The 144,179-nt window shown below is 43.2% G+C and overlaps 3 protein-coding genes across 4 annotated transcripts in view; 1 reads left to right on the top strand and 2 right to left on the bottom strand.

Moving 5' to 3' along the window:
* The window catches only part of RABIF (RAB interacting factor), a 16,268-nt gene extending 3,546 nt beyond the window's left edge, over positions 1–12,722 (bottom strand). Inside the window, exon 1 of the mRNA XM_073666694.1 lies at positions 12,542–12,722. Coding sequence (XP_073522795.1) covers positions 12,542–12,652 — 111 coding nt within the window. The 5' untranslated portion in view covers positions 12,653–12,722. The remainder of the gene's footprint in view (positions 1–12,541) is intronic.
* An 8,426-nt stretch (positions 12,723–21,148) lies between these two features.
* Positions 21,149–52,047, bottom strand: KLHL12 (kelch like family member 12). Of its 2 annotated transcripts, none has more exons than XM_073666692.1 (13): positions 51,889–52,047; positions 49,576–49,688; positions 42,378–42,583; positions 37,693–37,846; positions 31,778–31,995; positions 31,528–31,692; positions 31,332–31,446; positions 28,038–28,144; positions 25,562–25,757; positions 25,218–25,376; positions 25,030–25,128; positions 24,760–24,946; positions 21,149–21,671 (listed from the first exon to the last, which is right to left on the bottom strand). In XM_073666692.1, exons 3-13 carry the CDS (start codon positions 42,573–42,575, stop codon positions 21,545–21,547), a joined length of 1,725 nt encoding a protein of 574 aa, XP_073522793.1. In that variant the 5' UTR covers positions 42,576–42,583; positions 49,576–49,688; positions 51,889–52,047; the 3' UTR covers positions 21,149–21,544. The 2 variants fall into 2 exon arrangements, with proteins under 2 accessions (XP_073522793.1, XP_073522794.1); XM_073666693.1 differs by having other exon boundaries at positions 31,543–31,692; positions 51,889–52,046.
* A 19,485-nt stretch (positions 52,048–71,532) lies between these two features.
* IPO9 (importin 9) lies at positions 71,533–133,022 on the top strand. Its single transcript, XM_073666691.1, has 24 exons — positions 71,533–71,820; positions 71,909–71,970; positions 78,081–78,167; positions 78,275–78,476; positions 79,434–79,522; positions 81,156–81,242; positions 86,234–86,353; positions 86,877–86,977; positions 87,413–87,471; positions 87,586–87,734; positions 87,828–87,926; positions 88,005–88,111; positions 92,947–93,086; positions 94,863–95,022; positions 95,107–95,333; positions 95,438–95,586; positions 114,371–114,499; positions 114,598–114,873; positions 115,307–115,473; positions 119,348–119,481; positions 126,700–126,825; positions 129,409–129,495; positions 131,727–131,803; positions 131,893–133,022. Exons 1-24 carry the CDS (start codon positions 71,673–71,675, stop codon positions 132,001–132,003), a joined length of 3,093 nt encoding a protein of 1,030 aa, XP_073522792.1. The 5' UTR covers positions 71,533–71,672; the 3' UTR covers positions 132,004–133,022.
* Positions 133,023–144,179: the final 11,157 nt, after the last annotated feature.

The following is a 144,179-nucleotide window of genomic DNA, read 5'->3' as shown; positions in this document are numbered from 1 at the left end:
AAAAATTGGTTTCAGACATACCTCCTTACATATCCAATGACTGTATTGATGAAGCCTTGAACTCAGTTTGACCTTCCTTTTTTTGCTGGACATAATAGCGTATTCTACCACAGTACTGTCTCTCTCGTTTTCGTGTATAAAGATGTAAACTCCGATGGAACAGTTAGTGGTGATTAATGTGAACTTAGTGTGGCTGGTGGTGTCACATTTATGGTATCTACCATATAGTTCAATCAGGTTTCAGTATAGAAGGATTTATCATTATGATTGCACTTAATGATGCTTTTCATGTTCTCCACTCACGTAATTGTTTTTAATGTTATTTTGCAAATTATCTCTTCAGAGAGGAAGAGGACTAGAACTCAAGTGCCACCTATAGGAAGTAGCAATCCTAAAAGTCAATATCGACCCTTTAACGAGCCTTGTCACATGACTTAGAATAATAGCCAAAACCAATAATGCTATTTTGAATAGCAAAACTGTCTAGGTAGTCAATGATATACGTTCTGTATCACGTAGACCTGCAATTTTGCACACAGTGTTTTTCAGGGGGATCCACTCTGAAGCCCACCTGAAAAAGCAAAGCACTAGGAAACAACTCAAAAAGAATGAACAAAAACATTTCTATAGAAAAAAGACTTGCTGTGTATATGTTCCGGATTTTGAGTGTCTTAACCGCCTCAAGGTTAAAAAAAAGATGCCAAGCGTCTAAGGCTATGTGCCCACGATGCAGAAATGCTCCGGATTTTTCCTGAGCGTTTCTGCATCTCCCTGGCAGAAAAAACGCATGCGGATTGTACATGTGGAGTGTACATGCGGATTGTACATGCGTTTTTCCTGCCAGGGACATGCGGAAGTGAAGTGTTCTTTACATGCATTTCCGCATGCGGGTTGTCAAGCTCTTTCCAAGCTATTTTAGCATCACTTGGAAAGTGCTTGACAACTTGGTCACACTATATAAATCCATGCAACCGGCACGGATTTCTATAGTGTGACCAAGTTACGATACTGCAAATGCAGCATCAATAGTGAAAAAAAAAAAAAAGTGAATAAAAAAAAAAAAAAAAAAAGAAAAAACATTATACTCACTTTCCGATGGCCCCCGGTCTCCTTCTCCTGTGCGTCTGGTGTCTTCGGCTGCTCGCGGTGGTGTAAAAGGACCTTCAATGACGTCATTTAGTCATGTGACAGGTCACGCGACCGCCGACGTGAGCGGTCGCTTGACCAGTCACATGACTAAATGACGTAATGGAAGGTCCTTTTACACCACCGCGAGCAGCGGTAGAGCCAGCAGCGGGCCATCAGAAGGTAAGTATATGTTTTTTTTTTATTTTAATTCTTTTTTTAACTACAGGTACCCGGGTCTGGAGGAGAGTACCATCCGCGCATTGAATCGCATAACATCCGCATGCGAATGTTATGCGGTTCAATGCAAGTGAATGGCGGCGATTTTGCCGCAATTCCGCAAAATTAATTGTAGTGTTGCGGATTTTTCCACAATGATAATCCGCAGCGGAAATTTCCGCAGCATGTGCACAGCACATGCGGATTATCATTGGGGAACATGGCAGACAACTTAACATGCGTTTTTAATGAGTTTTCGTGGCGGAAATGCAGCCGCAGAAATGCATTAAATCAGCATCATGGGCACGCAGCCTGAAAGAAGTCACCTGACCATTCTTCAGGAGTTTTCAGCTATGAAGAAGCTCGATACTTTAAAATACAAGTCAATGGGAAACTGCAAAAGGCAGGACGTCTTTTTGAGCGTTTTCTCAGCATTTAAGCTACAGAAATTATTAGCAGTATTTATTGTTGACAACTGGAAAATGACAGTACAAAATACAACCCAAAAACAATGGAAAAACGCTAAAAACCAGCAACAGTCAAAAATGACGACCAAGTGCTCAGGAAATAACCAAAAAGACATTGCAGGAGAAAAACCACTGACGTGTCCTGAAACATCTTCCTTATGGAAAACCCAGGAATTTCCTTTGCAAGTAAAAGATGTCATGAGCACATACCCTTCAGAAACCGGGCGAGAAACTTTGATACAGTTGTAATGGAGACCATTTTGGTTGTTATACAGCATAATTAACAATATAACCAAGTCATGGCCACATAGAAATGTAAATAACATCAGTACGGTGCAAGGACTTCTATTAGTTAGAAACTTGTAGGAGAAAATGTTTGATAAATACAAATGTGAGAGTCAGAAGACCTCTGCCACTTGTCTTTCCCCTTTCTCTCAAGGCCAACCTCATCGAGACCCATCAGGAAAATAATAGAGCTGTCATCCAGTCCTCCTCAAACTATTAGGAAAGGTGTCACATGATTAATTATGAAAATAACACTCCGATCAAACTCTGATCCAAGTTTGCTCAAAGAGTGTCAGCATAGTGTGATTCGATTCTCTCAGACGAGAGAACCATAGCACACTGTGCGGAGCAGATGGAGAACATCATTTCTCCACTGTGTGAGTATGAAGCAACAGATGTTTTCCATGCACCAATAGGCGGGTGAGTGTCCTACGGTCTCAGAGTGAAATATCAGCATGATGCGATTTATTCGCAGACAGATTCTGGCAGTGAAAAAAAAAAAAAAAAATCGCTTATCATCGCTGCCCCATTGAATAACATTGGTCCGAGGGCTATACGATTTATACGCTCGTGTGACCCTAGCCTTATAATGAGGTTACTTACAGTAAACAGATCACACTGCTGTTCCTTTCAGGCGTTTTAACTATCTGATCATTGAGAAGAACAATATTTAGTATTTCATTTTAATGGCCTAAAAGTAGCAAAAAATAAAGCAAGAACAGACAAAAAAAGACATACAGCCAAAAATTTAAAATAAACAAAAATACAATTGGATTGCAAGTAGTTTACCACAATCCGCTATACAGTTATGTCTCAGGAGACTGTAATACACAGCTAAACTCCTGCTGCATGTGTTGGGACTGGCGCTATGGTGCTAGCTCCAATCCCAGCACTTTAACTCCCCAAGTGACAGCAACATGTGAGGAGATTGACAGATAGAGATAGCCCCCTCTGTCAGAACAATGGTGTGTTGCTATGACAACTGAAGCCTAACAATTGGAACAGACTAGTTAATGCACTGCACTACATAAGCAGGGCTGTGGAGTCGGTAAGCCAAACCACCAACTCCACAGTCCGGCCTCACTACTAAGTGTGTAAATAAAGTGCAGCCCGGCCTCACTGCTGAGCGTGTACATAAAGTGCAGCCCGGCCTCACTACTGAGCGTGTACATAAAGTGCAGCCCGGCCTCACTACTGAGCGTGTACATAAAGTGCAGCCCGGCCTCACTACTGAGCGTGTACATAAAGTGCAGCCCGGCCTCACTACTGAGCGTGTACATAAAGTGCAGCCGGGCCTCACTACTGAGCGTGTACATAAAGTGCAGCCGGGCCTCACTACTGAGCGTGTACATAAAGTGCAGCCCGGCCTCACTACTGAGCGTGTACATAAAGTGCAGCCCTGCCTCACTACTGAGCGTGTACATAAAGTGCAGCCCGGCCTCACTACTGAACGTGTACATAAAGTGCAGCCCGGCCTCACTACTGAGCGTGTACATAAAGTGCAGCCGGGCCTCACTACTGAGCGTGTACATAAAGTGCAGCCCGGCCTCACTACTGAGCGTGTACATAAAGTGCAGCCCGGCCTCACTACTGAGCGTGTACATAAAGTGCAGCCCGGCCTCACTACTGAGCGTGTACATAAAGTGCAGCCGGGCCTCACTACTGAGCATGTACATAAAGTGCAGCCGGGCCTCACTACTGAGCGTGTACATAAAGTGCAGCCCGGCCTCACTACTGAGCATGTACAGAGAGTGCCGCACTGCCTCACTACTGAGCGTGTACATAAAGTGCAGCCGGGCCTCACTACTGAGCGTGTACATAAAGTGCAGCCGGGCCTCACTACTGAGCGTGTACATAAAGTGCAGCCGGGCCTCACTACTGAGCGTGTACATAAAGTGCAGCCCGGCCTCACTACTGAGCGTGTACATAAAGTGCAGAAGGGCCTCACTACTGAGCATGTACATAAAGTGCAGCCCGGCCTCACTACTGAGCATGTACATAAAGTGCAGCCCGGCCTCACTACTGAGCGTGTACATAAAGTGCAGCCCGGCCTCACTACTGAGCGTGTACATAAAGTACAGCCCGGCCTCACTACTGAGCGTGTACATAAAGTGCAGCCCGGCCTCACTACTGAGCATGTACATAAAGTGCAGCCCGGCCTCACTGCTGAGCGTGTACATAAAGTGCAGCCGGGCCTCACTACTGAGCATGTACAGAGAGTGCCGCACTGCCTCACTACTGAGCGTGTACATAAAGTGCAGCCGGGCCTCACTACTGAGCGTGTACATAAAGTGCAGCCGGGCCTCACTACTGAGCGTGTACATAAAGTGCAGCCCGGCCTCACTACTGAGCATGTACATAAAGTGCAGCCCGGCCTCACTACTGAGCGTGTACATAAAGTGCAGCCCGGCCTCACTACTGAGCGTGTACATAAAGTACAGCCCGGCCTCACTACTGAGCGTGTACATAAAGTGCAGCCCGGCCTCACTACTGAGCATGTACATAAAGTGCAGCCCGGCCTCACTGCTGAGCGTGTACATAAAGTGCAGCCGGGCCTCACTACTGAGCATGTACAGAGAGTGCCGCACTGCCTCACTACTGAGCGTGTACATAAAGTGCAGCCGGGCCTCACTACTGAGCGTGTACATAAAGTGCAGCCCGGCCTCACTACTGAGCGTGTACATAAAGTGCAGCCCGGCCTCACTACTGAGCGTGTACATAAAGTGCAGCCGGGCCTCACTACTGAGCGTGTACATAAAGTGCAGCCCGGCCTCACTACTGAGCGTGTACATAAAGTGCAGAAGGGCCTCACTACTGAGCGTGTACATAAAGTGCAGCCCGGCCTCACTGCTGAGCGTGTACATAAAGTGCAGCCGGGCCTCACTACTGAGCATGTACAGAGAGTGCCGCACTGCCTCACTACTGAGCGTGTACATAAAGTGCAGCCGGGCCTCACTACTGAGCGTGTACATAAAGTGCAGCCCGGCCTCACTACTGAGCGTGTACATAAAGTGCAGAAGGGCCTCACTACTGAGCATGTACATAAAGTGCAGCCCGGCCTCACTACTGAGCATGTACATAAAGTGCAGCCCGGCCTCACTACTGAGCGTGTACATAAAGTACAGCCCGGCCTCACTACTGAGCATGTACATAAAGTGCAGCCCGGCCTCACTGCTGAGCGTGTACAGAGAGTGCCGCACTGCCTCACTACTGAGCGTGTACATAAAGTGCAGCCGGGCCTCACTACTGAGCGTGTACATAAAGTGCAGCCCGGCCTCACTACTGAGCGTGTACATAAAGTGCAGAAGGGCCTCACTACTGAGCATGTACATAAAGTGCAGCCCGGCCTCACTACTGAGCATGTACATAAAGTGCAGCCCGGCCTCACTACTGAGCGTGTACATAAAGTGCAGCCCGGCCTCACTACTGAGCGTGTACATAAAGTGCAGCCCGGCCTCACTACTGAGCGTGTACATAAAGTGCAGCCCGGCCTCACTACTGAGCGTGTACATAAAGTACAGCCCGGCCTCACTACTGAGCATGTACATAAAGTGCAGCCCGGCCTCACTGCTGAGCGTGTACAGAGAGTGCCGCACTGCCTCACTACTGAGCGTGTACATAAAGTGCAGCCGGGCCTCACTACTGAGCGTGTACATAAAGTGCAGCCCGGCCTCACTACTGAGCGTGTACATAAAGTGCAGCCGGGCCTCACTACTTAGCGTGTACATAAAGTGCAGAAGGGCCTCACTACTGAGCATGTACATAAAGTGCAGCCCGGCCTCACTACTGAGCATGTACATAAAGTGCAGCCCGGCCTCACTACTGAGCGTGTACATAAAGTGCAGCCCGGCCTCACTACTGAGCGTGTACATAAAGTACAGCCCGGCCTCACTACTGAGCGTGTACATAAAGTGCAGCCAGGCCTCACTACTGAGCATGTACATAAAGTGCAGCCCGGCCTCACTGCTGAGCGTGTACATAAAGTGCAGCCCGGCCTCACTGCTGAGCGTGTACATAAAGTGCAGCCCGGCCTCACTACTGAGCGTGTACATAAAGTGCAGCCCGGCCTCACTACTGAGCATGTACATAAAGTGCAGCCCGGCCTCACTACTGAGCATGTACATAAAGTGCAGCCGGGCCTCACTACTGAGCATGTACATAAAGTGCAGCCGGGCCTCACTACTGAGCGTGTACATAAAGTGCAGCCCGGCCTCACTACTGAGCATGTACATAAAGTGCAGCCCGGCCTCACTGCTGAGCGTGTACATAAAGTGCAGCCCGGCCTCACTACTGAGCATGTACATAAAGTGCAGCCCGGCCTCACTGCTGAGCGTGTACATAAAGTGCAGCCCGGCCTCACTACTGAGCATGTACATAAAGTGCAGCCGGGCCTCACTACTGAGCGTGTACATAAAGTGCAGCCCGGCCTCACTACTGAGCGTGTACATAAAGTGCAGCCGGGCCTCACTACTGAGCGTGTACATAAAGTGCAGCCGGGCCTCACTACTGAGCATGTACATAAAGTGCAGCCCGGCCTCACTACTGAGCATGTACATAAAGTGCAGCCCGGCCTCACTGCTGAGCGTGTACATAAAGTGCAGCCCGGCCTCACTGCTGAGCGTGTACATAAAGTGCAGCAAGGCCTCACTACTGAGCATGTACAGAGAGTGCCGCACTGCCTCACTACGGAGCATGTACAGTACAGACCAAAAGTTTGGACACACCTTCTCATTTAAAGAAATTTTCATGACTATGAAAATTGTACATTCACACTGAAGGCATCAAAATTATGAATTAACACATGTGGAATTATAAACTTAACAAAAAAGTGTGAAACAACTAAAAATATGTCTTATATTCTAGGTTCTTCAAAGTAGCCACCTTTTGCTTTGATGACTGCTTTGCACACTCTTGGCATTCTCTTGATGAGCTTCAAGAGGTAGTCACCGGAAATGGTTTTCACTTCACAGGTGTGCCCTGTCAGGTTTAATAAGTGGGATTTCTTGCCTTATAAATGGAGTTGGGACCATCAGTTGTGTTGTGCAGAAGTCTGGTGGATACACAGCTGATAGTCCTACTGAATAGACTGTTAGAATTTGTATTATGGCAAGAAAAAAGCAGCTAAGTAAAGAAAAACGAGTGGCCATCATTACTTTAAGAAATGAAGGTCAGTCAGTCCGAAAAATTGGGCAAACTTTGAAAGTGTCCCCAAGTGCAGTTGCAAAAACCATCATGCGCTACAAAGAAACTGGCTCACATGAGGCCCGCCCCAGAAAAGGAAGACCAAGAGTCACCTCTGCTTCTGAGGATGAGTTTATCCGAGTCACCAGCCTCAGAAATCGCAGGTTAACAGCAGCTCAGATTAGAGACCTGGTCAATGCCACACAGAGTGCTAGCAGCAGACACATCTCTTCAACAACTGTTAAGAGGAGACTTTGTGCAGCAGGCCTTCATGGTAAAATAGCTGCTAGGAAACCACTGCTAAGGACAGGCAACAAGCAGAAGAGACTTGTTTGGGCTAAAGAACACAAGGAATGGACATTAGACCAGTGGAAATCTGTGCTTTGGTCTGATGAGTCCAAATTTGAGATCTTTGGTTCCAACCACCATGTCTTTGTGCGACGCAGAAAAGGTGAACAAATTGACTCTACATGCCTGTTTCCCACCGTGAAGCATGGAGGAGGAGGTGTGTTGGTGCTTTGCTGGTGACACTGTTGGGAATTTATTCAAAATTGAAGGCATACTGAACAAGCATGGCTACCACAGCATCTTGCAGTGGCATGCTAGTCCATCCGGTTTGCGTTTAGTTGGACCATTATTTATTTTTCAACAGGACAATGACCCCAAACACACCTCCAGGCTGTGTAAGGGCTATTTGACCAATAGGGAGAGTGATGGGGTGCTACGCCAGATGACCTGGCCTCCACAGTCACCAGACCTGAACCCAATCGAGATGGTTTGGGATGAGCTGGACCGCAGAGTGAAGGCAAAAGGGCCAACAAGTGCTAAGCATCTCTGGGAACTCCTTCAAGATTGTTGGAAGACCATTTCCGGTGACTACCTCTTGAAGCTCATCAAGAGAATGCCAAGAGTGTGTAAAGCAGTCATCAAAGCAAAAGGTGGCTACTTTGAAGAACCTAGAATATAAGACATATTTTCAGTTGTTTCACACTTTTTTGTTAAGTATATAATTCCACATGTGTTAATTCATAGTTTTGATGCCTTCAGTGTGAATGTACAATTTTCATAGTCATGAAAATACAGAAAAATCTTTAAATGAGAAGGTGTGTCCAAACTTTTGGTCAGTACTGTACATAAAGTGCAGCACAGATTCATCTCAACTAACAGCCTAGATCCTTAGATCAGGAACAGAACAGACATTTATATGACATTTCATAACTTTCCCAAAATATTATGAAAACATTTACATAACATACTGCATTGAACTACTCTACCCAATTTATTATATATTTTAGGAGTTGGTCCATTTTATACCAACTCCACCAAAATGGACATTGACACCACAGCCCTGGCTTATCAGGGGGCAATGGTCGTATAGTGAGGTCACAGGAGGCAGAGTCACTGTGTCAGGAGGCCGGTGGCGGCAGGAATGGGGCAATGCTGCGGGCTCTGGGCAGGGAAGAGGAGGCGTCCAGGCAGTGCGAGACAACGGGCTCTGGACTCTCATAATATGTTGGCGCCGGTGAGAAGAGTCCCTATCACGCAAGGTGAGAGAAAGACTAAGTGCAACATGAAGGGAAGAGGGGGAGAAAGCCCAAACACTAGGGAAAGGGGAGTGGAGACCCCTAGGCAGATCTAATATCACCCTGCCTACCCTATTGTTTCTATATAGGTTCCACACCTATCACTGAGCAGGAACCTAAGCCCTGAATGTCCCTAGAACTTGGCCCTAGATATGGAGGGGACAGGGTGAGCACTAGTCAAGCACCACTACAAACTAAAGACAATGTAGACAAACAAAGGGGATACACTTAGCTTGAGCAGACACCAGAGAGATAACGGCAACTGTCCTACTAGGGCACCAGAGAAGAAACTAGTCGACTGCTAGTGCTCCAAACCTACACAGAGGTAAATAGAACTATCACCGGCGACTCTCTGGAGAAACGGAGACTATTTAACTACCCAGCAAGGATGTGTCAATCAGCAGCAGAAGGTGGAGGTCGCTGCTGGGTCCTAAAGGAAGAAGAATAAAACTATACTACAGAGATGAGGGAATCAAGAAGGCGTCTGCAATGCCAAGCGCATCGTCCTTCTACATCCGGCTCCAGAGCGACTGTCTGTCACACCTGACACACCCATGACAGTCCCTTTCACACTGATTTTCCTGCAGTGGGCTACGAGCAAATGGCCGCCGGAGGTGGAACATCCACAGATTGAGATCTCGGGAGATGAGCCGCCCATTTTCAGGAGCCCACTGCAGGGAAATCAATGGGAAAGGGGACTCCGCTCACATCTTATGAGAGCCCAAGGACTGCACCGCTTGGACGCCCCCTCCTCCCAGCACGGGGTCCGCAGCATTGCTGCTCTCCTGCTGCCAGCCTCCTGAAGCAGTGACCCCGCTCCACTGCAGTTCACCACCCCAGGTAGCTACCTTTGGATTATAAGACTCGTCTCCATTTTCCTCCCAAATTTTGGGGGAAAAAAGCAGGGCTGTGGAGTTGGTAAGCCAAACCTCCAACTCCTCAATTTCCATGACTCCGACTCCATACATGGCTCATACTTAAGTGATAAATTTACTGTAGCACAGATTCATCTCAGCTAAAAGTCTAGACCCTTAGATCAGGAATAGGATGGACATTTATAGGACACTTCATAACTTTCCCAAATTCTTATGAAAAAATATTCCCCACAACCTGCATTGAACTACTGTACCCAATTTATGATATACTTTAGGAGTCAGAGTTGGTACATTTTATACCAACTCCACAAAAATGAGCTCAGACTCCGACTCCACAGCCCTGGAAAAAGAGTGCGTCTTATAATCTGCAAAAATATGGTAACTTTTCATGCAAAGAATAAGTCCTCATACAGCTCTACTGAAATTCTAAGCTTCTAGTGACATCACATTGACAGAGCAGTTCTTTCTCTTCTGCTCTGCAACATGGAGTCACTGCGGCCATCATGTTGATTGACAGCCATCTCCCCACTGCGTTAGGCTGAGCCGGCTGCCAATCAACATGACGTTGGCAGAGACGCCTCGCTGACAGAGCAGAATGGACAAGAAGGAACTGCTGTGTCAATGTGACGTCACAGGAAGCAGGAAAATCACAGCCAAGAGGGGTTTGTGATACTTGGTAGTTAGCAACTATCTGCCGATAAGAGCTCAGCCGCATAGAAAAAAAAATGAAATCCTGGCTAACATCGGACTTTATTGGACATGGGTATAACAAATATTTGCCTCCTCCATACACACACATCCAACGTAGGATGTATATGTACGTTATAAGTCAGAATGGGGGTTACAGGAAGTATCAGCCTTTTGTGAAAAGGAAGCTGGATTTTGCGTCTAGAACTGCCAAGTGCTTCTGTTCACCAGAAATACACTCACAATACACCTCTCAACACTTCCATTGGCAATCATCTGCTTTGCTGTTCAAACAGCCACTAATTTTTGCACTGTGGATTTAAAAAAAAAAACAAAAAAACGTGATTTGCTGAAATGGTTTGCACAAAAGACTGTGGTGGGTAGCCAGGCATGGATCACCCTAATTCAGTGGGTCTAATCAACATGCGTAATCATTCAGTGTGAATGCTCCTCTAGTTAGGATTCTTGATTTCTGGCCAGTAGAATAGAATTTTATTGCTTAATATTGAGCAGAATGAAAGCACCACTCCAGCGTTTTTTTTTTTTATTGCACTGCTGGAGTGGTGCTTTAAATGTCCCCTTCATTCTTTCCAGCGTCGCTCTGGTCCATCTCCAGCAAAAAGTGACCTGCCGGCGCGCGTCGGAGGTCACTTTTCAATTCAAGTCTATGAGTGCCTCATTCTGGCTCTAATAGACTTGCATTGAGCTCTTGTGACGTAGCTTCTGACTTCCGGCCAGTCAGAAGTAAACATCACAAGATGGCGCCTTGGGACCAGGGCGGCGTCGGTAAGAGGTGAAGCCAAGGTGAGTATATGACCGGGGTCAGGGGGTTTACATGTATAGCACCACTTCAGCGCTGAAAACAAAACGCTGGAGTGGTGTTTTAAGTATGAAGAGCAGCGGCTCCTGCTAATACATGTTATGATAAAGCTTACTGTGACATGTATTCTCACCAGTAGCAGAGAATCACAACCATAGAATTTCGTGCTTTCCATAAAAGCATTAAAGGGTTAATCCGGGACTTTTATTATTTTTGCGTTTTGGGGCTAAGAAGTAACATGTAAGCACTTGCTAACTACCTGCCTGTTCTGCATGGACACAATCTCTGCCAGCTCAGGTGGCGATTCTCCTGCTTCATTTCATTTCTCGTCAACAGAGTAGCACCTTCTCTTCCCACCTGCTCTGTCGATGGGCATATGGGCATCACTGTAATCACCATGCTGATTGGTAGCTGGCTCCCCACACTTAGGCAGTGGGGAGCCAGCTGTCAATAAGCATTACATCAGTAGGGAGCCCCATCAACAGAACTGAGCGGACGGAAGAGAAGATGCTGCTCTGTCAACGTGACGTCAGTGGAAGCTGCAGAATCACCGGCAGAAGCGGTCAGTGGCTACTGAGCCGGCAGAGATATGCACAGAGTTAGCAACTTCCTGCCTGTTAGTTCTTAGCCCCATAGTAAAAATAATAAAAGTCTGGGATTACCCCTTTAACTCCTATGGTGTTCATCAGCTGCTCCTGGTAACAACCCGTGACAATAACAGGGGGCAAAACATTCTCCAGGACTGGTCTCAACTTGTGAAGGTGAAATGCTCTGCAGCAGCCACCCCACCCCCTCGGATTATTATCCCAGCCCATAGTCACACACCAGCTTACTCCCTGCAGAGCATTGCACCGCCCAGGATGCAGCAGTAAAGGGATGTTTCCACTAGCGGACATCCTCTTCTTAAAGGGAATGGGACCGGCAAGCCATTCATTCTGCCCAAACCACAGCAGAGATGATTCAGAGGAATGGCTCGGACCATAGCCTGGCAGAAGACTGCCCTGCCGGCCATGTCTGGGGAAGACGGCACCAACATTCACTTTTCTATGGCAGTTAAAGAGGATGTCCTGTGGTGGGAAAAGCAGCCATCACTTCCTGCCAGACATCCCTATAGCCAGTGTAAAGCGCAGGGTGTGCGTCTGTGCCCACGGAACAGGTGTGCACTGCGCTCACACAGACTGCGATCCTGAGAGAGCTGATTTCCGGCCGCGGGCCGCACAGGGACGGGCAGGGGGCCGGCTGAGGAGCACGGGGCTACAGGCAGGCGTGTCCCGCCCCCGGCTACATATGGCCGCTAACCTCTCTCTTAGCCAGTGTGGCTGTCCCGGCAGACAACACCCGGCAGCCGCAGCGCTGACACAGCACCGCCCGCAGGTTCTTCCCATCAGCAGCCACCAGCGTCTCGTCCATTGTCGCTCTGCGGACTCGGGGCCCTCTACGTCATTGTCATGTGACCAAGGGAGATGACGTCATTGGGGCGCACGTGAATTGCTTGATGACAACCATCGCGCGGTCCTGTAGCAATGAGCTGCAGCAGTATAATAAGCGTGTATAGCCCTCTATAGCGCTCCCACAATGCGGGGCCGCTCCACAAACGCCTCCGGTGACGAGCTGGGACATGGCGTTCGGCTGCTCCAGAACTAATGAAGGCGTTTCATGTTCGCCCCTAGAGGGCGCCTGTGGGCTGCAGCAGAGTGGGGCAGCTGTGACGTGTGATGGAGCTATTACCTGACAGCTGCCAATGTCGCTTCTGAAGGACGATGGTTTCCTGCATTAATGGGGGAGACATCATAGCAGAACATCAGTGATCAGGCACACAATGGGTATTAAAGGGAATCTGTCACCCCTGGCACCTGTCTTACCTCTAATATGGACATACAGGTGATAGAAATGTAAATCTATACCTACCTGTATGCCCCATATTAGAGGTCTTGTTGCTGTCTTTTTATTCAAGACTTGTGCTGCTTTACACACTCTCTCTTCCATCAGATCCATCATATTGGAATAAAGAATATATTTGGTTGAGTTGCGACGTGGTATCACTATATACCAGTATCCCTTATGAAGTTCAAGCATTAAAATTCCATCTCACCAAGTATAGTAACTATACTCCTGATTTATCCAATTCTGTTATCTGTAACACAATTTTTGATGACACAATTTTATGTATAGACAGGAGTTCTTTCTTCAGTGCAGAATGGTTTCGATGCAAGCCAAATACTCGCTATCTATCGCCAATATGATAATGTCCCATTCGGAGCATGACATGCTGTACACCCTTATGGACCCTTGGTCACGGGAACTGTTCGGGTATGGCAGATACATCGACAATCTCATCTTTATTGGGAGGGGCGATGTATCGACCATACCCGAATTTATTAATTATTTGAATAGCAATACATTCAATTTATCGTTTACTTACTATTGTCATCCTACATGTATTTCTTTCTTGGATCTCAGGTTGGAGATTCTTGATGGATGTATTGTTACCTCCACATTACATGTCACGTAATACTATACTGTACGCTGCAAGTGTACATCCACAACATACCCACCGATACCGCTTTGATTGTGAGTTCACTAGGATCAAGCGCAATTACAGCGACGGAGATAGGTTTAAGGAGGAATTTGTGGATTGTAAAAATCTCAAAAATAGGGGCTATCCTTCCTGGACTCTTAAAAGAGCTGGGAATATAGCAGAACATAAAGATAGACTGGATCTAATTAAAGTACCATCTAATAGTGAACATAACAGCGTAGTTTCAAATAAACAAAAAAAGAAAAAAATTAAGAGACTAGTAATTTCCTTAAAATACAGTCCACCATGCCATCAAATTAAACATATTATTCTGAAATATTTTCCCGTCCTGCATGAGGACGGTATTATGTCCAAAATCCTTAATTCGGGGTGTCTTGTAGTCGCAAAACGAGCACAAACATTGGGTAATTTATTCTCTTAGCTTTGTTAATCCTGTAAAAAAAATGTCACACCTGGCTTAACTGCAAGGGGGTTTTTAGATGCGGCATGTGCCAATATGTGAAAGTCACAAAAAGTTTTTTCAATACGGATGAATCCCAACAACATGATATACAAAGTCATATTAACTGTAATAGTGATCATGTGGTCTACATAATAAAATGCGCAATATGTAATAAACTATGTTGACTGCACTATGCGTAAAATGAAAAGACGCATTGCGGAACATATAGGTAACATTTCTTGTGCTTCTGGACACTTTATCCAGTCTCACAATAGACATATCCTCTCTCCAGGAGTATGGTATAGAGAAGCTGCCGGTGAATCCGAGGGGCGGTGATCACAGAAGACGCCTATTGGATTAAGAGGCTTTTTGGATGCACCATCTGAAGAAACGTCATCCGGATGGTCTCAACATGCGGCAAGAATTATTGTTTCATTATACTTGATCGGCATTGATGGTGCCTTACTACAAATTATGTCTTATATTTTACTTGTCTCTGTTTTACATCTTTATTATGTGCAACTACAGGGTGGGCAATTTCTATGGATACACCTAAATTAAATGAGAATGGTTGTTATCAACTTCCTGTTTGTGGCACATTAGTATATCGGAGGGGGAAAACTTTTCCAGATGGGTGGTGACCATGGCAGCCATTTAAGTCGGCCATTTTGAATCCAACTTTATTTTTTTTCAATGGGAAGAGGGTCATGTGACACATCAAACTTATTGAGAATTTCATAAGGAAAACAATGGTGTGCTTGGTTTTAACGTAACTTTATTCTTTCATGAGTTTTTTACAAGTTTATGACCACTTATAAAATGTGTTCAAAGTGCTGCCCATTGGGTTGGATTGTCAATGCAACCCTCTTCTCCCACTCTCGACACACTGACAGCAACACCGCAGAAGAAATGCTTGCACAGGCTTCCAGTATCCCTTGTTTGATTTTTTTTGCAAAAAAAAAATTGGCTTTTGAATTACCATCCATTAAGCTAAAAAATACCACTTTTTATTTTGATTTTCTAGGAGACTGAACGTAGAAAAAACAGCAATTGTTAATTTTGTTTCATACCCTGTTAACCATTCAGTACAATTAATAAGACAACTTCATTCTTCCGATCAGTACAATTACTGCAATACCTGATTTGTACTTTTCTATGTTTTGCTAATTTTGCAGACCAAAAAGATTTTTTTTTTCAAAAGAATAATTTGGTTACGCATCACCATATTCTGAGAGTTTGCATGAAGTCATAATTTTTTTTTCTATGATGAGCTGAAGTTTTCAATGATACTAACTTTATGATTGCATTGTTTTGGCATATTTTTCATACTGTAACTGTGTACACTGTACGCGGTAAATAATGTGGTAGTTCAATATTTTTTATAGTTTTAAAGTGCAGGTCATTCCAGAAGCGCTGATATAAATTGTGTACTATTTTTGGAGGTTTTACATAAAACCTGAGTTTTTAATGGCAGAACATTTTTCTGTGATACAGTGCATTAGACTTGTTGGTTTTGGACTTCATTTTGGGTTGCATGGCCAAAAGAGGGAGCCCCTTTTCTCTGTTAACCATCTAGACATCGCTGCCATTATTAACAATAGCTTCAGTGAGGGTCAAATGACCACAATCAGTGCTAGCACCGATCATGACTGTTGCAGCTGGGTGTCATTTGTAGCCCCATCCTGGCACGCTGATGGGCATATTCCTTAGAGGCATAAAAGGGCAGTGCTGATGAACAGAGCACTTTAACCCCTTCACGCTGCAGCCCTTTTCCGTTTTTGCGTTTTCATTTTTTGCTCTTCTTCCCAGAGCCATAGCCTTTTTATTTTTCGGTCAATATGGCCATGTGAGAGCTTGTTTTTTGCGGGACGAGTTGTACTTTTGAATGACACCGTTGGTTTTACCATAACGTGCACTGGAAAACAGGAAAAAAAATTCCAAGTGCGGTGAAATTGCAAAAAAAGTGCAATTCCACAATTTTTTGTTTTTTTACCACGTTTACTACATGGTAAAACTGACCTGCCATTATTATTCTAAAGGTCATTACGAGTTCGTAGACACCAAACATGTATAGGTTCTTTTTGGAGTGGTGAAAAAAAAAATCCAAAGTTTAAAAAAAAAAAAAGCGCCATTTTCTGAGACAAGTAGCGTCTCCATTTTTCGGGATCTGGGGCCGGGTGAAGGCTTATTTTTTGTGCGCCAAGCTGACGCTTTTATTGATACCATTTCGGTCCAGATACGATTTTTTGATCGCCTGTTATAGCATTTTATTGCAATGTTGCGGCGACAAAAAAAACGTAATTCTTGTGTTTAGATTTTTTTGATCATTATGCCGTTTACTGATATGATTAATTTTTTTATATATATTGATAGATCTGGCAATTCTGAACACGGCAATACCGAATATGTGTATATTTGATTTATTTTAAACTCCCCACAAGTGACACCATTTTGGAAACTAGACCCCTCAAGGAACTTCTCTAGATGTGTGGTGAGCACCCTGAACCCCCAGGTGCTTCACAAAAGTTTATAACGTAGAGTCGTGAAAATGAAAAAAAATTAACTTTTTTTTTCACAAAAATGATCTTTTAGCCCCAATTTTTTTTATTTTCAGAAGAGTAAGAGGAGAAAATGGACCCCAAAAATTGTTTTGCAATTTCTCCTGAGTATGCCGATACCCCATATGTGTGGAAAATACACTATTTGGGCGCACGGCAGGGTTGAGAAGGGAAGGAGCACTGTGTGACTTTTTGAACGCAAAATTGGCTGGAATCGAGAGCAGACGCCTTGTCGCGTTCGGAGAGCCCCTGATGTGCCTAAATAAGTGGAAACCCCCCACAAGTGACCCAATTTTGAAAACTAGACCCCTCAAGGATTTTATCAAGGGATATAGTGAACATTTTGAACCCATAGGTACTACACAGAATTTGATAACTTATTCAATATGACGACCTAATGTTATTATTAGTCTTGAGAGCAAGTGCTCGCTATTTGAGTTTGCATCAGGTACTCAGGTATACACCATGTATCGCGGGTGCTCGACTGACATGCTCGAGTCCCCGCCCCGCATGTTTCACAATTGTTAGACACCCAAAAGAAAACATGCAGGGATCGCTCGTGCATGGCAGGCAATCCCTGCATGTTTTTTTGGCTCCGTAACAGCCACGAAACATATGAGGCGTAGACTCGAGCATGTCACTCGAGCACCCGCTATACATGGTGCATACCCGAGTACCCGATGCAAACTCAAGTAGCGAGCACTTGCGCTCAACACTAGTCACCATATCGTCATCATTTTTTTTCTTTTACTTTTGAAAAAATCCCAACCCCAACCCTAGAACAACCCTAACCCTAGAGTTTATTTTTTGCCGTTCCGTGTGTGGTAAAATTGATAAGGCAGCTTTATTCTTCGGGTCAGCGCGGGGTCTCAGATCCAAGGCAAGAGGGGCGCTCTTACTTCTGCTTGCCCCAGAAATGCTGCGATCGACTTTGATCGCAGTATTTCGGGGGTTAATGTGCCGGGATTGGTGCGGGACCGCTCCTGACAGATAGTACCGGGTGTCAGCTGTTAGAATCAGCTGACACCCGGCGGCGATTGCGCCCGCCCAGTCTCTGTGTGGGCGCGATCGCCGGGGCATAATAATACGTACCTGGTCAATAAGGCCCAGGTATGTATTATTACGCCCCATGTCAGAATATGGTTAAAGTGAACCTGACAGCGCCCGCTACCCTGCAGTGACAGGTCTTTTTCTACACACACACAGGGAGAGAGACCTGTGTATCCAGCTAGTGGGTGGGGAGCAGCCCCCGGGGATCCGCCTGTCCGACTAGTCTCCCGTGTGGCTCGATCCCCACTGGCTTTTAAACTATGTTCTTCTTTGCAACACTGCAGCGTTTCAGAGTCAAACCTACTTAGAGGAATCAAATAGCCAGTGCCTGATCTTCTGTCAGGTTCTCTTTGACAGATGTAAAAAGTGAATCGGTGTGCATTAGGGGTTAAATGTCTAAAGTAAGCATAAAAAAAAATGGGACTTTTAGCAATTGATCACACAGCGTGCAACACTCTGATACATTGGGTGCATTGCCAAACTGCGTTTGCACTATTCGAATATGTGGCAGGAAAAATGCTGTGTAAAACTTGTGTGTTTTTGTTCCAGATTATCCCCCGAACATTAGTATGGGTGAAATCTTCTACAAAAACCTTAAAGAATTGACAGGATTTAAATCTGCAAGGAAAAGACAAGCAACATGTGCATGAGACTTCAGCTAACTCATTTGCTTTGCTTGTACTAGGAAATTCTTCAGGCTTTGTGATAATACTGTGCAGAAAAAAAGTGACAAAAATGCAACGTATGCACAGATCCTTAGACAGCATTTGGGTTTTTCTTGCTTTTTTTCAGACATCTGAGAAGGATGGTGTATTTGAAAATTGATGGCATAATGGGTCCTATTGGGAAGTTTAAACTCAAAGTCTGCCCATCTAGCCTGACTGACAGCTCATCAGTGTCTCTTCTGCTGCTGAGATCTCACACAGCTCAGTACAAGCAGCAGCTTTCAGTCAAGATGGGTCGGTGTAGAGTGAATAGAAGACTCATGAACTCTCTCTCTCTCTCTCTTTCTCTCTACAAATGTACTCATAAAATGCTCATTTTAATATCAGGATTATACAGCCAATTTTATAAAGATTTTCAAAGTAAGTACAGCAGCCCCTCGGGTCTAACAAATCTATTTTATCACGTACAGTACAGACCAAAAGTTTGGACACACCTTCTCATTTAAAGATTTTTCTGTATTTTCATGACTATGAAAATTGTACATTCACACTGAAGGCATCAAAACTATGAACTAACACATGTGGAATTATATACTTAACAAAAAAGTGCGAAACAACTGAAAATATGTCTTATATTCTAGGTTCTTCAAAGTAGCCACCTTTTGCTTTGATGACTGCTTTGCACACTCTTGGCATTCTCTTGATGAGCTTCAAGAGGTAGTCACCGGAAATGGTCTTCCAACAATCTTGAAGGAGTTCCCAGAGATGCTTAGCACTTGTTGGCCCTTTTGCCTTCACTCTGCGGTCCAGCTCACCCCAAACCATCTTGATTGGGTTCAGGTCTGGTGACTGTGGAGGCCAGGTCATCTGGCGTAGCACCCCATCACTCTCCTTCTTGGTCAAATAGCCCTTACACAGCCTGGAGGTGTGTTTGGGGTCATTGTCCTTTTGAAAAATAAATGATGGTCCAACTAAACGCAAACCGGATGGAATAGCATGCCGCTGCAAGATGCTGTGGTAGCCATGCTGGTTCAGTATGCCTACAATTTTGAATAAATCCCCAACAGTGTCACCAGCAAAGCACCATCACACCTCCTCCTCCATGCTTCACGGTGGGAACCAGGCATGTAGAGTCCACCCGTTCACCTTTACTGCGTCGCACAAAGACACGGTGGTTGGAACCAAAGATCTCAAATTTGGACTCATCAGACCAAAGCACAGATTTCCACTGGTCTAATGTCCATTCCTTGTGTTCTTTAGCCCAAACAAGTCTCTTCTGCTTGTTGCCTGTCCTTAGCAGTGGTTTTCTAGCAGCTATTTTACCATGAAGGCCTGCTGCACAAAGTCTCCTCTTAATAGTGGTTGAAGAGATGCGTCTGCTGCTAGAATTCTGTGTGGCATTGACCTGGTCTCTAATCTTAGCTGCTGTTAACCTGCGATTTCTGAGGCTGGTGACTCGGATAAACTTATCCTCAGAAGCAGAGGTGACTCTTGGTCTTCCTTTCCTGGGGCGGTCCTCATGTGAGCCAGTTTCTTTGTAGCGCTTGATGGTTTTTGCAACTGCACTTGGGGACACTTTCAAAGTTTGCCCAATTTTTCGCACTGACTGACCTTCATTTCTTAAAGTAATGATGGCCACTCGTTTTTCTTTACTTAGAATTTGTATTATGGCAAAAAAAAGCAGCTAACAGTCTATTCAGTAGGACTATCAGCTGTGTATCCACCTGACTTCTGCACAACACAACTGATGGTCCCAACCCCATTGATAAGCCAAGAAATCCCACTTATTAAACCTGACAGGGCACACCTGTGAAGTGAAAACCATTTCCGGTGACTAGCTCTTGAAGCTCATCAAGAGAATGCCAAGAGTGTGCAAAGCAGTCATCAAAGCAAAAGGTGGCTACTTTGAAGAACCTAGAATATAAGACATATTTTCAGTTGTTTCACACTTTCTTGTTAAGTATATAATTCCACATGTGTTAATTCATAGTTTTGATGCCTTCAGTGTGAATGTACAATTTTCATAGTCAAGAAAATACAGAAAAAATCTTTAAATGAGGTGTGTCCAAACTTTTGGTCTGTACAGTATACAGTTTGTATTTGAAAGTGTGGTGTCAGATTGGCTTTAATGCTACAGTAATATTTGCGTGAATGCACTATAGCTCCAAAAATGTGATCTTGCTGATTCTAGACAAGTCATAAGTTGGTATATTTCAGGAAAAAAAAGTAAATTTCACTATATAAGTGTAGAGTAGTATGCCTGACAACATGCTGCAGCTAAACAAGACCGGACTTTGCTCTTATTTTATCCCTGCTGCTCCAGTTTCTGTTCCACCATACAGCGCCAGTTTTTATGTTTTTTTTTACTAAGGCGGCGGTGCACATAGGGTATTAATATAGAGCTGCCCAAAGACACCCCCTAGGGAATCCTGCCTTTACACCCTCTTGGTAAAGACCATAAAAACCAACACTAAAAAGTACAATACTTGTAAAGCCATATGGTGGATTAAAAAAAAACAAAAAAACAAAACAACCCACAATACTCGGGACTAGCAGAAATAAGAAGAAAAGCAACTACCACATTGCCACCAGTATTACAGGTGGAGAGGGGGTGTCCCTGTCCCTTAATACAGCAATAAACAAGTCTAGCCGTTTTGTATTTACAATGTATGCTTTAATTAAGTGCATATTCGTGCATGAATGTCAGGTGGCACTGCCTTGGCACAGGATAGTACGGGTTGTAATCGCTACCACAACCACACTTGTCTCCTGCAATGAATCGTCCAGGTAAAGGTTTTCTCTAAGAAAACGTTCCGTAACTGAAATGTAGCTCGCGGTCAGAAGTCTTACAACGTGTTGGCTGTGGCACGACGATGAGGCACCTTTTGTTTCACAGTTTCGAAAGATCTTTATCTCTGCAAGTCTCATTAAGTTCCAGTGGTTGGCAGGATGTATATTTTACATATTCTAAAAAAGTTCTATATTCATGTTTTTCCACAAAGTACAGACCAGCAGGATAATTTCGCTCCAGTATTGCATTCTCAGTCGTCATTTTTCCCGAAGTACACACACTCCAGCATCACAGCGCTGAGTAGCCATGGAGGTAACAACATCCCAACTGTCAAGAACAGGATCGTAGCATTCAACACTGTTTAGTAGTGAATTACCATCATACCTAAAACCAAAAATAGTTAAGAGTTAAAAAATACACATTGGAGACAGACCTCAATATTAAGTCAGAAAACTAAGCAAACGAGTGCAACTAAGCAAAAAGACAAAAAGTAAAGGTAAAGGTGCCGCAAGTTGGCTGCAGAATTACTCAAGCGGGACGTGCCGATCAGAACACATCATTTTCCTTTATGGCTGCACAAATATCTAAAGTGGTTTTTAAATGTAACTGCCTCCAGGCCTGGTGATTTTTTGGGAGGGCTTTAGTTTTTTCTTACCCTTCTTTCAAGAGACATAACTTTATTAGTCTGTCAACATAGCTCTATGAGGGATTGCTTTTTGTGGGACTAGTTGAAGTTTTGAATAACACTGTGGTATTGCTGTGTATGGTACAAGCGATCAGACGATCACATGCTCAAGTCCCCTAAGGGGACTATAAAGTACAGTGAAAAGTAAAAAAAAGCTTTAAAAAAAGATGAAAAAAAAAAGTTCAAATCACCCTTTTTTCCACCCACTAAAAAAATAAAGATAATAAAATAAAATACATATGTGGTACTGCTGCATTTAGAAAAGTCCAATCTATCAAAATATAAAAAGAATTAACCTAATCAGTAAACGGAAAAAATTCAAGAGTGCTAAAATGACATTAAATTTTTTAGTCAATGCAGTACCACAAAAATGCTGTAACAAGTGATCAAATTGTCTTGTCTATCCCAAAATGGTATCAATAAAAAAAATATCTCGCTCCCATAAGATAAGCCCTCACACAGCTTCATTGACCGAAAAATGAAAACATTACGAGTATTGGAAAATGGAGACACAACTCCAAAATTTTTTTAAAAACTTCTGATCCCCCCCGTTCCCCAAAAAACTGGGCATGTTTAGTATCGCTGTAACCGTACCAATGAGCAGAATCATATTGCGATATAATTTTTACCACAAAATGTATACCGTAAATACAATTGCCAAAAAATGTCAGAATTCTGTTTTTTTCCCCAAATTTCTAGTACATTATGTGGTAAAATGAATGGTGTCATTCAAAAGTACAATTACGCCCACAAAAAAACAATCCCTCATATGGCTATGTGGCCAGAAAAATAAAGAAAATGATATGGGAAGAAGGGGCGGAAAAAATAAAACCGCAAAAACAGAAATTGCCTGCATCGGGAAGGGGTTAACATGTATTTTTTGGGGGGGAAGTGCAGTGACCAAAAATTAGCAATTCTGGTGTTTTAGCTTCACGTCACAACTATCATGTGAGTTAAATCATTTTATATTTTCATAGAAAGAACTTTTATAGGCAGCAAAATGCCAAATGTTTATTTTTTTTAAATATTCATTTTTAATTTTTTAGTCAAGTCTTGAACTTGCGATTGTTTGATCAATTGTATTAATTACTGAAATACTGCAGTAAATAGTAAAATTACTGTTCTATGAAGCCCAGGGCTTCATAGAAGCAACAAGATGGCGGCTATGGAGGCCTTTAGTAGACTCCCAGTTATCATGGCTATCCATCAGCGCTCCACAATCGTGTCAGTTTAAGAAGGGAGACTGGCAGCAGAACGGTAGCACCAGGCAGTCATACTATAACTGCGGCATTTACATGGTTAGGCAGCAGTGATCGGAGCTAGCCTATCCAAATATCCTGGTTGCGTTCTATACACCCACACGTGACCTGGAACACATCAATACATCCTATGTTGGGAAGGGGTTAAAGAGGTTGGACTCCATGGCAGGTCTTACTTAAAGATGTGTATTGGTTACAAGTTATCAGCTATACATATAATAGGTGATAACTTGGAACTTGGTAGTGGTCCAACCAGTGAGACCCCCATCAATCACCAAATAAATCACATAAATCTCCCCCTCCCCCAGTTTGAATTGAGCAACAGTGTGCATACTCTACCTTTGTGCCATTCACGCTCTACTGGACTATAAGAGAAAGCCGACCAATGTACTCTGCTGTACCACCACTCCATTCATTCTCTATGAGACTGCTGGAGTAAGCAGACAGTGGACAAAAGAGTCCCGCGGTCAGACCTCCACCGATCTAAAAGTTATTGCCCACCTCATTGATCAGAGATAATTTCTAGTAACTGGAATACCCCTTAAAAAGGTTGTCTTTTAAAAAAAAATAAAATAAAACAAAAAACAAATTTTCTTATACTCCATACTTATTTAATAGATTGGGTGCTTGTCAATTCAGACAAATTAAAAAGTTACTGTCTTCTTTACCCAACTGCACCCCCGCCATTACAGCTGGTCACTAAAGGTTGAAGTGGACAATCCCTTCAAGTTTTTTTTTGGCCAAACAGGTGTTAATCCAAAAGGAGTGGAGTGAAGGCCTTAAATTCCTATGTATTCCTTCTGTTTATGGCTATTAAAAAAAAAAAAAATCTGGGTCAGATTTATCAAGATTGTCATAAAATTTAACCCACACTCTGGCATCATTTTTAGTGGATCTAATGAGCCCCACTCCTGCAATACCAAGGATTTAAACATTTTCATCAAGTCCGTTAGCGCCATGCCATGGAAATGATACTGATGAAAAATCCTAAGACTAGGCTCTCAATAATATGGTCCTAGAATCTCCTGTTTAAAGGGAATCTGTCAGCAGGTGCTTGCCGTGTAATCTGAGAGCAGCATAATATAGGGCAAGAAACCCTGATTTTAGTTATGTATCACTTGCTGGACTGTGTGTTGCAGTTTCAATAAAACACGGATTGTATCAGGAGATTATCACTGCAGGACTAGGTCTCACGTGCATGGAAGTCCAGCTAATCTGTGTAACCCTGCCCCCAATATTGTCAAGTTGCTGACAAAGTTCACAGTACACAGGAATCTGTCAATCAGCGGTGTGGGTGTGGTTTTACACAGTTTGGCATTATGACAACCGCTATATCTACAACAGATAAAACATGGATTCTATTAAAACTGCGACAAGCAGTCCAGTAAGTGATACATCACTGAAATCAGGCTCTCTTGCCCTATATTATGCTGCTGTCATATTAAATAGCTAAAACCTGCTGACAGATTCCCTTTAAGGTGAAACGGCCTCAAAGAACTGTTTTCTGTTCACAACTCAAAGTACACACCCAGCTATGGCATATAGTCTACCACGTAAAACTGTGGCTCCAACATAACAGCGTGGTGTAGTCATGCTAGTCATTGTTGTCCATGAGTCTGTACGAATATTGTAGGCTTCCACAGATGACAAATGAGCAGTGCCATCAAAACCGCCAACTACGTAGATGTGATCATTCAAAAGTGCCACCCCAGCACCTGCAATTACAGAACAAACAATGTCATATATCCTTGCAGAGATACATAAGAAAAAAAAAAAAGACACAACAAGCTTCATTTACCTGACCGTTTTGTAGCCATGGGCGTCACGTGGCTCCAGTGCCCGGTGTGAGGATCATATCTTTCAACAGAACTCAAGATGTTTAAACCATCATAACCACCTGAAAGTCACATCCCAAGTGAAATCCTGTTAAAGCAGTGTAAAACCAGTACCTAGCCATACCAATTGGGCGCCTCTTCCCTCACTTACCTAGACAATAAATAACCCCATTGGCAACCACAAGGCCGGCTCCTTCACGTGCGGTTTGCATATCACCCAGCATGCTCCACTGGTCAATGTTAGGGTCATAGCGTTCCATACTTGTGTGCCGACGACTTCCATCAAATCCACCCGAGACATAAATCATATCTAAGAAAATATAAAATCAGTGTTACACTTTTCAATCATTCACAATCAAAGAAAAACTTTACAAATACCAAGGTCCAGTGCTCATGGCACCATGCCCAAACCCATGCAAATAAATGACCATTTATCCACTATGGGTAAGCATGTGGTTTTCCTAAGATTGCCACAGTATTTTACGATTTCAGTACCTCCCAATGTAGTGGCTCCAGCAAGGCCTCGCCTAACATTCATGGGAGCCACAGAGTACCACACACCGTCCTCTTCTGCGGTATAATCCAAGCACTCCACGGAGCTGAGTCGGGAACGCCCATCATATCCTCCAATAACGTAGACACGGTCCCCAAGTGATACTGTTGCTACATAGCGGCGCTTGCGAGTAATACTCTATAGAGCAGAAATAACACATGAGTAGGAAATACCATACAGAAATACATTATCTATCCCCCCCCAGAGGTACACATTGATTTTTGGTGACCGGATTTACTAACAGTTAAATTGTATTCGTTATGTAAAGTCTATCATCTCAAAACATCTTTTATGAAAAAAATATACATCAAAGATGTTGCAAATATGTAGTTTTAGAAAATTTGTCAGAAATTGATTATTAGGTTTGAGGTTTTTTTTTATTTTGTAAGACTATGACTTTTCTTTCCGTTTCTCTTTTGCCTCTCCCCTTCTATGGATTTTTAGGGTGGTACACAGGTTGGCTGGGGATAATTTAAGATGATATGACATTGTACCCGTCTTCGTTTTTTTTTTTCAATTTTGCTTTTTATTGAAAATTTTAAGGTCAAACAGTGACTATACATCAAGGTGACAGTTCAAACTTCTGAATAAAAAGATGGAAAAAGAACAATAAGGGGAGCTGTCAGAAGGAAGAAAAGGTGGTGGGATGGAGAGGAAGGAAAATGCCGGAGGGAGAGTCAAGTTCTCTTTATTGGATGAAATGGTCTTTATTGTCTGTACAAAGCCCCTCTGAAATGTAAAGTGCTGCAGAATATGTTGGCGCTATAGACATAAAAATTATTATTATTAAATTTATAAAGGGGAATCGGGGATAGTAGAAGCCTGCAGACGTAGGGGTGGTGTGGCAAGGGGAGTATGTCTACCGTATTCTGCCCAGGGTAATTTTCTCAAATTTATATACTTTATCTGTTAGTTTCTTGTTGATCACATACCAAGAAATTAGCAGTGTTGAGGACACAGCTAGAATATGGAAGAAGGTGCTCTGGTCAGTTGAGACTTAAGCATAACTGTTTGGGCTAAATGCAAAACCCTATGTGTGGCGGAAAACTAACACTGCACATCACCCTGAAAACACCATCCCCACCGTCAAAAATGGTGGTGGCAGCATCATGCTGTGAGGATGCTTTTCTTCAGCACAGACAGGGAAGCTGGTCATAGTTGATGGGAAGATGAATGGTGCTAAATACAGGGCAATCCTGTAGGAAAATTGTTGGAGGCTGCAAAAGACTTGAGACTGGAGCATATGTTGACCTTTCAGCAGCACAGTGACTCTAAATATACTGCCAGAGTTACAATGGAATGATTTAGATCAAAGCATATTCATGTGTTTGAGCCATTCAAAGGCCAGACCTAAATTCCATTGTGATTCTGTAACAAGACTTGAAAATTGCTGTTCAGACAATGTCCACACAATCTCTCCGAGCTAGAGCTGGTTTGTAAAGAATAGGCAAAATGTCAGCCCCTAGATGTGCAAAGCTAGTAGAGACATACCCCAAAAGACTTGCAGCAGTAATTGCAGCGAAAGGTGGTCCATACAAAGTATTGACTTAGGGGGCTCAATACAAATGCACTTCTCAATTTTCAGATTTATATTTTTAAAATATTTAGAAAACCATGTATCGTTTCTTTTATTTTTCACAAATACTTGTTACTTTGTGTTGGTATATCACATAAAATACATTTAAGTTTATGGGTGTAACATGGAGAAGTTCACTGGATTTGGATACTTTTTCAAGGCACTGTATCAGTCTACTCCCCCTGCTCGGTAATATGGTGCATGAAGATTGCACTGCATTTTCATGGTGACAGAATCCCTTTAAATTTGTCAAACCTTTCTTAAAAAAAAATGGCTCTCACTCGCTGTGCCAGCCAGCTCTGTTCACTTGGTTGTCTATTACAAGTGGCAGCATTGCCTAAGGTTTGCCTCCATACTGCCCTGGAGAGAAGCAGCTGTCTGAAAAGGGGTGGCGAAATCAGTCATATTAACCAGTTAGTGACATCCACTGTACATGAGTAGCACATGGATGAAGAGAGGTTTGTCTGATGGACAGGTCTGGTCACATGCTACTCCAACAGCAGCCCTTTTGTGGACCGGGAAGCTGTGCAGTCTGTGAGGAAGGTTGCAAAAGCAATAAAGGAAAGAATCTATAATAATAGTGTAATTTATTAGTAAGTGCAACAAAATTACAAAAATAGAAACAAAACAATGATTACTCTTTAAAGAGCAATTGCGGAATAGCTGTTTGTTTTTTTTATTCCATCTTTCAAACTTAAACAAAACATTTTTTCTATACATCATACATATCCCCATTCCATCACAAATAGCTATGGCTCACAGAACACTCTGATGCAAATAATAAAAAAATAGAGGTGTCCTGTGCAGTTTGAATATCACTTCCAGAATCCTATTAAACTCACCGGAAGGAAACCCCACTCTTGAGTTTTGGGGTCGTATTTCTCCACTACATCTATAGGAGATTGTTGGCTACCAAATCCTCCAATGACAAGTAGCACCTCATTAGCACCTTAAAAAAATAAATAAAAATATATGATAAAGATATAAGAACAAAACCGATATAACTATGTGTAACTGTTCTTAGAAGTTTTGTTTTATTGTTATACAAAGGACATATTGTATTTGAGATATATGGTGATTGTTATGGTTAAGATTGGGTCATTTATAAGCCGTAAAATTCCCTGGGGAATAACGTTTCGGCTACTAATGTGTTAAAACGCACTTAGGATACCCGAGTTATGTGCCCACAATAAATGCTGGAGACATAAATTCAAAGTCTACAATAAAAAAGTGAGACCAAGATGCCTTGATGTCGCTCTAAAAATATTATAAAATACAAGTCCTAGATTTCTGGAGATTGGAGATTTATCAAAATAGTTTGCCTTTATATATGAAGTCAGGAATGAATGCCACAGATGTGGGTTGTTCCTTCTTCTGGATCAACACGCTAGAATTATAGGTCGGACTAGTGTTTTTTTTATCCACCTTATCAATTATGAAGCAAAGCCTTTTTAAGCATTTTTCCAAATTTTTATGTGAATGACAGAGGGATAAAGACACAAATCTCCCCCAGCCCTCCTTAACATGCACCATTCTTTAAAAAAATGTATCTCCTCTGACGAGATACACCATGTCGCCCACATTAGCCACATTGTCCAGTGTCTGCCTGTAAGACAACTTGCTGCAGCAGAAGCATCTATGCCTTGCCTACAGTGTAAGTCCATGCCGGCTGGGGACACGAGGTTTCAGCCGGCCTTTAGCCACAGATAGAACCCATCAATGGGAGATTAAATGCTTTGGGGCTGACTCATCAAGACCACCGCTCTTGATGAGCTCTTGATGAGTGTAAAAGGTATTTTCTCATCACGACAATCCCTTTTCGCTTTCATGCCTGTAAATGTGGCTCCTACTCTGATAGATCTGATGCACAATGGTTATCATAGTTAGCCATACATTTACTGTATAATTAATGTGATAGTACATTTCACATTTGATTATCTTTGTAATCCAACTTTATTAATGGTTTCTCCATGTCCCCTATACCATGTGGGAAACCCCCAACAAGCTGATTTAACTATTTACCTATTAAGTATTTTGTGTGTAATTTATAAATAGTGTTGGGCATGGGCCAAGCTCCTATTTGTCACCTGCACCCCTGCTCATTAAAGGGAATCTGTCGTGCCCATAAACTAGCCCTTTATCTGAAAGTTACATTTTAAATCCTGTTTAGCCGGCTTAAGACGAGCAGCGGCTACAGGGAGAAAATTACATTTTATTATCCCTGCAGCCACTCGTTTCCAGTCAACAGGGCAGTGCAGGGAATCTGTGAGCCACCACTCCCTATAATGTGAGCAATGTAATAACGCCTCACTTTGATGGACAGCCTGCTTTGCAGTATGTGTATGTAGAGCAAGATGTGTATCAAAGTGCAGGAAAAAGATTAGTGAAATAATGGTACTTAATCATGAGTCTACAAAACTGACTAGATGTCTACAGTAAGATACGACATCATGTAAGTATAACTACACAAATAATATATCAAAATCTTTATTTCAGACAAGGATATACCAACATAATTACATGAAGCATGGGAAGTCATGATTGGAAAAAAGGGTGACAACAACTAAATAAAAACCATCAGAGTATGACTGAATAGGTCAGATACATCATAATTATATACCATAAAATAACTAAAATATCTATCTATATCTCTATCTATATCTATAAAATGGAAAAACAGCGTAGAGAGAATTCAAATAGACACAAGAGGGCAGTAAAATATGAAAAGCAGTGTGCTATAATAGTAATTAGTGGAGTAGAACAATGTATACATACCTCCTGATATACCCTGCTCAAAAACAGAGCAGCATAATTGCTAGTTGATAGGGACTGGAAAGTGACCAAATCGATACATATACGTATATAACCACAATGGTTCAAAGGGCACAGTAATATAGAAGGACTGCCAGAAAATAATCATTGTAATATGTATACCCAAGTAAAGAGGTTATTTATGTTATGAATGTAACCTATTCAGTCATGTCTACATACCTTGATGGTTGTCCCTCTGGTGATGTCGCCCTTCTTCTCGAACGTGATCCCAGTTTAACTTCTTCATCTCATAAGGAAACGCCAACATAATTAAAAAATGTTGATATTTGTGTAGTTATACTTACCTGGCGTCATATCTTATTGATGGCTTATAGTCACTGCGGCCTGCACCGCCCCGTTGACTCCCTATAGACACGCTTCTAGTAAGCCGGCCACACAGGGTTTCAATGCTATTTACCGGCAGATTATCACTTTATCTTCAGGTAAATAACATTTCTGGACAAGACAGGTTCCCTTTAAAGTGTAGATCACCCAGCACGGTCTCTTTTTTAGAGAAACTATGATTGTATCCTAAGACTCCAGATGCCCCTACATCCCGCTCTCCCGACTTCCTCATATACATGAATGTCTGACCAAGCATTCAAAGGGGAGAATATAGAAAGCCACTGCCAAAAACCCCCCAGGTGGCAGCTTATCTTCCCTGGGGAGCAAAGGATCAGTATTTCTATTTTAACTGCCCGATCCTCACCTCTGCCAAAATAACCAGTTGGGGACAGTGTCGGGTGCCCCCTTATACACATTAGATGGATGGGTAGTCCTACTGAAATTGATGGGTTCAGTGACTTATCTAATGTGTATGGGAGCCTATACAGCTCAATTTCACACCAAACAGGGTTGTGTCTACATGAACATGTTCAAGCTCATAAATATCCAATTGCAGTATAACTTCTTCATATTTGGGTTATTAGTATGCAAACAAGCATCAGATACTAACAAACGTTACTACACTAACAATACCAATAAAATCCATCACGTGCGGGGCTTCTGTATACAATTCCGCAGTAACAGCATTTCTTTCTATGACATGTCAGCTTGAAAATTGTTTTCAATCGTGGATCATTATTTTGCGAGCAAGAGAAGCTCAGATTAATACGTAACTTTGGGCTGAAAAGATTCAGTTAAACTTGTATTTTAGTCATTAAATTCCCTGCATATTTGGAATTAATTAGAAGGGGGTAGTCCTAATCCGTGATTGTCAGTCTTCCTTGTGCCATTTAGGACCACACCTAGGATCTTACACTGGATGACTGTAAAGTCCACGTGAAACACAAGGGACTTGAGGTAAGAATTATTCCTGGACTTACCCAGACGTACTCGGGTTCTTGGGCCCTGCATCTGACTCCGCAACTCTGGGCGTAAATGAAATTTCTTAGCCTCATCCACCAGGTCTCTGCATTGTAAACTGCATTTGATCAGGGGCTGCAAAAATGTAGACATGAAAAAAAATAGGAAAAATTGCTGTATAACAGAGGAACATCACTGAAGATAACAGATGTTCACCTGTTTGTCATATACCTCTGTGTCTATTACATCTGTGATGTACCGTGGAGTCAGCAAAGGCATGCGCACATACTGAAGAAGCTGAGAAAGGCATTTTTCCCTATGCTGTTTGTTGTGTTTCACCCAGTTTAAAACAGCCTCAAACACAGGTTCTTCAGAGTCAATCTGCATGACAAAAATAATAACTATTCTAAATAATGTGCAGTAAACTTAAGATAGCAGAAGCCACATGCAGTATACAGCCTCCTACCTGAATCTCATCACATCGGATTAGCTTCTCCACCTCCTCTTGCTGCAGTAACATGAACTCCTCGTGTTGTACCACCTCAGGAAAGTGCTTCTGGCTGTACACCTCAGCGGCCTGCATTAGGTCCAAGCAATTATGGGTCTCTGCAAAGTCGCGAATCCCTAAACAGTTGGACGGATCAAGCTGAGACTCCAGAAAGTCACAGCATGCCTGCTTGACACCTGTGTAGTGGACCACAACATTAGCAGTTATACGAAGTAATCTGATTATTTAGGTTGGAAATGGTACATTGATTTGTAATCATAAAGTGTAAAAAAAAAAAAAAAAACATTTGTTACGATGGGTGAAATAAAGCGTATTCATATTTTTCATATATACACACAAATCGATCATCCAGAACATTATAACCTCAGAAAGGGGACGTGAACATTAGGTCATGTGATGTGAAATAACTGGCAGCAAGTGAACAGTCAGTGGAAGCCAAAAGGCAGGGCCTAATAGGTTACCTATCAGTTTTACAGGAACAAGAACAATACACTGAGAAATATAGGAGAAATTAGAGAATGTATCACCATGTGAGAGCAGTATGATGTAGACTCAGAAAAATAGATTTCAGAAATTTTATCACTTACTGGGATGCTTGCTGCAGTTTTGAGAAAATTACTGATTTATCAGAAGCAGATCTAGCAGTTCTTTGAATGCTGAGCTCTGTATAATCCTGCCCACAACAATGATTAACAGCCTGCCAATCTGTGGTGTAACAGGGTTATACAAGGTGAAGAATATAGAGGACTACATGGCAGCAGGTTTACTAGTCCTCTAGTGATAATCTCCTGCTGATAAAAGTTTATAAAAAAAACTACAGAAAGCAGCCCAGTGAGTGACATCACTGAATTCAGGGTCTCTGGCCCTGATATATCAAGACTGGCAATTTAGTCGCTGGTCTTGATGAGAGGGCATGGTGGTGTCAGATGCTCCTGATTCATAAAGAATCAGGAGTGTCCTACGAGTGGCTTGCCCTTCCATGCGCCATGCAAGAATTCTTACTCCAGTCCTTACCTAGAGAAAGATTTCCGGTGTAAGGAACACCATGGCTAATCATGAACTAGATGATCTGTGGCATCATGCCGGAGCCCATTTTGGCAGAGGTAGGAGAAACTAGCATGAAAATGCCAAAAGTTGCAAAAATTTGGAACTGCACCAAAATTTTACAACTTTTAAAAGAAATTTATGCCGGAGTTCTGGCGCAATTGCTCTGATGAATCAGGACCTCTGTTTCAACTGTATGATGCTTTTAGAGTAGGTGGCAAAAAAACTGGTAACAGATTTAAGTTAAAGGGTTATTACCGAAGTGGCAATATTTTTAAAAAAGCACAGTTAATCCAAGACTATTGTTAATATACAGCACATACAATCATCCATAGCGGCACATACAATCATCCATAAAAGCGTCTACCTACAGATGCACAACCAACATCAATTACAATGCAATTGTCCAATAGAAAGAAAAAATATGGGCACTCCACAAAAATACACTCAGTAATGAATATAGAGAAAGTCCAATAGTTTAAGAGGGGGAAGGAGGCTACAGAGAGTTCATTAAAATTCATAGCCCTATTGCTAGAGGAAGAGTAGTCTATTCTTGATCGCAGTTTTAATATGTTCAAGAAAGTATTGAAAAGAAATTACCTTTAGACTAAGACCCTTTAATTAAACAGAGCAATTTATCTTATTTAATAAGTGCAGAAAATATTACCAATGCCACCGGGCTCTGGCAAATATTAAGTAATATAGGGCATATTAATTACAGAATCTGACTGCAAAAGAAACATGGAGATCAGCTAGAGTGCTGTGAACAGAGGGTAAATCTATCTAGAGGCAGCGCTGGGGCCTTCAATAAAAGACACAATAAGATGAATGGTTGAATATGTACTTCAGAACGTCGGCCATCATTCTCTACCACACCTCCTTCATTCTTGGCTTTTTAAGGATGTTTTCACAAGAAGCCCCAGTTACCAAGTTCCTACTCGGGGATAGAAGTGAATAATGGGACATGCCGGCAGTCTGAATTTACAATAGAATGTCTTCTCCATATCCTAAACCGTATACACCATCAAGATCATCATCCTTACAAAATAAAGGATCATTAATCTTCCCAGTAGAGAATTGGTTAATGACATTAACCTAATAGTGAAGAATTCATCGTTCGTGACAACCGCAATATTTGATTGGGTTAATCACATAGTCCTTTTTATTAGAAAACTCAGATGGGCTAAATTGATGAAAAAGATTGACTGAAAACAAGTGCAGAGATGGCAATGAGGAGGATGATCTCTCAGATCTGAGGATCTTACAGAATCTTTGCCATACAAAGAATTGAAGGCTTTAAGAAGTAGTACTTTTTCCCCTCACCATTAGATCAGTGGGAAGAGCGCTCCAGCTGTCGCTGAAAGTCCAACATTTTGTCTGGAGTCTGGTTGTGGGATTCAGAAATACCGTTACCTCCGTACTAGCTCTTGACACCTCTAGCCAAGTCCCTGGATCTGCGCTGTGTATATACTATACGACATAGTTATATAGTTGGGTTGAAAAAAAGATACAGGTCCATCAAGTTGAACCTTTCTCCACCAGTTATACTTTCTCTATTGCTAGATTATTTATAACCCAAAATGCCATTTGTTGTGAGAAAAGCATCCAGCCCTTTTCAAATGCGGATATAGTATCTGGTTCAGTCACTGCTCTGAGTACTCACTGAGTATAGAGACCGGCAGCTGCAACCGCAGCCCTGGCCCTGACTGACATTGTCTCTGTATTAGTGCTGGCTGTCAGTCACTGCTCTGAGTACTCACTGAGTATAGAGACCGGTGTCTGCAACCGCAGCCCTGGCCCTGACTGACATTGGCTCTGCATTAGTGCTGGCTGTCAGTCACTGCTCTGAGTACTCACTGAGTATAGAGACCGGCAGCAGCAACCGCAGCCCTGGCCCTGACTGACACTGGCTCTGCATTAGTGCTGGCTGTCAGTCACTGCTCTGAGTACTCACTGAGTATAGAGACCGGCGGCTGCAACCGCACCCCTGGCCCTGACTGACACTGGCTCTGCATTAGTGCTGGCTGTCAATCACTGCGGCGGGCAAGAATACAAAGCGGTGACTGAACAAGCGCCGGAGCCACACCCATGACTGAAACTGGAACGCTGCCGGGGGAAATAAAGTTCGTTTTCTCCCTGCAGCGTTCGGCTAAGTGCTGGCGTCGGGAAGGTTAGTAACGCTATTAACCTGCAGATTAACCTCTTTCCGACGTGGTCAGTAATAGGACGCACCACGTCGCAAAGGCCGGTTCAGCGGGGGCTCTGGCGGTGAGCCCGCACTGAACCGGGCACATGTCAGCTGATTATTACATCTGACCTGAGCCCGCAACAGCCACGGGTGGAATCGCGATCCACCCGCGGCTGTTAACTAGTTAAATGCCGCTGTCAATCTCTGACAGCGGCATTTAACAGTACCGCGCCAGAAGCGCGTCACTCACACCGCCCATCGGTGACCCCGTCACGTGATCGCGGGTCACTGATGGGTGGGCATGACAACCCTGGGTCTGCAGCAGACCCCAGTGGTTGTCATGTAAAGATTGCTATGAGCGCCACCTAGTGGTCGGCGCTCATAGCACAGGAGCATTTCTGCTACATACAGTTATATGAAAAAGTTTAGGCACCCCTATTAATCTTAAGCTTAATGTTTTATAAAAATTGGTGTTTTTGCAACAGCTATTTCAGTTTGATATATGTAATAACTGTTGGACACAGTAATGTTTCGGCCTTGAAATGAAGTTTATTGTACTAACGGAAAATGTGCAATCTGCATTCAAACAAAATTTGACAGGTGCATAAGTATGGGCACCCTTATCATTTTCTTGTTTTAAATACTCCTACCTACTTTTTACTGACTTACTAAAGCACTTTTTTTGGTTTTGTAACCTCATTGAGCTTTGAACTTCATAGCCAGGTGTATGCAATCATGAGAAAAGCTACTTAAAGTGGCCACTTGCAAGTTGTTCTCCTGTTTGAATCAGAAGTGGCAGGCCAAGAAAAACATCAGAAAGGCAGAGAAGAAGAATGGTGAGATCAGTCAAGGACAACCCTCAGACCACCTCCAGAGAGCTGCAGCATCAACTTGCTGCAGATGGTGTCACTGTGCATCGGTCAACTATACAACGCACTTTGCACAAGGAGAAGCTGTATGGGAGAGTGATGCGAAAGAAGCCGTTTCTGCAAGCACGCCACAAACAGAGTAGGCTGAGGTATGCAAAAGCACATTTGGAGAAGCCAATTTCTTTTTGGAAGAAGGTCCTGTGGACTGATGAAACCAAGATTGAGTTGTTTGGTCATACAAAAAGGCGTTATGCATGGCGGAAAAAAACACAGCATTCCAAGAAAAACACTTGCTACCCACAATAAAATTTGGTGGAGGTTCCATCATGCTTTGGGGCTGTGTGGCCAATGCCGGCACCGGGAATCTTGTTAAAGTTGAGGGACGCATGGATTCCACTCAGTATCAGCAGATTCTTGACAATAATGTTCAAGAATCAGTGACAAAGTTGAAGTTACGCAGGGGATGGATCTTTCAGCAAGACAATGATCCAAAACACCGCTCCAAATCTACTCAGGCATTCATGCAGAGGAACAATTACAATGTTCTGGAATGGCCATCCCAGTCCCCAGACCTGAATATCATTGAACATCTGTGGGATCATTTGAAGAGGGCTGTCCATGCTCGGCGACCATCAAACTTAACTGAACTGGAATTGTTTTGTAAAGAGGAATGGTCAAAAATACCTTCATCCAGGATCCAGGAAATCATTAAAAGCTACAGGAAGCGACTAGAGGCTGTTATTTTTGCAAAAGGAGGATCTACTAAATATTAATGTCACTTTTCTGGTGAGGTGCCCATACTTATGCCCCTGTCAAATTTTGTTTGAATGCAGATTGCACATTTTCTGTTAGTACAATAAACCTCATTTCAAGGCAGAAACATTACTGTGTCCAACACTTATTACATATATCAAACTGAAATAGCTGTTGCAAAAACACAAATTTTTATAAAACATTAAGCTTAAGATTAATAGGGGTGCCCAAACTTTTTCATATAACTATATATACCGTATTTTTCAGACAATAAGAAGCATCAGACTGTAGGACATATCCAGGTTTAGACAAAAGAAAACAAGAAAAAAAATATTTCATAGTAATTAAACTTCCATGACGATCATCAGTAGGAATAAAAGCAGTAAAAGACTTGGGCCATGTGCACACGTTGAATATCTGGAGCATATTGCTCTACACCAAACACCGGAGTCCTGGCAGGAAAGGATGAAAAACACTGCAAGTACTGACATGCTGCAGATCCAAAAAAAAGTCTCAATGGTTTAAATATGAAAGGAAAAAAATAAGCTTCATGTGTATTAGACCTCAGAGATCCCATTCACCCAGCACACTCACCTTTGGTGATGGAGAACATCCTCTTTTGGACTGTTGAGAGGCTTATTTGACCTGGAAGCCAGACCAGTGCATAGGACCTCACCCAGACCACAGCCTCTCTACCCTGGAAGTCTCCTGGGATACTTCCCTCTGACACAGGAGTGGTTAGCTGAATTGATACTTTTTCTATCTTTTTGTATAGAACATTCCTTAGACAACCATTAATAACCTAATATTTAGCATGCTGCCAAGGCAAGAAAGTGCGTGTATTTCTGCAGATGGCGTTCATATGTTTATCTGCGTGTTTCCAAGAACCATAAAATTAATATGGGTCTTGGAAAGAGACATTAAAAAGATTTCCAGGTTACTAACAGGTTAGGTTTTTTAAATTCACAAAAAAAAAAAAAAAGAACGGCTTGAGAAATATTGATCTGTAACCTGCTTACCTTTTAATTGAAGCAAGCAAGCAGCTGGCAGGAGCTCCTGTACATTCTCCACAGTAACGTGAACAGTCTCTGTATATACAAAATCAAGTAGGATCTCCATGGTACACGACGTAAGACCCTGGATATCCACATACGGTTTGCCTTTTTCAGATAACTGTGGATAAAAGTGGCAGTACCATAACCGTTATTTTGCTCAGATTTAAAAGGAAACTGTTCTAATTTAATCGATACCTTTCTTGCAGAAATCCAAAGTTAAAATTCTATGCAAACTAGCTGCAAGCGTTCTCACTGCTCCGACCCTCACTCCTTATTCCCTGCACGGCGCCTTTCTCCTGCATTTGATTGACAGGTCAGTCCAGTCTCTGTCATTCAAAGTGCTGTTAGTGCCTGGGTTCTGTGTCAGTGAAATAGAAAGCACTAGCCTCTTAATAAATTAGTCACGTCGACATAATATTTATTAACATGGCAGTAAAAAACTTCACCCATTATTTCTCTTCTACAGCTTGAAATCCAATAATTTAAACAAAATTACATAAAATATTACCTTAGATGTACAGTTAGGCCCATAAATATTTGTACAGTGACACAAGTTTTGGCATTTTAGCAGTTTACCAACACATATTCAATATATAGTTATATAAAGAATAAAGGCTTAAAGTGCAGACTCCCAGCTTTAATTTGAGGGTATTCACATTCTAGTTGGGAGTAATGGTTTAGGAATTACAGCTCTTTAATTTGTAGCTGCCTCTTTTTAAAAGGAACCAAAAGTAATTGGACTTAAAAGCTCTTTGATGGGCTGTATGGGCTATTCCCTCATTAATCAATCATCAATTAAGCAGGTAAAAGGTCTGGAGCCAATTCCTGGTGTGGCATTTGCATTTGGAAGCTGTTCCTATGAACCCACAACAGGTGGTCAAAGGAGCTCTCAAAGGAAGAGAAACAGACCATCATTAGGTTGAAAAAAAAGAAGAGGATTCACCACAAGTTGCACACCATCACTCAGCCTTAAAAATAGAAAGGCTAGTTTAGACTTTGCCAAAAAAAAAATCTAAAGAAGCCAGCCCAGTTCTGGAAAAGCATTCTTTGGACAGATGAAACAAAGATCAACCTGTACCAGTATGATGGGAAGAAGAAAGTATGGAGAAGGCTTGAAATGGCTCATGATCCAAAATACATCACATCATCTGTAAAACATGGTGGAGGCATGGGCATGCATGGCTTCCAATATCACTGGGTCACTAGTGTTTATTGATGGTCTGACTGAAGACCTAAGCAGCCAGATGAATTTTTAAGTACAGGGTATAGGGATACACACCAGCAGGTAGGCCTGAGGTACCGTTCACACAGGCATTGAATTCATTTATCAAAACAATGTGACGTTTATTTTCCACTAGTTGCACAGTACCAAATAAAAAACAAACATAAATCTCTAGCCTTGTCCACGCGCTAACTAAGCAAACCACAGACCCTGACTACTCATACACAGCTGAGCTAGTCCCAATCCGGTCAAACAAATCAGCTATCGTCCATAGCAACCAGTTAACTTGCAGTTTGGTGTACACGGCCTGTGCAATTTTCTCAGAGAGAGATTCTGGCTTCTCTCTCTCTCTTTAGCTCCAACCCAAATCCCATCTGGTCAGCTTTCCTCAGCTGACTGACTAAGGTGAACACTTAGCCTGGTTATATGCAGAGCCAACCAGCCAGGTGCAAATAATCAGAGCCAATAGTGCTAGGAATTAATCCTAGCCTACCTGGCTTTGCTACATGGGCTATACTTTATCCTCAGTTTCAACCACATGCAGCAAGATTGTCCATCTGTACTGTGAAGCGACGTCCAAACAATGACCAAAAACATACAGCGAAAGCAATGCAGAAGTTTTTTTTTAAGTAAAGAAGTGGAAAATTCTGCAATAGCCGAGTCAATCACCAGATCTCAACCCCATCAAACATGATTTTACATGCTTAAGACAAAACGTTAAGCAGAAAGACCCACAAACAAGCAACAACTTAAGTCAGCGGCAGTAAAGGCCTGAAAAAGCATCACAAAGGAGGAAACAGCATTTGGGGACGTCCGTGGCTTCCAGACTTCAGGCTGTCATTGTCTGCAAAGGATTCTCTACAAAGTATTAAAAATAAACATTTTATTTATGGTAAAGTTAATTTGTCCAATTACTTTTGAGCCCCTGAAATGAGGAGGCTTTATAGAAAAATGGTTGCATTTCCTAAATGTTTCATAGCATATTTTTGCTCAACCCCTTTAATTAAACCTGAAAGTCTACACTTCAATTACATCTTAGCTGTTTCATTTTAAATACAAAATAGCGGCATGTAGAGACCAAATCATGAAGATTCGGCACCTGTCCAAATATTTCTGGACCTAACTGTAAAACAGTGTAGTAAACTAAGCAAATAAGGATTACAAAGAAATAACATAAAAACCCCAAATCTAGCCTCAGAGCATCCTAAGGATCAAGGAGGGGCGAACAATCAGGGTCCTGTCAAAAACCAGAACAACAAATTACCTAGGGTCATGAAAGAATCGAAGTATATTAACTGTTATTATAAGAAAAACTATGAAAGGTGCTAATCCACCTTAGCTTCAGGATACTGACATACACTGCTAGCATAACTGAGGAAAAAGGACCAAGACACAAGAGGAGAACAGGGAAGGGGTGAGAAGAAGGAGCTATACAGTTTCTTGAGCCCAAGAGGGTCCCAAGGTGCCTAGATTGTCTTGAATGAGTCAACCCTTACATTCATTATGGCAGTCATGTGTTCAGTGCAATGAATATCGCAAATTCTTCTGAGATATTCTTGGTAAAATATTTTTTAAAACGTATCTATACACACATATTTACGGTACCCAACTGTTCACGCATTCATTTCCTTGTTCTTATTTGAATGTAGATTTAGACTGAAGGAAGCAAAACCATGAAGGAACACATATAGTAACAAAAAGGAAAGAAACACATGTGAAACAAACCAGAATGTGTGTTAAACCTTAGATTCCTTAAAAGTACAATTTTTTACGCTAATACCAGCTTTACACCCCCTTGGTATTCTCTCAAGCAGATTCATGAGATAGTCACCTTGAATAGTGTCCACTCAACAAGTATGCCTTGTCCACATTTCTTTTTTAGAATCAATGGTTTCCAAATATGTTTGTGACCATCGTGTGTTTTGCAGAGGCAGTGTTGGTACACAATTGAATACAGTGCCGAGTCGTATTCCACAACTGTTCTAAGGTCACGGCCCCACTATCAGTATTTGGTCAGTATCCCGTCAGTATTTTTTCTCAGGAGTGGGAGCCAAAACCAGGTGAGGAACAATCATAGAAAAGGTATAATAGAAACAAGTCACCAATTCTGCATTTATCACCCACTCCTGGTTTTGGATCCCACTCCTGAGAAAAAATACTGACCGAATACTGATAGTGGGGCCGTGGCCTAAGCCAGAACCACTAAAATAAGTACAGAGAAATGATAGTCCTTCATTACTTTAAGAAATGAAGGTCAGTCAATGAATTGCTAGAATCTCAAAGGTATCCTCAAGTGCAGTTATGGAAATCATCAATCACCATCACTGGATATCATGAGGACAGCCGCAAGAAAAGAATACAAAGAATTACCTCTGCTACAGAGGGTAAATTCATCAGCGATAAGAGCCTCAGAAACCACAAATTAACAGCACCTAATACAATATCTGGGCATCATTTATGAGGGCTATGAAGTTGTAGACGCATCTCAACATCACTTCTGCAGAGGAGACTATGAAAAGCTGGCCTTTATGATCAAATTGCAGCAAAGAAGCCACTACTGAGGACCGCAAACAAGAAGAGACTTGTTTGGACAAAGAAATATAAGAATTGGACATTAGATCAGTGGAAGTCTGTACTATACCAACCACCATGCCTGCTTGTGAGAAGCAGAAAGGGTGAGAGAATGGTTGCTACATGTGTGGTGCCAACTCTGAAGCTTGGTGGGGAAGATGTGATGGTGCTGTGCTGCTGACAATTTTTGTACTTTATTCCAAATTCAACGCAATCTTACCTAACATGGCTACCCAGCATTCTGCAAAATGTCATCCTATCTGATTTGCATTTAGAGGGACCATCAAGTGTGTTGCAACAGGACAATGAACCAAAACACAGGCTATGTAAAGGCCATGTTACTAAGAAGTAGGGGGATGGATAGAGTGCTGCTTCAGATGACGGCCTCCACAATCAGTAGATCACAACCCATTTGAGATTGTTTAGGATGAGTTGAACCATGGATTGAAGGAAAAGCAGCCAACAAGTGCTCAGCACCTCTGGGAACTCCTTGAAGACTGAAGGAAAACCACTCCAGGCGACTACCTGTTGAAGGTGTTGGAGAAAAAGTCTAAAAAGAGGAGTACTTTGAGGATCAGAGCATTAATACATTCTGGTTTCCATATGTGTTCTTTTAAGGTTTCGCGACCTACAGTCATAACTTAGAATGTGCATATTCCAATAAGAACAAGGTAAACCGCTACATGAATAGGTGTGTCGAAACTCTTGATTAGTACAGTATTGGTATACATAAATATATTTTTTTTTCTTTTTGCAGTTCAGAATAATACCTTACCTGTGTGCAAAAAGTGTGGTGTAAAAGTATGAAAATAGCACTTTTTTGTAAAAGGTAATTCTTCGCCTTGAGCACTCTTACCTCACTAGTAAACATTGCACAAAAATAATCACTACAGGCAGCGAGTACAATTCGGTGAGCAGGAAAATCCTTCATGTTTACACGGAGTGTCACATCACATAATGTCTGGCTCTTACGCAGAGAGTTCATAGTATTTAAGATGGACTTGGCATGAGAGTTTGTCATAATGTCTTTGGGTGACATGGTTTCGACAGGCATCCTGGAATCTAAAAATAACAAGATTCACTGGTTAGAAAGAATTAAAATTTTTCATTGGCGTTTTTTTCAGAGCCCTTTCCTCCGCTTTCCTATCTGTTCCCGTGTCTTTGGATGTCAGCGCCTGGATCAGTGGAGGGAGGTGCTTTTTCCTGCCATCTGGGGTGTGTGCAGAGGGTTATGGGGAACAATGGGTCCTGTGTGTGTTTTTAACATTTGCTGTTTTATTTCAGAAATAAAAAAAAAAATCAGTAATAAACTGGGTCGGCGCGCACAAGTCCGCAAGCCAGTATGTTTGGCAGCCAGCCAATTAGTAGGGTCAACTGGTGTAGTCCGGCATGGTCAGCATACGCACGCCACCTGGCCAAGCAGTGTGACGAGCAGGCCCCGACGACGATTAGCATGATCCCCTGGCCAATCAGTGCATCTAGTGGACCCCACTGGCCAACCAGAATGGCCAGTGTGTGCCCACCCTTTGGCTAGTCAGAGCATGCAATTAAGATCCTGCCCAAAGCAGGACCCGCCCAAAGCAGGACCTGCCCTTTCCTGCAATATTTATTCAAGATGGCTCCTCCGACCGTCGCTCCTCTACGCCACTTGTGGCAGCCGCACTAGCCTGCACACCAGCACCAGCCATGGGAACGACCTAGGTGCCCGCGGTCACTATCCTGTCAGGGCCTCACTGCATTCTCGAATCACAGCGAATAAATTGCAGTGAAATAAAAAAAAAAAAAAAGCAATTCAGCCATTATTTTAGTGTTCATGGTGTGGTAAAAAAGAACTGGCAATAATATCAAAACTGTATAGTTTTCTTTATATTTTAATGGTAAAAAAAAATAAATAACTACATTTCTGAGAAACGGTGCTTTATTTTTCCATCCATGGAGGACTTCTGTTTTATATGGCGAGCAGACTTATTATTGGTCCCATTTTTGATCACTTTTACTGTGTTTCTTGGGGGTGATACGATCACCAAGAAACAACAATTATGGCGTTTTGATATTTTTTTTTCTTTTTGTGTTAACCATACGGATTCATTCATTTTTTATTTTCATAGATTGGCCTATTGCAGATGCAGCGTTACCAAATATGGGTATTTTTTGATCACTTTATGAATTGAGAAAGGGGGTTGATTCAATTGGTCATTTTTTTTAAATCTTTTTAATGTATTTTTTCTATTTATTTTTACATTAATTCTCTAGTTCCCCTTAGGAGAGTTAAAACTGCAATGCATAATGCCCACCCAAATCATGATGCAGTAAGGGGTCAATAGGCACCAGATTGCTGGCATGATGCAATCAGTCCACTTAAATGCTGTCAGAAATTGAACAGTGGTTAATCAGAAGTGATTGGAGCTAGCTCTGACTGCTATTCTTAGGCCACGTTCACACATTCAGTATTTGGTCAGTATCTTACCTCAGCATTTGTAAGCCAAAACCAGGAGTGGGTGAGAAATGCAAAAGTGATGAAGTGTTTTTATTATACTTTTCCTCTGATTGCTCCACTCCTGATTTTGGCTTACAAATACTGATGTAAAATACTGACCAAATACTGAAAGTGTGAACGTGGCCTTAGAGGTAGGTGCTGGCTGTATAACACAGCCAGCACCCGCCACGTATCCAGCAAGCTCAGCTCCTGAGCCACCACCATACACCTGACATTGCCAAACCAATACTTTCTATGTAAGGAATGGGTTTAAAGGTACATTTACACTTTAAGGCCATGTGCACACGTTGAGTATTTTGTGACTATTTTTACCTTGGCATTTGTAAGTCAAAATCAGGAGTGGAACAATCAGAGGAAAAGTACAATAGAAACACGTCACCACTTCTGTATTTATCACCCACTCCTGATTTTGGCTTACAAATACTGATGTAAAATACTGACCAAATACTGAACATGTGAATGCAGCCTTAACTTAAGGATCGTCTTCTAACATTTTGGTGCAAAATACGAGTACACAAGACATCTTGAAAGGTTGTGTGGAGTACATGTGTAAACGTGTCAGAGGAAAGTGCTTTGTCAGGTAGGTGGTTATATTGGTATGTCTCCATAGAGGGGTGAGAGGTGCTCCCGGTCTCAGGGGATCTCAGCGAGACGAAATGACCCACAGTAAACGTGCCGGCAGAGAGGCAGGAAGGGCACAGCCAGAAGTTGCGGAAGATGCCAGATTATCCTGTGTGAGGACACAGGGATATCTAAGAGGGGAGGTGGATGCCAGATTGGAGCAATTTGCCCACAAGGTATAATATATAATGCCCAGAACCCAAAGGTCAGCAGTTTAAGTGCAGGGATGCCCAAATATGACCCCAACAGGATCCCGTTACTCTGTACTGGCTATGGACATCGAGGAGGATGGAAACTGTGAAATGGCTTCCTCTTCAAGGTGGTCCCCTGAGTTGAAAAGGCCTTCGGACGGGGGCGGCAAAAAAATCGCTACTGTGAATGCATCGCTGGGTAACTCTCCTTTCCTATTGGATGTTCTTAATGCAGCAAATAAGTGCAACAATAAATTGACAGGTCAAACAGGCTTCATTCAGGAAACTATTTCCATAATTCGGCTTGATGTCCAAGAGGGAGCGGAACCTACCACGGCAGTCGAGGGCCAGGTAAGTGAACTGGAAGAAGCACTTCCTCCTGTCCGTAGAGATGTTCAAAATCATATACAGGCGTGACAGAACTGTTAGCAAGAGCCAAAGACCTAGAAAATTGCCAGAGACTTGATAATAATAGGCTGGTGAGAGTCCCAGAGAAAGTGGAAGGGGGGGACCCAGAAAGCTTCTTTGAGAAATGGCTCCTTGACACCTTTGGCAAAGAGGTACTTACCCATTTATTTACGATGGAGAGAGCCCATAGTGTTTCTACCAGACTGGGACCAGTGGGCAGACCTCCCCAACCTGTTCAGATTAAAATACTACATTACAAAAATGAAGACATAATTTTGAAAAAGGCCAGGGAGATGCCAGACATTAGGCTAAGTGGGCAGAAGGCCTAATCATTTCGGGATTTTTCAGCGGCTGTTCAGATGAAGAGATTCATGTTTCTGGACATTAAAAGCAGATTGAGAACACTGGGAGTACAATAGTCCATGATTTATGATGCCAAGTTGAGGGTGGTTGCCCTAGGTTCTACTAACTTCCTTGAGACCCGAAAGGATGCCCTGAGATGGCTGGACACTCATGAGCATCAGATCATTTTCATTCTGTAGCTCTGGCTTTCATTGAAAGTTTAAGATTGTATAAGAATATATATGTTGGAGATACGGTTTAATTCTCTTTTTTCCTTATAGTAAGTGAGTGGGCTCTGCTCCGGAGTCGTCTGCACTTGGTAAAGAAGTATTTGGGTTCCTATAGTAAAATAGTATAACAAATGGTTCTGTTTTTGTACCCCATCTCTTACTTGTAAGGGTAGGTTTACACTGGATAATGTGGGGGGGTAGAGTTTGGGGGGGATGTTTTCAGGGGTATACATGTTTTAATTCTGAGCTCTGGGATGGGAAAATAGTTCTGAAACACGCTACACTAGATAAAATATTGAAAGTCCTGGAATGTTCGCAATCTTAAAGACAGTGTTAAGAGGCAAGCAATTTTCGAGTACATTAGGAAAATTAATCTTGCTTTTATAGGACTGCAGGAAACGCAATTGACCAAGGAATCTATTAATCTGCTACACAGGTCTTGGATGGGGTTTACTCTCCATGCTGTTCATTCTAACTATGCCCATGGACCCAGTCTTCTAGTACATAAGAAAATTCCCTTTATCTGTATAGATTTATTTAGAGATGATGAGGCGAGATTTGTTGGGGTTCACTGTAAACTGTCTCATTTTGAATAATTCATTGTGGTAACACATGTTCCTCCTCCTTTTTCAAATATCCTGCTCAAGAAAATACTAGTGAAGCTAGAAAACTGGCAAATTGGCTGTAATACCCCCTTATAATTATGGGCGACTTTAATAATATATGTAGTCCTTTAAAGCAGGGATGTCAAATTCAAAAACACAGAGGGCCAAAATGAAAAACTTGGACAAAGCCGCGGGCCAACCAGTATATAGTATAATGGGCCCCACAAAATCTTCCATACAGAATAATGGACCCACATAATCCTCCATACAGTATTATGGGCACCACATAGCTTTTCATATAGTATAATGGGCCTCACATAGTCCTCCATACAGAATAATGGGCCCCACATAGAGGCGATGATTCTGGTGTCGCGGCCAAATAAAACCACCCTGAGAGCCAGATTTGGCCCATGGGCCAAAGTTTGACATGTGTGCTTTAAAGGATAGGTGTCCAGTGGGGGATGAAAATTCGACCCCTTTTGGCCCCCTGATAATGAAGTGTGGCTGATAGATGTTTGGAGGGAAATAGCTCCTAAGGGTCTTCTCATGCGTATCATTGACGTACCGGTCTCTTTCAAGAATACATATGGTTCTCTTTAACTCCCCTATGGTCCCGTTTCTTTTCAATATCGAATACTCTTCTAGGTAGTTATCAGACCATTCTCCTCTCCTATTTCAGGTACAAGTGGACCCAATGCGAAATAGACATACTTTGGGATGGAAACTTAACCCATTTTGGCTCAAACTTATTAATCTAAATAATATCAGGGAAAAGCTGACAAAATTTTTCAATCTTAATGTAGGTAAAGCCTCCCTGAATGTAGTTTGGGACACTAAGAATGCTTTTCTGAGGGGGGTACTAATAAGAGAAATAAAGATGGTAAAGGATAAGAGCGTAAAAAGGGGGGAGGAGATAGAGGAGAATAAGGTACGAATGACTGAACAAGCTTTTATACTCAAATATAGCTTAGATAATAGGGCTCAATGGAAAGCGGCTCAACCGCAATTAAAGAAAGTATAAATTGGAGTAGGCGGATAATAAACGCATGTTTTTAAAACCCTCTCTGGGTAGTAAAGATAGGGACTTTTCAGAACGACCGATCACAGAAGAGGAAATTCAAAAAGCGCTAGAGAAAATGTCAAATGACAAAGCCCGGGATGGTCTCTCAATAAAAATTTATGTCCGAGGAGTATATATGAGTGTAATATGCCCTCAAAAAACAACAGCCAATAATCTGCGCAGATTGTTCCTCAATTTACAAGCAGCAGAGACAAATCCTAGGCACAAGGCTGTTCTGTCATTGGAGGCCAATAAGGCATTAGACAGTGTGGAGTGGGGATATATTTGGGCTGTGCTACAACAGATGGGTTTTGGACCCAAATTCATTAGGTGGATAATGCCACTATACAAAGCCCCGACTGCCAGAGTCAAGGCCCAACTGGGACATCTCTGACAGCTTTGTGCTTCACAAGGGCACGAGGGAAGGTTTTCCGCTATCTCCTTTATTGTTTGCCCTTGCAATAGAACAATTGGCCTGCCTTATTAGAAAACATTATGGACTGGAAGGTTTTACGTATGGTAACAAGGAGGAAAAGATTGCTCTATGCGCTGATGATCTGTTATTGTTTAGATAATAGATAGGAGATAATAGGACGGTTTGGGACCTTTTCGGGGCTTACAATAAGACTCGTCGAAGTCTGTGCTACTTCTCTTGTATGTAGAGATATGGTAGGATTGGATAGTATACTAAACATTCCAAAGTGCTGAAATTTAAATATCTTGGTATCCATATTACAAAATAGACTAATGATTATATGACTTTAAATCTGAATCCCCTGATTATAAAAGTGAGAAATAAAGTTACTGCTCAGAGGAAATTACCGACATCGACTCTGGGTAAAACTAATCTTATCAAGATGTGCCTCATGCCCTCCATAATTCCCCGGTCTGAATTCCCAAATACTGGTTTAGAAAAAAGCACAACATCCTCAGAGATCTCGTCTGGAAAACAGTTATTCCAAGAATAAAACTTGAGAAACTACAGCTGCCCAATGATCAAGGAGGTTTAACACTCCCACATGCTTGGGGATACTTCCTAGCATCCCATTTTCAACACTTTAGAGGGTTTCAGGAGGCCGGTTAAGTGATACGGAAACATCTGAGGAGGGTGGGCGAGGAATAATTTACTGGACCTCTTGGAATCATATACATTTAAGGTCACTTCCAGAGATTTCCCTACCCTACTTCTTATTTATAGAACATGGTGGGCTTGTAAGAAACTATTGGGAATGGGGGAGTGCTCTAAATATACCCCCTATGGAATAAACCTTGTTGAAGGAACTGCTACATTTCGAGGGGGTCGGGGAATGGAAACAACACGGCCTGAGGTATTTGTATCAATTGTATGGGAATGGTCACGTTTGCTCCTTCGAACAACTAAAACAAGAATTCAACTTAAGTAATTTGGAATTTTTCAGATATCTACAACTAAGGCATGCAGTAAGAGCACTGGAAACTGTTTATGATCTCTTCTCTCCATCTCATTCAATGGGATACTAGACTATGTGGTAAGGGGTAAAACTACTAAGGATGTTATGTCTCTGATGTATAATTCTCTGCTACCAAGAATTCTGGGTGACCTTATGACCGCAGTCAAAAATAGGTGGGGGAGAGATGTGAGTCATATATCTGTGGAGGAATGGGAGGATTTTTTTGACTCAACACGGCAGATATCGATTAACACAGCCCAGAGGAGGCTGCAACTGTTCTTGATTCATAGCGGCTCTAGAACCCTAACTGGTTAGCATATAGCCCTCCCTTGATTGTTTGGTTGGGGTGTTATTTGGATTTGAAAATTACTCCTACGAACAGTTATTGTGTCGCCCCCCCCCCCCTCCCCAACACATTTCATTATAGATTGTAAGCCTTCAAGCAGCGCCCTCACTCCTCATGTAACTGGTGAACTGTGTGTTACTCTGTAATGTCTTTACATGTCCCCGAGATGCATGTCTTCAGTCTGTCCTAACACCTGACTAGGACAAGCTGAAGATTGAATTATATTACATTATCGGAGAAGCAAGTGACTGCTGACCCTGGCCACTACAGAGTTAACTACCTGCCAGCAAACCAAAAGGTCAGAAGATGATAGTAATATCTTACCTGAGTAGCTTATTTAATAGAAATGATCTTCAAGGCACAACGCTGCATGACAGGAATTCGGAAAGTGCCTACTATCAGACAAGAGGCTTCATGGTCAACTTTGAGATTTCATCCTATGAATAAAAACACAGTTGTCAAGAGGTTTATGACTTTGTAATAGCCTACTCATTCTTTTCTACCAATTATTGGGGTCTTATTACTTACAGTATCTTCTAAACTACACTAAGTAACCCCTAAATAAAAGCAACTCAAGAAAATGTGAAAAGGCTTGAAAATGTATTAAAGGGATGTTCTTCCAGGTTGCCGGATGGTGCGCTCCTGCTTGATTGACAGTTTTGACCAGCGGCATTGTTGCCTGGCCTAACTGTGCATTCTCAGACACTACAAACATAGCCAACTTTGCCTCTGTAGCATTGGGCAGCGACTCCAAGCTCAATAGGAAAGGGCTTGGAAGCGCTGCGAATTGGTTGGCCGCTGCTGCTAGAATCTAAAAATACCTATGTTCTTGAGAAAGGAGAGGGGCTTTAAAGAGGTTGTCCACTACTTTTTCATAGATGACCTAGCCTTGGGATAGGTCATCAATGTCTGATTGGTTGGGATCCGTCACCTGGCATCCCTGCCGATAAGCAGTCATCGTTGTCGGCTGCTGGAAGTCCTTGCGGAGCTGCTCCGTCTTTTGACAGTGGTCGCATCAGGGTACTACACATCCGACGCCTATTGATTTGAATATGAGGCTGATATGTAGTCCCTAGCCTTGGAAACTACCAGAACAGGGCCAGCTCCGCAAGTGAGTACTTCCGGCCGCCGACACCGATAACGCCTGTGTCACAGGTGTGTCAGAAGTGACAGTCACCCTGCAGTTGGTTGCAGGACATCTCTACGTTTGGCATTACAGACATCTTCTTAGACGCTGCCTCTAGGACCCAGCGGCTACCTCCCTTTGGCTAATTAACTCCCTGGTCTGGGTGTTTAAATACCTGCTGTGTATCAGAGGGAGGTGGCGGCGATATTCATTACTACAACCCCTGACAAAACCTTCTTTTAAGAGTTTGATAATCCTCTGCTTTGTTTCAATTGCCATCTCTCCTGTTGGAGCCATGATTCATGTCAGTCCACTTGGTGCAACAGCTCTCCAAGGTGTGATCACTCCTTTTTAGATGCAGACTAACGAGCAGATCTAATTTGATGCAGGTGTTAGTTTTGGAAATGAAAATTTCCAGGGTGATTCCATATTTTTTTCCTCAGAATTGAGTGATTCCATATTTTTTTCCCTCTGCTTGGTCTGAAAAAAATTACCCTTACTGAGTCCCACATTTTTAATCTTGATTTCTTTTAGTGTTTCTTAAAGCCCTAAAGTTGCCATTTGAAATGACTTTAGTTTTGTGCCATGTCTGTGATCTGCTTTTTTTCAACAACATTAAACAACTGAATGAACATGCTCCGAGCCTGGTGATTCCATAATTTTTGCCAGGGGTTGTACTTGTGAAGGTTTTAGGAAGAGCAGTACTTCGTCCTCTCTGGAGCATGAGGACAGGTGCGCATTTGTCTGGAGTCGTCTAAAGCTAAGCAATTTCCCCATTTGTCCACCCTTGTTGTCTATAGTGTTTAGTGGAGATCAAATAGTGCTCATCTCCTCCCTTCCCTAGCCTTAGCCATACACCAGGGTAAGACAGGGTGAGGCACGCGTGCGGCGACTGATGAAGAGCCAATATAGGGACGTTAGGGGAGACAGGGTGATGCTAGATCAACCCAAGAGGTCTCCACTCGCCCTTTCCCTCTTCTGTTTGTGTTGCACTAAGTCTTTCAAACACCTTGCGTGACAACCTGATCGACGGGGGTGCCGGGTCTTGTACCCCAACCGATCAGACATTGATGACTGATCCTAAGGTTAGGAAATCAATGAAATAGTAGTGGACAATCTCGTTAATCCCATGTTATTTTTTTTAAAAAATATGTTAAATATGAAGCCCCTTGCCCACAAATAAATAGAGATCATTCTAATGACTGCTGTGGGCACCAGGGGGGCACGATCTTACTATGGCAGGGGCCAGACATGCCCCTCCAGCAGTCTGCAGCCACTCTCAGGTGTTGCCATGACAACCCTATAGCGTAATGAAGCCACTAGGCGATCAGTGATAATTAATCTTTGAGCCCTTCTCTGTGATGCCATGTACCCAATAGGGCATATGGAGACAGGCAATGAAATGCTAAAACTAGCAGCTCCTCTGTGAGTGGTCAGGTTCTGTAGGAAGGACAAGCTGGCAGCTCTGCAGCCTCTGTACACAGCCATAGCCATCTATTGCTCATACTTGCCTTCCAGTTATCACGACATAACCGAGGCCTCCCCTTTACTATCCAGGCACATAACATGCAGGCAGCACACTCTATCACCGTTTTTCACGCTCCTGTTGTGGTCGGCGGTGTTTGATGACATCTCTATAGCGAGTGAGTGCGAGACTTCCCGGAAGTGCCCGGAAACACTGGCCGCCATGTTCTCGGAGACAGATTTCCCTGCAGGGCGACGAGCGTGCTACACAAACATGGGTCCCAGAATGGGGACTTCTGAAGATTCCTGTCCTAGCCCTTATGGCCGGGCTGACAGCCGTGTGTGCACAGTAGTGTGTGCTCCAGTGGACGGCTCAGCACTGACAGGACTAGGATGGAGGGTATTATAGTAGCTCCTCAGTCTCCATTCTAGTCTCCTCCTTACACATCGGCCTGGAGTGTAATAATGATATTACAGGTTTTTTTTTCTTGAATAGGAATTAAGTCATATTTATACAATGATTTCATGGCTTTTTAATGCTTTTTTTGTGTTATTTTTCCAGTTTTTAGTGAAGTACACATCAAAAACTGCACATGATGTTTTTTATTTATACTGTTATATTTTTTATACGGCCAACAAATTCTGTTTTATTTCTGATTCATAAAACTTTAATTTTTCTTATCACTTTTTCGTAATATAAAAAATGACACACAGCGCTGATTGTTGAGTTTTGCCAGAATTCGACATTTCCAGTAAGTACACAATTCTCGGCCCGCACCACCATTACGACTGAAGAGCAGTAACGTTACAGATGTCACCGCTCACGAGTCGCCAAGTCACACTGCGCTCCGCAGGATCCGCTGTCTCTGAACGTCAGTAACGGTACTGCTCTTCACAGTTGGCGGGTCTCGAGGAGAGCGGCAAAACCCAGTGCCTCTGCCGAGAGGTGACATCAGGAACGTCACTGCTCTTCACACGTTCACGCTCACTCTGCGCTCTGAACTACTTCAGATTCGGTGGACTACGGTGGACCTGAGTGGGAACTTTTTTTCTAATAAAGTGGTGAACAAGGGACAGTGTCTTGTTTTTATTTCTCTCTGTTTATGTTTTTCACAGTCGAACAATCAATCTCTGCATGTGTCACAGCTGTCTAACAGCCATGACACTTACAGCCGCGGCGACAGTAAAAGGAATGCCGAGCATAATGAAACCTACTCCCTCAACACTACAGCGCACCAAAGAAATCCTCGCCCACAGGCTGCCCCGAAGCACGAGAATCTATCTCCAACCTACAAATAAAGATTAAACAAGAACCACAGAATGGATTTAATCAACCCAAGTATCATTTTAATCAGGGTAAAGGTGCAAACCTGGCACTGCCTGTAGTTTCCTTAGTACAATTCTGATGAAAGGTTCGCTTTAACGGGTACAGTTATTAGTGAACTCACTAAGGCTAAGTGCCCACGATGCAGAAATGCTCCAGATTTTTCCTGAGCGTTTCTGCATCTCCCTGGCAGAAAAAACGCATGCGGATTGTACATGCGGATTGTACATGCAGATTTTATATGCGTTTTTCCTGCCAGGGACAAGCGTAATTGAAGCGTTTTGATCATGCGATTTCGCATGCGGGTTGTCAAACGCTTTCAAAGCGATTTTAGCATCACTTGGAAAGTGCTTGACAACTTGGTCACACTATATAAATCCATGCAACCAGCATGGATTTTATATAGTGTGACCAAGTTAGTTAAAAAAAGAATAAAAAATGGTAAAAAATAAAAACAAACCATTATACTTACCTTCCGATGGCCCCCTGTCTCCTTATCCGATGCGTCCAGTCTTCCCGGTGTCTCGCGGTTGTGTAAAAGGACCTGCCATGACGTCATTTAGTCATGTGACGGGTTACACGACCGCCGTGTCATGGCAGGTCCTTTTAGACCATCGCGAACTGCCGGGAAGCCAGAACGCATCGCTATGGAGACCAGCGGCCATCAGAAGGTAAGTATAATGTATATTTTTTATTTTAATTCTTTTTTTACTTTTTTTTTACAGGTACTATGGTACCAGGGTCTGGAGGAGAGTCTCCTCTTCTCCAAACCTGGGTACCATCTGCACATTGAATCGCTTAATATCCGCATGTGCACAGGTAGTGATGCGGATATTAAGCGATTCAACGCAAGTCAATGACGGCGAAAACGCCGCGCTTACGCAAAATAATTGGTAGTGCTGCAGATTTTTCCGCAATGATAATCCGCAGTGGAAATTTCCGCAGCATATGCACATCACATGCGGATTATCATTGGGGAACATGGCAGACCTTCTACCAAGCGTTTTTTAAGCGTTTCGGCAGCGGAATTGTCGCTGCGGAAACGCTTAAAAAACACATAGTGGGCACACAGCCTAAGTATTATGGCTTGGCTATTCGCAGACATGCAGACTCCCTCGAGGAAAGAACTATGGGCAACATACTATCATAAAAGTTCTACAGATGATAAACCACAACATGACAACTGCCCACCTAATAAAGAGAGCTGGTACAAGTGGCCTAAAGCCTAAGGTACACTCACAACCTTCCGTCACGATTAACCACCTCTTACTGCTAAGATATTGGAGGTAATAAAGTAAATTTATGAAGAGCTATCATCGGATGATTTGCTGGAACGCTGTGTTGGAGCATAAATGCAAAATAAATCGCTCAACTCACTCATTTTTTACTTTTGTTCCGAAACATCTTCATTCAGGTGCAAAGACTGTGAACATACCTACGTTTTTGGTAATTATTATCTTTAACGAGGGATGTCAATTCTTAAAGTAATGGACGTGATTGGAATGACTGTTAGACAGCAAGCAGAGATGTATGCACACACTCGGGACGAGGCTCATTTAAGTCGCTCAAGGCGGCGTTCGTCTGACTCTGTTCGAGATGACAGATCTCATCATAGAAAAGAGCAGCTCTGCAGGAATTTTATGAGCACGAGGAGGGATCACTCCATGGTCATGGAATAGTGAAATGATACTAAGTAAACATGACTGTGTAATCAGTACGAAAAACTTCAACGCGTTTTTCTGTAAACCACTTTTTTCAAATCGGTGGCCACAATATATCCAGAACCAATTGGTCAATTGAGTTGAGATAGATACTTATATACTGAAAATGTGTGCACAATCTCCTGTACCAGAATCAAGTTGAAATCTTTTGTTATTGTAATTTTGACAGGCCTCCATATATGCCAAAAAGCGATACTTCATTTTCAGGATGATGCCTTTTTTTGATTTTCACTTTTTTTTTAAATTCTGCTACAATAGATAGTGACAATCATTGTAATTAAGAATATCTTTGTTTTTGTTTTTTGTTTCAGAAAAGTACAACAGCTGGGATCGTGGCCACCGTTCACGACCGGTTTGTTTTACGCACCCACTTCACTGCATTTTTACATTACTTATTTATACTCCTTTCATGATATAAAAATTTGTAAGCATACTTCAAACATGTGTAAATATATTGTAAAAAAACCTTATCCCAAAAATCCTTATACTTTTTCCACACAAAAAAAAATTTGCAAAAATAGCATAAAAATTGGGGGTGTCTAAGAGAAAATAGGGGAATGTGTAGGATGCAAAGAACAGACCCGGAGCACAATATAAAAGCACTGTATTGGTTAGGAGTATAAGATGGATAGGTATACACACATAGAATGTAAATAAACATTTAAACAATGGATGGAAGTGTGATGCATAAAGTAAATATATCTACCGTGTTTACATAAAAGCTAAAGAAAGTAAACTGGGTGTGTGCAAATAATGCTGGAAGGTGTGACAGTATGGGAGTCTCACAAAGGGAGAACTAAGCCAGTGCAAGCAAATGGGCAGACCAACTCAAATAACTACACATAGCCATGATATGATTAACCTTTTAGTAACCTAGCTAATCTTGACCTTAATGACCAGGCCAACTTTTAGAAATCTGACCAGTGTGACTTTCTGAGGTAATAACTCTGGAACACTTCAACGGATCCCAGTGATTCTGAGATTGTACTTCATGTTATTGGTAAATTTAGGCTGATATTTTTTTGCATTTATTTGTAAAATATTGCAAAAAAAAACAAAACACCATTTTCAAACTTTCAATCTTTATATCCTTAACCCCCTTTCCGACAACGTCAGTAATAGTACATAGCTGCGCCCTGGGACTTATGGACCAGCTACGTACTATTACGCATAATGCGATCGCACCCCCACACAAGCGGTGCGGGGCGATCACCGCCAGGTGTCAGCTGATAGCACCTGGTGCCAGCTGTGACAATGTGCAGGGAGTGGTCCCGCACCGCTCCCAGCACATTAACCCCCGCAATGCTGTTGTAGCACCCTGAGGATTCGGCTGCTGCAGGGGTATTACACCTCAAGCCAGAGGTGTGGTATTCCACTCCCGGGTAAGGATGGAGTGTGGAACTGAGCTCAGTAGGCTGCATGCACTACACACATCCCATTTCCGGGGGACAGACCAATGGTACTCCCACTAGAGAAATGTGCAGGTACGACAGTGTCTGTCCCTGGCTGGAGTGGGAGGGGGTTGGAACATCCCAGTAGTGTAGGGGCAGATAGGGGGAGCAGTCTGGGTAGTGCTAGGAGCCCATTGGGTGCTGGTCACCTGGGTTCACACATAGAGGGAGTATATAAGGTGGGAACCATCTTAGATCAGGGTCAGTCTGTCAGAGTTGAGTCAGAGAAGCAGAGCAGCTCAGCCAGCTCCAAGGCCAAGAGAGAGAGAGGAGAAGGAAGGACCCAGAGGGGGAGAAGAGGGAACTCCAAGAACCCAAAATTAGACCAGAGGGTGAAGAGTTGGCACAAGGGTACCGGATCCCAAGCTGGTGGAGGGCCCTAATCCTTAGCCAGAGACCGGAGGTCGTGGGCAGGATCTGCCACGACCACCCACTAAATCCATCCGGAAGGCAAACCGTGAATAGGGTCAGGGAACCCAGAGACAAGGGTTTTACCAACAAGAGGCCCGAGGGAGCCGGACTTAGGTGGATCCCTGGTGGGGAAGGCCAGAGAGAAGGAACGTCAGAAAGGGAGCTCAGGATCACGCTCCAGAATTACTTGGGAGTTGGCCGAGTCCAGGACCTGGTGGACGCAGCACGGCTCGGGCGGTCACTCAAGGCCGGAGTGACCAGCATAACAGCAGTAAGTAAAGACCCTGAACTGCACAGCCCGACTCTGAGTCTCATTACCATCCTCACTGCACCTCCACAACCACCATCCTCTACACCTGACCCCCTGAGGCTATACCCCTCCCGTTGGGGGTTATACTACCTGAGCTGCACACACATCACCAGCCTCAGCGGACCCTGCTGCAGCGGCGGCCGTAGTGACCGCAAATCAATGGGTGGCGTAGTCGACACTAAAGAACATCCAGCAACATCTGTAGGACTGCCACACACTGAGCTTGACACCCTGGGCACGGACCGGGTCACCGCCACTCGGAGACTACAACCCCCATCTGATCCGGCTCCGGGTATCCCCCAAACAACACTGGCCCAGGGGGCGCGTCACTGTGATCAAAGTCGATCGCAGGATTGTGGGGGGGAGGCAAGCGCCGGTACTCGCCTCCTCTCTGGCGTTCAGCGACATCTGCGGCGGCTCCCGGATATTGTCATAATGACCTGATGTCGTCATGACAACATCCGGGTCACCAGGAAGTTACTTTGGCCATGTGCAGTGCATGACCAAAGTAATGTCCCCCCTGTGTACACTGCTGACAGTCTGCATAGCATAGGAAGCTGCTGCTCCCTATGCTATACAGCCAATCAGGCTGCAAAAAGTGAAAGTCCCATAGTGGGACAATGTGTAAAAGTAAAAAAAAGGTGTAGGAAAGTGAAAAAAAAAAAAAAAGAAAAAAAATTGTAAAAATATTTTTAAAAAAAATGTGAAAAAAATAATCCCCCAAAAAATAAAAAATATATTGTACCCATAATATTTGTTTATTATGGAAAAAAAATAAACCAATAAAAGTACACATTTGGTATTGCCGCGTCCTGAACAACCTGACCTAGAAAACTGTCCCACTAGTTAACCTCTTTAGCAAACACGGTAAAAAAAATAAATAAGGTTAGGGTTGTGCTAGGGTTAGGGTTGTGTTAGGGTTGGGCTAGGGCTACATTTGGGGTTGTATTAGGGTTGGGATTTTTTCAAAAGTAAAGAAAAAAAAAATGATGACGATATGACGACCAGTCAGCGCAAGTGCTCTATTCTTGAGTTTGCATCGGGTGCTCGGGTATGCACTGGGTATCGCGGGTGTTCGAGTGACATGCTCGAGTCTCTGCCCCATATGATTCGCGGCCCAAAAAAAACGTTGCTGGGATCGCCTGCCATGCACGAGCGATCCCCGCATGTTTTTTTTGGGGTGTCTAACAACCGTGAAACATGCGGGGCAGGGACTCGAGCATGTCACTCGAGCACCCGTGATTCAATGTGCATACCCGATGCAAACTCAAGTAGCGAGCACTTGCGCTCAAGACTAATGACAACTTATTCAATATGATGACCTAATGTTATCAAATTCTTTCATACCTCTGGGTTCAAAATGTACACTATACCCCTTGGGGTCTAGTTTCCAAAATGGAGTCAATTTTGGAGGGTTTCCACTATTTAGGAACATCAAGGGCTCCCGAAATGCGACATGGCGTCCGCTCTTGATTCCAGACAATTTTGTGTTCAAGAAGTCACACAGTGCTCCTTCCCTTCTGAACCCTGCCGTTTGCCCAAACAGTGTATTTTCCCCACATATGGGATATTGGCGTACTCAGGAGAAATTGCTCAACAGTTTTTAGGTTCCATTTTCTCCTCTTAACCTTGTGAAAATAAAAAATAGGGGACTTTAAGATCATTTTTGGGGAAAAAGATTGATTTTTTTTTTTTATTTTCACGGCTCCATGTTATAAACTTCTGTGACGCACCTGGGGGTTCAAGGTGCTTACCACACATCTAGATAAGTTCCCTGAGGGGTCTAGTATCCAAAATGGTGTCACTTGTGAGGGTTTTCCACTGTTTAGGCACATCTGCTAATTATTCAAGCAAATTTTACATTCAAAAAGTCAAATGGCGCTCCTTCCCTTCCGAACTCTTCCCAAACAGTGGTTTTTTTTACCACATATGGAGTATCTGCGTGCTCAGGGGAAATTGCACAACAAATTTTGGGGTCCATTTTTTCCTGATACCCCTGCGAAATTAAAAAAATTGAGTCTAAAGTAACATTTTTGTGAAAAAAGTTAAATGTTCATTTTTTTCTTCCACATTCCAAACATTCCTGTGAAGCACCTGAAGGGTTAAATAAAGTTCTTGAATGTGGTTTTGAGCACCGTGAGGGGTGCAGTTTTTAGAATGGTGTCACTTTTGGGTATTTTCTGTCATATAGGCCCCTCAAAGTGACTTCAAATGTGATGTGGTCCCAAAAAAATGGTTTTGTAAATTTTCTTGGAAAAATGAGAAATCGCTGGTCAACTTTTAACCCTTATAGCTCCCTAATAAAAAAAAATGTTGTTTCCAAAATTGTGCTGATGTAAAGTAGACATGTGGGAAATGTTATTTATTAACTATTTTGTGTGACATATCTCTCTGATTTAAGAGCATAAAAATTCAAATTTTGAAAATTGCAAAGTTTTCGCCAAATTTCCGTTTTTTTCACAAACAAACGCAAGTGATAGCGAAGAAATTTTACCACAATCATGAAGTACAATATTTCACTAAAAAACAGTCTCAGAATCAGTGGGATCCGTTGAAGCGTTCCAGAGTAATTACCTCATAAAGTGACAGTGGTCAGAATTGTAAAAATTGGCCTGGTCATTAACGTGCAAACCACCTTGGGTTGTAAAGGGGTTAATCTAGTACTGGACGCACGGCTGTGCCTATAATAATAGAAACAGAATTCTAGAACCCATTCAAAGCTTACAGAGACATTGAGGTACCGAACAAGAAAATCCTTCTAGGAATTATTACTCCCAGAGGGAGGCATGCCCCTAAAACATTTGCCAGTTGTCTTGCAATTGCATATATTATAGCAGGAAGAATAAACTGTACTGGAGTGAAGGGCAAAATGTGGAGTAAAATGTAGCCAACTATTGAGCTTGTTCCAAAGATGAAAGAACACCCGCAGGGCTAGAATGACAGGTTTATCTTTCACAGAGACTGGTTGTAAAATGTCTGTTTAGCTCCATCAATCTCTATGAGGGACGAATGTGCCAATTAGACGTGGTACACCATAGCAGGCTCCTGTCCACTGAGGTAGGAACCACTATGTGCACAAAACAACAATTCCCTACAGAATTCTGGAAGTATTGTCTGGTACAGGAGGTTCGGCAAGAACCATGCAGTAAAGCCCATACTGTATGAGTACGAAACAGCCTCATTATTAGAAATCTCCAATAAAATGATCATCGGCATGGGTAGAATGACAGGTTTATCTTTCAAGGAGACTGGTCGTACAACGTCGGTTTAGCTCCATCAATCCCTATATGAGGGATGAATGTGCCAATAGAGGTGGTACACCGTAGCATTAGAGATCCTCCAATAAAATGATCATAGCCGTGTTACCAATATAAATAATATACAGTGGCATGTAAAAGTTTGGGCACCCCTGTTCAAAATTACTGGTATTGTGAGCAGTTAAGCAAGCTGAAGATTAAATGATCTCTAAAAGGCCTACATTTAAATGACACATTTCCTAAAATTATATATACATATTTTCATCTTTTACATTTTAAAAATTCCAAAAAGGAAAATGGGCCGATGCAAAAGTTTGGACACCCGTGGAGATGTGTGTGCTCCGATAACTTTGACCAAGGTTTCAGACCTTAATTAGCCTGTTAGGGTTATGGCTTGTTCACCATCATCCTTATGAAAACCCAGGTGATGTAAATTTCCCAGCTTTATAAAAACCCAGCCTCCTCTAATCTTGTGCCAAAAAACAGCAGCCATGAGTTCTTCTAAGCAGCTGCCTAGCACTCTGAAAATGAAAATGGTGGAGGCCTACAAAGCAGAAGAAGGCTATACGAAGAAAGCATTTTCAAGTTGGCTTTTTCTCAGTTCAAAATGTAATTAAAGTACCAGTTAGGTTTTACCATAAGAGGAAGCCTTAGTGAAGTGTAAACATAAATACTGAAACTAAATTTTATTAAGCAATATTAAAAAAAAACAAAAAACCCTTTTGTGATAGAGAAGATCTATTTCCATCACTTAAACGTGACCGGACAAAAGACAATAGTAAAAAAAAACAGCGTCCCTACGGGATTTGATTAAGCCCAATCAGGCACTGATAATTTACTTAACTGGCCCTGGTAAAAGCCTGATAAGTTCCTGCCTAACATGGGGGTTTGCACCCTATAACAGCAATTTTGGCGCCCCCGTTCCTCGGCGGCTCTCCCTACCTTGCCTTGTTCCGCCCTATGATGGTGAGCTAAACAAAGAAATAGGCCTGTCAAAATCTATTATGCACTACTGAATCAAGCATCACTGTTCTCCTTCTGGATGCTCCACTATCTGGCCTCCTGATGAACCGATGGGACGTGGAAACGCGTTGAGGCAGTCCCCAGATTTATGAGATAAGTTCTATTATTATGCACGGACTAATCTATTTATGTGTTACATTAGTGTAGTAGCTACAATGTACTAGAATAGGCAGTCACCTATTTCTGTGTTTAGTTCACCATCATAGGGGGGAACAGGGCAAGGTAGGGACAGCCACCGAGGAACGGGGGTGCCAAAATTGCTGTTATAGGGTGCCAACCCCCATGTTAGGCAGGAGCTTATCAGGATTTTACCAGGGCAAGTTAAGTATATTATATATCATCACTGCCTGATTGGGCTTAATCAAATCCCGTAGGTACGCTGTTTTTTTACTATTGCCTTTTGTCCGGTCACGTTTAAGTGACGGAAATAGATCTTCTCTATCATAAAAAGGATTTTTGGTGTTTTTAATATTGATCGAAATGTAATTAAGAAATGGCAGTTAACAGGAACAGTGAAGATCAAGATAAGGTCTGGAAGACCAAGCAAAATTTCAGTGAGAGCTGCTCATTGGATTGCTAGAGAGGCAAGTCAGAACCCCAGCTTGACTGCAAAAGACCTTCAGAAAGATTTAGCAGATTCTGGAATTGTGGTACATTGTTCTAATGTTCAGAAACAACTGCACAAATATGGCCTTCATGAAAGAGTCATCACAAGAAAACCTCTCCTGCGTCCTCACCTTTAAATTCAGCGTCAGAAGTATGTAAAAGAACATCCAAGCAAGCCTGATGCATTTTGGAAACAAGGCCTGTGGACCGGTGAGGTTAAAATAGAACTCTTTGGCCACAATGATCAAAGGTATGTGTGGAGCAAAAAGGGCACAGAATTTCAGTAAAAACATGTTGCCAACAATTAAGCAAGGGGGTGGATCAATCAGCTTTGGGGTCGTGTTGTAGCCAATGGCACGGGGAACATTTCACGGGTAGAAGGAAGAATTTATTCAATGAAATTTCAACAAATTCTTGATACACCCAGGCCAGGGAGCTAATTACCAGAGGGAGGTAGCCGCTAGGCAGGGCTGTGGAGTCGGAGTCATGGAGTCGGTGTCCATTTTGGTGGAGTCTGTATAAAATGGACCGACTCCAACTCCTAAAATATATAATAAATTGGGTACAGTAGTTCAATGCAGTTTGTGGGGAATATTTTTTTCATAGGAATTTGGTAAAGTTATGAATGTCTGTCCTATTCCTGATCTAAGGGTCTAGACTTTTAGCTGAGATTAATCTGTGCTACAGTAAATTCATCACTTAAACATGAGCCATGTATGAGGGAGTCAGAGCCTTAGTTGAAGTCGGTGTCAATGAAATTGAGGAGTTGGAGGTTTGGCTTACCGACTCCATAACCCTGCCGCTAGGTCTTAGAGACAGCCTCTCATCTAAGAAGATGTCTGTAATGCCAAACGTAGAGCTGTCCTGCAACCAACTGCAGGGCGACTGTCTGTCACCTCTGATACACCCATGACAGCAACACCCCCCCTCCCCTATACGAGTGGCCTCTGGAAACTCAGGACTGGGTTTCTCAGGAAAAAAGGTGTGTGGAAAGAGCGAACCAATCTGCAAGCGTTCACATCTGACGCCGAGACCCACATCCTCTCCTCTGGACCATAGCCTTTCCAGTGCACCAAGTATTGTAGAGAACGACGTTGGAGATGAGAATCTACAATCCTCAAAATCTGAACTCCAGATTACCATCAACCATTACTGGGCGCGGTGGTAGAGGTGAAGGCTCAAGACGTTCCACATACTTCTTCAGTAAGGACCTGTGGAACACATTGTGGACCTTAAGGGCCTGAGGAAGTTCAAGACGAAACGCTGCTGGATTAATGACGGCTGTTATTTTATTGGACGAATAAACCTCGATCCCAGCTTCCAAGAAGGAACTTTCAATCTTATATTCCTGTTAGACAACTACACAAAGTCATTCACATTCAGGTCTGGACCTGGCAAGCGTTTTCTGTCAGCCATACATTTATACCTGTCTCCCATGATCTTTAAATTACTCAGAACACCCTGTCATACCGAGGAGAGCGACAAAGCAAAAGGTTCCTCCTGAAGCTCCTCCCCCACTAAAGGTACCAAACTATGGGGGTTAACTGTATGCACCGAAGAACGATGATCTGCCAGTGGATTCTTGCCGATGACTATGAATGGCAAATTCTGCCAGCGGTAAGTAGGATGCCCAATCCTCCTGATTTTCGGAGACGAAACACCTGAGGTAGGTCTCCAAGTTCTGATTGACATGCTTGGTCTGACCATTCGATTGAGGGTGGAAGGCACAGAAAAATGACAGTTGTACCCCCAGTCGAGAATAGAATGCCTTCCAGAACTTGGAAACAAACTGGGTCCCCCGATCTGACACCACATCAGAGGGAACCCCGTGAAGCTTCACAATCTCATTTATGAACACCTGAGCAAGTGTCTTGGCATTTGGAAGTGCAGGCAATGCGACGAAGTTAACTATCTACTACCACCAAAACCACTGTTTTGCCTGCAGAAATCGGTAGGTCAGTAATAAAATCCATGGACAAGTGTGTCCATGGCCTACTAGGGATAGGTAGAGGAAGAGTACCAGACGGACGGGTATGTGAAACCTTAGAACGTGCGCAAATACTACAAGCAGTTACGTGTTCAATCACATTCCGATGCAACCCCGGCCACCAGAAACGACGAGAGAGGAGGTCCGCGGTTGCCTTACTACCTGGATGCCCAGCAAGAACAGAGTTATGACGTTCTTTAATTACTTTGCGGCGCAGATCAAATGGTACAAATAACTTTCCTTAAGGGCAGGAGGCAGGGGAGTCCCCCTGTGCCTCCAACACCTCACCCCCCAGTTCAGGATAAAGTGCCAAAATGACTACCCCTTTCTGTAATATCGGGGCAGGGTTCTCATGGTCACCACCACCAGGGAAGCTCCGGGACAAAGCATCAGTCTCGACATTTTTGACCCCTGGACGAAAAGTGACAACAAAATTGAACCTAGTAAAAAACAGGGACCATCTGGCTTGCCTAGGGTTGAGACGTTCAGCTGACTGGAGATATGACAGGTTCTTATGGTCAGTAATAACAGTAATAGGATGGACAGCCCCCTCCAACGCCAATTTTATCGCCAAAAGTTCCCTATTACCCACGTCATAATTTCTCTCAGCCGAAGACAATTTTTTTTAGAAAAGAAGGCAAATGGACGCCATTTACCAGGGGACGAACCATGAGACAACACAGCCCTAACCTCGACATCCGAAGCATCGACCTCCATAATAAAGGGTTGAGAAAAATTGGGTTGACTGAGTATAGGTGCAGTGACAAAATGATTCTTTAAGGAAGAAAAATCCTGGAGGGAAGCATCCGACCATTTGGAAAAATCAGACCCCTTCTTAGTCATGTCAGTAAGGGGTTTCACTAACAGAGTAATTTTGGATGAATTTAAGATAAAAATTAGTAAAGCCCAGAAAACGTTGTAAAGCCTTCATGTCCTCGGGACATTCCCAATCAAGGACTGCACAGATCTTCTCCAGATCCATCCGAAAACCCAAAGATGACAAGTACCCCAAAAACTGCACCTCCTGAACAGTGAAAACACATTTTTCTAGTTTGGCATAAAGTTTGTTATCCCTTAATGTCTGTAGCACCTACAGTATTTTTTGGACCACAAGATGCACTTTTTTTCCCCCAATATTTGGGAGGAAAATGGGGGGTGCATCTTATGGTCAGAACGTTACCTGCGGTGGTGGTAAAGTGGGATCGCAGGGCCCTCCAGGAACGCGGCGGTGGTGGTAGCGGCGTCAGCAGAGGTGAGCGGCTGGGACCGGCACCTGTGCCTGGCCGGTACTGGGGCTGGTGTCGGGCTGTGAGCGGCCTGCACAGGTTTCCGGTGTGCGCGGATCTTCCTAGAGCTGTGATCTACAGGAAAATGGCCGCGCGAGCCGGCGCATGCGCGAACCAGTAGCTCCGGCGGCCATTTTCCTGTAGATCACAGCTCTAGGAAGATGGCTGAGCACACCGGAAACCTGCGCAGGCCGCACGCCGCTCACAGCCCGGCACCGACCGCAGCCCAGCCAGAGGCCTCCACACAGGAACCGGCTAGGCTAAGGGCCTCAGCCAGAAACCGGCCCGGCCCAGGCTCCACAGCATCTGACCTCTTCTGCAGCCGCCGACTTCCTGAGGGACACCCTGCCTCTTGTGACCCTTCGTCCACTGCCCCCCAGGTAAGATACCGTACCTATTCAGACTATAAGATGGACCCCCATCTTATAAAAAATATTTTTTTCTATTTTCCACCCCAAAATTTGGGGTGTGTCTTATAGTCCGAAAAATACGGTACTTAACACCGATGAGTCTCAAAATCAGGTGAATAAACCAAAATATCATCTAGATAGACCACCACAAACCTCCCCACCAAATGATGGAAAATATAATTTATGAAATGCTGGAATACCGCAGGTGCACTGGTCAAACCAAAAGGCATGACCAGACTCTCAAAATGTCCTTCCGGGGTATTTAACGCTGTTTTCCATTTGTCCCCTTCTCTGATTCTAACCAGGTTGTAGGCTCCCCTTAAATCCAACTTGGAGAATACCTTAGCTCTCACAACCTGGCTGAACAAATCAGGAATCAGAGGAAGAGGGTATGGATCACAGATGGTAATTTGATTTAATTCCCGGAAATCTAAACAGGGACATAGACAGACATCTTTTTTCTTTACAAAGAAGAACCCTGCCGCCACGAGCGAAGAGGAGGGTCCGCAAATGGGCGTATTTAAGAAGGTTCTTTTGACATTTGCTTTATGCGCCTCCTGAGAAAGACCGGCGAAACGCGCTTGTACCACTGCTCCACTCCTGTGATGCCCTTAGCAGTTTGAAGGCCTTTCTTGCTTGGTGAGTTCTCTGAGGTTAGGAATATGGGGGCTTCCCCTGTGATACAGCCTATGGTGGCTCTTGAGAGACTCTAGCCTAGCTTGAATGGTAAACTTGATATGTGTATTTTCCCATACTTCTCTATGTGGCATCGCGGAGTTCAGGACTTTGCACCTCACGTCCCGTTCTATATGATTTATTAGTTCATGTATTTATACATATTTTTCTATAAATAAAATGTTTCTGTATGCCTTTATATTCATGCTTCCTCCAGTTTTTCCATACATTCTTGAGTAGGCAAGACTTGGGCCATGGTCTGGTTATTTTGACCACGTACCACTGCTTGACACACGGGGGGTGATTAGGAGATTGGGGAAGGATTAATTGAAACTGAACTAGAAATTTGATTTTTGTTTACTGACAGGACAGCACTTTGGATGTAGTATAGCTCTCTTCTCTCCCAAGAGGGTGCATAGCGAGGCACAGCCCAAGAGCTGCCATATTTACTAAATATTGGGCTTTTGATCACAGTGATAGGGTTTATCACAGAGGTCAAAATTCAGGAACCAAGAAAAAAATCCTGCTGGTTGCAAGCCGGCAGATGTTGGTGTGAGCATGCGCTCGCCATTTTACTTCGGGAAAAGGAGGACAGGGGAATGGTGGCTCCAGTACTAAGGTATCATGGGGGACACCATTTCTCTCTCCTCTGACCGGCGATCACGTCATTAGGGCCGTTTTTTTTGGTCTTCAATCGTGTTCTCCAGGGTTTCAGCTACCCCCGGTAGCTGAAACCCCGGAGATTTTCTGACTCTGGGGGGACGCCATTCTCTTATTTTAGACTGCCAAAAACAGCGATGAGGGAATAAGGCCCCTTAGCGGCCGACACTTATAAATGTGTATCGGTGGTCGTTAAGGGATTAATACACCTGTAAACAATGCAGGAGAATAGTTACCATATGAATGTGCCCAGGGACGCCCAGGAGGCATTTGACGCTCATATTGACACTGAGGCCAAATAGGTTATCTATCGCTATCATATTCACTGCTGTCTAAAAACGCATGCGTAAAAGCAGCAAATCCACAATCATTTTAAGGCTGTATGCCCACGATGCGTTTTTTAAGCGTTTCCTCAGCGGCAAAAACGCTGCAGAAACGCTTAAAAACCGCTTGGTAGAAGTTCTGCCATGTTCCCCAATGATAATCCGCATGCTGTGCACATGCTGCGGAAATTTCCGCTGCGGATTATCATTGCGGAAAAAAGCTCAGCACTACCAATTATTTTGCAGAAGTGCTGCGTTTTCGCCGCCATTGACTTTGCATTAGAACGCGCCAATTCCGCAAGACTGCATCTGTACATGCGTAATTGGCGCGTTCTAATGTGCGGATGGTACCCGGGTGTAGAAGAGAGGAGAGTCTCATCCACACCCAGGTACCATTAAAAAAGTTGTAAAAAAAAAAAAAAGAATAAAATAAATGTATACTTACCTTCCGGCGGCCCGCGGTGCGCTCCTCCTTGCTTCCCGGCACTTCGCGATGGAATGAAGGACCTTCGCTGACGTCAGAGTCATGTGACGGGTCACGCGACGCTGACGTCGGCAGGTACTTCAATCCAGCGCTGCCGGCAGCCGGGACGGTGAAGCAAGACAGCGCGGGCCATCGGAGGGTAAGTATACATTTATTTTTTGACATTCTCTCGGTCACACTATATAAATCCATGCTGTTTGCATGGATTTATATAGTGTGACCAAGTTGACAAGCACTTTCCAAGTGATGCTAAAATCGCTTGGAAAGCGCTTGTCAACCCGCATGCGGAAATGCAAGTGAAGAACGCTTCACTTCCGCATGTCCCTGGCAGGAAAACGGATGTACAATCCGCATGTACAATTCGCATGCGTTTTTTTTCAGCCAGGGAGATGCAGAAACGCTCAGGAAAAAATCCTGAGCATTTCTGCATCGTGGGCACATAGCCTTAGATCTGCGGTTTTTACTGACTTAATTGAAGTCAATGGGTGAATAAACACTTGAAAAATGCTGAGGGGATGTACCCATGATCAGGAAATGCTGTATTTATACAGCGCCAAACCCACAGGTCCAGATGTTACAGCATAGTGGATGGCATTTCTAGAAATCCCATGTGCACTATTCGTGCATCTGAGGCTACGGATCACCCACGGACACTGACATGTGCCACGTCTTTCGGGACCGCAGCAAGTCAATTTCTCTTGCGGAGTAGATTTTTGACCACTAGAATGTATTGAATGCGGTACAAAACACTACTACGACCGGATTGTGGGCACAAAGCCTGAAAGAAATGACATGCTGAAGATTTGAATCTGCGAGTCCCAAATAAGCAACGTGGGCATGAAACTTCAGGATTCTCATTCACTTTGCTGGCATCAGGAATCCCTTCAGTTTTTTGAGACAAAAATGCAAGTAAAAAAACACAGCAAAAAACGCACGTCTTTGCTGCTGCAGTTTTTTTGCCGAGGGATGCAGAAATGGTGCAGAACATTTAACGTGTGCACAGAGTGGTCTTGTACACTGTGTCAGTGCACAAAATAGGATTTGGAAGGGTTAGGTTTGTGGCTTAGCATAAAAATGAAAACAAAAACTTGCTACATGCCACTCTTTCCTGCACTATTTTTTGACAACTATTCTAAGTGGAAAATTGGGTGGAGAGGTGAAAAGTGCCACAAATCAGAGTCCAGTCAGATTAGGCCACATGCTGTGCTCCGGGTGTGTCTGACTATTATGTGTGAGATAAACTGGTTAGTTCTTCCCATGTGTCCTAGAGCAGAGGTCCCCAACCGCCGGTCCGCGGACCAGGACCGGGCCGTTGGGGTTTTTCAGCCGGTCCGCGGGGAGAGGGGGCCCCTCCAGCCTCCAGCAGGGCCGCCATCAGGGCATGACTGCCCTGACTCCAGTATGGGGCCCGGCCGGTAGGAGCCCCCTCGGAGCCCCCCTCTTGTGGGTCTCTCTCCTCATGGGGCCCCCGGCCGCATGCTAAGCGCCGGGTCCGGGACATCTTAGCGCTGCGCTGCTGCGGCAGCACCTTCATGATTCCCCTGACTTCCGGTCATGTGACGGCGCCGTCACATGGCCGGAAGTCAGGAGAACCTGGTGTCAGCGATTTGGACGAGCGCCAGGATTCTGCAGGGATCGCATGGGGGTAAGTATAACAAGTTTTATTTTTTTTTTTAAATACAATTAACTAGGAGTGGGGGGAATGGGAGATGCACATGGGGGGAGGGGAGAGATGAGAGATGCACATGGGGGGAGGGGAGAGATGAGAGATGCACATGGGGGGAGGGGAGAGATGAGAGATGCACATGGGGGGAGGGGAGAGATGAGAGATGCACGGAGGGGGATGAGAGATGCACGGAGGGGGATGAGAGATGCACGGAGGGGGATGAGAGATGCACGGAGGGGGATGAGAGATGCACGGAGGGGGATGAGAGATGCACGGAGGGGGATGAGAGATGCACGGAGGGGGATGAGAGATGCACGGAGGGGGATGAGAGATGCACGGAGGGGGATGAGAGATGCACGGAGGGGGATGAGAGATGCACGGAGGGGGATGAGAGATGCACGGGGGTGAGCTGCACATGGGGGGGTGAGAGATGCACATGGGGGGGTTATGTTTACATAACTTTGTTGCCTTATGAAGGGCGGGGGGGCCCCCAAAAATTTCTTGCACAGGGGCCCACTACAGTCTGTGTCCGCCCCTGGGATGAAGTAAATGCAGCTGAACAGCAGCTGTCAGGACAGCTGCCCTGTCCTGCTGCAGGGCGTGATGGGGCCTCAGTGATGCAGCTCCTGGCACAGCACATTATGTGGGGCTCCTGGCGGGGACCTGGTCTACACTATATGATAAGTATGCACTAAACTCCAAATCCCTCCATTACCCCGCCCCCTCCTTGCTGGGCCATGGAAAAATGATCTTGCTTCAAGCCGGTCCCTGGTGCAAAAAAGGTTGGGGACCACTGTCCTAGAGTACGGAGTGGCTGAGGAGCTGAGCATGCTACAAACAGAGCAGGTGCCGGATGTGTTATACACTCAGCACCTGCCTCTAACAGGAGCAACTGGAGCTAGCTCCTACTGCTGCATTTAAGTAAATTCCAGCAATGGCGCAAGCGTGTCCTCCATCCTGGTATATGTGTCCCTTATCCTGGGCCCCCTCCTAGTATATATATTCCCCACCCTGGTATATGTTCTCCAATGCATAGAAGAAAAAAAAGGAAACACTATACTCACCTTCCATCCTCCGCCATCCTCTTCTAAAGCCAGAAGCGGACTTCAGTGTGCAAGCAGCAGAAGCGCATGACGACACTGCCATGTGCCCCCCAGGCATGAGCACACTGCGTCAGCTGATGGCCTCTGATTGGCCTGCAGTGTGTATGGCTACGCACGGACCCGACGGGTCACAATAAAGAGATTGTGTGTGCCATTGGACCCCACTTGTTGCCATCTTCATACTCTTATCAAGTCCGGCTTCTGGCTGGGCTTCTTAGAAAGGTCATACTATATACTGCAATACTGAAGTCAGTACATGCAATGAAACGATCACAGATTTACATTTCATAAGAGGAATAAGAAAATAAAGTTTCAAAAATATAACAAAAAAAAATAAAGTTAGAAGCATTAGCCCCCTTTTCCTAATCCAAAGATAAATAAAAATGGAAAACATTTGGTATATTATTAAAAGCTTGATATCTGGAGATATAAAATTAACCCATCTAGCAAATGGTGTACGCAAGATATAGAAACTGATAGAATTGCAGGTCTTGGTCATCCCCGACCCCTGAAAAATGCAATAAAAACATCTATACAGTAAAATGGTCCCAATAAAAAAAATACTACAGCCCGGCGCAGAAACCAGGTCCATCAGTGTGATAATAGAAAGCGATGAGGCAAACCCAAAAGTCTCGAGTCTCCCATATATCTATATCGCCTACATGGCCGGTGTCGCTGTACTCATACCGACCTTGGGACCCGTGCTGCCGGCCATTTTTACCGACCAATGAACATCATACAAAAAACAAAGCCCGAGACAATGGTGGACTTGCTTGTATTTGTTTTAACCATTTCGGGCTATTTGCAATGTATTACATGATATGGTAATGTGAATGGCAGCACTCAGTCTTACAACTCGTCCTAAAAACAGAACGTCAAGCATCATGTTGAGGCCCAGCAGAGGGGCCACCGCGCCCACCCCCGGAGCCCAGCGCCTCAGCAGCATCCTGCCGCCGAGGCCGGCGCGCGCCCTCTGACCCTAACCCTTCAACCCGCGTGTCTCCGCCTCCTGCCCCCGCGTGCTCCCGCCCTCCGCTCTCTCCCTGCGTGCGCGGCTTGGCGGGCGGTGTTTGGCGCGCTGTAGTGCAAGGCATTGAAGTTTTCCCGGCCGATGCTCGGCACCGTATCGGTATAATGGCGCAGGGCATGCCGCCCGGTTTCCCCACTGTGCAGGCGGGGCTGCGGGAGGCCCTATTGGAAACCCTCGGTGGTATCCTCTCCCCTGGACACGAGGTGCGAGCGGCGGCGGAGGAACAGCTGAAAGTGCTGGAAGTGACAGAGGGTGAGGATGGGAGGTGCGGGGGTCTGCGGGATGCGGGGGTCAGGGCTTGGATGCTCAGCCCCCATTCACCCTCTGTTTCTTGTGACAGAATTCGGGGTACACCTGGCCGAGCTGACTGTGGATCCCCAAGGTGCTCTTGCCATCAGGCAGGTAAGACAATGGCTGCGGCATCGTCCTGCTGAGTGGAGGTTGTAGGGGGCCTCTTGCTGGTGGTCTTCTTATGTGGGGACCCCTCTGCTGTGTGGGTACAGTGCTGTGGGAAGAAAGTTTTAGAACCAAAGTGTTGATAGTTCAGGTTTATCAAGTAACATATGAATCCATATAAGGCTGAGTTCACACGATGCGTTTTTCATGCGTTTCCGCGGCGTTTTTGCAGTTGCGTAAACGCCGCGGAAACGCATGAAAAACGCATGGTAGAAGGGCAGCAATGTTCCCCAATGGAAATCCGCATGTGCTGTGCCCATGATGCGGATTTTTCCGCAGCGTAAACGCTGCGGTCAAAAATCCGCAGCATGTTAATTAATTTTGCGGAAACGCTGCTCTTTTGCCGCCATTGACTTGCATTAGACCGCATGGAATCCGCATCACTGTATATGTTGATGCGCTTTTCATGCGGTCTAATGTGCGGATGGTACCCGGGTGTGGATGAGAGGACTCTCATCCAGACCCAGGTACCATTAAAAAAAAAAAGAATAAAATAAAAAATATATATATTCTCACCTTCTGACGGCCCGCGCTGCGTCCTGCCGGCTTCCCGGGCACTTCGCGGTTGAATGAAGAAGGACCTTCGCTGACGTCAGAGTCATGTGACGGGTCACGTGACGCTGACGTCGGAAGGTCCTACAGTCTTCACTGCCGGCAGCCGGGACCGATGAAGCAGGACACCGGGGGCCATCAGAGGGTAAAGTATAGATTTATTTTTTGACATTCACACACTATATAAATCCATGCCGGCTGCATGGATTTATATAGTGTGAAGTTGACAAGCACTTTCCAAGTGATGCTAATCGCTTGGGAAGCGCTTGTCAACCCGCATGCGGAAATGAAAGTGAAGACCGCTTCATTTCTGCATGTCCCTGGCAGGAAACCGCATGTACAATCCGCATGCGTTTTTTTCCTGCCAGAGAGATGCAGAAACGCTCAGGAAAAAATCCTGAGCATTTCTGCATCGTGTGCACATACCCTAAGGCTATGTGCCCACCATGCAGAAATGCTCCTGAGCGTTTCTGCATTTCCCTGGCAGAAAAAAACACATGCGGATTGCACATGCGGATTGTACATGCGTTTTCCTGCCAGGGACATGCGGATGTGAAGTGTTCTTCACATGCATTTCCGCATTCGGGTTGTCAAGCGCTTTCCAGGCGATTTTAGCATCACTTGGAAAGTGCTTGTCAACTTGGTCACACTATATAAATCCATGCAACCGGCATGGATTTATATAGTGTGACCGAAAGAATGGTAAAAAATAAATCTATACTTACTTTCTGATGGCCCCCGGTGTCTTTATTCGATCCGTCTTGGCTTGCCGGCAGCTCGCAGTACACTGAAGGACCTGCCAACATCAGCGGCCGTGTGACCCGTCATATGATTAAATGACGTCATGGCAGGTCCTTGAGTCCACCGCGATCTGCCGGCAAGCCAAGACAAGGACACCGGGGGCCATCAGAAGGTAAGCATAATGTATATATTTTTTTTTTTTTTTTTTATTTTTTTTTTTTTACAGGTACTATGGTACCTGGGTCCGGAGGAGAGTCTCCTCTTCTCCAAACCCAGGTACCATCTGCACATTGAAACGCATGGATTCCGCATGTGCAGATGCAGTGATGCAGATTCCATGTGTTCCAGTGCAAGTCAATGGCGGCAAAAACACAACGCTTCCGCAAAATAATTGGTAGTGCTGCAGATTTTTCCACAATGATAATCCGCAGCGGAAATTTCCGCAGCATGTGCACAGCACATGTGGATTATCATTGGGAACATGGCAGGCCTTCTACCAGGAGAACATCTTGGAGATCCGACCACAGATCTTCTGTGAATATTAGCTTGTACAACTCCTTCTATCTCTTAACCCTACACAGACTAGTTGATGTTGAGATTGGAGCTCTGTCGGGGCCATATCATCACTTCCGGAATAATTGTTCTTTACGATAAAGATGGTCCTTAATGACATTGGCCCAGTGTTTGGGGTCATTGTCCTGCTGCAGAGTAAATGTGTAGCCAATAAGATCACTCCCTGATAGTATTACATTTATATTTCTCAGCATTGAGGACACCATTATTCCTTACCAAATCCCCAACTCCATTTGCTCAAGTGCAGACCCAAAATTCAAGGAGCTCCCACCATGCTGCACTGTTGTCTGCAGACACTTGTTGTATCACTCATCAACCTTTGGCAAACAAACTCCTTCCTTATACAGCCAAATATTTCACAGTTTAACTTATCTGTCCAGAGCACTTACTGTCATTTTTCTGCACACCAGTTTTTGTGCAAAGTTGAGCCACTTGGCCTTGTTTTCACATTGATGGCTTTTTGGCCACAATTCTTACCTTGGGATCACTTTTGGATAGACTTTTCCGAACAGCAGTTGGGTGTAGCTGGGTCACACTTGTTGCTGCAGTTCTGAGCTGTTGTCACTGCAAGGTATCTTCCAATTTTCGTTGCCCATTTCTTGATGTTCTCAATGCTGAGCAGTACAGTCAGATACTTATACCCTCATGAAAGCTTCTGATTGGCTTCAAATGTATTCTGTTAAAGAACAATGACTCCAAACATACAACCAATGTCGTTAAATGGAATCAGCATCATTTTGCTATGTAATACGTCCGTAGTAGGATATATGGACAGCTATCCTGATTCCAGTGATGTATCACTTAGTTTACTGGGTGCAACAGTTATGATAGAATCAATTTTCTCTGTTGCAGGTTTATCAAAGCTGAGAATCTTGATCCTTATGTAATCCTGCCCCATCAGTGATTAGCAATTTCTATGTACACTGTATATTGACAGAAAGCTTCTAATCAGTCCTGATCTGTGGTTGGACTAGCAGTCACAATGCCACTTGTCCTGTAGTGATAATCTCCTGCTAATAAACCATTGATTGTATTCAAACAGCAAAACACTGCCCAGTAAGTTACCCATCACTGAAATCGGGCTGTGATCCCCTACATCACTGTGCTTTGATTGCATAGCAAAATTGCGCTGACAAATTTCCTTTAAGACCTCTGGTGATATGGCCTCTACAGAGTCCTGATCTCAATATTATCAAGTCTGTGTGGGATTACATGAAGAGACAGAAGGGCTTGTGCAAGCCTACATCAACAGATCTGTGTTCAGTTTCCCAAATGTTTCAATTTGTCAGAATGGTTCAGTTTAGACTTTGTTGAGGCTTCCATTATAGATATGTCGGGTGTAATTTCCAGTGTATAATTTTTATGGGTAACTCTGACATGCCACTGTATAGGGCACAGATTGGCAAAAGTCCTCAATAGGCACCTAAAAAAAATCAGCTACTACATGCATTTCGCATATGCACCGAGTTCCTATCTGTGCATATGTTGAACATAAGTGGAAAATGTAATTTAAATATAGCCGGAGTACTAGGTCAGAAATCTAAGAGAGGGCTGTGTCTGTGGCAGGTGGCTGGGAGAGTCACAATGGAGCATCACTAGATAGGTACTGCAGGTGGCTGAGAGAGTCACCATGGAGCATCCCTAGATAGGTACTGCAGGTGGCTGAGAGAGTCACCATGGAGCATCACTAGATAGTTACTGCAGGTGGCTGAGAGAGTCACCATGGAGCATCACTAGATAGGTACTGCAGGTGGCTGGGAGAGTCCCAATGGAGCATCACTAGATAGGTACTGCAGGTGGTTGAGAGAGTCACCATGGAGCATCACTAGACAGGTACTGCAGGTGGCTGGGGTAGTCACCATGGAGCATCACGAGATAGGTACTGCAGGTGGCTGGGGTAGTCACCATGGAGCATCACTAGACAGGTACTGCAGGTGGCTGGGAGAGTCACAATGAAGCATCGCTAGATAGGTACTGCAGGTGGCTGGGAGAGCCACAGTGAAGCATCGCTAGATAGGTAATGCAGGTGGCTGGGAGAGTCACAATGGAGTGTCATTAGATGGGTACTGCAGGTGGCTGGGAGAGTCACAATGAAGCATCGCTAGATAGGTACTGCAGGTGGCTGGGAGAGCCACAGTGAAGCATCGCTAGATAGGTACTGCAGGTGGCTGGGAGAGTCACAATGGAGTGTCATTAGATGGGTACTGCAGGTGGCTGGGAGAGTCACAATGGAGTGTCATTAGATGGGTACTGCAGGTGCCTGGGAGAGTCACAGTGAAGCATCGCTAGATAGGTACTGCAGGTGCCTGGGAGAGTCACAGTGAAGCATCGCTAGATAGGTACTGCAGGTGGCTGGGAGAGTCACCATGGAGTGTCATTAGATGGGCACTGCAGCCCTTTTATTCTAGGTATCTATGGGTGTCCTAACAGTCAGACCTGCATGGCTAAGTGATTCCTTCACTTTCTTTTGTGAACAAGTCACTTTTAATAGATTAAATAAAGGCATCTACCACCATCCTAGAGTATACAGAATGTTTGAAATATAAATTTACTTGCCATACTTATATATTTCATACTGGTAGGGGGACATTTATTTAAGGCAGCTATTTCTACGTCAGTCTTAGGCCTCATTCAGACGTACGTGTTGTATTTTTTTTTCACTGATACAACACGTACCTATTATAATCTATGGTGCTATTCACGTTTTTTTTTCACAGTGTCTGTGCAAAACACACAGAGAGGTGTCCGTTTTTTACAGCATCACTGATGAATAGGGCCAATTCAAGTCTATGGGCCCTTCAAAAACATGTACAGTGCACTGATGGCATCTGTGTGCCATCCATGTGCTGCCGGGATTTAACATTACAAAGGATAGGAGAAGCTTTGCAATTTATTATCAATCTATGAAAAACACTGGTGGGGGAAAAACTGACTAAACACAGATGACACACTGATCCAAACGCTGATGACACTGGTACCGTTTTTCCGCGTCCATGTTTAAACACAGACGTGTGAATAAGTCCTTAAAATGAACCTGTCAGTAGGATCAGCCTTTCTAAGCCATCTATATGAGCATGTAAGTCATAGGAAGCTGAATAAAATTATTGCAACTAACACAGTACAGCAGAGCTGAGCGTTATCTCATTACACACAGATCTGCAGCTCTGCATTGAGATAAGGAGAGCAGACTCGGTCATTAGATGTCTCACTGGTGACACTTCCTTTACATATTAAGAAGAACATGGATTTCTCAGGAATAAATATCAGATTGCAGATATCAAGGTATCACTTTATTCAGCTTCCTATGATCTACATGACCATATAGACGGCTTAGGGGGGGGTTGATCCTACTGACAGATTCCCTGTAACCCTTTCACAAGGGTGATACCCATCGTTGCTTTTCATGGCCAAGATGGGAATAACTGCGTCTAGGTCCCAACCACCAGAAGCGGGCTTGTGTAAACAGCTGAGCACAGATGAGTTACACTTTGTATGGAACCCGAGTAGAAATGAATGGAAGATCCACCAACAGCATAGCTTGCTGTGCTACACTTTGTGTTTCTTTGGGAGATCTGCAAACGTTAGTGGTAGCTGGGACCTAGAAGCACTTATTACCATCATGGCCAGGAAAGCCCTTTAAGAAGAGCAGTGTTTTAGGCTGACTAGATGCCTAAATTCACTGTGACTCACATTCACACATCACGTTTTTGCGCTGCTGATTTACAAAACAAGTAAATGGGTTACTCAATATCTCATTCACACGTTGCAGAAAAATATCCGCAAAAAGATGAAAGCATAATGCAGATTTAAAATATGCAGTGCGTTCATTCTCGTGTGGATTTTCATTGTGGATTTCACTCTATTCAATGCTTAGTAATGGAGTAGGGTCAAATCTATTAAATCCAAAGCAATTAAATCCAAAATTATCACATGCTGATTTGTGACCAAATCCGTAACAGAAATTTTCCACAGCGTGACTATGGCCTAAATCTGCATTTTCCTGTTTTTGTTTTTTTTTAAGTGCCCAAAGGGGCTTTTTGGCAGATAATGTACCCATCTAATATAGATTTAGTTCAGTGGTTTTTGAAACCTAAATCACATATGCCCAGTAGGCAACCAAAGCATTGGCAAGTGGGCTTATTTCTTCTCACTACTCCTAATCATTAATACGGTCACTCTTCACTCCTCAGCTGGCATCTGTGGTTTTAAAGCAATATGTTGAAAATCATTGGTGTTCCCAATCCGAGAAGTTCAGGTTACCCGAGACTACTGAAAGGGTAAGTTATGCTGAGTAGTTTTTAATTTTGTTCCTAAACTATTAAATGAAGTTAGTGTGTAAGGATTGTATACAAAGGTTTGTTAATATATATATTTTTTAAATTAGGCTAAAGTAGCAATCCGTCAACTTCTTCCTCGAGGGCTTCGAGAGTCCATAAGTAAAGTACGTTCCAGTGTAGCATATGCTGTGTCTGCCATTGCCCACTGGGATTGGCCTGAAGCCTGGCCGCAGCTGTTTAACCTGCTTATGGAGATGCTAGTAAGCGGGGAAGTCAATGCTGTCCATGGTGCTATGCGAGTCTTGACAGGTACAAGCAGTTGTGGTTCTTTTATGTTGGTTAAATTTTGTTTTACTCTTAAGAATTCTGTATATACACTGCTATTTAATGGTGTGCCATTATTAAAAAATATTGTTTCATACAACTATGGAAACAGGTGGAAAGCAACAACTGGGCAGTCTAGACTTGCTCGGTTAATGCTGTAGATGCCACAGACTGTTATTATTGCAGCATATAATAAGTTTGACAGAGGGAGAGAGATTCCTCTGTCGCCTCACACCAGCGCCACTCCCTCCCTACAGGAACAAAATAAATTTAGTGGACAGAACACATACACAAGATGAATAAGGCCTAAGTGTTTTAATTGCTTAGTTTAGGCTACATAGTGACATGTCACACGACAGCCATTCTATAAAGATATGTAAAACAAAAAACATTTGTACAGCTTGTCTGCGACTTGTTGTCACGCAACTCTTTTTAGAGCTCTGATTTTGCTGTAAGTAAAATAGCAAAGTTGCAGATAAGTCAGGCAAAAGTTGTGTTGCGTGTGATTCCACAACCAACGACACAAAATCAAACACATTTGTAAACATTTGCGACCCAGACATCATAGCAGCATTGGATATAATGATTTCCTATGGGACTCAGCAATTTCATGGTCAGGCGATCCATGTCTTACAGAGTTAATAGCATGTAATCAATAACTAGTATTTACTCCAGAATAATGAAAAATGCGACTTGTCAGGCAATAAACAAGATCCACCTCCTATGGTTAAATCAGCAGAAAAGTAAATAAGAAAGTTAGGGCTTTTAAAAAGTGATGGAAAAAACAAATAAAGATCCGAAATCGCCCAGTTGTTATGGGGTTGCGCATCTCTTGTAATGCAAATAGAGGAAATCTGCCTTTTGCCACAGAACTTGGAGTGATTTTGGGCATGGTATATAAACAGTAGTGTATAAAGTTTAAGGTGCGTTTTTTTTCCCTAGAGTTCACCCGTGAGGTTACTGACACTCAAATGCCTTTGGTAGCTCCTGTCATTCTCCCAGAGATGTACAAGATCTTCACTATGAGTGAGGTATGATAAGTGCATTTGCTGATTTACTAGATGCTTTTTAAAGGAATATTTCTTACAGGCATAATCTACTATGTAGAGTTTACTTGTTGTTCCTAAAAGTGAGAGAGAAGGTGATATAAGTATTTTTTTTCCACGCTGTGTAATTAAATGGGTTTTCCACTTTCACAAAACTGGACCCCAAACACTCTAAAATAAGAGCAGGCACTCGCTGCTGTGGCCAGTCACTGAGCTCAGTGGCTCTGCCAAGGTAGACACCGCAAGCCGCTAAGTTCAGTGATTGGCTGCAGTGGTGATCCTTTGCTGTGATATCATTGCTGCTAATACTAAGACGTGGGCAGCGGTGGAGAGCCAGTACTGTACCCAGGGAGAGGGTGAGTGTCTGCCCTGTTTGTTTTATAGTGGGTATTTCATAATGTTTGGGGTCCACTTTAAGAATTTCCTTAAGGGGATTTTCCTTAGTTTATTCCTTTTTAATACATAATCAAATTTTGGTGAATGAGTTTTGCTGCAGTTATCCCTTTTCCTAATTTTAAAAATTTTCAGGAACACCACATTATTTTTGCTTCATTGTCATTGAAAAAAGTCAGCATTTTTGCAGCAATTTCAGAAAAATGATGCACTTTTAGAGCGCAATTAGACGGCCGTATAAATCAAATCGAAATTGGAACGCAGAGCTCTGATGGGGTGGGAGAGCCGCAGCCAAAGCGTGACGGCTTCTTGTATTTCTATGCAGCTGTTTTGCTCGGGTCGGCCAGTCTGTGCAATGTGTTCCGATCTCAGTCCGGTTTATACGGCTGTCTGACTGCGCCCTAACTGTGATTAGGAATATCACGGCACAAACCATGCATTCCTACTAATAATGTATGCATTAATCATAAGGAAATCTAGTCAGATTTAAGGGTTTCAAAAACTCAAGCAACCATGTCTACAACAATTGGGCCCATAAATGCAATGATCCGGTCACATAACATATAATTGGATTTATTGTGGAGCGTTTTCCTCTCATTGTGGTACTGTGTTGTTCTTAATTTTTTGCATTGGTGTATAATAAAAGATGTTCTGTGGTTTACTTATAACTTTGGTCTCTTGGACCCTTTTCTTTATTTATGGGCCCAATTGTTAATAATGTATGCAGTTTATAATGTGAAATGTGATGACTGATCGGGATTAAAGAGAATGTGTCAGCGCTCTGCATGCCTGTTCTAGTAAGTAGTTGCATCAACAATAATTCTGAATCCTTTTGTCTTACAACACCAATATCATCTGCTATTCCTCCTGGAAATGTATGAATATATTCATTGATGGCATCCTTATACAGTTTGACACGGTCAGCATGGATTACACAGTGTTGCAGTTAAGGAACAGACTTTTTGGACCTGTCGAATGGTAATACCCAGTTGTCAATTATTCTTTTCCAGGATGAATAGCAGAATTGTGGCAGTTTTATAAGAAAGGTTGCTTTATGGTGGTGATAGATAATAACAAACACAGATGTGTCAGGCATGCTAACAGGTCCTTTCATTCTCTTCTACTTTGATGATAGAACACAGCCTTCGCTTAGAATATTGCTAATTGTAGTGAACATTTTTAGGTCTGTTTTATGTCATGCTTTCGTTGTCTTCCATATTTGCAGGTATATGGCATTCGTACCCGATCTCGAGCTGTGGAGATTTTTACTACATGTGCCCACATGATCTGCACAATGGAGGAGATGGAAAAGGTTGGGTGTCTTCCATTGTTATAATAATTTTTGTACATATCAAATCTAATTTATTGATTTTCTGACTGATTGAGAATTACAATCGGGAGGTTTTTCTTTCAGAAATGCTTTTGAACACACAAATTATCAGGTCTATTAGACAATGTTTTATTCGTTGTCACCAGCAGTTGTGCAGCTTGCAGGCAGCCCGTTAGTTACTACCTTATTACACCAGGGCAAATTCATAATGCACCTTGTATGCAATCACTGCCTTTGCTGGAATTTCTCCACTTACCTTTTTACAGAGGCTCACCTGACATTTCTCTTTTAGTAGATACTTGTTTCTCCATAAAATAACAATGCTACAGTACCTTTCCATAAGCTGTCATTCCTGTAATTCCTCCTGAAAATATATATGGGGGGTGGACACTTCACTTTTAACACCTTCATGACCTTTGACGTAACTAATCATGGTCAGGTATTAGTTCCCAATCCTTGACGTATAGGTACGTCATGGCGATCGTGCGCAGCTGTGAATGAGCATCCACCTCCAGGAGTTTGGCTAACGTGATAGCCGAGCGCCTGCTGTCACAGCCAGGAGCGCACCCTGACAGCCCCTAAATCCGCAATCAATATCGATCGCAGCATGACGTGGTATGTGTATCACCATTTCTGGAACAACCCAACCTATAAAACTGCCACACTAGTTTATACCCCTCAGTGAACGCTGTAAAAAACAATAATAATAAAAGTGACAAAACTATGCTTTTTGATCATACTGCCGAACAAAAAGTAGAATAAAATGCAATCAAAAAATCAAATGGAAATAAAAATGGTATCACTGAAAATGTCATCTTGTCCCACAAAAAAGAAGTCGCCATATAGCTCCATCAGTGGAAAAATAAAAAGGCTGTTGCTCTCAGAATATAGCGATGCAAAAATAATTCTTTTTTTTTTTTCTATAGAATAGTTTGTGTAAAAGCAGCAAAACATAAATATTTTGTGTGCTGTAATGATCTGGTTTTAGGGCATAAAAATTCAAAGTTTAAAAATTGCTAAATTTTCAAAAATATTTTTTAAAATTTTGATACTTTTTTGCATTTATTTATAAAAATATTGACCAAAAATTACCACTATCATGAAGAACAGTATGTCACGAAAGACAGTGTCAGAATTTCAGGGATATGTTGTAGCGTTCCAGGGTTATTACCACATAAAGTGACACTGGTCAGAATTGAAAGAATTGGCCTGGTCAAAAAGGTGAAAACTGGCTGAGGGGTGAAGGGGTTAAAGTGACTTTAAGGCCCCAAACATGACCTTATTTAACCAATTGAAGATCAGTCCAATTACCCCGTTCCTGACTAGCCGCATTTTCAGTTATTTTTCTTGCGGTTTAAAGAGCTGTCAAAATCTATTTTTTTTTTCGTGTATTTATAATATAAGTATTTTTGTGTCCTTTTTTTTGTTTTTTCTTTTTTTTTTTGGTACAATTGTGTAATTTTTATGTCACTTGTATTTTCTTCTCCTTTTTTCTTCTGATATTAGGCGATATCAGTGGGAAAATAATCGAAATAAGTGTTTTTTCCCCTTTTTATGATTACAAAGGACCATTAAATTACATTTTAAAATTTTTCCATTCTGTAACAATTATTTTTATATCTTGACATAGGACAATGACCCTGTGGTATTGCTGTATATAGTACAAGTGATCAGAAAATTTAAGGTTCTAATTCCTTAAGGAAACTAACAAATACAGTTAAAAAAAAGTTTTTAAAAATATAAAAACATAAGTTGGAGCCCCCAACACCGCAAAAAAAATTAAAAACTCTGGAGGCAGAGTCTCCGGAAGATCTGTATCTGGCCCATAGATCTTAACAGCTAATTTACTTATTACCAAAAATGGGGGTTTTGATACCTTGATATCTGTGATCGGATATCACTTTATTCAGCTTCCTATGACCTATATGCCTATATAGACTGCTTAGGAGGGCTGGTGCTACTGACCTTTTTCTTCAATGTAGAAAAAAAAAGCCGTCTAATCTGATCCGGCAGTATTGCCACCCTTTCATCTGATCCAGCTTCTTTCTGACCGCCTGTTTATGAATGGGTTTGTATGTAAGTGTATATATAACATAGATCATTTTGTTATTTTCTACACATATTAAGCCTTCAGACTATGAGAAAGAAAAAAAGTTAAACATGGACACCCTAGATCAGGGGTCTCAAACACGCGGGCCGCATGCGGCCCCTGAGGCTGCTTTATGCGGCCCGCAGACACAGACCCCTTGACGATCCCGACCTGGTCCAGGAGGAGCCGCCGACAGCAGCGCTGAATTGCCACACAAACTGTTTCCCAGCACTGCATTTCCAATGCCAGCCGCTGGCCAATCAGAGGCCAGCAGCTGATATCTGCGTGTCGGCGCAGCGAGTATGACGTCATTGCCATATGCAGATGTCAGCTGCTGGCCTCTGATTGGCCGGCGGCTGACATTGAAAATGCTGTGCTGGGAGACGGTCTCTGTGCGGCAATGCAGCGCTGCTGTCGGCGGCTCCTCCTGGACCAGGTCGGGATCGTCAAGGGGTCGGACTCTGTGGTGCCTGCGGGCCACATCTCCAGGAAGGACGCCGAGGGAACGGAGGACAGGTGAGAATCATCTTTTTTTTTTTTCTATTTTATGTGTGTGAAGAACAGCACAGGGGGCACAGAGCCACAACATGGGGACCGGGATGGGGCACAGAGCCACAACATGGGGACCGGGATGGGGCACAGAGCCACAAGAGGGGACCTGGATGGGGCACATAGCCACAGGATGGGGACCTGGATGGGGCACATAGCCACAAGAGGGGACCTGGATGGGGCACATAGCCACAAGATGGGGACCAGAGCCACAACATGGGGACCTGGATGGGGCACATAGCCACAGGATGGGGACCTGGATGGGGCACATAGCCACAGGATGGGGACCTGGATGGGGCACATAGCCACAAGAGGGGACCTGGATGGGGCACATAACCACAAGATGGGGACCTGGATGGGGCACATAGCCACAGGATGGGGACCTGGATGGGGCACATAGCCACAGGATGGCGACCTGGATGGGGCACATAGCCACAGGATGGCGACCTGGATGGGGCACATAGCCACAGGATGGCGACCTGGATGGGGCACATAGCCACAGGATGGCGACCTGGATGGGGCACAGAGCCACAGGATGGCGACCTGGATGGGGCACAGAGCCACAGGATGGCGACCTGGATGGGGCACAGAGCCACAGGATGGCGACCTGGATGGGGCACAGAGCCACAGGATGGCGACCTGGATGGGGCACAGAGCCACAGGATGGCGACCTGGATGGGGCACAGAGCCACAGGATGGCGACCTGGATGGGGCACAGAGCCACAGGATGGCGACCTGGATGGGGCACAGAGCCACAGGATGGCGACCTGGATGGGGCACAGAGCCACAGGATGGCGACCTGGATGGGGCACAGAGCCACAGGATGGCGACCTGGATGGGGCACAGAGCCACAGGATGGCGACCTGGATGGGGCACAGAGCCACAGGATGGCGACCTGGATGGGGCACAGAGCCACAGGATGGCGACCTGGATGGGGCACAGAGCCACAGGATGGCGACCTGGATGGGGCACAGAGCCACAGGATGGCGACCTGGATGGGGCACAGAGCCACAGGATGGCGACCTGGATGGGGCACAGAGCCACAGGATGGCGACCTGGATGGGGCACAGAGCCACAGGATGGCGACCTGGATGGGGCACAGAGCCACAGGATGGCGACCTGGATGGGGCACAGAGCCACAGGATGGCGACCTGGATGGGGCACAGAGCCACAGGATGGCGACCTGGATGGGGCACAGAGCCACAGGATGGCGACCTGGATGGGGCACAGAGCCACAGGATGGCGACCTGGATGGGGCACAGAGCCACAGGATGGCGACCTGGATGGGGCACAGAGCCACAGGATGGCGACCTGGATGGGGCACAGAGCCTCAAGATGGGGACCTGGATGGGGCACAGAGCCACAAGATGGGGACCTGGATGGGGCACAGAGCCACAAGATGGGGCACAGAGCCACAAGATGGGGACCAGAGCCACAAGATGGGGACCTGGATGGGGCACATAGCCCCAAGATGGGGACCTGGATGAGGCACATAGCCCCAAGATGGGCACCAGAATGGGGAACGTTGCCACAGGATGGGGACTTGGATGGGGAACATTACTACAAGATGTTTTCCATTATTACTATATGATGCTAATTGTAAGACAATATTACTGTATGTGGCCAATTGGGGGAAATAAAATTGTAAAAAAAATAAAAAATAAAATAAAGCATGAAAAAATATTGGGCACTAAAAATGCTGTTTTATATGTAAACTAAAGTAAACACAAAAAAGTGCACGTTTATTATCGCCACATCCATAACGACCCAAGCTATAAAAAAATAAACACGGCAAAAATGTTCAAAAGGTGTATACAAAAAAAATGGTATCACTAAAAATGTCACATTGAACAAAGAATGCTTCCCCCCAAATTCAAATTTTTTCCATGTGCGGCCCATATACCCAGCCGAGTTTGAGACCCCTGCCCTAGATTTACATCGCCATGTGGTAGAATGTCAGGCATTAGTGAGAAAGCCGAGGTCTCTTGTCTATTATATTTACATCTTAGGCAATGAAATTTGAAATTGTAAATGCATGCCACTTCTCTTGTGGGAGTAGGCATCTTTAGAAAGAGACATCATGTGGCGCCACTTCTGTCATGTGGTCAAAATTTGATTTGCAAAGCTACTTCACTTTGTTCTAGAAATGTATAGAAATACAGTGTAATTGCCTCTGCGCTTTGTGTGAAAGTACTGTAATACTGCATTCACCCTTCGGATTCTTGTTTTTTTACCATAACAAGGCGATTTTGTTGCGACTAAGGCCAAACGGGAAAAAAAAGCGCAACGCAGCCACGTGTGTACTCGGCCTAAATGTCAGTTTGTATTTCCGCAGGGTGTGGCACATGCTCTTATCTTCCCAGTGATACAGCAATTCACAGAAGCATTTGTCCAGGCTCTCCAAATGCCTGATGGCCCCACTTCTGATAGCGGTTTAAAGATGGAGGTGTTAAAGGTACAATTTTGAGGGGTTGGGGGGTGCAGGAGAGTAACTTGTAGCAATGTAACACTATCACTGGCGGTCACGTAGTTTTCTCATCCAGCGCAGGCTTCTGCTGAGCTGGTGCTGTGTGAAAAGAGCAGGACGAGTATAGGTAGCTCCAAGTTAGGAGATCATATGGCCATTCATAAACGTGCATCTCTTCATGGACAATGCAGTCACATGATCTATAGACACCATTTCCTTTATTTTTATTTTTTTTACAGCAAGAGAAGTGCTGCAGACTAAATTATTCTTGCTGCAGTTAATTTTGGAGCCCCTTGTGGGAGCAGACCCCCTTGTGGGAGCAGACCCCCTTGTGGGAGCAGACCCCCTTGTGGGAACAGACCCCCTTGTGGGAGCAGACCCGTAGTCCTTGTTGAATTTACCATGTTGGTGTTCAGAGAATAGTTCCTGAATTTGTTTTTAGATATCATTTTTTTTGTTCTTTCGTACGATTTTGCCTTCCATTAACCCTTGCCTTTTCTCCTGTCTCCAGGCTGTGACTGCACTGGTTAAGAACTTCCCTAAACACATGGTTTCCTCAATGCAACAGATCCTACCTATTGTATGGAATACATTGACTGAGAGCGCCGCTTTATATCCTCTGCTTATTCCTAAAATTGGACGTGTCGGTCATTAACCTGCATATGAATTTACCAATCAGAGTTGATTGAGGTTTAGTGGTAAATCTATCTACAGGTTGGGCCATTTCTATGGATACACCTAAATTAAATGGGAATGGTTGGTGATATCAACTTCCTGTGTGTGGCACATTAGTATATGGGAGGGGGAAAACTTTTCCAGATGGGTGGTGACCATGGCGGCCATTTTGGATCCAACTTTATTTTTTTCAATGGGAAGAGGGTCATGTGACATATCAAACCTATTGAGAATTTCATAAGAAAAACAATGGTGTGCTTGGTTTTAACGTAACTTTATTCTTCCATGAGTTATTTACAAGTTTATGACCACTTATAAAATGTATTCAAACTGCTGCCCATTGTGTCATGTTTTTCTTAATGAATATTGCACTTATGTTCGGACTGAAGTAAATGATACAGAAGAAATAGAAGACCCTGTCGATTCGGATGGTATGCTTGCTTTATGCATTTATTTATAAGCTGTAGAACATTTTCTCTTGCTTTGCAGAACATGGCCCCTGAGCTCCTCTCTTACATAGTCTTCCTGGATTCTCCTTTTCACAGGTGAAGTGCTAGGCTTTGAGAACCTGGTATTTAGTATCTTTGAATTTGTGCACACATTGCTGGAGAACAAGTTCAAAGGAACCGTGAAGAAGGCTTTGCCTGAACTGATTTACTACATTATCCTCTATATGCAGATCACTGAGGAGCAGGTAAGACGCACAGATCTCATCACATCATCTTTACATAAAGCAAATGTCTCCTGAGTTTTCTCTCATTTTCTTTTTCTTTATTTAACCAATTAGATAAAAGTGTGGACTGCAAATCCCCAGCAGTTTGTTGAGGATGAAGATGATGACACCTTTTCTTACACTGTCCGCATAGCCGCCCAGGATCTTTTATTGGTGAGGTCACAAGTGCGTTGTGGTTTTCTGCTTGTGCTCGTTCACTATTTAGATATCTTTTTTATTGTTGGCTCCCAGGCAGTTTCTAGTGAATTCCAGAACGAAAGTGCGGTTGCACTCGCTGCTGCTGCTACTCGTCACTTCCAGGAGGCTGAGCAAATAAAGGGTCAAGGTGGAGAGCATTGGTAAGTGGGTTAATACTTCTTGCATTACTGTTCTCCGCTCTGTACAGTTCTTGTTACTGCTCTGTGTGCTCTACAGTATTTTGTAATAGTGATGCACAAGAATGTCTATTTAGAAGTGACATTTGTGTTTGCTTTATGCCACGCGTTTTTAACAAGTTAACAATTATCTTGCAATGTACATGCCTTTTTACTGGGCTGTGTTTTTGTTTCAATAAAATCCAGTGTTTTATCACCAGGAGAATACAGGACTAGGTGTTTCGTGCCTCTTAACCCCTTGACAACCGTCGATACACCTTTTAACGGCGGTCATTAAGGGGCCTTATTCCTCAGCGCTGCTTTTTAACGGCGCTGAGGAATAAGTGAATAGCGCCCCCCCTCACTATCACTATTCCTGTGGGTGACAGCTGTACATGACGGCCAGTTTTGTTACCCATCGGGCACCGATTAAGCCCTTAAATATCGATGTCAATCGCTACAGCAATAAAAAAGACCCCTATGTCAGGATCGACCATCCTGCATTCGTAATAGCAGATGCCAGTCGTTGCCATGGTGCCCTGTCATCTGATGACCCCAGGGTATGGTGGCCTGTGAGATCCTGCTACAAAACATGGTCTCACAGGCTCTGTCAGTGACCCACTGACAGATCTTAGGCACTGCAATGCATGAGACCAACAACGAAAGTAAAAAATACATGTCCCACAGTGGGACAAGTGAAAAAAGGTAAAATAAAATTTGTAAAAGAGTTTTAAAAAAAAGCGCACACATCACGAAAACCCGTTCTGCCACTAAAAACCGTAAAAACGCTATAAATCCGGCTTCACTAATCACACTGAACCAAAGAATAAAGCCGTCTGATCACTTATACCACACGTTGAACCCATTATGGTGGGTGGTTCCATTGGGGGATTCATCCGAATCGCATTTTTGTGGGATTTACATAGAAACATTGACGTAAGTGCTCATTGTAGAAAACAAGAATGTGATCCAGCTTTATACTGAAAGCGATAAAAAACAATATTATGTTACCAATAAAAACCCTAACTTATCCCGAACAAAGCAAGCCTCCACTCATGTCTGTCACTAGAAATATAGGGGTTTCCACGTTACTGGCAGACTAAAGACTGGAAAAAAAACACGGCTCCCTCGCCCTCACACAAAATCCAGTTAAATCTGTGCACCCAAATGCCCCCCAACTTCTGAGCCCCACTGTGCCTAAACCACAGTAAGTGGTCATATATTTGGGATTATTGTAACGGGGAGAACGCGCTTAACAATTTACGGAGTGCGTGTCTCCAGAATCTCAAGCTGGGCACAATGTATGGGGGCACTACAATATATGGGGGCACTGGGCACTTGTTGTTTATTATTTTATACAGCATGACTAACTGGTTTAAGGATATAAAAATTTAAAGTTTGAAAATTGCGAATTTTACAAAATTTTGTCCAAAATGCCGATGTTTTCACAAATAAACTCAATACATATCGACTTACATTTACCACTAACATAAAGTACAATGTGTCACAAAAAACAGTCTCAGACTCGCTGGGATATGTTGAAGCATTCCAGAGTTATTAACACATTGATACTGGTCAGATTTAAAAATTTGGCCTGGTGATTAAGGTTAAAATTGGGTCCGTCACTAAATGGCTAGTCAACTGCCCTTTGTAACCCTGCACCACTCCTTAGCAGCTTTCAGTTATACAGGGCTCCGCATTCTAAGCTGTGCAGCAGAGAAAACACATTGCATCACAACTGCTGCACCCAGTGAACTTGTGAGATGTTGCTAGAATCAGGGTGTCTGTCCCTACATAATGCAGCTGTCTGATTAAATAGCAAAACCTGTGACAGATTCCCTTTAAAATAACAGATAAGATTTATACACTTAATTAAGATAAACTAATTTGATATGGGTAATGTATGGAAAGTATAAATAAACCATTCAGGTATATTGCTTTTAAAAATTTAATAGTTCTACTTAATTGTATAATAATAAAAAAAAAAGACAAAATGGTACTTAGAATTTACATTTATTTCCTGAATTAAAGTTGCCCAAATACAACTGACCTTGTGTAAAAAGACTCAATAAGGCCCTTTTTTCTCCCAAACTTACACCCAAATAATAGTGGTCCCTCATTCAATGTATCTTAGTTTAAGCAGAATGGCAATAATCAGACTTTTTCTTTTTAGTTTTGGTGCAGCAGGAGAATTAGGCCACGGCCCCACTATCCGTATTCAGTCAGTATTTTTTCTCAGGAGTGGGAGCTAAAACCAGGAGTGGGTGATAAATGCAGAATTGGTGACTTGTTTCTATTACACCTTTTCTCTGATTGTTCCCCACCTGGTTTTGGCTCCCACTCCTGAGAAAAAATACTGACCGAATACTGATAGTGGGGCCGTGGCATTAAACACATGCTGCTGTGTTAACCCATAGCTGAAAAGATACTTTATGTAGCACCAGCATAACTACAGTATTGTTCACTCCAGGGGAGTCAGAACCAGAAGTCAGATCACATGACCAGAGCATTGAGTATGACATGTATGATTTAACAGTTCACACAATAGGATTGAGGATCCTGATAACCAGGAAATAGCGGTGACACGAAACATAATGCTTATGTCTGCCATGGTCCAGCCATCTTTTATTCAAAGCGTGGCCATACACATATAGATGGGCCAGTAGTCACTCGGCATGTGTGTATGCACAGTTGGAAAGTATAGGCGTGTAAAGGATAATGATAGAAAATGACTGCAAATGGATGTTGGTCTTCTCAGTCTGAACCTGTGATCAGTTTGTTTCAATCACACCCATCCTCAAAAAGCCCTCCCTTAACCCATCCTCTCTGACTAGCTACCGCCCCATATCACTTTTCCCCTTTGCCTCAAAACTACTAGAACAACATGTCCACCTTGAACTGTCCTCCCACCTCTCCTCCTGTTCCCTCTTCGACCGCCTACAATCTGGCTTCCGACTCGACAGAAACTGCCCTGACCAAAGTCACCAACGACCTACTAACCGCTAAATCCAAGTGACACTACTCAATCCTCCTCCTTCTGGACCTCTCATCTGCCTTCGACACAGTGGACCATTCCCTCTTACTACAGATTCTCTCATCTCTTGGCATCACTGACTTGGCCCTATCTTGGATCTCCTCATACCTAACAGACAGGACATTCAGCGTCTCCCACTCACGCACCACCTCCTCATCTCGCCCCCTATCTGTCGGCGTCCCCCAAGGTTCAGTTCTAGGACCTCTGCTCTTCTCCATCTACATCTTTGGCCTGGGACAGCTCATAGAATCTCACGGCTTTTAGTATCACCTCTATGCTGATGACACACAGATCTACCTCTCTGGACCCGATATCCACTCCCTACTAACCAAAATCCCACAATGTCTGGCCGCCATCTCATCCTTCTCTGCCAGATTTCTAAAACTCAACATGGATAAAACAGAGTTAATCATCTTTCCACCCTCTCATTCATATCCCCAATCTGACCTATCAATCAACATCAATGGCTGTTCACTCTCCCCAGTCCCACAAGCTCGCTGCCTTGGGGTAACCCTGGACTCTGATCTCTCCTTCAAACCACACGTCCAAGCCCTTTCCACTTCCTGCCGACTCCAACTCAAAAACATCTCCTGAATCCGCGCATTCCTCAGCAAAGACTCTGCAAAAACACTAGTGCACGCCCTCATCTCCCGCCTTGACTACTGCAACCTCCAGCTCTGTGGCCTCCCATCCAACACTCTTGCGCCCCTCCAATCTATCCTAAACTCTGCTGCTCGGCTAATCCACCTGTTCCCCCGCTATTGCTCGGCCTCTCCCGTCTGTCAATCCCTTCACTGGCTCCCCATTGCCCAGAGACTCCAGTTCAAAACCCTAACCATGGCATATAATGCCATCCACGACCTGTCTCCTCCATACATCTGTGATCTAGTCTCCCGTTACATACCTGCACACAACCTCCGATCCTCACAAGATCTCCTTCTCTACTCCTCTCTTATCTCCTCTTCCCACAATCACATACAAGATTTCTCCCGTGCATCCCCCCTACTCTGGAACTCTCTACCCCAACACATCAGACTCTCACCTACCATGGAAGCCTTCAAAAGGAACATGAAGACTCACCTCTTCCGACAAGCGTACAACCTGCAGTACCACCGCCCCACCACATTACTGCATGACCTCCTCTACCCTCACCTACTGTATCCTCACCCATCCCTTGTAGACTGTGAGCCCTCGCGGGCAGGGTCCTCGCTCCTCCTGTACCAGTCGCTGACTCGTTTTAAGATTATGTAAATGTTTTTGCTATGTATATCCCTATCACATGTAAAGCACCATGGAATAAATGGCGCTATAATAAATCATAATAAAAAAAAAAATTAGGATCCTGCTGAAGAAACGTGTTAAAATAAAGTAGCCGAATGGATTAATGGCACAGTTTGTCTGTACATGTACAAGCATTCAGATGTATTGAAAAAGCATGTAAGGTGGAAACTAGAACTACTCTAGACAGTCAAGGGCTCTGCTTATTAAAGTACAACAAGTAGGCTGCGGCAAGAAATATGTAGTATATGATGCCAGATATTCGAATAAATGGCAGACTGTGTATGCACCAGCTGGGGGAGAGAGCTAGTATAATATGACATTTGGTTAGGGCTTTGAGACAACCAATTTTTTTATTTTTATGTTATCTTAATTCCAATATATGTTTCACCTCCCCTCACTTTTTCGCTAAGCAATTTTTCTGTGGCAATTTTTTTTTACCCATATTACAAGATTTGTCTTGTTGTACATTTTAGCTAAAACCATGCTTCTTTTACTTTACGTTTAGGTGGAAGATACATGAAGCTTGCTTGCTGGCCTTGGGTTCAGTGAAGTCTATTCTTACAGAGGGTGTTCAGCGTGGAAGAGTTCAATTTGATATGCCTGGCTTTTTGACTGGAGTTATTCTCTCCGATCTCAACCTTTCAGGTATGTTTTATTGATTAGCTTGGAGTTTCCAGATCTGAAAGAGCAGCCAGAAATGCAGGTCATTTTTAAACAGGGCTGACGATGCAAATTTACAGATTGCCTTCAGAGACATTTAGGTTTGGTCACTGGTGATTCAAGCAGAAATGGAATTAAGGCCGCAGTCCAGTCCCTTCACTGGGCACTCAGTGTCGGCCGCGGTAGACTGAATAAGCATCATTGGTGGGTGATTATTACACTTGTTGAGTTGTCATCAGCTCTTCTTGCCTGCTCCAGTCTCAAAATGCCATTCTGTAATTACAGGCAATAACCATCTCCTAGACCTTTGTCATGGATTTTTTGTGATAGTATGTGTGGGCAAATTGTAATTGTTTAGTCCTGACTTTCTTTCTAGGGGGACTACTGACTGAAAAGATTTAAAGGGAACCTGTCATGTGGAAAAAAAAAACACTATTAACCTACAGATATGGGGTTAACCTGCAAGTTAATAGCATTCCATCCCTGCTTGGCGACGGCACTTAGATCCCCGTTTCCTGGAGGAAATAAACTTTATTCCTCCCGGCAGTGTTCGGTTTCCAGTCACAGGGGTGGCATTGGCGTGGGTTCAGTCACCACTCTGTGTATAGAGACCTGTTGCTGTAACCGCACTGACTGACAGCCAGCTCTAATGCTGATCCTGCTGTCAGTCAGTGCCAAGGGTGCGGTTACAGCATATACCAACGTGTGAGCTCTCCCCGTGACTGGAAGCCAAACACTGCTGGGAGGAATAAAGTTAATTTCCTCCCAGCAGCGGGGATTAACCCTATGTCTGCAAGTTACTAGCGTTTTTTCACGTGGCGGGTTCCCTTTAAGGCCATAGATGACATGTTCTCGGTGGCACATGTATATTTGCACAGAACAGTGTGATGCCTGGAATGATAATTTTTAAGCTAGCTAAACAATCATTTCACCTGACAAACAAGGATTTTGCTTGTTCGTGCTGTGATTGCCTATCTGTTTAGACAGTTTGATAATTGGTAAGCGAGCTTTCCTAGGAATGTTCATTCGCAGTTTTTTACCAGTGTAATAGGGCTTTGAGCTTGCTTAACCTATTCACGATTTTACACTTATTGGTACATGTTATTGGCTAATGTGTTCTAACAAATGGATGTACTAGTACGGCCAGGTGATAGTGTTGGTACAGTTGTGCTCCCCTTAACTAACAGTTGAGCTACTGCGCAACAGCCAGCACCGTCCCTGACTGTTTAACCCTCTTGATGCAACAGACAATGACGTCCATTTAGAGGGTGGGGCTCTCAAATTTAGCAGCATTTTAAAAGAAAAAAATAATTTTTTTTTCATTTTCTTTGTCCACTTTGCGTTAATTCCCAACTTAAAGTAGACCTATGGTCAATGTTGATTAACTTTTTTTGTGTGGTATGACTGAGTTTTTATGTCTATAAACTAAAAAGTTTGAAAATTGTGACTTTTTTTCTAAAATTTCAGATCTTTTCATAAATTTAAATCATTTTCTTCTAAATTTACCACTAACAAATTAGAATGTGTCAAAAAACTCTCAATTGCTGGGATATGTAGAAGCGTTCCAGAGTTATTACCGCGTAAAGTGAGAATATGTGTGAATGCAGCCTTAATATTAGGGCCGCATGACTACAGAAAGTTGTATCTGCAGTGTAACTCCAATCATTACCTATGGGATGAAAAACACAGTTAAACAAGCAACTTGCAACTTTTTCAATTTATTTACTTTATCGTAACCTTTTTTTGCTGTTTTTCTCCCAGTTTCCCCTTTCCTACTTGGGCGCTCTCTCTGGGCAGCGAGTCGATTCACAGCTGCCATGTCTCCAGAGTTGATACAGCAGTTTCTCCAGGCTACAGTGAGTGGACTTCATGATAATCAGCCACCATCCGTGCGCATTTCTGCTGTCAGAGCTATTTGGGGGTGCGTTTAATTTTCCTTGTACCATTTGCAATAAGTTTTGTATTTTTAGTTTTTATTTTATTTCATGTTTGTTTCTTTTGTCAGGTATTGTGATCAGCTCAAGATCTCTGAAAGTACCCATGTTCTTCAGCCCTTTTTGCCCAGTGTGGTTGATGGACTTATACACCTTGCTGCGCAGTTCACGTCGGAGGTTTTGAATTTGGTAATGGAAACGCTGTGCATTGTCTGCAGTGTGGATCCAGTGTTCACAGCAAATGCTGAATCCAAGATCTGCCCTTTCACCATTGCCATCTTCCTCAAGTACAGCAATGGTAAGTCTTGTTCCTTCTGGGAAGAAACATTGACATTTTATGATGGTTTGTAAAGATAAATAGCTAAATATATAGAAAGAATTTTGTGTGTTTTTCTTTTGAAGATCCTGTTGTTGCATCTTTGGCTCAAGACATTTTTAAAGAATTGGCTCAAATAGAGGGTTGCCAGAATACCATGCAAATGCGACTCATCCCAACTCTTGTCAGCATAATGCAGGCTCCTGCTGAGAAAATTCCAAGTGGTCTCTGCGCGGTAAGTATTTTGTTGTATGCTGTTTGATACAGGCTTTTTATTGCAGAGCGCTTTCCAACAGTCTGATATATTTGAGGTCTACACAGGACCTCCTGTTGCTGATTGACAGATATTCCTTAGGGTATGTGCACACAACAATTTTTTTCCAGGTGGGTCCACTCCGAAAAACTGCTTGAGCTATTATTTCTATGAAAAAATGACTTCCTTTTAATACGTTCAGTTTATTTGAGCGTCTTTTAACCGGTCTGGATCTCCGAGGATGTCAAGCTGTTAAAAGAAATGAACAGACTATCAGGTATTTTCTGCCCTAGAGACTCTACAGACTCTTCAAAATTTATCTCTGGAGAATCGTCAAATGTAAACTGGGTCTTGATCTCTTGCACTTTGAGGTTTATGGACCTCATCCACCGAATGTTTACATAAACCTTTGTCGTGAGGAAGATCCCATGGCGTGGGAGCAGGAGATGGGATGCTCTCTGGGACTCTTCAGAAAATGTTGGCTTTTTTTTTCTTTTTTTTCTGAAGGTGTCATGTGCACATACCCGTAATGTAGATAGGGAAAAACTGTCAGTTTGTGTCAGGTGAGTTCCCATAAATACATTGGACAGATTCACAGTGCTGGCAGCTCGATGCAAACAATGGGTTTAATATACAGGCTGCACTAGCTGATTTAGCAAAATTCATGCAGTTAGCATGCTGAACACTATATAATATGCTACTACAGACTTAATTTATGGACTGGCTGTGGCTCTCCATGCCAGAGTGTGACAGTTTCATATATTTCTATGCAGCTGTCACGCTTGGGTCAGGAGAGCCGCGGCCAGTCCGAGCACTGCGTTTCTATCTGTCTGATTTTTACGGCCGCCTGACTGCCCCCTAAAAGAAAGAGCCAACTCTGATATTCCCTTCCCGACGTTGAATGTAATAATGCTTCTTATTCGGGAAGGTGCAGTGACTACGGGAGCTCAGCTGAACTGACATCCGAGCTCTTATAGCAACAGCCAGGGTCGCTGCCAGCACCATTCCTGGCTGTTTAATCCTCTAAATGCTGTTGTCAGTAGCATTTAGAAGGTTGTGAGAGAGAGCTCCCTCTTTTTAAACCCTTCGGTACCCCCATGCCACAATTGTGTGGTGGAGATGGTTGCCTTGGCACCTGCAAGACAGACTATGACCCCTGGATCTGCCTATAACGTTATCTTGTTAGGCCGTTCTCAAAGGCTAAATCTGACAGGTCTAACAAGCAATTGGGGACCTAAATTAAAGCAAAAATATCTATAACTGTCACTTTTCCAGATCCTATGTGCTAACAGTAACTTGGAAACCTCCTAGATTTCTGTTAACATGACAGACCCGAACGGAGACATGAGTGTAAGTTTTTTATTTGTACTATTTTTGGGGAGTCACACACATGCACGAGACTTGGAGTGCTGGTGGCGACCCAAGTTCTTGAAAATCTTATTTTCTCCAATCACCGTCCACGACAGCACCGCATGAGGTAGCCTCCCTGCCCTATTAGGGACAGGAAACACAGAGAGGTTAAATAGCCCCTCCATATCTCCTATCCTCAGTGTTTTTCCTGTCTAGCTGCATGAGGAGGTTAGTCTGCCGTGCTCTGCGGCCGGCAGCAGATGCTGAAAAGTAACTTAATTTGCCTGGCAGCGAGGTTGATTGCATTGCCTTCCTCCTCTATCAGCTGCTCCCAAGTCTTCTGTGATCTAGATCTCACCATTCTCCTTCGCCTCCTGGTAATGCTGAATGGTGGTAGGCAGGGGGTTCTCCCGAAACACCCCAGCCTTTCAACACCTTCTCCTCCATGCCAGAGTGTAGAGTGCGTGCACTGAACGGGACACGTGGCTCCTCTATCAACGTCACTTCCAGTTGTGTTCCGCTGTGGAACTCAAAGCGTTTCCGGGAAGACAACGTTAACGAGTTTGACAGGGAACCCCTCCTTAACATGGACACAACCAGGGCTCCTCAGAGGAGAGGGAGGCGTCACACTCGAGGGATGTTGCCGCGCTGGGTCATGGTCACTTGGTTTTGAGTGACTATGACAGAAGACGCCTTAAGACTGATCCTTTATAGCTATGGAGGGTGCGTCTTCACTTAAGTCCGCATCTGCTGAGCCCAGCGCTAACCCTGGCCTAGTAAGTAATCCTATTATGGGAAGGCCCCTCTTTTGAAGCAGGATATGGATATTATTGCCTTCTCCCGCTCTTTCAGGGGACAAAGATCCTGCACCAAAAGCAAGAGATAAATCAATGGGTCGTAAATGTGCCATTTGTAGTAAGAAGCTTCCATGTTCCTATAAAAAACAATTATGTCAAGGGTGTACTGAAAAAATTGTGAAGCAAGAACAGTCTTCCCTAATGGAAGAGTTAAGGGGGAAGGTGTGTCAGGAGATTCAGTCTTCACTATCCTCTTTTCTCTTTCACCTCTCATCACAAAGAAGGGGAAGGTTAGTTTAGAGGAGAGTTCAGATTCAGAAAATGCCCATGTATCAATCCCTGAAGAATGTAAAAAATAAGGGGAATTAACCTCGTCTCAGAGTTTTGACCAAGAAGACTAAAAATATTTTTCCTTCAAAGACATAAAGGAACTCCTTACAGGAATGAGAAGTACTATGGATGTTGTGGTTGTGAAGACTGCCTGAACAGTCCAGGATGAAATCTTTGGGAGATTAAAGGGGATATCCAGGGCTTTATAAAAAACAAAAGATGTACCCAAGCACTAACGGGCAGGTAATTGCAACTTACCTGCCTGTTGTGCACGGTGCCGTTCTTCTCAAGCACCGAGCGTTCACAGACCGCTCATGCCGGTGATTCAGAAACCTCTGTTGATGCGACTGGGTTGGACTTCCGGTGTCATTCGGATTGACAGCTGGCTCCCCAAGTCAATCAGAATGACGTCGGAAGTCCTGCCCCGTCGATAGAGGGGAGCGGAAAAGAAACCTTCGCTCTGTGACATCAGCAGAGGCTTTTGAAACTCCGGCAGGAGCTGTTTGTGACCGCTTTGTACCAGGGAAGAATGGCGCCGTGCACAACAGGCAGGTAAGTTGCAATCATCTGCCTGTTAGTGCTTGGGTATACCCCCTTTAAGGTCAAAAAGGAAGATACTGTTTCCTATTCATGACAGTATTCAAAGTTTGATTCTGGATGAATGGGGGTTCCCAAAGAAACTTTTGGGTACTCTGGGCGAACTAAAAGAAAGATTTCCATTGGAGGAAGAGATGGCTACATGTTGGTCTGAGATTTCCAAGATTAACATCCCGGGTGCTGTAAAGACAACTTTGCAATTTGAGGATTTTTCACAACTTAAAGACCCAATGGATCAGAAGATGCATAGGTTTTGGAAGTCTTGGAGGCGTCGGCGGATTCTTTAAGAACAAATGTGGTTTCCATCTGTGGCAAGGTCCATGTTCTGATGGCTGAATCAACTCGAGGATCACCTGAGTATAAGCACTCCCAGAGAAGATTTACTTACCTCTTCTTCAGAAAGCTACTGTATTCCTAGCAGATGCCTCAGCGAAGTCTGTCAGGGTAGCGGCTCGGTCTTCAGTATTATCAAACGCAACAAGACGGACACTTTGTCTGAAGATGTGGAACAGAGATATCGTATCCAAAGCCAAACTTTGCTCAATTCCCTTGCGGTGGGGGAGAATATGTGTTCAGGCCTCCTCTAGACGATCTATTGGAGAAAGCATCAGATAAGAAAAAGTCACTACCTGAACCAAAAGTCTTCAGGAGAACATAATTTCATCCATCACAAACCCAACCCCCTCCGTACAGAGGGAAGGGAAAAACAGGACGCTGGAGCTATCCCAAAGGAGCAAGAGGTAGGAACATTTTTCAAAACACGCGCCAAGAAAGACAATGACGCCAGGCATGTAGGAGGCATAATCTCAGAATTTTTTTCCCCAGTGGCAGATGTTTCCTTCAGATCAAAGAGTTATAGAAAGTAAGTCTGAAAGTAACTTGTTTAATCTCAAAAATTACAGAAGGCTTTGATGTCATGTACAAAAATCAAGGCAAAAGTAGTAGCATTTGTCAGAAAACAGAATATACAACATTCCTTATCTCAACGATTTCTTAATCATGGCTCCTTCTGTAACGCTTCTCAGAGAACATCTACAGATAACGTTTCAGATCCAGACTTCTGTAGGATGGTTGGTAAATCTTCAGAAGTCAGATTTAAATCCTTTGACCAGAAAGGTATTCCTGGGGTTTCTTTTGGATTCCCAAGAACAGGCATCATTTTTACCAAGAGACAAGCAAATACAAATAAGATCAAGAATTTCGGCTCTGCAAAATGAGAATGCGGTCTCCATAAGATGCCTGTCATGGGATCCATGACATCATTTATCTATGCAGTGCCTTGGTCTCTGGCTCATACAGGATTTCTTCAAACTTGCATTCTGTCTTGCTGGGACAGATCCCCTGAGTCCCTGAACAGGAGAATTCGATTGGCTGTCCAAGTTAAATCCTCCCTCGGCTGGTGGATCAATCCAGAAAATCTAGCAAAAGGAGTTTCTTGGATTCAATTCAGGGGATCTGGCCAAGAGAGGTAATCATCCAATTTCAGAGAATTGAAAGGGATAGAAGAGACCCTTGGGACTGCTGTAATTTTACTTCAGGGGACCCATATCGGGATATATTCCGAAATGATCACAGTGGCTCACAATCGTCATCACGGAAGCTTGAAATGCGGGAATCTGTAGTCAGTCTCAACAAGAATCTTCTCTTGAACTCTCCTCTGTTTCCCATACTACCAAGAACGTTGCAAAAAGCCAGGACAGAGTGTCAAGACAATCTTTGTAGCGCCCTAGTGACCAAAGAGAAGCTGGTTAAGGACATAGAACAGCTTGAGGTCGGAAGACCCTCTTATCCTCCCTCCGATCCATGACCTTCTACACCATGGTCCGATTTGCCATCCAGATCTTGAGAATCTGTGTGTGGCTGCCTGGCTTCCAAAGCCACAATCTTAAAAGCTAAAGGTCTCTCAGAAAGGGCCAGTGTTACCCTTCTAAGGAGCAGAAAACACATGCCATCTACAGAAACATATGGAAAACCTTAATTTCATGGTACGGGTTTATTCCTCTGGATCCGTTTCATCCAGACATAGCCAAAATCTTGGCTTTTTTTGCAAGATGGCCTAGGAAGAGGCTTAAAATCTAGTACCCTTAAAGTCCAAGTGTGAGCCTTTAAGCTACCTTTCCGATTAATTTTTGGCAAATCATCAGTGAATAAGGAGATTAATGACTGCAGCCTCCCAGGTACATCCAAGACAGGCCAACATAATCCCACCTTGGAACCTAAATATTGTCCTCAAGTCTAACTCTGCTTTCCTTTGAACCATTGGCCTTAGTGGATTTAAATAAACTGTCCTGGAAGGCAGCTTTCCAAATAGCCAGAACAATGGCTAGGAGAGTCGGTGAGCTTCAGGCTCTCTCTATTGGAGAACGCCATCTTAAGAACTTGGAAGATAGAATTGTGTTCTACCTGGACCCATAATTTTTTCCCAAAGTGTCATCAGAACTCCACATGTCTCAAGAGATAATTCTCAAGATCCGACAAACAGAGAAAAAGAATTTAACTCCTTAGACGTAGGGAGAACCATTCTTCACCATCTTCAACAAATGGAATCCTGCACGAAGAATCAGAATCTTTGTGCAGCATTTCGAACAAAACGAATGGAAGAAGACTTCAAGGAGTACCATCGCAAACTGGATTAAAAAAGCGATTTTTGAAGCATTTAGAAGCCAGAATCCATCGCCTCTGGAAAGCCAAAGAGCTCACTCAACAAAAGCCATGCCTGTCTCCTGGGCTTAAAGGTCAAGTGCCTCTGTTGAACAAATCTGCAGAGCCGCCACCTGGTTCTCTGTCTATACCTCCTCTAAACATTATAGATTATATTAAATGTCCAATAAAGATTGTGTTTGGGAGGAAAGTCCTTCAAGCAATCGTCCCTCCTTGATAATATTCTTTGGTATCCCTCCTGTGGTGCTGTCTTGAAGGGTGATTGGAGAAAATAGAATTATAGTTACGAGTAATTCCTTTTCTAGGAACCCTCCATGACAGCATCGGTAGTTCCTGACCTTATGTTCTTTATGTACTCCCTTATTCCTTGGTGTTAAAGGGAATCTGTCACCCCCTCGGACCTATCAGACCTTTTAATATGGGCATACAGGTGATAGAAATGTAAATCTAATCATACCTGTATGGCCCATATTAGAGGTGTGCTTGCTTTGAAATATCTTTTTATAAAAGCCGTTTTCCTATGTTTGGCATCCGTGTATACACGTGTACATACAGCTCTGGCAAAAATTAAGAGACCACTGCACAGTTTACTAAAAATCACCATCTCTAAATGTCTGACTTCCATTCCAGTGTCAGTTGAATTTCAACCAAAGTCCACTTCATTCTACTTAATGTGCTTCTGATTAGGTGATCACCTGAACCAAATCTTATGTAACGAGGGAAAGAATAAAAAAAACACTGCTGTGGTCTTCACAATCCTCTTACAATAGGACAAGCTGAATGGCAAAACAAGTGCTAGGAATAGCCCAAAAGTAATTTGAATGAAAAAATAACTTTTAACCATGCCAAAGGAGTTGAAAAGAAAAGTCTTGAGTGAGGAAAAGAAGGGCTCAATTCTGGCTTTACTAGCAAAGGGATACAGTGAGCGTCATGTTGCCTCCATCCTTAAAATTTCGAAGACGGCAGTCCATAACAAGGTCAAGCAGCAGACATTGGGGACAACAAAGCTACAGACCGGCAGAGGGCAAAAGCGACTCTCCACTGACCGGGATGACCGTCATCTTATTCGAATGTCACTCAGCAACTGCAGGATGACATCGTGATCTACAAAAGGAATGGCAAATGGCAGCTGGGGTGAAGTACACGGCAAGAACAGTTGGTAACAGGCTCCTAGAGGCAGGCCTCAAGTCATGTAAAACTAGAAAAAAAGCCTTTCATCAATGAGAAGCATAGGAGAGCCAGGCTGAAGTTTGCCAAAGACCATAAGGATTGGACCATAGAGGACTGGAGTAAGGTAATCTTCTGAGTCTAATTTTCAGCTTTGTCCAACACCTGGTCGTCTTATGGTTAGACAGAGACCTGGAGAGGCATACAAGCCACAGTGTCTTGCACCCACTGTAAAATTTGGTGGAGGATCGGTGATGATCTGAGGATGCTTCAGCAAGGCTGGAATTGGGCAGGTTAATCTTTGCGAAGGACGTATGAATCAAGCCGCATACAAGGTTATCCTTGAAAAACACTTGCTTCCTTCAGCTCAGGCAATGTTCCCCAACTCTGAGGACTGTTTTTTCCAGCAGGACAATGCCCCATGGCACACAGCCAGGTCAATCAATGTGTGGATGAAGGAGCACCACATCAAGACCCTGTCATGACCCGCCCAATCTCCAGAATCCCATTGAAAACCTCTGGAATGTAATCAAGAGGAAGATGGATAGTCACAAGCCATCAAACAAAGAACTGCTTAAATTTTTGTGCCGGGAGTGGCATAAGGTCACCCAAAAGCAGTGTGAAAGACTGGTGGAAAGCATGCCAAGACGCATGAAAGCTGTGATTAAAAATCATGGTTATTCCAGCAAATATTGATTTCTGAACTCTTCCTGAGTTAAAACATGAGTATTGTTGTTTCTAAATGAATAAGAACTTGTTTTCTTTGCATTATTTGAGGTCTGAAAGCACTGTTTCTTTTTTATTATTTTGACTATTTCTCATTTGCTGCAAATAAATACAAAATGTTTAGCTTTGAATTTCGGAGACATGTTGTCAGTAGTTTATAGAATAAAACAACAATGTACATTTTACTCAAAAATATACCTATAAAGAGAAAAATCAGAGAAAATGAAAATTTTGCAGTGGTCTCTTAATTTTTGCCAGAGCTGTATATACAATATAGTTCCTAACTATCAGAATGCCGGGAGGAAGTGGGGACCAAACCTAATTTTTGCACACGCCAGAGGTCACTGGAGCGAAAGTCACAGTGACTCCCTGGCACCTGCGCACTAGAGCCCAGCACTGTAAAATAGGGCAGAGAGAAAAAAAAATGCTCCTTGCGTTATAGTGCAGTGCTTGACCTACAGACCTAGACTGCATTTCATAGGGCCCTGTGACGGAGAGGGGGGAATATTTAAACTAAGTAGGTAGGCGGGGATTTCTTGGCGTCCGTCCGTCCGTCCCTTCCCCCCGGATGCCAAGCATAGGAAAACAGATTTTATAAAAAGATATTTCAAAGCAAGCAGACCTGTATGCCCATATTGGAGGTCTGATAGGTCCCAGGAGGTGACAGATTCCATTTAAATACAGTTGTGCTCAAAAGTTTACACACGTGGTCAAAATTGTTGGTACCCCTCGTTTAATGAAAGAAAAACCTACCATGGTCACAGAAATAATTTGAATCTGACGAAAGTAATAAATTAAAAATCTATGAAAATGAACAAATGAAAGTCAGACATTGCTTTTCAACCCTGCTTCCACAGAATTTAAAAAAAAAAAATTAAACTCATGAATAGGCCTGGACAGAAATGATGGTACCCCTGAAAATGTGACAAAAGGGACATGTTAAATCAAGTTGTGTCCACTAATTAGCATCACACGTGTCTACAATCTTATAATCAGTCAGTGGACCTGTATATAGGGCTACAGATACTCACTGTGCTGTTTGGTGACATTGTGTGTACCACACTCAACATGGACCAGAGAAAGCAAAGGAAAGAGTTGTCTAAGGAGATTAGAAAGAAAATTATAGACAAGCATGTTAAAGGTAAAGGTTAGAAGACCATCTCCAAGCAGCTTGATGTTCCTGTGACTACAGTTGCACATATTATTCAGAAATTTAAGATCTATGGGACTGTAGCCAACCTCCCTGGACGTGGCCGCAGGAGGATAATTGATGACAAATCAAAGAGTCGGATAATACGAATGGTAACAAAAGAGCCCAGGATAACTTCTAAAGAGACTAAAGGTGAACTTCAAGCTCAAGGAACACCAGTGTCAGATGGCACCATCCGTCGTTGTTTGATCCAAAGTGGACTTCATGGGAGACAACCAAGGAGAACGCCATTGTTGAAAAAAATCATAAAAAAGCCAGACTGGAATTTGCCAAACTACATGACAAGCCACAAAGCTTCTGGGAGAATGTCCTATCTGAACAGATGAGACAAAAATTCAAGTTTTTGGTAAGGCACATCAGCTCTATGTTCACAGATGGAAAAATGAAAACATATCAAGAAAAAAACACTGTCCCTACTGTGAAACATGGAGGAGGCTCTGTTATGCCCTGGGGCTGCTTTGCTGCATCTGGCACAGGGTGTCTTGAATCTGTGCAGGATACAATGAAATTTCAAAACTATCAAGAGATTCTAGAGAGAAATGTGCTGCCAGGTGTCAGAAAGCTTGGTCTCAGTCGCAGGTCATGGGTCTTGCAACAGAATAATGACCCAAAACACACAGCTAAAAACACCCAAGAATGGCTAAGAGGAAAACATTGGACTATTCTGAAGTGGCCTTCTATGAGCCCTGACCTAAATCCTATTGAGCATCTTTGGAAAGAGCTGATACATGCCGTCTGGAAAAGGCAACCTTCAAACACGAGACAACTGGAGCAGTTTGCTCATGAGGAGTGGGCCAAAATACCTGTCGAAAGGTGCAGAAGTCTCATTGACATTTACAGGAATCGTTTCATTGCAGTGATTGCCTCAAAAAGGTTGTTAACTTAATATTTTGTTTAAGGGTACCATAATTTTTTTTAAATTCTGTGGAAGCAGGGTTGAAAAGCAATGACTGACTTTTTCATTTCTTCATTTTCATAGATTTTTAATTTATTACTTTTGTCAGATTAAAGTTATTTCTGTGACCATTGTGAGTTTTTCTTTCATTAACCACTTCCCGACCGCCCACTGTAGATAAATGTCGGCGCTTGCTGGGCTCTGTGCAGCGCCGACGTTTAAAAACGGTGGGTGGTCTCGCAGCGCTCAGGACCCCCAGGGTCCTGCAAGTGCTTCGGGAGCGGTGCAGAGCGATGGCTCTGACAGGGAACATCATCGGGACCTGATTAGATCAGGTCCCAGTGATGTTAACCCTTTGCTGTCTTCTATATGCCGCGATCTATAGTGATCGCGGCATATAGAAGACAGCAGGAGGAGAGGGGGTCGTCCACTTACCTCTCCGACGACCCCTTGATTCCTTTCAGGACCTGGCGTTGCTATGGCAGCTGGAGGTCACATGACCGCCTCCAGCTCTGCCATATATGGTGTCCTTCCTGCCTTGCTCAGCCTGCAAGCTGATGCCAGGCAGGAGACTGTGAAACAGTCAGTGAAGATCTCATATAATGTAATACATGTCTATTACATTACATGAGATCAGGGATCAGAAAAATAAAAATTAATGTCCCATACAGGGACTAAGTAAAAATGTAAAAAAAAAAGTAAAAAAAAAAAGTTTTGAAACTGTTAAAAAAAAAAAAAAAAAAAAAAATACAAAATAAATAAAAGTAAATAAAATATTAAACCGATAAATCCATATATTTATGCAAAAATAAAAAAAAGTACACATATTTGGTATTGCCGCGTCCGAAACAACCCGAGCTATAAAACTGTCACACTAATTAACTCCTTCTGTGCACACCGTAATAAAAATAAATAAAAAACGGAGCAAAAAACTATGCTTTTTCCTCATATCGCCAAACAAAAAGTGGAAAAAAATGTGATCAAAAAGCAAAATGGAAATAAAAATGGTACCGCTGAAAACGTCATCTTGTTCCGCAAAAAACAAGCCGCCATACAGCTCCATCAGCCAAAAAATAAAAAAGTTATAGTGCTCAGAATAAAGCAATGCAAAAAAAATATTTTTTCTATAAAATTGTTTTATTGTGTAAAAGCGCCAAAGCATAAAAAAATATACAGTAAGTGTAGTATCGCTGTAAACGTACTGACCCGAAGAATAACGCTGCCTGATCACTTTTACCACACGCAGAACGGCATAAAAAAAACCCTCAAAAAACAATTCCTGAATTGTTTGTTTTTGTTAATTTTACCTCCCAAAAAACAGAATAGAAAGCGATCAAAAAATGTCACGTACCCAAAAATGGTACCAATAAAAATGTCAACTCGTCCCGCAAAAAACAAGCCATCACATGACTCTGTCGGCCGAAATATGGAAAAATTATAGCTCTCAAAATATGGCGATGCAAAAACTAGATTTTGCAAAAAAAGCGTATTTTAGTTCGTGACAGCTGTCAGTCATAAAAACCCGTTATAAATCTGGTATCTCTGTAATCGCACCGACCCGAAGAATAAAGTAATCTAATCCGTTATATCACACTAGGAACGGCGTAAAAAAATAAATAAAACCAATTCTTCACCTGCTACTGATTTGTTTATTATGTCTCCCAAAAATCGCAGTATGGCTCGGCACACATTTATCCTGCGCTCTGCGCTGAGCACTTGCGCCAGAGTTTCCGTGTAAATCTCTGAAATACGTGATTCAGCCGGAACCCATGACGGAAGATTCCCTGTAATGAGGCAGATATAGGCCACTGTGGATGCAGTCTGGCCTGTGATCCCACGGTGTCATTTGTTTTAGGCGTGCATAAAAGTGCGGTTGGCTACAGTTTTGTGCACTTCTGTAAAAAAGGACACCGCTAAACAGAGGCCAGACGGAGTCCAGAGTAACTCTGCTGCTTCATTACAGTGAATGGATCCCGCAGGGGTTTCATCTGAATTACATCACTTGGAAATTTAGATGGAAACCCCGATGTAAGTGCTCAGCCTAGAGCACCGGATAAATGTTACATAAAATGTTCCCAATAAAAGCTTCAACTCAGTCCTCAAAAAAAGCTAGTCCCCACTCAGGTCCGTCATCTGTTAAAAATATAAGGGACTTCCAAGTTACTGGTAGCAGAAAGGCTCTGGAAAAGCGAAATGGCCCTTGCCCCCCAAAAGAAATTCAGAAAATTTTGTGCTCCCAAATCCAAATGCCTATTCTACAATAATTTGTTCTCCAATTGTCAAATAGCACTCCGTCCCCCCCAGATCTCGCCGTATGGCTGAGCCACATATGGGGTATTGACACTTTTAGAAGAAATTGTGTGACACATTTCGGCACCATTTTTACCCATTGCCCTATGTGAAAATGTAAAATCTGAGGGTAAAACTTTTTTTTGTGGTAAAAATATAATTATGCTTTTTTTCACTGCCCAATGGTAGAAATTTAAAAATTAAAAAATACTCACTACTTCCCTAGATGAATTCCTTGAGAGGTGTAGTTTACAAAATGGGGTCACTTGTGGGGGTTTCTGCTGTTTCGGCATGTCAGCAACTCTTCAAATGTGACATGGTGTCTGCTGCCTATCCCAGCCAACATAGCGCTCCTTTCTCTTCCGAACCCTGCCGTACACCAAAGCAGTGGTTTTCCCCCACATATGGGGTATCGGCGTGTTCAGGAGAAATTGAACAACAAATTTCACGGTGCAATTTATCCTGTTACCCTTATGATAATACAAAATTAGGGAATGAAAAACATTTTTTGTGGGAACAATGTGAAAATTTTATTTTTATGGCTCAATATTATAAACTTCTGTGAAGCAGCTGGGGGTGCAAGGTGCTCACCACACATCTAGATAAGTTCCCTAAGGGGTCTAGTTTCCAAAATGGTGTCACTTGTGGGGGGTTTCCACTGTTTAGGCACATCAGGGGCTCCCCAAATGCAACATGGCATCCGCTAATTATTCAAACAAATTTTACATTCAAAAAGTCAAATGGCGCTCCTTCCCTTCCGAGCCCTGCCGTGCGCCCAAACAGTGGTTTGCCTCCACATATGGGGTATCGGCGTGTTCAGGAGAAATTGCACAACAAATTTCATGGTGCAATTTATCCTATGACCCTTATGATCATACAAAATTAAGGGATGAAAAACGTTTTTGCGGGAAAAATGTGAAAATTTTATTTTTACAGCTGATTATTATAAACTTCTGTGAAGCACCTTGGGGTTCAAGGTGCTCACCACACATCTAGATAAGTTCCTTAAGGGGTCTAGTTTCCAAAATGGTGTCACTTGTGGGGGGTTTCCACTGTTTAAGATCAGGGGCTCTCCAAATGCAACATGGCGTCTGCTAATTATTCAGACAAATTTTACATTCAAAAAGTCTAATGGCGCTCCTTCCCTTCCGAACCCTGCAGTGCGCCCAAACAGTGGTTTTCCCTCACATATGGGGTATCAGCGCGCTCAAGAGAAATTGCACAAAAAATTTTGGGGTCCAATTTTTCCTGTTACCCCTGTGAAAATAAAAAAAATTGGGTCTAAGGTAACATTTTTGTGAAAAAAGTTAAATGTTCATTTTTTTCTTCCACATTCCAAAAATTCCTGTGAAGCACCTGAAGGGTTAATAAAGTTCTCAAATGTGGTTTTGAGCACCTTTAGGGGTGCAGTTTTTAGAATGGTGTCACTTTTGGGTATTTTCTGTCATATAGACCCCTCAAAGTGACTTCAAATATGATGTGGTCCCTAAAAAAAATGTTTTTGTATATTTTGTTGGAAAAATTAGAAATCGCTGGTCAACTTTTAACCCTTATAGCTCCCTAACAAAAAAAAATTTTGGTTCCAGAATTGTGCTGATGTAAAGTAGACATGTGGGAAATGTTATTTATTAACTATTTTGTGTGACATATCTCTCTGATTTAAGGGCATGAAAATTCAAAGTTTGAAAATTGCAAAATTTTCGCCAAATTTCCGATTTTTTTCACAAATAAACGCAAGTGATATCAAAGAAATTTTACCACAATCATGAAGTACAATATGTCACGAAAAAACAATCTCAGAATCAGGGGAATCCATTGAAGCGTTCCAGAGTAATTGCTTCATAAAGTGACAGTGGTCAGAATTGAAAAAATTGGCCCGGTCACGAAGGCAAAAACAGGCTCTGGTGCGAAGTGGTTAAACGAGGGGTAACAACAATTTTGACCACGTGTGTACATACCCCGGCAGAACTTTTCCTTTTTTGGCCTTGTTTCAATATGAATGATAACAAAAAAAACTTTCTCCACTCATGGTTATTGTTTGGGTTAAACCATTTATTGTCAAACTACTGTGTTTTCTCTTTTTAAATCTTAATGACAACCAAAAACATCCAAATGACCCTGATCACAAGTTCACATACCCCATTTCTTAATACAGTGTATTGCCCTCTCTAAAATCAGTGACAGCTTGAACTCTTTTGTGGTAGTTGTGCATGAGGTTCTTTATTGTCTCAAATGGTAAAGCTGCCCATTTTTCTTGGCAAAAAGCCTCCAGTTTCTGTAAATTCCTGGGCTTTCTAGCGTGAACTTCACGCTTGAGATCTCCCCAGAGTGGCTCAATGATATTGAGGTCAGGAGACTGAGATGGCCACTACAGAACCTTCACTTTGTTCTGCTGTAACGAAAGACAGGTTGACTTGGCTTGTGTTTTGGATCGTTGCCATGTTGGAAAGTCCAAGTATGTCCCATGCGCAGCTTCCGGGCTGATGAGTACAAATTTGATTCCAGTATTTGCTGATAACGTTCTGCATTCATCGTTCCTTCAACATTTACCAAGTTTCCTGTGCCTTTATAGCTCACACATCCTCAAAACATCAGCGCTGCGAACCACCTCCGTGCTTTACTGTAGGAATGGTGTTCCTTTCATCACAGGCCTTGTTGACCTCTCTCCAAATGTAACATTTATGATTGTGGCCAATTTCAATTTTTGGTCTCATCACTACAAATTACCTTGTACCAGAAGTTTTGAGGCTTGTCTCTGTGCTGTTTGGCTTATTGTAGGCGAGATACTTTGTGGCATTTACACAGTAATGGCTTTCTTCTGGCGACTCGACCATGCATCCCATTTTTCTGCAAGTGCCTCCTTATTGTGCATCTTGAAACAGCCACACCACTAGTTTTCAGAGAGTCCTGTATTTCAGCTCATGTTATTTGTGGGTTTTTCTTCTCATCCCGAACAATTTTTCTGGCAGTTGTGGCCGAAATTTTTGTTGGTCTACCTGATCCTTGATTTGGTTTTTACAGAGCCCCTGATTTTCCATTTGTTAATCACAGTTTGAACGCTGCTGACTGGCGTTCTCAATTCCTTGGATATTTTTTTGTATCCCTTTCCTGTGTTATACAGTTCAACTACCTTTTCCCGTAGATCCGTTGACAATTCTTTTGCTTTCCCCGTGACTCACAATCCAGAAACGTCAGTGGCTGGATGAAAGATACAAGAGTCTATCTGGATCCCAGAAACTCACTCAGCTTTAATGCACACACACTGATTACAAACAAACAGGTCAGGTGAGGATGTTACCTTTAGTAGCCATTCAAACCCATTTGTGTCAATTTCTGTGCATGTTATCAGGCCAAAATCACCAGGGTATGTGAACTTTTGATCAGGGTCATTTGGATGTTTTTGGTTGTCATTAAGATTTAAAAAGAGAAAACAGTGGTTTGATAATAAATGCCTTCACTAGTAACCATGAGTGGATTAAGTTTTTTTGTTATCATTCATATTCTCTGAAACAAAGCCAAGAAAGGAAAAATTCTGCCGGGTATGTAAACTTTTGAGCACAACTGGAAATATTTGAAGCATTCATAGGGTGTGGTCCTTTAGAAAAACACTGAGGGCAGGAGATAGGGAGGGGCTTTTTAACCTCTTTGTGTTTCCTGTCCCAATTATGGTGGGACGGCTACCTCCTGTGGTGCTGTCTTGGAGGGTTCCTAGAAAAGGAATTACTTGTAAGTCTAATAATATTATCACATCCACAGGGGCTTGGTGACTTCATTAGTGGGACGACTAGTCTGGAGAAAAAAGTGCCCTTTCAAAGTGAATTAGCATATTGCCATCCATATGCTGTACCTGTTTTTCACAGACTCGCTTGTATTGGCCCTTGTCATCTCTGCTGCTGGGAAAAAAGCACATATGCATAGCACCATAGGTTATAATGGATACGAATAGTATCCCGAAAAAAAAACATACCACACGAAGTGGAAGCATGAACATGTGAATGAGACCAAAGACTGAGCTTAGTAAAGCAGCTCCTGAGAATGAAGAGGAGGAGCTTGGTTAGCCCTTCAGATGACGATCAAACAGAAGGCTTTTTAGGTGTAGGACCCTCTTACAGATAGAATGGTAGCAGAGGAGCTTCAGGTTGTGCCTGGGATCAATATGCACAGTTTGCAGATGTTGCACCTTCAATCCAATAGGTACTTTTTTAGAAAACCTTTTTTCAAGCATGTGCAGTGAATATTTGCACGTTAATGACTAGGCCAATTTGTACAATTCTGACCACTGTCACTTTATGAGGTAATTACTCTGGAACGCTTCAACAGATCCCCCTGATTCTGAGATTGTTTTCTCGTGACATATTGTACTTCATGACTGTGGTAAAATTTCGATATCACTTGCGTTTATTTGTGAAAATGGAAATTTGGCAAAAATTTAGCAATTTTCAAAATTTGAATTTTTATGCCCTTAAATCAGAGAGATATGTCACACAGAGTTAATAAATAACACTTCCCACATGTCTACTTTACATCAGCACAATTTTGGAACCAAAAGTTTTTTTGTTAGGGAGCTATAAGGGTTAAAAGTTGACCAGCGATTTTTCATTTTTACAATAAAATTTACAAAACCATTTTTTTAGGGACCACATCACATTTGAAGTCACTTTGAGGGGCCTTTATGACAGAAAATACCCAAAAGTGACACCATTCTAAAAATTGCACCCCTCAAGGTGCTCAAAACCAGATTCAAGAAGTTTATTAACCCTTCACATGCTTCACAGGATTTTTTGGAAAGTGGAAGAAAAAAATGAACATTTAACTTTTTTCACAAAAAAGACCCCAATTTTTATTTTCACAAAGGCATCAGGAAAAAACCTCAAAAATTTGTTGTGCAATTCCTCTTGAGCACGCTGATACCTAATATGTGGGGGAAAGCCACTGTTTGGGCGCACGGCAGGGTTCGGAAGGGAAGGAGCGCCATTTGACGTTTTGAATGTAAAATTTGCTTAAAGGGAAACTGTCAAGTCCTAGTTGCTATATAAACTGCCCCCAATGGCTTGCTAGTGATTCAATGTGCATCACTAACAAGCTGTTTTCATGAAAATCGGTGGTAGTATAATGTTATATCGTTTTATATACTTTATCTTACCTGCTCGTATTCAGTCATAGCGGTTTGATCCTCACATTCAGTCATGGACGGACGCTGTGTTAATTTAGTTCTGGTGCCACCCATGACATTTGAATACTTCTCCTGGCAAGCGTGATGTTTGACCAGCTGCTCGACGTGTGCAAATGCACATGCGCCCCTCAAACATCGCGCTTGCCGGGAGCAGTATTTAATTGTCATGGGCGGCGCCAGCACTAAATGAACACGGCGTCCGTTACTGACTGAGAGTGAGAATCACACCCCTATGACTGAATACAGCAGGTAGGATAAAGTATATAAAATGTTATAACATTATACTACCACCGATTTTCATAAAAACAGCTTGTTAGTGATGCACATTGAATCACTAACAAGCCATTGGGGGCAGTTTACAAAGAAACTTGGACGTGACCGGTTCCTTTTAAATAATTAGCGGACACCATTTTGCATTTGGGGAGCCCCTGATGTGCCTAAACAGTGGAAACTAGACCCCTCGGGGATTTATCAAGGGGTATAGTGAACATTTTGAACCCGGTACGACACAGAATTTGATAACATTAGGTCATGATATTGAATAGTTGTGGGTATGCCATTCCGCGTGTGGTAAAATTGATAATGCGGCGTTATTCTTCAGGTCAGTACGTTTACAGCGGTACCACATTTATATTGTTTTTTTATGTTTTGGTGCTTTTACACAATAAAAACTATTTTATAGAAAAATGAATTGTTTTATTCTGAGAGCTATAACTTTTATTTTTCCGCCGTTGGAGATGTATGGCGGCTTGTTTTTTTGCGGGACAAGTTGACGGTTTCAGCAGTATCATTTTTATTTACATTCGTCTTTTTGATCGCCTTTTATTTCATTTTTTGTTTTGTGGTATGATAAAGCATCGTTTTTTGCTTCTTCTTTTTTACTGTGTTCACTTAAGGGGTTAACTAGTGGGACAGTTTTATAGGTCAGGTCGTTCCAGACGTGGTGATACCAAATATGTGTACTTTTATCGGTTTATTTTATTTTTTTTCTCTTTCTGACACTTTTTATTGGCTGGATAGCATAGGAATGCGGCACCATCCCTGTGCTATACAGCCTGCCGGCACTGCACAGGGAGAAGTTACTTTGGTCGTGCACAGCGCATGATCCAAGTAACTCCTTGCCTCCTGGCGGGTCACAGTGACAACATCCGGGACCCAGCACAGACACTGCGGGACGCCACAGAGGAGGTGAGTATTGGCGCTTATCTTCCCTTCCTCCCGCAGTGCTGTGATCAACTTCGATTGCAGCATTTCGGGGGTTAATGTGCAGGGACCGGTGCGGCACCGCTTCTTGCACATAGTATCGGGTGTCCGCTGTGACAATCAGCTAACACCCGGGGGCGATCGCGTCCGCACAGCCTGTGTGCTGGGGAAATCGCCAGGACGTACTAATATGTATCTGGTCCATAAGGCCCAGGGCACAGATACATATTAGTATGCCTTGGGCCGGAAAGGGGTTAATGCAGATGTTTACATTCAGTAATATGGCGTTATTGAAATGTTTCTGAAATCTGCAGACTATATGAAGTTTTCATCTAATTTAATCACGTGTTTTGTATCAACTGTTACAGACTTCAATTGATATTTTAACCACCGTTGTGAGGAACACAAAACCACCTCTTTCCGAACTTCTTATCTGTCAAGCTTTCCCTGCAGTAGCTCAGTGTACCCTGCGAACAGATGACAATGCGATCATGCAGGTAATCCTGATATTCTATTGTGCGTTCAGTTTTGGTGCTTTTTTTATACTTCTGGTGAGTTGCTTATCAATTGTATTTCGACTTTACTTTTTTCCCAGAATGGTGGCGAGTGTCTTCGTGCCTATGTTTCAGTTGCACTGGAACAAATTGCACAATGGCATGACGACCAGGGACACAGTGGTCTCTGGTATGTTATGCAAGTAGTTAGCCAGCTTCTTGACCCTCGAACGTCCGAATTCACAGCGGCATTTGTGGGACGTCTTGTATCTACACTTATTTCTAAGGCTGGTCGGGAGTTGGGTGAAAACTTGGACCAGATTTTAAGAGCAATTCTCAGCAAGATGCAGCAGGCAGAGACACTCAGTGTCATGCAGGTAGTAATACAGAAACATTATGATCCATTTGCCATTTATTGAAGGAGTTTGTCCAGTTTTGGGACAAGTCTGTAGTTACTCTGTGATTGCAGACTGTCAAATCAAGACAGTGTGCGATGTGCATGTTGGTATGATTCCCAGGTATTGCTGTTGGCAGCAGGTGGTCACATGCCAACTAGTCTCATCCAGCTTCTTTTTGTTCCCTCTTGTTGAGAGAAGACTTACCTGTCTAACTGGCAAGTGACCTCAAGTATGCAAATTAAATACATGCTTTCACCTACCGGTACTTGCATCAGCAATTGTGAGCTTAATCGTGCATGATGCTTTAATCATTTGGCCGTCTCGTACAGTGACTGCACACGTTTGTCCCAAGCCTGGACACCCCTTTTAAATCAAGATAATTCTCTATTTAACTTTTTTTTTTTTTCCTTAGTCTTTGATCATGGTGTTTGCACACCTTGCAAACTCACAATTGGAGCCATTGCTTGAATTCCTTTGCAGTCTTCCTGGCCCTACTGGTAAACCAGCTCTAGAGTTTGTAATGTCAGAGTGGATGAGCCGACAGCATTTGTTCTATGGACAGTATGAAGGCAAAGTCAGGTGAGACTTAGTTGGACGTTTGTTTTTCTTTTTTTTTTTAAATTCTGTAAATTGTTAATATTCATAAGATCTTTTTTTTCTTGACCGTTCTAATTTTAATTCCAATAGTAATAGCATAGCTTTTTCTTGGATATACAGTACAGACCGAAAGTTTGGACACACCTTCTCATTTAAAGATTTTTCTCTATTTTCATGACTTTGAAAATTGTACATTCACACTGAAGGCATCAAAACTATGAATTAACACATGTGGAATTATATACTTAACAAAAAAGTGTGCAACAACTGAAAATATGTCTTCTATTCTAAGTTCTTCAAAGTAGCCACCTTTTGCTTTGATGACTGCTTTGCACACTCTTGGCATTCTCTTGATGAGCTTCAAGAGGTCACCGGAAATGGTTTTCACTTCACAGGTGTGCCCTGTCAGGTTTAATAAGTGGGATTTCTTGCCTTATAAATTGTGTTGGGACCATCAGTTCTGTTCTGCAGAAGTCAGATGGATACACAGCTGATAGTTCTACTGAATACACTGTTAGAATTTGTATTATGGCAAGAAAAAAGCAGATAAGTAAAGAAAAACGAGTGGCCATCATTACTTTAAGAAATGAAGGTCAGTCAGTCCGAAAAATTGGGAAAACTTTGAAAGTGTCCGCAAGTGCAGTTGCAAAAACCATCAAGCGCTACAAAGAAACTGGCTCACATGAGGACCGCCCCAGGAAAGGAAGACCAAGAGTCACCTCTGCTTCTGAGGATAAGTTTATCCGAGTCACCAGCCTCAGAAATCGGAGGTTAACAGCAGCTCAGATTAGAGACCAGGTCAATGCCACACAGAGTTCTAGCAGCAGACACATCTCTACAACTGTTAAAAGGAGACTTTGTGCAGCAGGCCTTCATGGTAAAATAGCTGCTAGGAAACCACTGCTAAGGACAGGCAACAAGCAGAAGAGACTTGTTTGGGCTAAAGAACACAAGGAATGGACATTAGACCAGTGGAAATCTGTGCTTTGGTCTGATGAGTCCAAATTTGAGATCTTTGGTTCCAACCACCGTGTCTTTGTGCGACGCAGAAAAGGTGAACGGATGGACTCTACATGCCTGGTTCCCACCGTGAAGCATGGAGGTGTGATGGTGTGGGGGTGCTTTGCTGGTGACACTGTTGGGGATTTATTCAAAATTGAAGGCATACTGAACCAGCATGACTACCACAGCATCTTGCAGCGACATGCTATTCCATCCGGTTTGCGTTTAGTTGGACCATCATTTATTTTTCAACAGGACAATGACCCCAAACACACCTCCAGGCTGTGTAAGGGCTATTCGACCAAGAAGGAGAGTGATGGGGTGCTACGCCAGATGACCTGGCCTCCACAGTCACCAGACCTGAACCCAATCGAGATGGTTTGGGGTGAGCTGGACCGCAGAGTGAAGGCAAAAGGGCCAACAAGTGCTAAGCATCTCTGGGAACTCCTTCAAGATTGTTGGAAGACCATTTCCGGTGACTACCTCTTGAAACTCATCAAGAGAATGCCAAGAGTGTGCAAAGCAGTCATCAAAGCAAAATGTGGCTACTTTGAAGAACCTAGAATATAAGACATATTTTCAGTTGTTTCACACTTTTTTGTTAAGTATATAATTCCACATGTGTTAATTCATAGTTTTGATGCCTTCAGTGTGAATGTACAATTTTCATAGTCATGAAAATACAGAAAAATCTTTAAATGAGAAGGTGGGTCCAAATTTTTGGTCTGTACTGTAGCTTTCCTTGTTAAGTCATGTTCAAACATGGCAGACTTCTTTTTAGTGAAAGTTTAAAAATTTCATTCACTTGAGCAGAAAAAAACTTTGTTAGGGCATATTGCCGATTATACAATAGCCAATTTGTATAGGCCATTGAGTGTCTCAAAAAACTTGCACTGATGTACCTGACAAATTGGCTTTTTTAAGGGGTTTTCCCGCAGTAAATCAGGAGACTTGGTGGTCAGACATATGAAACCGGTCCATATAACAGTCCTTAATACAAGGGACTGGCAGTGGGTCTCTTGACCTGACCTTAACAGCCTTATAGGAATATGTTAACTTCAGGTCAGGAGACCCGCTGCCAGTCCATGCGTCATGGGCAGTATATGGACAGTGTTACAGGCAGGGCTGTGGAGTCTGAGTCTGTGTCCATTTTGGTGGAGTCGGTATAAAATGGACTGACTCCAACTCCTAAAATCTATAATAAATTGGGTACAGTAGTTCAATGCGTTTAGTGGGGAATATTTTTTCATAAGAATTTGGGAAAGTTCTGAAATGTCCTATAAATGTCCATCCTATTCCTGATCTAAGGGTCTAGACTTTTAGCTGAGATTAATCTGTGCTACAGTAAATTTATCACTTAAACATGAGCCATGTATGAGGGAGTAGGAGTCTTGGAGTTGTTGGCATGGAAATTTAGGAGTCTGAGTTGGAGGTTTGGCTTACCGATTCCACAGCCCTGGTTACAAGGGGCATCTGAATTAGGCTTTAGAGTCGGGCTATTAAGTTAAAAAAAAAATTGATTTACTTAAAAAATGCATGGCCATTTTTCAGACGAATCGCAGCAGTTACTTGTGAATTTACTGTTGAATTGTGGATTTTCCGTGCATTTTTCTTTCTATAATACTAATGGTCAAATCTGGAAGTGCTTGTGCCATGGTTATTTAATAGCACACTTAATTTCAGGGCTCAGTATATATGAAAAATGAGGAAACACAGCTTTACACTGAACATGTGGATGATACATGGGTACATAACATTGGGTAAAATCATGACTAGGTGGGTACATAGAGGGGATTGCAATCTACAAGAGTACACAAAATGGTAAATGTGGGTAGAATTTGCTTTGTTTTTGTGGCAGTGTAATGGCAGCAGGTAGATATATATAGATGTCGGCCGAATGATGATCCCCGACTCCCTCATGCATAGGAGCACTCAGGTGGTCAACCAAGCCTGTGTTAAGCCCCTCACTGAGAGACAGAGCTGCACAGACTCATCTGGCGGCTTGCTTCTTAGAAAGCATAAGGATCAGCATTCAGAAATCGAAAATGCCGGGTTCTTCTGTCCCCTGATATCATCGGGAGGCCCCCATTCTTGAGACAGTCGGCCAAACCCGTTGAAATCGATGGGTTTGGATAGCGTTAGTCTAATATGTATATAAGGGCCATTAGAGGTGGTAGGAGGTGACAAGGGCTTGGATATGCCTTTTGAAAGACACAGCAGAAGGTTAACCCAAGACTAAGGAAAATATGGAGCTAATTATAATTTATAGGACTAATGGGGGGTTAGGTGAAATAGTTGAAAGGTAATGGAGTCAGTTTCCTTTAGATGTTGAGTTTTAGAAAATGGAAGAAAAAAGTCAAAAAAATTAGTAGATGCTATGGTGAGCGCACATCACATTTGAGCCATTATAGAGACAGTAAGCCGAGAAGGTAGGTGATCGGAAGACGTTTTTATTACTTTCTCATCCATACTCTAGCATAACATACTATATAGTATAGTGGCGAGATCATTATAAAGTATTTGCTGCAGATTGGGCATGTGTGATGTTTTTACGCCACCATTCTTGTATAGTGTCTTTAATAAATTCATTCCTAAATGTTCAGTTGGTGAGATATGAGGGGATTCAAGAGAGGACCATGTCTTTGATGCCAAGGAATGAGACTGGTTTTCAATGGAATAAATGGCATAGAAGGCAGGGTAAAGGTTTAGAAGGAGGTGGAAGAACTTCCAAAATAGGTCAAAAAAAGTCAGGAAATTATAATTCTAAGAAGTTAGTATTTTAGCAAGTGCCATACAATGAAATAAGTCACTGTGACAACTTCCTGAGTTACTTTATGCACCCCTTGTTCCACAGCTCAGTGGCTCTTTGCAAAATTCTTCAGTATGGCATTACCATGGATGACAAGAGACTTCAAGATATCAAAGTGAAAGGAGATGAAATATTTGATATGCAAGAAGGTATCCGCACAAGATCCAAGACATCCCGAAGTAAGTTCAGTTTTTAACTTTAAAATGGTTTGCTTTTGGTAAGAACATAAAATTTGTTAGCATGAATTAGTCGTGCATGTCACTTATGTAAATAATTAGTATTTGGAGAAAGGCACTTGGTTTTTCCCTTTGCTCCCCTGCATAGCCTCCACTTCAAAAATTAGTTGTTAGAATTGTAGGGTGCAAATCACAGATAAGTTACCCCCTATAGTGACAGATATGCAGTTCTAGTCAAGAGACAAGTGTATTCCTTTCACACGAAAAACAAATTTATGCTACTGCAAACCATGTTGGTCTGAGTATCGGTTTTGAGTCATTATGATAAACCCTCTTTATTCATGTTGTAAGGATTCTTGAGTCAAAACAATGTGACGTTTATTTCCACAGGTTGCACAGCACCAAACATAAAACCATAAGCACAAAATCCCAAGCCTTGTCCAGTCGCTAACTAAACAATACTGACCCTGGCTATTTATACGTTAAAGCTACCCCCAGTTCGGTCAAACTAAATTTCTGTTGTCCATAGCAACCACTGATACTTGCAGTTTGGTGCTTACGTCACTGTGCAGACTCCTTTCAGAGAGATTCTGGTTCGTATCTGCTCAGCTTCACCACGCTGACTGAGAGTAAGGTGAACACATGTCCTGGTTCTTAGTCGCAGCTAGCCAGGTGCATCTAATCAAGATGATATCAAGCTTATCCTACCTAGCTTCCTTACAGTGCATACACTCGCCTTTGTTACCGCAACCAAGTACCCGAATTCCTCCTCATTCCAGATCCTGCTATGTGACCTACAATATCTAGGTCAAAATTTGACCTCCACTTGAGTCAAATCCTTCAACAGATAAATTAATAGACGAGTTTGCTTTGCCCAACAATATGATTCCTTTACCTTCATTGGCAGCATGCTTGTACTATATTCTGCAAAACCCACCATATTGCTGTATATAGTTTAAATCACTTCAAAGAAGGACCAAGATGGCACCAACTGGAGCCTTCAGCAAGCCCTGCCTGTCTGAGTAACCAATTGGCACCCTGCGATTCCCTAACAGGAGGCCGATGGGAGCCGGTGCGCATCGGCTGTGACTTCATTTATTGGCTGCTATCAGAAATTGAGTTGTTAGAGACAGATGTTGGCTATTTAATATAGCCAGCATTTATCTGTCATGTGGGGAGTGAGCACACATGGTGAACACAGCGCATTTCGGACTGTTATGCCCGTAGCCAGTAAGAATGAAAGTGAGCAGCACATGATTAAAAGTATTTTTTATTTGTATACTACTCACTTTGATTCTTACTGGCTATTTTGGTTCTTTTACTTTTTCCATCTACATAGGTTACCTAGTTGTCCACTGTGATGTTCACCCAGCAGTTGTTGCATTTGTGCTTTATTGCTTCATTTACTGGATGTAATCTACAAAAGGGTCTATTGTGTATGTGTACGTTCATCTACCATAGCTTTTGTTTTTTCTTGCGGAATTGTATTTGTGCTGCTTTTTAATGATGTTTGTAATTTTTGTGCCTTTGTTTCATCCCAATCTTCCAAGAGCCATAATGTTTTTTTTATTTTTCCTTCCACATAGCTTTTTTTTGTGGGACGATTTGCAGTTTTTTATTTTAATATATCCTTTTATTGGGGTTTTTATAAAACATATAAAAACATACAAACAAAGCCAGATTTGAGAAGAAAATCAAGCGCCCTTATGCAGACTGGGCATAATTATGATTATCTGGCCAAACACATGAGACAAAGTAAAACATTAACATCATTTTTAACGTCTAAACTAAGATCTAGCTTATATTACAACTAATTATAGCCATCATGGAAGGGTAGTCATTCTAGTCAAGTAACTATTCCACCCTATTCTTTGTCCCCTTTTTTTAATGTATGCGTAGTAGTTATTTTTGAGATCCTCCAAAATATACCACGCTGTAGAAGTGAATGGTTCAACCATTTTTTTTTTCATTCAATGAGTAACAGGTTATAATTAACTGTTTCCACTTTAGTAGAAATTTGCCAGCTTTCGTTTCCTTATTATTGAGGGCATCTTGTTGCTCAACTCCCATAAAATGTTTCATTTGAGCTGTCAACTCTGAAATGGGAGGAGTGTTGGGGTCTAGCCAATATTTGACTAGCTGTTTTTTTGCCAAAATGAGCAGAGTGTGGAGCAATCTAGGAGGGCCTCCCATCTTCCTATCAGGGTTCTCGGTGTTACTCCGGAAATGTAACAGGGCTAGATATGGAGAGAGGGTATATCCTGTACCCTGAATAGTGTGAATCATATCTAATACTTGTCCCCAATATAAAGTTGACTCGGGGCAGAACCAAAGGCCATGTATGAGGTCAGAATGAGGATGGTGGCATTTAGGGCATGCAGTTAGCCTATTTGATAGCGGATCTTTTTTTCGGTATATTGAAGGCGTAGATGGCTCCATGCATTATTTTATTTTGAGTTTCTCTCCATGCTTCACTTATAATGTGTTTCCTAAACACACTCCAACCCAATCTGATCTCAACGGGAATTTCCACGTCCTCCAATTGTTGCTTCCAATATTTAAAAAAAAATGTCCGGGTGCACCCCCAACAAATTAAGTTGCGATTTTTAATGACCCAATTCTATGAAGATGTTTATATTGCCATATGATGCTGGAGAGATGCCTACTAAATGGGTTGACCAGGACTTACAGTAGGTGTTAAATTTCAGATCAGTTAGGCTCCTACACTCAGCACCTCTACCAATCAGCTATCTGCAGGTCCGATTGTGGCCAAATGTATGCAGTGTATGGAGCCAGAACACCACAGTAATGACCATTCTCTGCTCCTGTAGCTCATTTCCCATGCACTGCAATATCAGAAAAGCCTCTTTTTACATTATTATTGAGTAGAGGTAGTGATACTTGGGGATACAAATGAAATGCCTGCCCACAAATTAGGTGGTATAAAGAAGCCTCAAAGGGCGTAATGGAGGAGCAAACAGGTCAGATTTAGTAATTCAAGAACAACTCATGTAAATGCTATAACATTGCTTATTTGACCCTTTTATAATAATGTAAAGACAACCTCTTTAAAAGAAATCAAAAGATGGTATCAGTGGGTTTCTGTTAGATAATAGCTTCTTCGGCAGTCTTTGGGTTCGTATCAGTCATCTGGTTCTGTGCGATTTCTCTGTAATTTATATAAATTCAAGGACTGGGTGAGAATGGCAGGCGACACACTTCCAGTAATGCCATTTACTAATTGATCCCCTTTCATGTTTCCGAACTACTCATAACAGTAGCTTTTCTAATATTGTTTCATTACTTGCTCGTCTTTTGTGAGCGGTGGGTGCAGGTCAGGTGATCTTTTGTTTCTGCTCTATTATGTCCGAAACAACCCTATTCTGAGTTCAGGATTTGGACGGAATGAGAGGAGCGCATCACTCTACTTCTGATGAAGGTGGGACTGCCTTGAAATGATTGACAGCATATCTGAGCATGTGCACTGCGACACGAAAAGCCCACAAAGCCTCACTACACAGTATTCTATCAACACACAGCCCTTTTCGCAGTATTATGTCTCCATACAGACCCCTAATCAGAATATCTCTACAAAGCCCCCACTCTGAAAGATGTATCCACACAGCCTCCATGCAAAATGATGTCTCCATACAGCCCCCTCACACAGTATTATGTCCCCCAAAGCCCTTCATGTAAAATGGTGAACAAAAAAAATAAATACTCACCTCACCCTGCTGCGCTGCACTGAGGTACAGCTAACCTGATGTAATGACATCATTGCGCCTGCTGTGCTTTCAAACGTGTAGGCTCAATGATGGAGGAGGGAGCCGATGGCTCCCTCTTCCATTATTGTATTCACTGGTATCTCATCCAGATACTGATGCATGTGAGCCCTGGGCAGGCCGTGGCCACGTGGTGCGAGACACCACTGCTTAAAGCCCTTGTGCTGTGCCAGCCCACGGGCTGCACCAGAACAGCCAAGCAGCCTCATGTAGCCCACGGACTACACTTTGTCCAGGTCTGCTTTACAGTGTAGGCACTGGCCCCGCAATTGACACTCTGAAATGTGCTTTCTAATGACAAGAACATCACAGCGTTTGTCAATTTAAGACGGTGGCACCTTCACTGTAAAGCTTAAGAAGGATCCGTAAAATGACAATCTTATACCCCATCTTGTTATAATTCATAAATTGTATTTTTCCTTTAAATATTTTTACTGGGTTTTAACAACATATGAAAACAGAACATTCCAATTAAGTTCAATAATAAAAAAGTTGGTAGTTGTTAATATTATCATTAAACATTAGAATATAAGTATAACTAGCTTGATTAGGTATTATTATAAGCTTTTACATGAACCAAAAAATTGTGTGTACTGCAGCAATGTAGGGAAGAAAGGCGGGTGGAAAGAGAGAATGAGAAGGAAAAAGGGAGAGGGTGAGGGGAGAAACAAAAAAAAAACCGCAACTTATTGAAACCAGCACTTCAGAAGAGACCATATCTACCACTACATTCTATTTTAAGTATTATTTTCTGACAACCAGATTGCCAGGCCATTCCCCTCACTGAATAATATCCAACATGTCTATTGGTGATGAAAAGCTATGAGGCGATTGTTATCATGTGCAATCATGTTTTCCATTTTCATAATATTATTAACCTCCTCCACCCATTTGCTCAAAGTGTGCGTTTTTGTGGATTTTCAGTGATGTGGAATGATTGACTTAACAGCTGTTAGAAAGTGCCTAAGGAGATCTATCTTTGCCTTTGAAATTGAATCCAGAATAATGGAAAGTAGGCCTATTTGGGGGGAGGGTGTGACTCTGCTACCAGTGAGTCTATTGTACAGTGAGAAAATTCAATTCCATAACCCACAAACCAATGGGCATCCACAATATATATAACACCGACCTGGCTACACCGCCAGCGCAAGTCCGACACAGGGGAAGATCCTATGTAGCACAGTGGGACAAAGGTACCATCTAGATACAATCTTAGTTTTTTTCCTGAGTATGGCAAGTAATGGGTATGAATGCTTTTTGCCAGTCCTCTTCTGAAATTTGACTTCCTAATTCCTTCTGCCAAGACCCAGTAAAGGGTGGAGGGTCACTGCAGGTGTCCCTTTGTGTTGCTTTGTATATACAAGATAGAAGTTTAGTACAAGGACCTACTTGAGTAATTAAGGTCAGAGATATGTGAGAATTAATAAATGACCTGAGCTGAAAAGACAGCCAGTATAGACGTTACCTGGACAAGAGTCACCAAGTTCTGTTAAAGAAGGAAAAAAAAAAACCCATGAAAACGTGTCTCAATCTAACCCCAGCGGATCTGTCATAGATTAGTAATGAGTTCACACTTTAAGCAGGGGGGAATCTGGGTTGTTAATGGGCCCAACCTACGTGATATAGATGATGAGATTAAGAATTGCTCCCACGTTTGCAAAAAGTGTTAAGCGAGTATTGGTAATTGTTTTGTTTGTACATGTATTTTGTTGATCCAAGGTAGAGATGTGAGTGTTCAAGGAGTTCCAGTTTCACCCACTGCTTATGTACCACAGACATGAACCAGTCCACTGCTCTCATAAGAATCTTAGACTGATGGTATTTTTTTTTTAGATCGGGCAGACTGGTGCCCCTTTGTTCTTGGGACAATATTTTAAAAACGTATCCTAGACCTCGACATTCCACATACAAACTTGCTAATAGCTTTAAGACGGGAGAAAAAGGTCCCTGGAACGCAAACAGTAACTGTCTGGAATATAGAAAGAAGTTTTGGCAAAATGTCCATTTTGATCATATTAATAGAACCAAATCAGGACAAGGGTTTCAGGTTATAATTCGTTAGATCTTGAAGAGTTTGTTCAAGGATGAGGGCCTAGTGTACGGTGCGCCCTGTCAATCTCCAGATCCTTATCAATGGGATCACCAAGGATGATATTGAATAATGTCCCCTTATTCCGATATTATTGTAGTGATTGCAGTTTTCCAGGTCATCAGCCATATTAAACAGATTGTTTATTTTCTGACTGTGAAGATCCAGTGTTTGAGCATTATGATGGCCCACAACTTGTATGACATCATCCTCTAATCTCTGTACCTTGTCAGTAAGCTGTGACCGGCTACAAGTGATGTATTTCAGTTTTGTTTGTGGTCTCCAGCCTCTGTATATATTCTTCCATGTCTTGTTCAGTAGGAATAGACACAATGTAATGATTTAAATCAATGAATGCATTCCCCATATAAGAATGCCTTGTGGCTGGCAAGGGGGGGCGTAAATTCCCCTGTGAAGCAAGCGCTGCTGAGTATGTGGGCTTCGGTGAGCGTACAGGGAAACTTGTGAAGCTGTTATCTTGTGAGGCTGACATTGAGGGCAGAGACACAATGCCGTATTTCTCGTGTGAGGATCGCATCATAAACCTCGTACTGGCATAGAAATCCATCACGCTGTCATGCTCAGATCAGGAGAGGTGCCAGCCAGTCCATTCAGTGCGATGCAATCCTCGCACGACTTATACGGCAGTGTGTCTCTGCCCTAGGAGAGAAGTTGGTGCAGGACATACTGATTTGAGCGGTCTGGCATCACGAGGGTTAAGACTGCTGCTAGTTCCTCGCTGAGGTGAGCCATTAATGGCACTGGCTGTCTGACGGGAAGAGGAGCCCTCTGATGAGAAACACTGACAGAGGTGGAGGACCTCAGATTAACCTAGTCTTTCTTTCCCATAAAGAACGGCACGTGGGAGGCTATAAATTGCTTGTAATTTCCCCAGGAATAAGGTCTGAAGAGGAATCTGTGTATGTGCGCTCTCTCTCTCTGTGCCATGTCTAGACCACGCCCCCTTAAATTATATTATTTTGCTTTGGGATGGTCCTGACAACATGTTAAAGGCCTGGTGGTGACCCCCAGTGTTTTTTCCCCCCTTATTCCGCACAGTTTCCAACTATATGTCAGATGCAATGTTTCAGTCTGTATACGTAAACTTGATGTATTTGTCAATAAAGGTATAAACACGTATGAAATACTTATAATTGTACATCAGTAACTATAGAAACTTCTGACTAATAACTCTAAAAACACCGAAGCACCTAACTTTGTGAAAACTAAAATTTGTTTTCTTCTCCACTTTTTGCCACAATTGAACTGTACAATGAAGCATCACATATCTTCATTGATAAATATTACATTATTTCATTGTTATGCATCTTTGTTTTTTATTTCTTGAAGATCCTCAACGTTTTACAACCATACCTTTATTGATTAAGATTTACAAGCTAATAATTAATGAATTGTCAAGTGTAATTGAAGCTAATGCGACAAGAAACACCGAAGAGGAATGGGCCCAAGCTAACGGTAAGTTTGAGATTCCACCAAGTCAATCTGAACTATTTCCAGCTGACGCCAGGTCAGACAATGATGGATTTTTAGAAGTGTAACTGTCGTGGAGCAGAGAATCTTTTTTCGGTAGTAAGTGGAGGACTGAATCATTGTTACACTTAGGGCTCATGCAGACATCTGTGGATCTTGGTCCGATCACGGACCACAATGCACGGACTGGCCACGGGTCTCCCGACCAGTGTGTGACAGCCTAATATAATTTTTTTTTCTTCTTACGTTTACCGTATGGGTTGAATGTATTTTGATCGGACTTTCATAGGAGTGAAGATTCCAAATTATTTTTATTTAGTTAATGGCTTAATTTTCAGTGGGAAGAAAAGATGGTGATTCTAATTTTTTTTGTTTCTTTGTTGTTTAAGTACCCTCTGGGGACTTGAACCTGCAGTGTGTATCTAAAATCACGGTCACCCATGAAGCCAAGCTCATGGCAGCTTTCAGCAGGCTCCTTGACTGCCTTGGCCATTCATCAGCACACTGGAATTGCGTCATGGGATGTAGAGTGGCTATGGGAGGCCAGACCGCCACATCCCCCAAACCACACTGCTTAAATGCTGCTGTTAGACATTTATGTCAAATGTTCTCAGCTGTATTCAGAACTTCCATCGCAGTGTAAGAGAAAGCTGGCACCTGCACTGCCACTACCCCCACTGCTCCACTTACTGGGGGTCAGTCTCCTTTGGAGATCGGTGAAGGTCCAAGAAGTGTGGGACCTGCATGAGACATTTATGACAAATGTTATGGGTATGCCATAAATGTTTCTAGTAGGACAACCTTTTTAATTTGAGGGTAAATTAGAAGGTAAAATATTCTCTGTACCTTTTTGAAATTGCTCAATATTTACGTACGTAATCCTGTTAATTAATGGGAGAAATGTAGTCTGTAAGATTTTGCTTGCTGTCTTCCGGTATGCTAATGCATGCATTCTATCATGCTGTAAACCACCAATCCAACATACCTGTGTCTGTCTAAAGTGAATTGGACTGACTATCAGGCACAACCACATGTATGGACGTACTGCTAATCTTAGGGGAAAAAATGGTGCCAAGGCCTCTTTCATTTTGCAGATCATGGAGGTACATGTGATTTTGAATTCATGAATCACATAGAGGGTCTCTCCATAGGACTGAGAAAAAATTGGTAGAAGAAGTAAAGGGGAAAATGCTTCATAGGATAAGCATTATACATTATTGCAAAAAGTCAGGCAGTTCATCCAGTCAGGCTAACTTTTTATAATTTGTAATTTTGGCTTGAGAAAGGCCTATCATGGTCGAAATGTTGCTTGATTCATCGATCTCATTTTTAACTACTGCCATATGCTTTTAAAGGCAGAATAAAAGTTATACTTTATCTCCTATGAGAAGTTTTCTGGTGCCTCATATTTCCTTGGATTTTTGAAGCTGATTTGGACCATGTGGGGAGTCAGTCTGACCCTGCACAGAGTGGCCTTTGGTGCATGAGAAACATCCACTGGACTCACCCTTGTGTGCTTGGTAAATGTATTCAAGATGGGAGCTGCCGCATGTGACCCTTGCCCAGAACCAACCTGGTCAGTCGATTGACAAAAAGAATATGGACCTCTCGTCCAAAAATCATACGTTGATCTAATGCCGCTAGGAAAAAATACACGTAACTGAACATAGGTTCTTAGTTTCTGATCAGACCATTCTGACCATTGTGACCAGACTGTATGAAGCCCACTGCCACGTCACAGCGAACCTCTGAGTGGGTGCTAACTTTTTGTAGCCTTTAAGGAGCCGCGCCGTGTGCTAACCACCGTCGCAGCGCCAATGCATCAGCAGGATGGGCAGCGGAGATATCCGTGTGGCCACAGCGTGCTGCATTAGGCTGTTTGTAAGCGCCGGGTGCTGAACGCTGCCCTCATCATTGTCCCCTGTTTGCACTGCAATCAGCGCACCAAGGCACAATGATGAGAGTAGTATTCTGCTGTGTCCTGGTGTAAAGAATTAAAATAAAAAAATCCTTATACTCAGCTGTCCGATCATGTTCCCTGCTGTAATCCATCTGACCGCTAGCGCCGGGGAGAATGACTCGCTACAGCGAGCTGGCCCCTGCTCTGTGCTGAGCTCAGTGACTGACAGGACACTGCTCGCTGCAGCGCGTCATTCTCCCCAGCTCCTCGGGCCACCACAAAACAGTAGATCAGAGATTGATTTATTTGAGGGGTTATAAAAACTTAAGCTGCTCTCTTCAAGAATAAATCAATTTTGTGGCTTTGAGGTCTGAACTATTCTGCCAGGTTACTTTCTGATCAGGGATGCAAGTTCCTTCTCTATAGAGCAAAACTGGAGCATGAGAAACTGCCAAAGATGCTAATTTAGCAATTTCCTACTGTGGCATTCCCATCTGTCATGGCAGAAACCATTCAAATTAAAATATATATATTTTTTTTTTACCTAGTAATACTAATTACCAGCACCATCGCTAGTGTTATGCTGCCACATTCCCACTCTTATAAAAAAAAAAAAAATGCCCTCCTTTAAACACTTTTCATTATTAATTTTTGTTTTTTCTTTTCAGATGATGCAAATGATATGTGGGAAGATGAGGATGATGAAGGTTTGGCTGGACAGCTTTTGTCAGACATTATTTCTAGCAATAAATATGGTAAAAATTTATTTGACACATTACTTAAAATAAGATTATCTATTGTTTGTAATGGTATATCATAGATCTGCTGACAATGGGCGATCAGTGTGCCCCTAACGGCTGGGATCCACTGATCTCAAGACTGAAGGGATTGTTTGCTTTATGGAAACTTCATGGGATTGAATGTGCAATGTGTTATTGGCCTTTGACTATGATCTTAAGGTGCATTTACGCTGAAAGATTATAATGAATGCTCGTTTTGTGATCTTATAATCTACACATGCTGCTGTTCAACAAGCAAAATGAATGTGTTTGGCTCCAAAAACTGCATGTATGATTCCAGCCAAGAATGAATGAATTACTGCCACTCTGCTAGAGACGTTGTAGATCCTTATCTCTGTATATAATGCTGCTATCCTGCCCTTTCTAGGCCTCCAGCAGTACAATAGTCATCTGGCAATGAATATTCTGCCATCTGTTAATAAAATGACTGCTGACCGTACTACACCCTACTTGGAGCACTTGTATCTCAGTACTGTAATAATCTGTCTTCACTGAATACAGATTTTACACAGGAATTGAGACTATTGAAAATGATCAGTCCTGGTGGAGAAAGAAGCAGATTCCTCTGAGATGTATTACATAGTTGCTTATTTTCACGTGTATGATTAATTAATGAAATCAAAAGTAACACAATAATTATTCTTTAATAAAGTTTGAAAAAAATGCTTTAGTTTGATTTATTTTTTCAAATGATTGGTGACATAGAAAAATAATCTAAGGCTGTGTGCCCACGATGCGTGTTTTTAAGCATTTCCGCAGCGGCATTTCCGCTGTAGAAACGTTTAAAAACCGCTTGGTAGAAGGCCTGCCATGTTCCCCAATGATAATCTGCATGTGCTGTGCACATGTTGCGGAAATCTCCGCTGCGGATTATCATTGTGGAAAAAAACACAGCACTACCAATTATTTTGTAGAAGCGCAGCGTTTTCGCCGCCATTGACTTACATTGGAACGCATGGAATCCGCATCACTGCATCTGTACATGGAGAGGAGACTCTACTCCAGACCCGGGTACCATAGAACCTGTAAAAAAAGAATAAAATAAAAAATAAATATATACTTGCCTTCTGATGGCCCCTGGCGTCCTTGTCTTGGCTTTCCGGCAGATCGCGGTGGACTCAAGGACCTGCCATGACGTCATTTAGTCATGTGACGGGTCGCGCGACCGCTGATGTCAGCAGGTCCTTTAGTCTACCGCGAGCTGCCACCAAACCAGGACGCATCGGATAACGACTCCGGGGGCCATCGGAAGGTAAGTATAGATTTATTTTTTTTTATTTTTAAACCTTCTTTAAGGTCACACTATATAAATTCATGCCGGCTGCATGGATTTATATAGTGTGACCAAGTTGTCAAGCACTTTCCAAGTGATGCTAAAATCGCCTGGAAAGCGCTTGACAACCAGCATGCGGAAATGCAAGTGAAGAACGCTTCACATCCGCATGTCCCTGGCAGGAAAACGCATGTGCAATCCGCATGTGCAATCCGCATGTACAATCCGCATGTGTTTTTTCTGCCAGGGAGATGCGGAAACGCTCAGGAAAAAATCCTGAGCATTTCTACATCGTGGTCACATAGCCTAATTGAAAACTGTTGAAAGATAGAAAAAAACAATGTGCTTCTTAGAGCAACATACCCAATGCCAAGGTAGACATGCAGGTTGGTTAGAGGAAAATGTGCTTATCTTCTGGGGTTGTGCAACACAGGCTTAACCCCGGAGGGAATGAAACATGCACAACAATAGTCGAAAATGCAGGACATGGGTGAAGTGTATAATAACTATCCAGTGAAGAGAAAAAGTTGTAGAAACCTAATTTAAAGGGGTTGTCAAGTCTAAGAAGACAAGTCTGAAGTCACTCTGTGCCTGGAGACGTAGTGTCACAATTCCAATGTATTGCGGGTGGGCAGTACTATTTTCGTTCTTGCAGTCACATGCCGACTAGACCTCCACTTCTGAATGTTCTAGCAGAGGAGAGTCCAGTCAGCACGTGACTGCCCACCCGCCCACATGGGGAGTAGTGACAGTGTGCATCATTGCAAACATAGTGACTGCAGACTTTCCTTACACTGGACAACCCTTTTAATGTAATTTTGTGAAAAATATAATCCCTTTTGACTATTGCATAAACATTCCTATGTTTTTTTCTGAGCAATGACTTTAAATAATTCATCACATAATGTTACAGATGAAGATTACTATGAGGATGATGAGGAGGATGATCCTGATGTACTGAAGGACCCACTGTACCAGATTGATCTGCAGGTAGGTCTTATGTAGTTACATGTATTAATCCTTCTTCAAACGTTGTCTTCTTTTCAATACATCCTTGTCTCTGCTCTTATTCTTTATAGGTATACTTGACGGAATTTCTCCAACAGTTCTCCCAGCAACCGTGCTTTTCTGCTTTCTCCAATCATTTGAATGACACTGAACGTCGAGTCCTCCAGTCCATCGGTATATGAGTGTACAACATTCTTAGGAAGAAATCACATTCAAGCTCTAACTGGCAGGATCTTCCTTGCTGGTTGTATCAGCTGAGAAATTGACCCCTCTGTGTGGAGGAGCCACTGTGGAACCTTGTAGATGTGGTCTACTTTTCTTTTGACCCCATTCGGACCAACTTTCATTTTATTGCCATTACCTTTAAACAGATTAAAACAGGAGTTTTGTGACATTGAGCAGTAAGGAGGATTGCAGTGAGCAGCTGTATTCCTAATGCTCAAGAACTGTATCATGTAATATTCAACTGATGTCACTGGTAACCAGCAGCACAGTTCACCACATTTCGCACTTTGGTTCTAGTACGTCTGCTCTTTTAGCTCCTGTAGTTAATACATTCTTTTTCTACCATAGTTATATATGAAAAGTACATGGTGCCTTGTACTATAATGGATAGTATTAATAAGGTTAAGGGTGCAATGTGGCTAAGCGGCAAGTCATCTTCTGCACTTTTTTGTGTCTGTCACCTACTCTCAGGCTGGGAAGAGTGATAATGGGAAGGAGCAAACAGCTGTAGCCAGTTGACCTTAGTTTATTTTATTGCTGCTATAACATAATGTACTGTCTGAAAGAGCGCATTAAGAAATTCTGGTTATGGGATAAAATGCCTCTCTGGTAAGTCCAACTGAGAATTTTATTGGGTCAAATAAATTTGTCTTTGGCAAACAAAGTTCTCAGAAGATGATAAAAGGGATCATAATTTCTGAAAGTTTTTAAGTCGGTATGAGAAGTGAAGTTTCAATTAGGCTAAGCAGGCCCAGTTTCAGGGTTTGCTTAATAGTGATTGAGAAAATTCAAGAGAAAGCACTCGATAAAGGAGATAGACTTTAATCATGTGCCCATAGTTACATATCATAACAACAAAACAGTGAATTTGGAGACATTTGATGTGTTTTCTCCTAAATCCATTAAGAAAAATAAAATATATGAATAATTTATATCATTTAAGGTCTGAGAAATATTTGTGGTGTTCAGTGATACATATGTATTTATGCTTTTGAACGGAAGAATGATGGATAAACTTTTTTTCATTTCATCCTTTGTACTCCACCTTAGTAATGTTTAAATACAACATTTAGTTTACCCTTCCCATACTTTAAAGGGAATTTATCATCTGACAATGACCTATTGTCTAAATCAAGTTTTTGTGTTTAAATGTATTTTTAGAAATTGTTGGCATTGCGCTATATATATTTTATAATCTATATTAAAAATTTAAAGTAGAACGCTTGCAATTTTCACACTGGTCACAAGGGTTATTCTAAAGCCATTGTTTAGGAAATTCACATGTACATTAGCAAGAATAGACTGATTCAGTCAATCTTATGTAATTAAGCATCTAATACGTGTGAGTAAAGGTAATCCTGAAGGGAGAAGGAGCAAGAGAAGCTATGACATCGCCTTTTGTGAATGGTGGGTCTTGTGTTATCAGCTATGTATAGAGGTGTTAAATGATGATGTAATCCTGCCTCTGATGATAATGAGCCTGCTGAAAGCTCTTCCTGAGAAATTACAAATCTAAAATAGCCCCATTGGCCAGTGTGAACATTGCAAGATTAGTAATTTTGTTAGTTAATACACATATGTAAAAATGCCATTTTTTAATACATGGAACTTAAAAACTTTATTTAAACAGTAGGTAATTTTCTGACAACACATTCCTTTTAAATTTGTCACAAGAATGGATCTTTTTACCTTAGACAATTTTACAAAAGTTTGGACACATGGCTGGGCTCGGAAAGAAAATAGAGCTATTTGTTTTTTGAAATGTAAATTTGGGAGCGCAGATTTCACTGGGTTTTATTTGAGGGTGAGGGAGCCGTGTCTCTTTTCCAGAGTCTTTGTTCTACCAGTAACGGTAACGTGGGGAGCCCCCTATATTTCCAGTGACAGATAACGGGCCTGAGTGGGGGCTGGGTTTGTTCGGGATAAGTTAGGGTTGTTATTGGTAACATTTTGGGGAAACGCAACATTTTTTGATCACTTTCATTATAAGGCTGGATCACATTCTTGTGTTCTACGCTCAGGGCCAGCGTCGGCACCCGGGCAAGTGCCGGGGCCCACTTGCCGTTGGGCACCCCACCACACTATGGGCCCCGTGAGCGGAGGAGAGCGGTGTCAGCTTGCTCAGGGCCCCTGCAGCCTGCGCAATACTTACCTCTCCCCGTGCCTCCGCATCAAGTCCTGTCTCTTCCGTGGCTGCTGCACAGTGACGTCAGAGGGTGCGGTGACGTCTTTCCACCGCGCTCTCTCCTGAGCTGTCACAGCGCAGAGTGGGAAGACGCCGGCGCGCGTGAGGAGTCCGGAGCAGCGGCAGCAGGTGAGAAGTGAGGTATTTGTTTGTTTTTTTTATTGTATGGAGGCATGGAGCATTATATGATGGGGTGGGGGTGTGTGACATCCTGCATGGAGCATTATAAGGGAGGAGGGGAGGGGGGTGACATCCTGCATGGGGCATTACAAGGGAGGGGGGTGACATCCTGCATGGGGCATTACAAGGGAGGGGGGGTGACATCCTGCATGGGGCATTACAAGGAAGGGGGGGGTGTGACATCCTGCATGGGGCGTTACAAGGGAGGGGGGGTGTGTGACATCCTGCATGGGGCGTTACAAGGGAGGGGGGGGGGGTGACATCCTGCATGGGGCGTTACAAGGGAGGGGGGGTGTGACATCCTGCATGGGGCGTTACAAGGGAGGGGGGGGGTGTGACATCCTGCATGGGGCGTTACAAGGTGGGGGGAGTGTGACATCCTGCATGGGGCGTTACAAGGTGGGGGGTGTGACATCTTGCATGGGGCGTTACAAGGGAGGGGGGAGTGTGACATCCTGCATGGGGCGTTACAAGGGAGGGGGGAGTGTGACATCCTGCATGGGGCGTTACAAGGGAGGGGGGAGTGTGACATCCTGCATGGGGCGTTACAAGGGAGGGGGGAGTGTGACATCCTGCATGGGGCGTTACAAGGGAGGGGGGAGTGTGACATCCTGCATGGGGCGTTACAAGGGAGGGGGGAGTGTGACATCTTGCATGGGGCGTTACAAGGGAGGGGGGAGTGTGACATCTTGCATGGGGCGTTACAAGGGAGGGGGGAGTGTGACATCCTGCATGGGGCGTTACAAGGGAGGGGGGAGTGTGACATCCTGCATGGGGCGTTACAAGGGAGGGGGGGTGTGACATCCTGCATGGGGCGTTACAAGGGAGGGGGGTGGGTGTGACATCCTGCATGGGGCGTTACAAGGGAGGGGGGTGGGTGTGACACATCCTGCATAGGGCCTAACGGGGGGCATTATATGGGGGCCAGTATTCTGTATGGAGCGTTATATGGGGGCCATTATCCTGTATGGAGCGTAATATGGAGGCCAGTATTCTGTATGGAGCGTAATATGGAGGCCAGTATTCTGTATGGAGCATTTTATGGGGGCCAGTATACTGTGTGGAGCGATTCGCCAGTTTCTGAGCTATTGTGGAATTTACAATAGATATCACTCATGTAATGTAAGAAGTGAAATCTTTGGCCTTGTACTATATATACACTGCTCAAAAAAATAAAGGGAACACTCAAATAACACATCCTAGATCTGAATGAATGAAATATTCTCATTGAATACTTTGTTCTGTACAAAGTTGAATGTGCTGACAACAAAATCACACAAAAATTATCAATGGAAATCAAATTTATTAACCAATGGAGGCCTGGATTTGTAGTCGCCCTCAAAATTAAAGTAGAAAAACACACTACAGGCTGATCCAACTTTGATGTAATGTCCTTAAAACAAGTCAAAATGAGGCTCAGTATTGTGTGTGGCCTCCACGTGCCTGTATGACCTCCCAACAATGCCTGGGCATGCTCCTTATGAGGTTGCAGACGGTCTCCTGTGGGATCTCCTCCCAGACCTGGACTAAAGCATCCGCCAACTCCTGGACAGTCTGTGGTGCAACGTGACATTGGTGAATGGAGCGAGACATGATGTCCCAGATGTGCTCAATTGGATTCAGGTCTGGGGAACAGGCGGGCCAGTCCATAGCTTCAATGCCTTCATCTTGCAGGAACTGCTGACACACTCCAGCCACATGAGGTCTGGCATTGTCCTGCATTAGGAGGAACCCAGGGCCAACCACACCAGCATATCACAAGGGCTCTGAGGATCTCATCTTGGTACCTAATGGCAGTCAGGCTACCTCCGGCGAGCACATGGAGCACTGTGCGGCCCTCCAAAGAAATGCCACCCCACACCATTACTGAGCCACTGCCAAACTGGTCATGCTGAAGGATGTTGCAGGCCGCAGATCGCTCTCCACGCCGTCTCCAGACTCTGTCACGTCTGTCACATGTGCTCAGTGTGAACTTGCTTTCATCTGTGAAGAGCACAGGGCGCAAGTGGCGACTTTGCCAATCCTAGTGTTCTGTGGCAAATGCCAAGCGTCCTGCACGGTGTTGGGCTGTGAGCACAACCCCCATCTGTGGACGTCCGGCTCTCATACCACCCTTATGGAGTCGGTTTGTAACCATTTGTGCACACACATGCACATTTGTGGCCTGGTGGAGGTCATTTTGCAGGGCTCTGGCAGTGTTCCTCCTTGCACAAAGGCAGAGGTAGCGGTCCTGCTGCTGGGTTGTTGCCCTCCTACGGCCCCCTCCACGTCTCCTGGTGTACTGGCCTGTCTCCTGGTAGCGCCTCCAGCCTCGACCCTACGCTGACAGACACAGCAAACCTTCTTGCCACAGCTCGCATTGATGTGCCATCCTGGATGAGCTGCACTACCGGAGCAACTTCTGTGGGTTGTAGAGTCCGTCTCATGCTACCACGAGTGTGAAAGCACAATCAACATTCAAAAGTGACCAAAACATCAGCCAGAAAGCATTGGTACTGAGATGTGGTCTGTGGTCCCCACCTGCAAAACCACTCCTTTATTGAGTTGGTCTTGAAAAATGCCAATAATTTCCATCTATTGTCTATTCCATTTGCACAACAGCATGTGAAATTGATTGTCAATCAGTGTTGCTTCCTAAGTGGACAGTTTGATTTCACAGAAGTTTGATTTACTTGGAGATATATTCTGTTTGTGTTCCCTTTATTTTTTTGAGCAGTGTATATATATTTCTCTGTGGTATCTGTGCATCATGAATCGTGGCATGTGTTAAAGGGGCCCACTGAGACTCTCTCGCCCAGGGCCCACAAAAACCTGGAGCCGGCCCTGTCTACGCTGAGCAATTACTTTGGGGTTTCTGTGTAAATCCCACAAAAATGCGATTGAGAAAGCCTCCAATGGAAACACCCACCACATTTTATTTTATTTTTTCACTGTTCCACTGTGGGCTATGTATAATTTTTACTTTGATCGCTGGTCTCATGCATTGCAGTACTCAGGTCTCATGCACTGCAGTACACATCAGTGAGTTACTGGCTCAGCCTGAGACACCCAGCTTATAGCTGAATCTCACAGGCCACCGTACCCTGGGGTTATCAGATGACCTCAGGATACCATAGCAATAATCGACCCCCTGCGATCGTAATCACGATGCCGATTCTGCCATAGGAGGGTGTTTTAACCACTTAGATACTGCTGTTGTGATTGACTGCGGCATTTAAGGGGTTATTTGGCCCCGATCGGCTGCAAAACCGTCCAGGGCCAATAATGCATGGTGTCGGCTATCATGTACAATGGAAAATTTGGCCGCGGGTCGGTGCTATTCTAAACTGCGATGAGGGAATAAGGCCCCGTTTTTATGCGAATCAGCGGTCGTTAACAGTGTCAAAGACGTTGTTGTTGTTTTTTTTTTTTTCTGAAGCTGAATGGGCATAAAAATTGTTTTATATGGTTAATTATGCTTGTAAATTTATGGAAATAAGCCAATATCCAATAAACCACAACTATTTCTGCAGTTTACCCTAGCATACTGAATATCTGCTTCTAGGCCAAATACTCAATGACAGGTCTGTAAAGTTTTAAAATTCGCCACAGCGATCCTGTAATTATGTATATACTCTGATCACTAGTTTAGTAAACCTTATCTATTCTGCCAGTTATTACACTAGTACTAGGTTATGTTAGTATCTTAGCCACCATGGCTGCAGTCCACGGTTCGACAGAAGCTTAACAGAAAATGTATTATCGATCATATGTACAGGATTTCGCTAGAGCAATTAAAATGAATCCATAGCCACACCAACAAGTTTTGCCCCCAGAGGAAGCCTGTTAAGGCGAAACTTTTTGATCCAAGTATATACATAATCAATACAGGATCACTCTAGCAAATTTAAAACTTTACCGACCTTTGATACCTAATCAAATAAGTCATGTTTAATGCATCCCTTATATACAGGGTTTATTTGCCCTTTATCAATTTGTTGATAAAGAATTTTCATCCCTAAAGGGTTGTTCACACCTATTAGTTTATTCAAATCAATGATTGCAACCCATTTTTGTCTAATCAGTGCATGAAGTTTATCACAATTTGTGTTTTTGTTTGCCCACCCACTTTCAGAATTGACCACAGGTTCTCAATGGGATTAAGATCTGAGGTGTTGACTGGTCATTGACCCAAAATGTCAATGTTTTGTTCACCGAGCTACTTGGCTATTACTTTTGCCTTGTGACAGTTCACTCCCATCATGGTGTAAAAAGCATTGTTCGTGGATAAATCTAATTTCAGAGACTTCAATCCACAGCACTCACCAAATGTTTCCTTTATTCATAGATGGCAGGTACATGGAAGTAGTGACCTACAGCTGTTTTGTGTGCGAATTCACTTTTACAAGGCTTTATAATCTCTGAAATTGGATTACTCTATGGTTCTGCTTTGTATCACTGAGCAGCACTGAGAGTTCCCAACCCAGCCACAGGTAAGGATTAGTGTTGAGCGAGCATGCTTTCTTTGAACCCTTTAATCGTGCACTCTCGAGTGTTCACCGAGTATTTTCGGCGTGCTCGGCCTGTATGTTTGATCTTCCGCGGCTGCATGTATCACGGCTGTAAGACAGCTGGGACACATGCAGGGATTACCAGTTTTAAGACCGCTACAGCTGCGACACATGCAGGTATTGCCTAACAGCCGTGACACATGCCGCCGCAGCAGATCAAACATAGAGGCCGAGCACCCCAAAAATACTCAGCGAACACGTGAGTGTGCTCGATTAAAGGGTTAAACGAGCACGCTCGCTCAACACTAGTAAGGATACTTACCTGTTCCTTCAATAGGGTGTTTCCCTGAATGTGATTGCTGCCTGTGGATAGTGCCAATGAATTTTCTCTTTCCTTGTTACTATTGTTCATGCAGCATTGGGAGAAGTTTCTTTTGGAGGATGCATGATGGACCACCATGTCACAAGACAAAAGTGATAGTTCGGTGGCTCAGTGAACAGAACATTTAAATTTTGGGTTTATGGGCAGGAAGCGTCAAAGCTCTTAGTCCCATTGAGAAAATGTTGTCAATCTGCAAAAAGTTAGTGAAAAAAAACACAGAAATTGTGATGAACTCCAAGTATGCTGAAACTCTGAGTCATAGCAGAATCCAAGATCGTTTTTTCGAGCCCGATTGTCTTGGTCCCAAAGCCGAATGGAGATTCTGCAATGACTATTGGAAGTTGAATGAGGTCTCCAAATTCGACTCATATCCCATGCCACTCGTCAATGAGCTGATCGAGAGACTTGAGCCAGCAAGGTACATAACCATCTTGGATTTGACTAAGGGATATTGGCAGATCACCATGGCACAGGGAGCCGAGGAGAAGACTGTGTTCTCTACGCCGGACGGATGCTTCCAGTATGTCCGGATGCCGTTTGGACTGCATGGGGCCACTGCAACCTTCCAGAGAGCCATGGATCGAATCCTTGCACCCCATAAGAAATACGTCGCAGCATACCTGAACGATATTGTTATCTTCAGCTGAGACTGGGAGAGTACAGGTGCTGTTTGATGCTCTAAGGAAGGCGGGGTTTTCAATAAACCCAAAGAAATGCGCCATGGTGAACGAAGCAGCCAAATACCTGGATTATGTAGTGGGTAGAGGAGAGATCAAACCCCAAATCAGTAAAGTGGAGGCAATCCAAACCTGGCCGTGACCACTGTCAAATAAAAGCAGGTTAGAGCCTTCCTGGGGATCGTGGGATACTACAGGAGGTTCATCCCAAACGTATCCATGATGGCCGCACCCCTGACTGACCTCCTTAAGGGGACAAAATCAGTTATGGCCAAGTGGACTGCAAAGACGGCCTTTCAAGAAATGAAAGTGGCTCTGTGAAGGCAACTGGTTCTGGTTGCCCCCGACTTTAAGAAAGAGTTTGTACTTCAAACGGGCGCCACATGTCGGTTTGGGAGCGGTCCTTTCCCAGGAGATTCACGGGGGAGGCGCACCCTGTTATCTACCTGAGTAGGAAGCTGTCCTCATGTGAGAGGAATTATTCGGTCATAGTGAGTGCTTGGCCATAAAGTGGGCTGTGGACATGTTGCGGTACTATCTGTTAGGACGTAAGTTTAGATTGGTATCTGACCATGCCCCACTCAGATGGATGAGGGAAACAAAAGGTAAAAATGCTAGTGTCACTCGCTGGTTTTTAGCCCTGGAGGATTTCAATCTCCATGTAGAACATAGAGCTGGGAAGCTAAATGGGAATGCCAATGCTGTCTCGAGAATCCCCTGTCTAGTGGTAGAAGGTGCCAAGCCCCACGGCTTTAGGCAGAGGGGGAGGTATGTAAGATGGCTAATGGTCGCATAGTCGATGGGAGGTATACATCACAGAGATGGCTGTCCTCTGTGTTGTAGCCCGGAGTGTTTCTCTAGTGCACGTAAGCACTAAGGCTGTTTAGTGCACCTTGGACCGGGTTATGGGTAGCTTGAAGAGTTGGGCGGGTCCAGCTACCCACATACCCCACCTCGGGGTGTGGTTAGCAGCCTATAAAATGGAGGCTGTTGTTTGGCACATGGTCTGCGTGTCTGGAGGGAGAAGGTCTCCTGTGTGGTTGTCTCCAGACTGGGCTGTGTACTGGATGCCTACCAGCCTGTGTGACCATAGCGCTGGCTAACCAGAGACTTTGCACACAGGACTATTTTCTTTGTTTTTGCCTGCACTAAAGGCTTTTTGTTTGCATTTTGCTTTTGACCGGTTTATGAAGCAAATAAACCGTTATGGACATTTAAAGAAACAAGCCTCCTGTTTGCCTCCCATCACACCCAAGTGAGTACAGTCCCTACAAAAAAAAAAAATATATATAAATATATATATATATATATATATATATATATATATATATATATATATAATAATGTATTGATAATACAGGCAGGGCTGTGGAGTCGGTAAGCTAAAGCTCCCACTCCTCAATTTCCCTGACCCCACGACTCCCTCATACATGGCTCATGTTTAAGTGATAAATTTACTGCAGCACAGATTCATCTCAGCTAAAAGTCTAGACCAGGGGTCTCAAACTCGGCTGGGTATATGGGCCGCACATGGAAAAAATTTGAATTTGGGGGACCGCATTCTTTGTTCAATGTGACATTTTTAGTGATACCATTTTTTTTTGTATACACCTTTTGAACATTTTTTCCGTGTTTATTTTTTTATAGCTTGGGTCGTTATGGATGTGGCGATAATAAACGTGCACTTTTTTGTGTTTACTTTAGTTTACATATAAAACAGCATTTTTAGTGCCCAATATTTTTTCAGGCTTTATTTTTATTTTTTTGATTTTTACAATTTTGTTTCCCCCAATTGGCCACATACAGTAATATTGTCTTACAATTAGCATCATATAGTAATAATGGCAAACATCTTGTAGTAATGTTCCCCATCCAAGTCCCCATCTTGTACTAATGTGCCCCATCCAGGTCCCCATCCTGTGGCTATGTGCCTCATCCAGGTCCCCATCTTGTGGCTATGTGCCTCATCCAGGTCCCCATCTTGTGGCTATGTGCCCCATCCAGGTCCCCATCTTGTGGCTATGTGCCCCATCCAGGTCCCCATCTTGTGGCTATGTGCCCCATCCAGGTCCCCTCTTGTGGCTATGTGCCCCATCCAGGTCCCCTCTTGTGGCTATGTGCCCCATCCAGGTCCCCATCCTGTGGCTATGTGCCCCATCCAGGTCCCCATGTTGTGGCTCTGTGCCCCCTGTGCTGTTCTTCACACACATAAAAAAAAAAAAAAGATGATTCTCACCTGTCCTCCGTTCCCTCGGCGGCCTTCCTGCAGATGTGGCCCGCAGGCACCACAGAGTCCGACCCCTTGACGATCCCGACCTGGTCCAGGAGGAGCCGCCGACAGCAGCGCTGCATTACCGCACAGAGACTGTCTCCCAGCACAGCATTTTCAATGTCAGCCGCCGGCCAATCAGAGGCCAGCAGCTGACATCTGCATATGGCAATGACGTCATACTCGCTGCGCCGACACGCAGATATCAGCTGCTGGCCTCTGATTGGTCAGCGGCTGGCATTGGAAATGCAGTGCTGGGAAACAGTCTCTGTGTGGCAATGCAGCGCTGCTGTCAGCGGCTCCTCCTGGACCAGGTCGGGATCGTCAAGGGGTCTGTGCCTGCGGGCCACATAAAGCAGCCTCAGGGGCCGCATGCGGGCCGCGTGTTTGAGACCCCTGGTCTAGACCCTTAGATCAGGAATAGGACAGACATTTATAGGACATTTCATAACTTTCCAAACTTCTTATGAAAAAAATATTCCCCACAAACTGCATTGAACTACTGTACCCAATTTATTATATATTGTTGGAGTCGGTCCATTTTATACCGACTCCGGCTCCACCAAAATGGACACCAACTCCACAGCCCTGAATACAGGGGTGTACTCACTTATGCTGAGCGCTGTATATTTAATGTACTAATGATACAGGGGGTGTACTCGCTTATACTGAGTGCTGTATAAATAATGTACTGATAATATGGGGGGTGTACTCACAAATTTGTCTTTCTTCCTTTCTCTCTCTCTCGTCTGGACATAATGTCGTTGTTGCGCCATTCTGAGCATGCTCAGTTTATAGAGGCTTCGGACAGACGGAAACATCCCTGGTTATATTATAGATGGACCACTATGTGTTGCCAATAATACTGTATGGAGGACTATGTGGTGCCCATAATACTGTATGGAGGACTATGTGGTGCCAATTATACTGTATGAAGCACTAGATGGGGAACATAGTCCTCCATACAGTATAATGTTCCCCATCTAGTGCTTCATACAGTATAATTGGCACCACATAGTCCTCCATACAGTATAATGTGGTGCCCATAATACTGTATGGAGGACTATGTGGTGCCCATAATACTGTATGGAGGACTATGTGGTGCCAATTATACTGTATGAAGCACTAGATGGGGAACATTATACTGTATGGAGGACTATGTGCTGCCCATAATACTGTATGGAGGACTATGTGGTGCCAATTATACTGTATGAAGCACTAGATGGGGAACATTATACTGTATGGAGGACTATGTGGTGCCCATAATACTGTATGGAGGACTGCAAATGCCCCCCAAAAAAGACTCAGGAGCTCATGCAGGCAGAGTCCAGAAAATAAATCTCAGACTAAGGGCCCAGAAACCACCACATTCTGACATGAGAACTGCCAGTCTTGATGAATCCAGGCTAAGGCTATGTGCCCACGATGCAGAAATGAAGCAGAAAATTTCTGCAGCGTTTCTGCATGGTCTTGTCAGTCAAAAACGCTTGCGGATTTTACACGCGTTTTTGCATGTGGATTTGACTTGCGTTTTTTAAGTCCATTGGGACCTCAAATCTGCATGCGGAAACGCACAAATAATGGACATGCTGTGGATTTTTCCGCAAGGAAAATCAGCAGCATGGGCACAGAACATGCAGATTTTCATTGGGGATCATGGGGCACGGATTACCAAGCGTTTTTAAAGCGTTTTTGTTGCGGAAGTTCCTCATCAAAAACGCTTGAAAAACGCATATTGGGCACACAGCCTAAATCTTTACTTGAAAGTTTCCAATGAAATAGAAATGTGCTGGCTGCAGTGAGGAGGTCATGTGCCTGCAGGTGATTGGCTGCTGTGAGGAGGTCATGTGACTGCAGGTGATTGGCAGTTACTGGTCATTCCTGGCTCCTGCAATGCTATTATTTGAATCTCAGGTGACAGTTGGGAGAGAGCGACGCAGCGACTTGTAT

Source organism: Phyllobates terribilis, unplaced genomic scaffold, assembly GCF_046119375.1.
Source record: "Phyllobates terribilis strain yellow unplaced genomic scaffold, ASM4611937v1 Scaffold_2__4_contigs__length_985480577, whole genome shotgun sequence".
NCBI classification, from domain to species: Eukaryota; Metazoa; Chordata; class Amphibia; order Anura; family Dendrobatidae; genus Phyllobates; species Phyllobates terribilis.
This window is presented reverse-complemented; position numbering and strand designations above follow the sequence as displayed.

Excerpts from the sequence above, each read along its gene's own strand:
- KLHL12 (XM_073666692.1), bottom strand. The coding sequence starts at position 42,575 with ATGCCTGTCGAAACCATGTCACCCAAAGACATTATGACAAACTCTCAT. Across the intron at positions 31,996-37,692 it reads TTGCTTGCTTCAATTAAAAG|GTGTCAAGCAGGCATGCTGT; the intron begins GTAAGCAGGTTA and ends TCCACTACACAG. Across the intron at positions 28,145-31,331 it reads AAGAACCCGAGTACGTCTGG|GTGCTAATGAGGTGCTACTT; the intron begins GTAAGTCCAGGA and ends TATTTTTTTAAG.
- IPO9 (XM_073666691.1), top strand. The coding sequence starts at position 71,673 with ATGGCGCAGGGCATGCCGCCCGGTTTCCCCACTGTGCAGGCGGGGCTG. Across the intron at positions 95,334-95,437 it reads CTTCCTCAAGTACAGCAATG|ATCCTGTTGTTGCATCTTTG; the intron begins GTAAGTCTTGTT and ends TTTCTTTTGAAG. Across the intron at positions 119,482-126,699 it reads AAGATCCAAGACATCCCGAA|ATCCTCAACGTTTTACAACC; the intron begins GTAAGTTCAGTT and ends TATTTCTTGAAG.